At 38.6% G+C, this 121,896-nt stretch overlaps 2 protein-coding genes across 2 annotated transcripts; both read left to right on the top strand.

Moving 5' to 3' along the window:
- Nucleotides 1–13,530: 13,530 nt before the first annotated feature.
- Nucleotides 13,531–85,635, top strand: LOC309598757 (lymphocyte antigen 75-like; the record flags this gene model as incomplete). Its single annotated transcript, XM_082329632.1, has 59 exons — nucleotides 13,531–13,656; nucleotides 15,552–15,953; nucleotides 16,850–17,023; nucleotides 18,583–18,741; nucleotides 19,655–19,768; nucleotides 20,249–20,383; nucleotides 21,231–21,413; nucleotides 23,053–23,210; nucleotides 23,885–23,998; nucleotides 24,345–24,460; nucleotides 24,766–24,914; nucleotides 27,253–27,452; nucleotides 28,758–28,885; nucleotides 29,390–29,477; nucleotides 31,294–31,438; nucleotides 32,445–32,480; nucleotides 32,600–32,775; nucleotides 33,377–33,444; nucleotides 35,049–35,149; nucleotides 37,194–37,330; nucleotides 38,367–38,481; nucleotides 39,067–39,263; nucleotides 40,497–40,587; nucleotides 41,946–42,178; nucleotides 42,778–42,943; nucleotides 44,136–44,288; nucleotides 44,726–44,842; nucleotides 45,050–45,211; nucleotides 47,285–47,317; nucleotides 47,975–48,132; nucleotides 51,105–51,192; nucleotides 52,387–52,560; nucleotides 53,693–53,854; nucleotides 54,633–54,746; nucleotides 56,343–56,489; nucleotides 57,761–57,943; nucleotides 58,845–58,999; nucleotides 60,282–60,395; nucleotides 61,595–61,710; nucleotides 62,622–62,770; nucleotides 63,606–63,805; nucleotides 65,116–65,243; nucleotides 66,538–66,625; nucleotides 67,224–67,368; nucleotides 69,678–69,713; nucleotides 69,813–69,976; nucleotides 70,484–70,551; nucleotides 71,445–71,545; nucleotides 71,892–72,031; nucleotides 73,205–73,319; nucleotides 73,974–74,155; nucleotides 74,822–74,924; nucleotides 76,411–76,640; nucleotides 78,605–78,770; nucleotides 80,142–80,288; nucleotides 81,378–81,494; nucleotides 82,822–82,989; nucleotides 84,802–84,831; nucleotides 85,391–85,635. The coding sequence occupies exons 1-59, from the start codon at nucleotides 13,599–13,601 to the stop codon at nucleotides 85,633–85,635; spliced, it is 8,241 nt and encodes a 2,746-aa protein (XP_082185758.1). The 5' UTR covers nucleotides 13,531–13,598.
- Nucleotides 85,636–88,619: 2,984 nt separating this feature from the next.
- On the top strand, nucleotides 88,620–121,327 carry LOC309594118 (macrophage mannose receptor 1-like). Its single transcript, XM_082319416.1, has 30 exons — nucleotides 88,620–88,753; nucleotides 91,122–91,520; nucleotides 92,357–92,530; nucleotides 93,996–94,154; nucleotides 94,959–95,072; nucleotides 97,055–97,201; nucleotides 99,468–99,650; nucleotides 100,192–100,349; nucleotides 100,748–100,858; nucleotides 102,000–102,115; nucleotides 102,561–102,709; nucleotides 103,205–103,404; nucleotides 103,715–103,842; nucleotides 104,459–104,546; nucleotides 105,117–105,252; nucleotides 107,357–107,395; nucleotides 107,502–107,665; nucleotides 108,792–108,859; nucleotides 109,292–109,392; nucleotides 110,050–110,192; nucleotides 111,356–111,461; nucleotides 112,276–112,472; nucleotides 112,916–113,018; nucleotides 113,699–113,928; nucleotides 115,123–115,288; nucleotides 116,831–116,983; nucleotides 118,519–118,635; nucleotides 118,903–119,070; nucleotides 120,249–120,284; nucleotides 120,635–121,327. Exons 1-30 carry the CDS (start codon nucleotides 88,684–88,686, stop codon nucleotides 120,832–120,834), a joined length of 4,323 nt encoding a protein of 1,440 aa, XP_082175542.1. The 5' UTR covers nucleotides 88,620–88,683; the 3' UTR covers nucleotides 120,835–121,327.
- Nucleotides 121,328–121,896: the final 569 nt, after the last annotated feature.

The raw sequence follows: 121,896 nt of genomic DNA on the forward strand, positions 1-121,896 counted from the left end.
GCTCTCTGGCACCTTTCTCACTGTTTAAAGCAGATCAGCCCGGGCACGAGGCTTTAGCTTGCAGACAGGAGCGAGGTGATGCCAGGCCAGCTCCGATCGCTGGCTCTGGCATGTGGACCACAAGCAGCTTCCCTGACATGCTGCTGCCCTTAAGAGCTGCAGCATCTTTTATTTACCACTGAGTGGAGTCCTTATCAAGACTGCAGATGTGCAAGGCTTGATTCCCCAGTCTGCTGTATGACATTTTGCTCAGACCAGCTTGGCAGTGACGCTGTGCCTGGCATCACAGCCAGATGGTCCAGGGCATCAGTGAGTGCAGGGCTCATCAACAGGGTACCACAAATACGGGGTTCTGTTTTTGGGACCCGTTGTCAAATCCATAGTTTCTACCAGTGCTTTAATACAGGCATTTTTTTTATTTAGCAACTGAGAGGCCTGCTTATAAAAGAATATTAATTTCAAAATACATGTATCTTTACCCATTATAGTTCACTGGCACTTTCTTAGGACAATGTCCTGTATCAGATACTCACCTTGGGTCTTTTCCTGTGGCCATGATTACTACACTAACCCACTTGGAAAGCTGGGTTGATGCTCCCATATATTCAGCTCCTATGGTCAATTAGATGAGTGCTTCCAGTAGGTTGCAAAAGTTGCAGCTGGTATTCCAAATCAGGGTCCAAACCAGATCTGAGGCTCCAAGCAGTTGGGCTCCCATGTCCTCAGGAAATTAATCATAGTGTCAGCATGAAAAAAAACCAAACAAACACAACCGACAACAACCAAACAAACCAAAGAAATCAATTGAGAAAAGAAAGTAAGAAGGCACAAGTTGAAAGCAATGTTTTCCTCCTCTTCACATTTCTGAGTTGGTGTTTGTCATCCTGTGGTCACTTATCTTCTGTCTCTCAGTATCAGATTCCCTCCCAAAACTGCTATCTACCTCTCAGTCCTCTGCGTCTTGTTAGTATCTTAACCGCTGCACATTTCTTGCCAGTTCCCTGTTTTCCTCAATCTTTTCATGATGAGAGTGATGGGCAGGGACTCCCAGTGAGTGCCTATTAGTTGCTGGTCTCTGCAAAAGCAAATTGCTGTGGAGGAGCACATGTGGATCCAGTCTCTTCCTTCACATCATTCCTGTCTGTGTGAAGAATCAACAGAGGAGAGAAAACCACAGAGGTGCTTTACCTGGTATGTGAGGAAAAGTAGGTGATGATGCTGCACATGGGGTGAAGCCGTTATCCAGCCATTCTGGTCTGTACACAGGAGCAGTATCATGCAGAGATACTCAAAATGTAAAATTCAGCAAGGTAACTGCAAAAATAACAATTATAATTCCTAACATATAGCATCTGTGCAAATCTGTTGCAATGCTGGAAATGTCAAGTTCTTAGCTGATTGATAGAATTGCATTTTACTTCAGAGTCTTATAAAAACAATCCGTGTATAAAGCTTCAGTACAGCAGCACATTGTGTTCTCGTACCAGCAGGTGTTCACTTCCATGTCACACTAGCTGTATGGTGAAACAATGTGTCACTTCAGATTTGTCAGCTACAAAAATATCTGATTTTGAATTTAGGAGGGATTGCAACCATGCTTGAATAAACATATTCTCTTTTGGTTTGGATGCCACTGAAAGAAAAGTGCGAATGGAGTTTCTTTGTTCTGATGTTAAAGTAAGCAATAGAAGGCATGACATAATTTAAAGGTTAAAGATCCTAGAATTTTATATATCCTGTGAATAGGAACCTATTATCAATCATACACATAATAGAAATAGGGAACTGAAAAGGTCCTGCCCAAAGGCAGTGTCAGCTAAAACTAAGCAGCTGGTGACAGACACAACCTCTTATAAAATTTCCAACAGTGATGATGATTTCACTGCTCCCCTGGGCAACCTACTCAAAGCATCTATACTAATAATGTCGTCGTGCTTTGCAATTTAGCCAGCTCCTCAGGACAACTGGGCTAGAGCGGTCCACATCTGTGCCAGTAATAAATTCTTGGTTGCTCCAGAACAGGCTGATGGTGGCAGTGTTCAAACTGCTTCATGGGAATGGTCCCTCGAATGCTGGACATGCCAAACTGGACCTAGAAATCCCCTCTGGGGGAGTGCTCACTGGCATGGGTGAAGGACACATGCCTACATCCGTTTACAGGATAGACAACTCTGCAATAATGCCTCTTCCTGAGCACTGTTTAATTTAAGTTCATTTGCCAAGTTTTAATAATTTATTAAGTACATCTTTTGCTATTATTATCTGAGCTGTTAACATACAGAACAGCACCAAATCTTTCCATAGAACTCTTGTCAGTACACCTTCCAGTTCAACATAAACTGTTAATTATTGCTCTTTCCTTAGGGATTGACTATGATTCCTTACTATCTAGTTATCCTCTCATGATTAACAAATAGTACCATTTTTTTCTACTACCTTTCCAGGAATTCAAGTTAGTCTGCCTGGCTTATAATTCTTTGGTTTCCCTTTTTTCTCATACCATTTGTTGCTTTCTGACATGCTCAAACCCGTCTAGGTTTCATTAGTGTTTACAGAGAATTGTAAATCTTTCCAAGTACTCCAGCCAGTCTCTATGTGTTTTAAGACTAATCAAATTAATCTTTTTTTTTTTTTTTTTAAAAAAGATATATATAGTAGATGAAAATAATGCATGGAGTTGTCCTGCATCCCAAACATCACAGTTGGTTTCGATCTTTGATCCATACTGTTGTTTTATGCAAAGTTGGGCAGAACTTGTGCAGAACTAATCAATGTTCATGGTATAGGAAATGATCTTGCAAATATTCACTCATCTTCCGTTGTTTACATGCCTCCTAATGAAGCATCTGACAAGACGCTACTGAAATGAAGAGCATACTTTAAACAGTGCACACATATGTTTTGGTATGAAGAATTAAGCTCACGAATGCAGTGACACTGCCTCATGTAAAATAACAAGGAAAATGTATTCTGCACTGAAGCTTTCCAGAACAGACTTAAGTTTGATGATAGACTGTGATGCTGCCAAGAAAAAGAGCGAGATTACTAAAAATGTGGGCAGGAGCCCAAACTCATTTTAAATGCACATTGGCTTCATAAATATGGAAATTCAGCTAAGTTAAGAGCGCTCTGTACATGCAGTGATATGAACAGCATCCACAAAAGTGTACTTTGATGGATGATGTGCCTACTTAGATGAATGTTTAGAGATAAGTGTTAACTGAAAAAAGCATGACACTGGCTGCAGAGAATGGGGTCTTGGATAGTCCTTTAGTTGGGAACTGGTTGTGACTTGAATTTGAAGTTTTGACCAAGACTTACCAGCTTTCTAGAGGTAGTTCAGATCATCCTAGTGGCTTTTAATGCTGTGTATCATGACACAAGGTCTTGCATCTGAGGGGCTGAAAACATTTTCTAGATGTCAGTTAGACTTCACAACACCATTATTTTGTGCAGATGTAAAAATTAGAGGATGTATGGTTTGATTGGAAAGGAGGAGGGCCTGATAGGTTGTACAAGGGCAGATCTGGGAACAGAAACACTAACCTTTAACTTTTTCTGTGTCCGGATATGTTGAAAATCAGGGCAGGTTTGGGCAGTGCAAAATTTTCTTACTCACCTTAGAGATTCTAGTTTTGTCCATGGAAATCTGACTGGAGATGACCAGCTCATTTCACAGCTGTCTGTCAAATGGATGTTTCTACATATAGCTTGTTCCTACATTCTTAATTATTTTTCACTTCCTCTTCCATCCTCTTAACATTCATTTGTTGCAGAGACAGGGATGGCAAGATTTAGCTTTGCAAGTTCCTAAGTTTCCTCTTCTTCTGTCTATGCTTTAGTGAAGAAATGGCTAGTTTTTGGCTAATAATGAAAAGGAGCACCTTGTAATTTTTTTCTGCATTAGATAATTCCCCAGGCTATTGACACCAGTGGGTGTAATCCAGTCTTCCTCTCTGAAATGCCCAGGTTGAACACTTTTTTCTCAATTTTCTCACTTTTTCTCAGATTTCTTTTAGCAGAGAGCTAAGTAGTATATTGGGTGCTTCTCCCTCTCTCTACATTTTGCTTGGGATATATAACCCCAGAAAACCTCTTGGTACATTTATGCTAGGTGTTTACCTTTTCCCTGAGAAGACTGGACTCAACAAGAAGCATTAGATGCCTTCAGCATTTTGTGCTCTGGTCTGCTGAAGTCTTTTTTAAGATGGTTACATGGTGCTAGCAATGGCTGCAGGTTACTGACTGTCTTGTTTGTAACAGTCAAGGTGTTTGTGGAAGACCAGCAGTGGGTAAAAGGAGTTGAATCTAAACCCTTCAAAGTTCCCTAAATGTGGTGCTTGGCTTACCTTAGATAAGGACACTCTCCACACCTCTTTTTGTGTCCATGCAGCAAGGATTAGGTGAGTCAGAGAGAGAAGAGGCAAGAGGGAGGCCGGTCTAACCGCATGCCCATGGCTGGTGGCTGGGCTAAGGCAGACCTGGAGCCCTGGCCTCAGCTCCCTGCAGCACGTGTGGTTTGCATTGTCAGCACAAACCATCCCAACAAAACTTGTCCTGCAAACAGGATCTGAACCATAAATCCCAACCATGACGACCACCCTTGTAGCTCTTTTCAAGCTCGTTAGTGGAGCTCAGACGACTGTCTGCCTAAATATGGATTACTTTAGGTAAGGGATAGGTGCCTTTCTCTCCAAAACAGCCAATTCTGCACAAATGATTTGACCAAAGTAGTGTGCCCAGGGCATGTTCAGGCTAAGTAAGGTAACAGCTTCAGGATTAGGCAGTCCTGAGAAGTAGGTAAACTGAACTGAATACTGAGCCTTAGGCAAACCACAAAGTTATAAATTCAACCCCCAAAAAGAAATAAAAGAACAAATTACATTGCAGTAGTATTACAATGCTCAGACTATGCCTGGAAGAGCTGTGATAGTTTTAGATGCCCTTCATAACAAAGAAATCTGGAAACTATTTCAGATTAAAGCCAGCCCTTAGAGCTGTTCACAGAGCTCCTTTTACTCTTTATTTGAACTACTGTATGTAACTTCCCAGAAAAGAAAGAAACCGAGCCCTATAGATCTTTTTATAGTTTTGTAGTTAAGAGATTCCTTTGGTAACAGTCCATGTGAATGTCTGTTCTCGGTATCTCCTTCTGTGCTGTTAATTATGAAATTTCCTTCCTCTTTCAGAAAATAGGTTTGATACAATTGTAGTTGGAAGGTATGTGAGGAGGGGAAGATCTATAGTGTCTTCCTTGCCAGTTGATGTAAAGAAACCTCAGTTACTACATACCTCCCATCCCCACAGAGACTGACAGGCAGGTCAGGCCATGGATCAGTGTTGGAGAGCTAGCATTAGGACATTTTTCAGATATGACATTTTTCACACACCTTTGTTATCCATATTTAAAATCATGTTCTGGACGTCACTAATCCACAGGTAGTGGGGGAAGAAAACAGTCTTAAATACATTTTCTGCCAACTTTTCTCTTTCAATATGTTTCTCTTGAATATTCAAGTCAAATGTTGCATTTAGATATGATAGGGAATTAACATACAGAAAGGGATTAAAAAGGTGTAGAAAATTACCATAGACTCATAGAATATATCAAGTTGGAATGGACCCATAAAGATCATTGAGTTCAACTCCCTGCTCCTCACAGGACTACCTAACACTAAACCATATGACTAAGAGCATCATCCAGATGCTCCTTGAAGTATTAGTCCATGGAAAATATTTTGAAGTGTTTCTTTCTGGAAAGTGGTACATGTTTTTTTTTTTATAAGGAAGGAAACAGTGATAAAGCAAAGGAAGAAAACAATGACTCATCACAGAGATAATACAAAGAACAGGCATCTTTCCAGTTATTTTTATAACTACATACTCTTATCCAGGAAGTATGGCTGGACTAGTTATTTTTTTCTTACACAATCCATTATTTAAACAATAGTCCAAAGACACATGGTGATTATTTCCGATGATTACTGAGGCTCAGTTAATGAGAAGCAGTTAAAGGGTAGTACAAAAGGTTGGTAAGTGCATCTGTAAATCAGCAGTCATGGAGCATACATTGGTCTGCTGTACCTCAGCCAAAATACTGTGGTTCAATACTCTTGGGTCATCAGGCAGGGCTAGGCAACATCTGCAGCTGTGACATGCACCCTCGGGTGCAGTCTCCCAGATGGGGGCCTTCCCTCGCTCGAATGTGGCACCTGTGGCTCCATCACTGGAAATAAGGTCTGAGACCTCCTGAGCTCCTGGTGCTTGCTCAGACATCTGTCAGGGTGGTGATGACTTGGGCTCTGCAGTTTACTCTCTCATTTTAGCATGCTATTATCATTTTAACACCTCATTCTCTTATTGTGGAAGAGAAATTTTCAAGCAGTCAGCTGCTTCTTCTCTCCAAGGAAAGCTTGGCTAGGTCTCACCATCCCGTGGGAGTCCAAGGCTGATGTTGCATGATGGACCTAGAGTTTGGTCTTCACACCAGACTTTTTCAGCCCTCACTCTCACCTCCCACCCACTCTGGGTCTAGTTCGACCTTGTTATGAGCTGCTTCAGCACATTAAGAGAACAAGGACTACATCTCTGCTGTCTTAGTGTGCTGAAAGAGCTCTGGATAGAAGTAGGCAGACCCAGTGCCAGCTCCAGGCACAGGACAGAGAGGCCATTGCAGGCCCTGGGAGAACTGACTCAGCCTGTCGGTGCAGCTCAGCCTGAAATCTCCTCTCCTTCACCCTTCACTTTTCTCTTACTCATTTTGCAAAGGGTGATTGAGTTTTATTTTTCACCAAATTTGCTTACTTTTTAAATTGAGCCTGTGTGCCTTTGATTATGCAATTGGGTTGAGGAACTACAGACCCTTTCCCCCCCTTCCTAAACTAGTGTAGCATTAGTGCCACATGGGGCTAGTAAAGCAGCTGAGAGGCCGCCGAAGTGGACAGGCCACTTGTGACAACTTCTCAGTGGCAGTCACTCATCCATTGTCATGCCCTTCCCCAGTGTCCCACAAGTGCCCAGGACTTGCTTGTACTGAACTGCATTAACATGGAAATTAAGGGTTACATCGCTTTAAGATTGCAAATCAATGTCACAATTATCTTTCTTTTCATGTGCGTATGTTAATGTTGAATTGAGACCTGGAAAATATTTCTTAATTTCTAGAGATAGAAAGGTAAACTGGAAAACCTTGAAGACTAATCTTGGTGAAGGAGAGACAAGTGAATCTGGTTGATTTCTGACAATTACTTTCCTATTTTTTTTTTTTTTAAAGTCTCTCACTAAATAATCTGCCCAAGTACTTAATTATGCTATTAAGTTTTTTCCTGGTACGTAATTCTCCTTTGATAAACTGATTCCTTTGTTTCTTTTCCTGTATTTCTTGTTCTTTTCTGAGTAGATATGTAGGATAATTTATGACCTTCCTTCATGCAGCAACATTTTACATCTTTGCAGACTGTTATCATGTCCTCCTCCAGTCTTCCCTCCTGTGGACTAAGTTCTTCCAGCATCTCCTCAGAGGTAATTCTTCTGCATCTTTCTGGGACTCTGGTATTCCTTCAAAGGAGAAAAATTAGCAGGTCTGACATTATTTGCCCTTGAAAAGTCATCACCCTCTATTGAAAAGGTTTTTTGTTACAAAAAGAAAACAAATTCCTAAAAGGCATAGATAATAAAGACTCTTTTTAGTTTGTATAGCAGAAATAGGAGAGGAACCTTAAACACAGAAGATCACATATGATTTTATGGGTGGAATAATAAAGTAGCAACATAATGAATTAAGGCATTAATTTGGAGTATGTTTAGGCAAGGCCTAAAGATGTTTTAGCCTCAGCTGTCCCTACAAATTGTTTGTGAAATAAGGCTGGGCTGCTACTGAACACTTCAAGAAGTGAGGGTCTGATAATGATCCAGTGGCTTCCTCTGTCAAATGTGTAAATGTACATCTCAGTCAACAGAATATGTTACTCAAAGCATGTTTTGGGGTATATCACCTCACAGAGTTCAAAAGGGAATATATAAATTAGATGGTCCTATCAGATAAAGAGAATTTTCTGGTCTGAAACATGTTTCCTCCACTCCTGTTCAAGATGAGATCACGGATATTTGTTAATTGCACCTGCCAAATCTCAGAGTTAAATGAAAGATAAGAAGATTGTCAGGACTTTTACTTTAGTAAAATGCTTTCTTGAATTGAGCAATAGTATTACATTTACATCTTAATCTTGCTGTGCAAGCATACAACGTATAATGAACGTAATAACTTTCTGGTAACTGCTAAAAAAAAAAAGACCATTGGCAAAGTAAGTATTAAAGGAACATGTCTTCATATCAGTCAAAATTCAATGCTATTTCTCATGATCTTTTTATTGAATTAAGTGATTTTTTTTTCTCCTCTTAAACCAAATTAAATTTATTGTTGAATCTGATTTAAGTATGCGTAACTCTCTTCTCCAATATTCTAAGATGTTACACATCTTCCATAATTTCTAGGAGATTACCATTAATGATCTAGCATTGCTACATGAAATTTTTCAGTCCTTCAGTCTGAATATAAGCACATAAGACAAAGCTGATTTAATTTCAGTTTGCATCCTTTCCTTGCTCTATTTTCTGTTCTTTCTCAATGTAGTTAACACTGTTGACCATTCTACCACAATTAAGTTATTTTGTGAAGATTAAAATAACGAAAACTTGACGTATTTCTGTCTCCTTTATGTTATACCAGTAACTCATGGAGCTACACTTTCTTTGCATTTTGTTTCCCTTTTTGTTCTAGTACTTTTACAGAGTACATGACTTTTTCTTAATACATAAGAAGTTCTAGATGCAAAACAAATATGGCCATTTTTAATTACTAATTGCATTATATTGCTGCTAGCATGATACAGGCTAGATCACATGGATCAAATTATTCATTCCATCACAAATATTCACACCATTTTTTGTAGAAAATGTAAGTCAATTTTATGACAATATGACAATTGGCTTTTCATTACTCCCCCAAAAAATTTCTGACATTGTAAATTTTTAGTTTAGTTAATTTACTACTTCCTACTCTGGATGAAAATAAAGTGCAGAATTTTCATGCATTCCCTTGCTAATTAGTGAAGATTAATTTCATAATTCCATATTAGGAAGATGTTTTTACATTTAAAGTTTCATTTTAAATTTGCGTGTCACTAAATGTGCTTTTAAAAAGTCTGTTTTCTATGTAGTTGTGATGGGTTGACCCTGGCTGGATGCCAGGTGTCCACCAAAGCCGCTCTATCGCTCCCACTCCTCAGTGGACAGGGTGGAGAAAATATTACAAAAGGCTCATGGGTTGAGATAAGGGCAGGGAGATCACTCACCAATTGCCATCATGGGCATAACAGACTTCACTTGGGGAAATTAGCTTAATTTGTTACCAATCAAATCAGAGTAAGATAATGAGAAATAAAACCCTAAATCTTAAAGCACCTTCCCCCTCCTTCTTTCTGAGCTCTACTTCACTCATGATTTCTCTCCGTCCTCCCCACCAGCAGTGCAGGGGAATGGGGGTTGTGGTCAGTTCATCACACGTTGTCTCTGCCACTCCTTCCTCCTCAGGGGGAGGACTCCTCACCCTCTTCCCCTGCTCCAGCGTGGGGTGCCTCCCATGGCAGACAGTCCTGCACAAACTTCTCCAACATGAGTCCTTCCCACAGGGCTGCCGTTCTCCATGAACTGCTCCAGTGTGGGTCCCTTCCACAGGGTGCAGTCCTTCAGGAGCAGACTGCTCCAGCGTGGGTCCCCCACGGGGTCACAGGTCCTGCCAGCAAACCTGCTCCAGCGTGGGCTCCTCTCTCCACGGGTCCAGAGGTCCTGCCAGGAGCCTGATCCAGCCCGGGCTTTCCATGGGCTGCAGCCTCCTTCGGGCATCCACCTGCTCCAGCATGGGGTCCTCCACAGGCTGCAGGTGGATATCTGCTCCACCATTAACTTCTATGGGCTGCAGGGGGACAGCCTGCCTCACCATGGTCTTCACCATAGGCTGCAGGGGAATCTCTGTTCCAGCACCTGGAGCACCAACTGCCCCTCCTTCTTCTTTGGCCTTGGTGTCTGTCGAGTTGTTCCTCTCACATATTCTCACTCCTCTCTCTACTGCTGTTGTTTCACAGCAGTTTTTCCCCCCTTTTTAAATATGTTGTCCCAGAGGCACTACCACCGTCGCTGGTGGGCTTGGCCTTGGCCAGTTGTGGGTCCGTCTTGGAGCCGGCTGGCATTGGCTCTATCCGACACAGGGGAAGCTTTGAGCAGCTTCTCACAGAAGCCACCCCTGTAGCCCCCCTGCTACCAAAACCTTGCCATGCAAACTCAATAGAGTAGTACCCATGCATGTAGTCTCTGGCAGTGCATAATGGACTTAAGATGTGAGGACATCATAACTGTGCTTTTCTGAGACTCTTTGGTGACTACTTATTTATGCAATACCATTTATTCAGAAGGAATGCATATAAATCCTAGTTTTCTAGAAAACGTTAATAAAGAAACAATATCCTTCCTCAAACAATGTTCAAACTTGGTTTTTCCCAGGGAAAACTTTCTGTTCTCCCTTTCATGATGAAGATGCCTTTCTGCTTAATTATTCCATGCCTTGTGGTTGCTTTCACTAGGTATGTACAAAAGTCAAGCAAATTAATGCAATATCCATGGTATTTTCAGTCAAAGGGTATGTTTCCCTAAGTTAGTTCTTATTTTGACCTGCCTGGATTTTATTGTCTGTACTTTTGATAAACAGAGCAGCTTTAAACTGATGCCTTTATCAGCCTGAATAAGAAGGGTTATGAAGGATGGCAAACAGTACCTATCCCCCTTGCTGGAATCTGACCAGAAAAATAGCAGGCTCATCTCACCTCTGTATCAAAATACTTAACTAAATTTGGCACAGCAAGACCAATTAATGCTATAACCCATGAAAGCAATCGCCTTGCAATCAGTCCCTGATGGCTGGGGCTAGTCTGCAAGTGCAGGAGTTCATCAGTTGCTCTCAGCCACTGCAGCTGAGTGCGTGGGGAGACTTACCTTGGCAGGAATTGCTCTTTCAGCAGGCCAGATCCTAAAAGATTTTTGCTCTTAAATGGTTCCAAAGCACTTTATGGGTCTTTTTATGTCACTGTAGCTGTCTGTGAACACCTGGCATCAGTAATTAGCAAATTATCACCTGCAAAGCAACCATCATATGTTGCCTCCCACCTGTTATTCATTTAGATTCACTAGATAGGCTGAGGTATAGGCTGCTCCTTTCCTCTTAATCTTTGAGTGAGTAGAAGTTTAATGAGCTCAGTAGTATTTCCATGGAATCCTTAGCAAGTCAACTTTTACATTATCGGTGATCTCTTTATGAAATTAGTGTCTAGAATGTAGGTCTAGCAATTGAATTTGAAGTACTAGAGAATTAATTAAATTCATGCCAGGGAGTACAACTTTGCTTTTAGCCCAGCTTCTGACCTTCCAGATTGGGACTGGCCAATCTGCACTTCGTGGCGGGATGCAGCTTGTGCTGGGGCTACACCCGTGAGCAGTGGTGAGATGAATGTGCCTGACACTGCCAGATTTCTGAAGCGCAAAGGAGCAAGAAGGTAGTGTCACCTCCTGCCTGGTGCTCCCTGAGGTATGCATCTGGTGGCTCACAGTGACCAGGAGGTGTCAGGTGCAGGTGACATAGCGAGGTTTGCTCTTCTGGCTTTGCTCTTCCTTGGAGGCTGGCCTCAGGGATTTCAACAGCCTCGAGCAGCCACCCCTTTCCAGGAACCAGCACAGCACCCCACAATTCACCATACGAGGAAAGCTGCAAGTGCACGAGGTATGTTTGGAATATCAAGAACGCAGTACAAATTGTTCAGATTTTTAGCCCTAAAACTGGTCTGCAACCTGGCTGAAGGGATTCCTATCAAGTGCTTGTTTTTTCTGAATGAACCAATGTTTGTTTTACTGCCAGGCTGCAGTTGGCTCTGATGTGGCTTGAGGAGCAGAGGAGGGTGAAGAAAAAAGACTGTTCCCTTTTTGCTTCTTTAGTATTGCACAATGTCCAAGCGAGAAGAAAGTGGAATTCCTCTTGGCCTTGCGCCGTACGAGCTCCAGAATAAAACAAGGCTGTTATAACTCCTGAATATAAATGACAATGTATCTTTTATATAAATAGGCCACATGCTGAAAGGAAATGCTGTCAGTCTAAGACAAATCAGTTCAGGCCAAAGAAAACTTTTGCTCTTTCTAGGCAAGGTCTTCGGCAGCTGATTAAGAGACTTACGTTTAAAAAAAAAAAAAAAGTTATAGAAATATCTTTTCCAGAAAAAGCTGTTGACTTTATCATTGTTGTTAGTATATTTTGTCATCATCTAAAAAAGAAAATTCAGTTAACTTTGCCCATAACTTCCTAACATCTGTACCTAGCATTTCCTTGTAATTTCTTATTTCACAATTCAGTTTCTCCTTTTTATTTTAACCCTAGAGACTTTCTCAGGGAACTAACTCTCTTTCTCACATTGTCTTTCTGCTGAGCAGTCAAGTAGGAACAAATCCTGCACTTAGGAAATGCAATCGTTTTGACAACAAACAGGAAATGATGCCAAATTTCCTTGCTATCACCTTTTTGCCACAGGTGCTGAACAAATATGTTACTACACTTCCAATAATATTTTCACATCATAAATTGTTTTTTCCATTTAGCAGTTTTTCTAAACAAACCAAAATATTTCCATGGTAAAAATCTACTGCGATAAAGTCAGGCCTTTATGCACTTATAGGGACAGTCTGTAGTGGTCTGGAGAGGAGTACTGTTTCTTTCAGGTTTCGACCTATACATTTGGAAACCAAACTCCTGAGTGCTTGCCTCGTGTTCTGGGTAAGAAGAGATATGTGGCATTTTCTGAAATTGTGGCTGGCTCTTGGTATGACTGACAAGATCGAGCTACTTCACAAGAAAAACGGGGATTGTTTTTAAAATGAGCCGTTTTTCAGGTGGGTTTGGGTGCTGGTCTCCTAGTTGCATTTATGCAGAAATGAAGGTCAGTAAGGCAATGGCAATCTCATCTAGAAGGAAAGAAATTTTTATAATGACCTGCAGAGTGAATTTCACTTAAATCCTCTAAAATTCAATCCCGTTTCATCTCACACATGAAAATATGAGACTGACACATTTTCCTGATGGTATTTTTTCACTGTGTAATTAAGGCCTAAGATTTAAAAGCTGTGGCTGAATTTCTGTCTTTGGTATTTCACTGTTGATTTGACCCCATGAGCTTCCCAGATGTCTCTTCAGGAGAGATAGCAGGAAAATACTGAGCTATAACCTTCTGTGTAACACCTGCTTTCCCAAGGCAGCACAGTTTGCCTTCAGCGAGAAGTCATTAATTTTCAAAGGCAAAATTTGTGCTGTGTGGTCTTGTTTTTTTGAAATGTGGCATGTGACAGAATATTTCCTTATTTAGCACTCAGAGCTTTCTATCCAACCATCCAGCTTTCGAAACGGAGGAGGACCGGTCACTGTCCTCTCTTCAGCAGGACTTTATCGCCAGCAACTCTCATCATCCAGCTTTTGGTGAAGGGAAGAAAAGAAAACAGCATTTACTATTATGTTCTCCAGGTTCTTGCTTGTTCTTTCTCTTATTCACAGTGCTTTACAGCTGGCGGGTAAGTGCCTCCCGCTTGCCTCCTGTAAAGGTGTCTGTGAAAATGCTTCCATGTCCTCTGGCATTTCTGGGTGATCTATGGTTCTGTGGCAGTGCCTGTATGTACATTATTAGTTTGGGACATATACATGGGGAGCCTCTTAATGGCAGGCAACAGGCAAGGGCAGGATCTAACAGAAAAAAGAAATAGATAGAGAAGGAAGCAAAGACTGAATTCTTAACGGCATTATTCATATGTAATGGCACTATACCCCAGAAGATCAGACCTAAGAAAATAATGAAATATGTTTAAATGTCTATTTTTTTTTTTTATTCTTTACTTCTGTGTTCTGATTTTTGAGCTGTTTGTGTCTCAGTAATGGTTAACAAAATCAGGTAGGCAAAACTTCCGGAGTGGTGAAACGTGGAATTATTTGTAGGACATTAAGATCTTCACAGAGGACGGCTGTGCAATCCAGAGAGACTTGGTGCTTATAAAGAGGATTATTTTCATTCACTCTTTTGAACAGACTCACTGAATTCACTGGCATTGATAAAGTGGATGAAGTGAAATTTTTGTGAAATAAAGTCAGGTTAAGTTTAGGAAAGTTATTGTAGAATTGCAGTGACAATATTATTGCCATCCCTTTAGCTGTGCTTCCATTGTAGGTGTTAAATAGATGGCTTCTGGAGACCTGAATGTTTAAGGTTAAATTGTTTTAGCTTTGTAACTCCTTAGTAAAACTGTTACAGATTGCCTCAGAGTATGTGGTGTTTTTTTTTTTTTTTTTTTTTTTTAATTGCCCATGGTATCACTGCAAGCCAGAATAATTCTTTTCAGTGTACTGTATATTATCAACTAAATTGATTTCAACTTTTTGCAGGATTTTTAATGAAATTTCTTTAGCTTTTAAAATACATTTTAATTAAACATGATGCCCAGTGATCAAGAGATGTATCAGGGACCAAAACTGGTTATGAATCCCACAAGCTTTGGAGAGAAATACAACCAGGTGGCTCACCAAATACACCACAAAGCAGCAGAGCAAATTCATAGGCATGATTCATTACTGCTACTGATAAACTCACTGTAGGACTGAAATTAGCTCAGCTGCTTCTACTGTACATTGGAGCCAACACTGTAGACACGATCAGAGAAACTACCTGTAGAGCTAGGGACCCAATTTCTGGTACAGGTGGACCTTCTAACTTCCACCAGCCTTTCCACATTGCCAGGTGGTGGTCAGATGCCACTACTACCCAGTCCTTGCTACTTTCTCAGGCTGCGATTGGTTTTCCAATGTCATTCCTAGTTTTGCATTGCAGTGGCTCGTAGTAGATACTGCAGGTCTTGTAGATCAGCAAGGCCAATGAGCCCAGAGTGCCCGCTGTGAGGCCAAGAGGTGTTCACCCACATTTACACGGTGAAAAGGAAAGGAAACATGGATTTGGGAGTGGGGAGACAAATGGCTCAGGAAAAACAGCTGTGACCCCACTAGGAGACCTGTAAGATCTGGCAGAGTGAGGAAGGCTTATAGAGGTCAGCGGTCTCCAAGGCCATGCATCTTGAGGATAGATGGAAACAGGGTAATGGTAATAGCAGTGTGGTTGAGGGAATTCACGTGACTGATGTAAATCAATCCAACAAGCTGTCCTCAGCTCTGCTGATGCTGCTGACTGCACAAATCCACAGTATGGTGACATATAATCATGAAATACATATCCTATTGTCTACCTTATTGCTTTTTAATCAGTAAAATTGATGTTGCACTGGACTCTGCTCAAAAACATCATGTTTTTATCTGATATGAATGCAATGACTCCTTGTTCATGTGAATGGAGAGCAGAATCACGTTACATATCCACTTTATATATATTCCATATTAACCATTTACTATGTACTGTTTTATTTTACAGACATTGAAACATTTTTAATATATAATAAAGTCAGCAAGCTCTGCCTTCAGGCGTCCATTGCGCAGTCAGTTAGAACTGCCACTTGCCATCAAGACAATGAATCACAAAAATTCAGGTGGGTCACCGATCATCAGCTTATGAGTGTGAGACTGAACGTATGCCTGGGGGTGCCGTCAAAGGAGGATCAGGCTGTGATCGCCCTGTATCCATGTAATCGAACAAGTGAGCTCCAGTGGTGGGAATGCAGAAATGAAAGCCGCCTTGCAATCAAAGGAGAAGATTTGTTTTTCAGTCCTGGCAATGAAGAACATGATAATGTTTTGTTAAAGAAGGGCCTGAGTGCAAAGAATATGTGGAAGATCTATGGGGCCATGGATGTTTTATGTTCCCGGGGATATGAAGGTATAGAAAATTGATTCTTTCATCCTTTGCACTAATTTCTTTGTGAGTATTGGAGTGTTTTGGATCTTTGGCTTTGACTGTTCTGATTCCTTCAGTGACCATCACAGTTTTAGAAAATCAGTGTACTGAGGGAGTTAGCCTTGAATTTAATGTCATATTTATGGCCAAGTATGTATTATACACATATATATATTTATATATAATATAACAGACACACTATTTTAGTATATGTATTAAAGTATATTAGTATTACAAGTATTGTAAGTATTACATACACTCTATATTCTCTAAACATATATTAGTATACACATATATACATACTTACTTACTCTTATACTATATATAAGTATTCTCAAAAAGTCATTATTGCTCACCGTACTGTGTCACTACATTGTTAATAGAGAGCATAAACGCTGATAAGTTTCTTATACAGCAACATGGAAATGAAATTGCATCCTCAAGAAAGAAGCACAATATGGGTGAGCTGAGAAAGGGCTGGAAGCACCAGCGTAGGCGGAGGAACTGTGGCTTTTGTGACTCAGCACAGGAGAATGCTCATGGAATAATTACCGGTGCAATTACCCTTTGTGATTAGCTGAAGTCTGATTGTTCTAAATGGCTTTCCCACATCCAGAATGAATGTTCTAAAAACCACCTCACAGTATATTTGAAGTATTAAACTCTGAGCCTTGCACACTCTTAAGTGTGAGACACTTAAATGGTCACTGGAATATCCAAACAGAGGTGGATTGTCTGTTTTCTAATTTTGTTATGGTTATGGGAGAGGTAACATGAAAAGCACTTTGAGAATTCAGCCATTAGCACAGGCTTCACATTTTTACAGTTTACGTTCATTTATTATTTTCCATACTACTTTTCTCATTTTGTCTTCTCAGAGACCTTTACACTGCTAGGAAATTCTTTTGGGGCACCCTGCATATTCCCTTTCATGTACAATAAGCAATGGTACTCCGAGTGCACTGATGCTGGCCGGTCTGATGGCTGGCTCTGGTGTGCAACCACTGCAGACTATGACACAGACCAGCGATATGGATTTTGCCCATCAAAAGGTAAGTTACCTGTACCCACGCAGTTCCCCTCAATGCAGTATTGGCAAACCAGCACTAGCAGAATATGAATGTCTTTATAATAATGCATAGTTTACAAGAATGTATTTTAGTGTATGATGCATTGTCACATCCCGCAGCTCTCTATGCAAGGAAATAACATGTTCCGTAAAGACGTGGAGAAAAGTGTGATTGAAGAGTAAAACAGCATGCGCTTCCCACTAATTGTGGGGGTGTTGTTGAGCAGCACAGTAATTTTGAGCTCCTCGCTGTTTCCCAGCCAGGATGTGTGCTGTCACTGTTGTACAACCCTTCTCTGAGGACCCTCGCTGCAATGGATGTGGGCACAAAAATGAGTGCTGTAGGAAGATTAATGATGAAGTTAACATTTCAGTCTGCAAGATTCTCATGTGAAAAATTTTTTACTTAAGTGGAATGGGTCCTTTTATCCATGCTATTTATTAAGCCCTATCCATACTGCCTGGGAAGGAGTCTTTCCACCTCTTCAGACAACTGCCTCCCATCCCTGGCATTTCTCTACAACTTCAATCGCTTTCTGAAAACTGTCTTCCATTTCTGTGGTCACTTCCCCCCCATCTCCCTTTATGGCCTTGCTCTTGACAGGGGAGCTCTTCATTCAAGGCTTTGAAGACTCCTCCTGACACTTCTCAGCTTTCCCCTATATTCCTCACACTTCTCAGGTTTCCCCTATATTCCTCCCCATTGCTTCTGTTCAACATTATGTCTTTTATTATTAAAACACCCCTTTATGCCAGTTGATTCAAAACATGCTTTTGGTGTGGTTCAAATCCATAGTCAAATATGCTTTCCAGGTCCCTACAAAGATACCTAGGACACTGAGCAAGGCATGTGAGATAGGGTCAATGAATAATTTTCAAAGCTTTTGAAAGCCAGTCCCAGCTCTCAGTTATTTTTTTAATTCAACTTCATACTGACTTTTGGGAATAATCAAATATCTGATTCAATTTTGTATTGTGCTTGATTGACCATGTATAGATCGTCAACAGACCAAAGATGCAAAGGTAATCAGAAGAGAGGCACAATGCAGCTCAGCACCATTGCAGTGCCCTGGCTCTGAAGCTGTGTGACAGGCACATCCAGAAGCTCTTTGCAAGAGGGGGATTTATCTAAGAACTGTTTTGATTCTAAATTCAGGTCTAGAGCTGGTTCTCACAGCTGTCAGTGGGAACTGCTGTCCGGAAAGAGAAGGAAGAGAAGTTGCATATCTTTTTATAGCTTTCACCTAGGATTTCTGCCACAGCACTTCATGCAATATATTTTTTGATGCAATCACTTCCCTTGTAGTAATTCCTGAATTGTATATCTTCATGGAACAGGAGGCAATATTTGCCAGCTCTACCTGTCAGTTTACAGGCCTTAACTTCGTTCTTCCCCATCCTGCTCGTAACATTTTCAGCGCTCTTGAAAGAACAGCACAGGTGACATTTAATGAGAATGCCATGCATAACAAGAACCTGCAGCACATTTTTCTGTGGGTGAGTTACTATCAATCACCCCCAAAATCATTATTTTCTCCACAGATGAAGACACCACCTGGACTACAGATCTGTTAACAAATGCCCACTACCAAATAAACTCTGAATCGGCTCTCACGTGGCACCAGGCCAGGAAGAGCTGTCAGCAGCAAAATGCAGAATTATTGAGTATCACAGACATTCATGAGCAAACATACCTTGAAGGTAAGCAAGTAAAGCAAACCTGACTTACATTCAAGATTTGTTCAGTCCATCATCACAGCTAAGGACTATTTAGTATTGTTTTGGCTAATGTCTATGGACCTAAATGTGCATGAGTAAGTAAACAAAATCTTTTAGAATTTGCAAGTTCATACCAAAATCACTACCAAGTTTAAACAGAATTCAAAGTATCACAGCATCCTGCAAGTGTAACAGTTTGATTTTCTATCTAAAAATGTTATCTTATATTAAAACTTACTTTTTTTTTTTTTTTTTTAAGAGGAAAAAAATTCTGGAAAGTAAATGAAAGTTTCATTTTTGGTTAAAAGAAACCTTTAAAACAAATTAAAAATAAGAGAAAAGAGGTACCTTTGTGACAAAAGAAAGGTGTTCTTTGTGAAATGCAGTTTGACATCTGTTTTTTTTTTTTTTCATTCATTTGACAAACTGAAAAATTGTTATTCATAGATCCCAAATCATGGGTCTACCTACCCATGTATTGCTGGAGGAATGGTATGGAAGAAACTCTCTGTTGCTATCTTTAATGACAAATTTAACTTTTAAGAGCTTTATTATTATTGTTTATACTTAAACTGTACCAATTTTTCTACTTAAAGAAATCCAATGTTGTACAGAATTTAGCCTATTTTACAGAAACACTTTCATTTTGGATATACTCTGTGGCATCTCATCTGTGCTCATTTTGCATTAGGCGATAGAATAAGAGAGGGGTGGTTTTGTTTGCTTTTTACAGTAATCAAAGCTTTGGCATATTTCAATTTATCAGGTATCTCAGTATCTAAAGATATTTTTAATTAGATATTTAAGAATTGTAAGTGCTCCTAGAGACATTATTAGTGACTATTGCTAATAAAAAGTGATTTATAAAATCATTTATCTTCTTTTGGTTACTTAGAGTTAACAGAAGATACAGATTCTCCACTATGGATTGGACTCAACAGACTGGACTTGAGGAGTGGATGGGAGTGGATTGGAGGCAGCCCTTTCCAGTACTTAAACTGGGCTCCAGGTAACTGTGTCTTTGTTTGATTCTGTATTTCTGAAGAAAAAATATACATACCTCAAACACTGCTTTAAATTCTATTATCAGCTAGATATGCCACAAGATATGTATTTTAGCTTCTCTTGCTTTAGCTTTAGAAAAAGCTTTTTTCTGTAGCAATATAAGCCTGAAACTTCTATGTATTGCAAAAATATTTTAGCTCTGAAAGCAATACTGTCTTTCCCAAAAATATATAGTCATCCATTTATTGTCTCTAGCAACAAAACTACGAGGGGGTTACATGTTCATATCCACTTAAATGATACTACATTTCATACAGACATTCCCACTACCAGAGACCTACCTCAGTTCTTGCCAAAGCTGGGCAAGATGTGATCTTTGGGGCTCTCACTTCAGCCAGGAGTGATTTCTCCTGTGCATTTTAGAGCTTAGAGCTCTATTTGCCTCGCAGAAGAGTTCACTTTTTTTTCTGTACCTTTCCCAAAGGAAGCCCCTCTCCAGAATCTGGAAAACTCTGTGCAGTTTTGAATCCTGAAACAAAAGCTAAGTGGCGAAATTGGGAATGTGATCAGAAACTTGGTTACATTTGTAAGAAAAGAAACTTTACCTTGGTTCCCTCAGGTATGTTGATATATGTTGATAATTAAAAGTAGAAGCTGTTATCTGAATTGCTCGGCATTCACATTGACAAAGATGAGCAGGAGAATGTTATTAGAAATAGAAACTATTTCTTGTTTATCTGGTTTGCTTTTTACAACCATCGCACCCTTTCTAGGCTGATCTCCAGTCCCACAACACACAGAATGAAGCAGGTAAAAGCAAAGAACGTCCAACTTGTCCCATCTGTCCGTGTTTTGGTAGTTGGGTCTCCCCTTTGAATACACACACTACTGAGCATGAAAAGGGAGAACAAACCAAAAATAATTTTTCAGAAGAGGGACATTAGTAAAAATAAACAAAAGGAAGAAAGATTGACACGTTGCAAAGATAAAAGATATTTTAAGTGTATAAAGATTTCCCTGTTGGTGTTTCCCTATGTATACGTCTAGTTGTAAATCTGTCTAGATGACATTTACTCCATCAATACACTTAATCTTTTAAAAATGCATAAGCATTCTATGTTAGGTGCAGATAATTTCTGATTTCTCTTATCTGACAAATAAGTACAAAGTAATACAGAAGCTGTTAAAATTACTACAGTAGTGTATTTGTTACAGACATTTGATTACATAAGAACCTTAGAATTTGTATTAAATAATATTTATATTAAAAAGTTTTCGTTTTCCAAGCCCAAAATGCCAGATTTAGAATCATATTTTTGTTTACTGTTTTGTGTCCATCATTTCCTTATAATGAGAATTTCCAAAGAAAATTCTTAGTTTAGAACTTTTGCACAGAATAAGTGAAAATATTTTCAGTGTCATGTCCCTTGCATGAACTCCTCTAGAACACTGGTATTTGTTCCTAGGTGACATTGGGCCTGTTACTTGCCCAGATGGGTGGGTACCATATATAGATCACTGTTACAAGATCTTCAGGGAGACCAAAGGATGGGAAGAAGCTTTGACCTCTTGTCAGAAGGAAGGGAGTCACCTGGCCAGCATCCAAAGCCTTGAGGAGCACAGCTTTATGGTGTCTCAGCTTGGGTACAGTGAGTGTTGCCAGTGGGGGCTTTTGCCTTTGCATGTAAGAAGCACCAGCTAGCTGAATTGAGATGTAGCAATTGTATTAACATGAAACACTGCAGTCAAAGACATGCAAGGAGACAGAAGTCCAGTGGCGTTAGGCTGGTGCAGTGCTTCCCTTTCTGTTTCAAAATGGATGCCACCTTCCGTGCTGCAACTTGCAGACTTACTCAACTGTCTTGACTTGTGCTTTGCTTTGCATGAGGATAGAAGGACATCAGTCTTCCCAGTGAGAAGCTTTCTTAGTGAAAGGATTATGAAATATAATTTCCACTTTGAAAGAGTGCTTTTTATGGAAAACCAAGATATTTATACTCCTTTCTGTGCATTTGGGGAACGTACACTGTGGCTCTAACTCATTCTGTGTGTCTTGTGGTCAACCAGCACCCAGATTAGCAAGTTCAGAGGTCTCTGCAGAAGTGATGGAAGAAACCTACTAAAGAAAAGTTTAGTTCTCTACACTGCCAGATGGAAAAGATCAGCAAAGCTAGCCAAGGTGGTTTCCAGGCAGCAAGCTGTGGAATTGCCTGGGCTGCCAAAAGAACCATACTCAGGTCACTGGATCTAACATGTCAGCGTGGTCTTGCCATGGCCTTTTTAATATCCTTGGCAGAAATGTGAGGAGTCTGTAGACATGTTGCTACTTTTTGCCCCTGTTAACTATTTGCATTTCTTTTTTTTTCATGCTTAGAGGTAGCGAAAGCCTTAATTAACTATTGAAAAAGTGAAAGATATTCAGGACAGAAAAAATTCTTTCTTCAGAAAGAGTAATTTGTCTGCTTAGTGTCCAACCATACAAGGAGATATTTGGGGTTTTTTTTATAATTTTTCATTCTGGGATCATACCCTAGTTTAGTGACTCCTGAAGAAATTGTGAATATCCTTCCATATCTTTCTTTCTTTCTCATTTTTGTGAATGCTGCCTAAATTTACCTTTAATTTTCCTTGCTTTTCTTTCATTAATAATGCCTAAACCACAGGATCATACACTGGTTTAGGCTAGACAGAACCCTGGAGGTCATTTGGTCCAGTCTCGGCTTGGAGCAGGGCCAACCTCAAAATTAGATCCGGTTGCTGACAGCCTTCCCCTGCTGAGTTTTGGATGTTGTCAAAACTGATTTTACTTATTGCCTAAACAATTGATCTAGGGCTGGGGGACTGGGCTTAGGGGTCTTCACTGCTTTTTTCATTGTGTTGAAAGAAGCTTAAAACATTCACTCTTCAAGTTACATAAAAACAGTATTTTAAAATCTGACCAGTGCAACAGAACCTAAAAAGTAACTACTCACACAGTTCTATCATACCACCATAATGTATTAGGATTAGGCTGGGAATCTACTCCTCTCCCACTGTTATGAGGAAGAGAAGCAAAATTTTTTGATCCATTGCAGGGATTTCACTACAACCTAATTTTCCAAAGCATACTGTCTTTATTCTAATATCTATGTGAAAATATTAATTTATAAAATGATCATGCAACACACTAAATAATGTTATGTTTCATAAATTTATGACAGGGATTATATGTTCTAGAGCTTGAGGGTGCTGTGAAAAGAATGCAGTGGCATGAGAGGTCTTTTCTAGTTCTGTGTTTCCATGCTTTAGAGCCGACAGACAAGCTATGGATTGGGCTGAATGATCATAAGGTTCAAATGTATTTTGAATGGAGTGATGGTACGCCAGTTACATACACAAAATGGCACCTGGGAGAGCCATCCACCACAAACAACAGGCCAGAAGATTGTGTACTGATCAAGGGCCAGGTAACATTATACAATATATATTCTACTTTAATATTGAAACTAACTTCTTAATAAAGTGCCCTGCTATTTCAGCAACTGGCTAGGGCCAGAAAAAGGCATGTGGGGACAAAGAATGAGATTAAATATGACCTTTCATTAAAAGAAAAAAAAAAAAAGAAAAAATAAAATGAAAGTATTACTGCATCACTGATGAAATTTTCTCTTTAAGTTAATCTGAAAGTCACCAATGAAATTATTAGGGTTATAAAACAGGTTTCTAAAAGTAGTTTGAGTACATTCTCCTGCTCCTCTTCTTCTGGTGGTAATGGTGGCATGTGGGGATCCCTGCTGCCTCCTTTGTGCCTGCTCATTTGCCCATCCCTGCGTGGCACAACTGCCTGTGCAGGGCCCTGCAGAACAGGTCGGGGACCAGCTCCCTGCACCCTCATCCCTTCTTATCACTACCAGCTATAACTGTACTACTATAGCCCAGTCTACTATTTCCCTGAATGTGAGCAGATTTATTTTTGTTATCAACTAGAGGGATTGGGTAAGGAAAAAAAAAAAAATATTGCTGTTTCAAAATGAAAGGAGAAAGAAAATGAATAGTCTTCATTATAAAGAAAGAAATTATTAATTTTCTTTAGATTATTCATCTTCATCTCATTGTTATTTCATTCTTTTTCCCGCCACAGGATGGCTATTGGGCAGATGATGTCTGTGAGAAGAAAGCTGGCTACATTTGTAAAAGAAAACCTATATTACAAATAGCTGGAGAAAAGGAAATTACTGATGCAGGTTGCAAAAAAGTAAGTATATAAGAACGGAACATCAATTTCCCAGATCAAATAAGTACCTTGTCTGACAATCATCTAGAATTATTTATTTATATTACTTTTTTTGGTTTTATTATTTGGTTTTTCTGGTTTTATTTATTTATTTATTATGAAGTTTCTCTCTCTCTCAGCTACTTTAAACTTTAGAAAGCCATTTACAGAAATCACTTGGAAGGAATCTGTAATTTCACTGCAAAAGGTTTCTAATTCATAATATTAATGATTATTGTGCTTCATTCATTGTGAAATGGCATAGCTCACACTACGTGATATCACAACTATTTAAAAGTTACATGGAAATCTTAAAATCATGTTACAGGGCTGGAGAAGATATGGGACTTACTGCTACTTTATTGGACATGTTCCAGCAACATTTTCAGAAGCAAACACCACCTGTGAAAGAGAAAAAGGTTACTTAGCCACAGTTGAAAGTAGGTATGATAATGACTTTTCCTTGGCTTTTAAATAGGTAAAGGTTGTATGTTTTGAAATATTCCTGGAATTACAATTCTAACACAACATCAAACAACAAATTATCTAAGTTACAGATGAGGTCTCTGGTTAAAAAGCAAGATTAGGTCTTGCTTTTGTTTGTTGATTTATAGAGAGTCAAAATTGTATCGTAAGGTCCTCTCCCCCAGTCTGAAGCAAGGAGAAAGGATTCATCTCAGATTAGACAAATAACAGGATTTGGATAAATGACTTTGTTTTCACTTGCATCTTTATGACCCCTTTTACAGGTATGAACAAGCCTATCTGACTAGCCTTGTCGGGCTGAGGCCTGAGAAATATTTCTGGCTTGGTCTCTCTGACACGGAGGACCAAGGCACTTTCAGGTGGACCAACGGTGAAGCTGTCTCCTTCACGCACTGGGATGCAGCAATGCCTGGTAGGTGCTGTGACAGTGGGTGGTAGGCGCTCTCTGAGGTCCTGGTCCCTATCTGGGTTTGCATTGGCAGCGTCCTCTGAATTTTATGCTTTATGCTTTCAGTATATTTTACAAGAACTGGCAGTTCTCAAACCCCATCTTTTAATTTCAAAGGGAACAATTTGAACTGTAGGTTTATATTAGCACATGTGATATATTTACCCATAAGATTAACCTTTCGGCTCATCTTCACAAAGAGATAAACAGGAGTTACAGGCAGTTCCTGACACTATTCCACGCTCATCCCTCTAGCGGTAAAGTTAGCCTGGGAGAAGAGTCTGAAGCAGAGCAGCTGTAATAAGGATTTTTAGTTAGAATTACAAAATCACAGTATCAAAAATTATCATATCATGGTTTTTTTTTACTTGTGATGCTAAGAAAACTGCATTCATGGGATCATACTCTGCAGAAGCACAGAAAACAAGATTTCAAAATGCCATGAGGGAATCTGCTTTCTCCAAGATATACTACATCCCTCCCAGTGATCATTTGTCTGAAAGCTTTCTCAAAAACCTTCAGTGAGGTTATAAAATGTAAAATAAAATAAAAAAAATAATAAAAAATTGCAAAAGACATAGAGTAATAAAACTTCTGTAGATGCCATGAGAAGAAAGCTTGCCGGGGAGTCTATGGTGCCAGCAGATTCAGAGTATAAAGGGAGCACTCAGAGATCAGTCTGGAACAGTGAAGAAAAATTAGTTTCCTTGCATCTGTGTTCACTGAGGAAGAAAACTGGCTTTCCGTGCTGGAAAGTTTCTTTGTGAGGGTATGATCAGAGAGTCTATTTCAAGCTGAAATACCCGGAGAATAGATTATGGAACAAATAGATGACCTGAAGAATAGCAAGTCAGGACTAAGCACAGCTCCAAAAGCATCCAAGAGCCATAAAGGTTATATTAAGTGAACTGTGCACTTTAATGTGTAACTACCTGCTAAAACTGCCTTGAGAGCTAAGGGGTGAAAAAAGGCAAATTTGGTGCCAACATTTAAAATGGTTCCACAGAGATGTGGGGAAATACTGAGTCACTGGTAAATTAGCTGAATCTGTAATAAAGAATAGAATAAAGAAGATATAGTGGGATAGATACGTAAAATTGCTTGTGTAAAGGGAGGTCATGCTCACAGATCTCCTGGAGCTCCTCACAGGAGTCAAAAGCATATGAATAAGGGAAATCTAGTTAGTGTGGTCTATCTCAATTACCAAAAGCCTTTCAGCTAATCTGACCTGACACAGGAAAGCTCTTACATGAATAAAAAATTCGATCAAAAGGCAGGGAATGGAAGGTGGGATTTTTTTTATGGAGGCTATTTTTTACTAAGGAAGAATGTTCACCAACAGAGTCCTATAGTGATCTGTGCCAAAGCCCATGCTGTTCAACATATTTACAGACAATCTGGAAAAGGTGAAATAGTGAGGTGACAAGATTTGCTGCTAATACTAAATTATCTCCGATAGTGAAGATGTGCCTGTGAGAAAACGTGGGATGATATCAGGAGAATAAGTGACTGAGCATGATCAGTAAAACCACAGGTGAACTTTGATGCAGTTAAAGTGATGCTCATAGGAACAAACATATGTCTTGAATTGACATAAAATGGTGGACTTAGAGCTAACCATTTCATTTCAGGAATCAATTCTTGGCACCATGGTAGACAGCTCCATTAAAACATCAGGTCTGTGCTCAACAGGAATCAAAAAGCAACTAAAATGTTAAGAATACTTAGGAAATGAAGAAAGAACACAAATAAGCCATTGCATAAGGCCATTGTGTGTATTCGACTGCATCTTGTGTGATGTATGCATCTCTGGTTCCATTTGAGAGAATATATAAAAATTACAGCAAATGTCATGGGATAAGCTTCATCATGTCTCTGTCGAGATTTGCATGCTTGCCTTATGTATGCACCGAGGGTTTTGTTTCCATCTATATGAAAATCACTAGTGACCAAGGTTATGCTACCTGATATAAAACAGTCTTAAAGTAAGTAGGAGTGAGGTCCTCACTTGAAAACACAGGTTTTCACTGAAAAAAAAACCAAAACAACCAACTGTCTACCCATAGAACTAATTATGCAGGACATTCAAAATAAAAAAAAAGCAGGATCCCGAACAGATCATGACCTCCTCAAACAAAAAATACTACTCTCTGCCTGTGTAAAAAACATCTAAAATATAACTCTGCTATTCAAGTGTTATTGTATAGCAAGAAGTGAATGGCTGCTGCTCAAAGATTTTAAGTAAGAATTAAACAATTTAGACTCTGTAAAGTATCCAACGTGTTTTTTGTTTCTCATAAAGGAAGTAATCCAGGATGTGTAGCCATAAGAACTGGGACTGCAGCTGGATTATGGGATGTTCTTGACTGTGAGACAAAGCAAAAATATATCTGTAAGCAGTGGGCAGAGAGTGCAACAGCTCCACCGATTCCAACTACTGCTCCGGTCCCCACATGCCCTGAAGGTTGGGTATCAAACCACCATAGTAGTTCCTGTTTTAAAGTAAGTCCCTAAATAGTTAAAAGAAGAAGAAAGGCTTTGAACTGCTTGTTTTTTTTTTTTTTTTTTGGGGGGGGGGGGGGGGGGAGGGAAGCAAAAAAAAGGAAGTGACATTCATTTTGCAATATCTGAGATTGGAATATTAAAAAAAACCAAACCAAAAAAACATCTCATTGGAGCAGAAAATGGAAGAAGAGGAACATAAATATCAAGTCCTTAGAAAGACATAAAGAAAAGAGAAAAAAGAAGAAACAAGAAACAACTTAATATTTGCAAAATTATTCGGAGAACAATGTCAAAATGCTGTATTAAAGAGCAGAAGCAGCAAAGCTTGGCTGCTAGCACGGCTCTTTATATCAGTTGTGGACACTAGGTTGTGCAAAGATCCCATATTTATCTGAGGTGTGTGAGAGTTCAGGGAACAAAGTAGAGAAACAGTGAAATGTATCTACAAGCAGCACAATGCCTAAGGCTGGATCTTGCTAAGACAAGCACATTACCCCCCAAAATAAAGCATAAGAAGTCACATGAAAGGTTAATTAAACCAGTGTTTATGAAGGACATTTATTAGAGAGTTTCTGAGGCAAAGCTACTGATAACTCATATTTGAAGTACATTCAGTTATGCCTGAGCAGGCATAAAAAAGGACTTTGAACAAGAAATGAGGGTAACGTGCAAACATTGATTTGGGATCGTGCAGAATAGAAATGTGCTAAGTAAGTGTGAGGTGTTAATATTTCTTATCACTTTATTGAATTAATGAGTCCTTTTCTTTTTATTATGTTTTTTTCTTCCCCCCCCCCATTTCTTTCAAACTCTGCTGGAATGCTATTTACTTGGGCCCATTTACCCTCAAATCACCATTTTTAGCTTTGGTCAAACTTGCACTTATTCTCTGTTAAACTACCAAAATGTTAGACATCATATTGCAAATGTAAAGTGAGAGTTGTAAACCACCATGAGGTCATTCTTTTGCCTGTATTTTCAGAGACCTCCCAGGCCACCTTGCCTCTCCACCACAACCACTCTCCTTTCCCTTCATCTGGAAGGTGGCCTGGGCCCTCCTCTAGGTAAAACAAGTTAAAGGGAATTGTATTCCCTTCTAGAAGTTCCTTCCCTTTTTTGTCACAACTACGCTAACTAGCTAGACAACTCTAGTGGAAAAATTTTATGAACAGAGTAATTAATGCTATTTCTCTTATGGACTTTTACTTGGCCTGTATGAAACATCATTTATGGGTGAACAAGACTATGATCCTTTATTTTATTATAACATATATAATATGTTTTAAAGTAATTTCTCCGTAGTGTTTTTACAGATCAAATATTAAAAAGAAATCATGGCTTGAAGCTCGAGATTTTTGTAGACAAATAGGAGGGGATCTGGTCACCATTAACAGTAAAGAGGAGATACCGTTACTAAAAAGAGCAATGTCGTGAGTATCTGCTGTATGTTAATCTTACCAGATTTAAGAGATGTTTCATATGAACTATTACGAATGCTCTTAATTAAATACAAAACAAAACAGTATCATGATTACTAGGTATAATTTAGAAATACGTGAAGTTATGGGGGGTGGTATTTTCAGTAGGGTAGAAGACATGGCCAATATATTTACTTTTGACTCACCTTGAAGTAGTCAATGCTGAGATAATTTTCTGAATCTGTGAAGGCCTTTCCTAAGAAAACAGAACACAGAGGAAACACAGGATCAATACTACTAATAAGTCTGATAAATAAGCCATTGCCACTGAACCATAGAAATATTAGATATTTCTATGAAGACTTTATGCATCTGTATGCCCTTCAACAAAGGTAATATGGTAATTATTACAACCTCACTGCACTTTACAATGTGTTCTAGAAAGTTTAATGAGGTGTTTCAGGATGTTTTTTGTCTTGATGTTCACACACTGCTCTGCCTTGTAATTTCTGTTAGTGGCTCTCGCTGTATCTTTCAAAGAGTTTGGCTCGGTATATTTTCCTTGAATCCAGATGAAGGATTTGCCTGGAGTGATGGCTCTCCAGTGAGTATTTTAATTTTTCATCAAATCTGTTTGCTTAAGGTGTTTTAGGGTTTGTACACATACTTTCTGGGTTTTTACTGTTATCCTTATCAAAGAAAACACTAATCCTGCAAACATTTACATGGTTATTAACCTTTATTATCAGGAGTAAAATCATGGCACCACATTTGAATACATGGAAATCATCTGTATCTCATCAGGATCTGTAGCTTTCTGCACAGCATTCCAACATATTTTCTTTTCCAAGAATATAATATGAACACATAACATCAGAACATAAAAATTCATCATACCAGATCTTGTATCCTGTCTCTGGCAGCGGCCAGAAACATTTTAAGGGCTAATCAAACAGCAAGCATATTTCCCGTTATATTCCTGCATCTCCCAGTAAGTGGTGGCTCAGGGTCTTTCAGAACTGGAGCTCAGATCAGTAACCTTAATTTATTTGTTTCCATGAATTTATCCAGTCACCTCTTGAGTCCACGTAGATATCCACAGATGTGTGAAATGTTCCTGCAGGCTTCCACTGAACCAGGGAGGTGATAGTGCCCCTGTACTCAGCACTGGTGAGGCCGCACCTCGAGTACTGTGTTCAGTTTTGGGCCCCTCACTACAAGAAGGACATCGAGGTGCTGGAGTGTGTCCAAAGAAGGGCAATGAAGCTGGTGAAGGGTCTAGAGAACAAGTCTTGCGAGGAGCAGCTGAGGGAGCTGGGGTTGTTTAGTCTGGAGAAGAGGAGGCTGAGGGGAGACCTTATTGCTCTCTACAACTACCTGAAAGGAGGTTGGAGCGAGGTGGGGGGTTGGTCTCTTCTCCCAAGTAACAAGCAATAGGACGAGAGGAAATGGCCTCAAATTGTGCCAGGGGAGGTTTAGGTTGGACATTAGGAAAAACTTCTTCACCGAAAGGGTAGTCGGGCTCTGGAACCGGCTGCCCAGGGAGGAGGTTGAGTCCCCATCCCTGGAGGTATTTAAAAGACACGTAGATGTGGTGCTTAGGGACATGGTTTAGTGGTGGACTTGGCAGTGCTAGGTTAACAGTTGGACTCGATGATCTTAAGGGTCTTTTCCAACCTTAACGATTCTATGATTCTATGATTCACTGCTTATTACCCTCCCTTTCCTCCTGCTCTCTGTTCCCTATTTTTTAAGCCAAGCAAGGACCTTTCCTCTTATCCTGTTACACATTAGTTTCCATAAAAGTTTTGGGAAGTGATCTTATCAAGAACTTTTTGAAAATCCCAAGTAGGTTATATCAAGTGGTTCTCCCTTCCTATTTGGATGTTAGTTTCTTCAGAGGTAACTCCACTAGGTTTGTAGGACCTGACTTCCCTCCCAAAAGCCACATTCCCATCCTCATTAACCACAGGGAAGGGAAGATGTGAATGCTGAATTGATGCATGATATGGTCACTGCCACCAGACAGCTGTTGGACAATGTAATTTTGAACTAAGTCACAGCTGATGAAGTGAAAACTACCTTGTCTGCACGTGATTAGCATGAGTGGAATGGGAGTGAAGTTCATAGATAGGTGAAGTTCATTAGAAACAGTCCATTTGCCTGTTTCTATTCTGGCTGTGTCTAGGGCTTGAGGCGCAAACAAGAGGAAAAGCCCTCCATGGCAAGAGAGCCTGATCTCCTGATCACTGATATCATTGCCCCACTGTAAAAATTCTTATACCTGTTGCTTTCCCTATGTTTGCACCTCTCTTTAGTGAGAGCCAGAATCTTTGAGACAAAACCAGTTTCTGTTGGCCAATGGAGAGTACAACTACTGAAACAGATGAAAAGAGTAACAAAGATGATTTCTTCTGTAGGTTAGGTATACAAACTGGGATGATAGTCCAAGAAATTCAGGAGGACGCAAGTTCTGTGGCGTACTCAATGGTGGGACTCATTCTAAACGATGGTTTCTTTCGGTCTGTGAAGTACAGCTTGACTGGGTTTGTCAAATTAAAAAAGGTAGGTTTATTCTTCTCTTTCAGCAAGAAGCTTAAATAACTTTGTAAGTAGTTGCTTTCTAATATAAGTTGCTGGAGAAAGACACAAAATTTTTAAGAACTACTTTTTCCAAATGGAGGTCAAGAGCATTGTGTCACATAACATCGGCCAGGATTTTTCAATGATAGATGATGAGAACAAATAAATTCATTTCTTCATGTAAATTAGAGTGTATAAATAATCCATGTGTTTGTGAGGGTTTTATAGGTTGCAGACTTTTTGAATATTAAGAAGTTCTTGCTTGTATTTTTGTAATGTAGGAAGTAAGGAGTTGTGAATTCCTTACAATACTCGTTTTTACACTAACGCAGGTAAAGCTGAAAACCAAATACAATATGTTTGTATACCAAAGATTTAGTGGTGCTCCAAGTTCTCCTTTAACATTATTAAGGATTCAACTGCTTTTGGAAAAGCAATGGTTCAAAGCAGTGGCATTTCTTTTTCTATCAATCAGAACCAGAAATAACTCACAGTCAGTATATGTAGTCATATTTCCTTTTGCCTATGAATATTTGGGACTGAGAGAATTTTTTGAGAGAGCTAAAGTAAATCTAGTGGAAATTTTCTTCCCCTTGTTAAGAAGACCCCTCTGGAGGATTATGGAATGTTTACTGATGAATCAATAAAGGGGCTGTAAAACCAAAGTTTAAAGTGTTTCAGATAAATCTACCATGACTTACAGACTGGAATAGCAATTTTCCCTTACATTGCTCTGCGCAGGAATGTGATCCATCCAAAGCTATGACTTTGCTGACGTGAAGCACAGCTTATGATACAAAATTATAAGTAGATCACCATGCATATTGCACAACGTGTAGCTGAAATGTGTGGTTAAGCCTGCTTTCTAGTCAATGGCAAAGGAGTGTAGAATCCTGCCCTGTTCCTCACTCTGCTCCTTGCAGTCACAAGCTACATGATAAAACACGCTGCAGAGATGCGTCATGCCTTCTATTCTCTTGTTTTGCAGGAGTGCCATTAAAATCTGAACCAACTGACACATATGGTAGGTTTTTGCATACATTTATTCATCTTGTTCATTATTTTTTATCAAAATCATTATTCTAAAATGAGCTTATGTGTTCTGCAGATACAGAATTTAAAGCTACCTTATTTATCTTCCAGCATATAAAACCACTGCGGATGGATGGGTCATATATGAAGATAAGCTATACTACATCAGCAAAGAATATGTCTCCATGGAAAAAGCCCAAGAGTTCTGCAGAATGAATTCTGCAGACCTGGCTGTTGTTAATAGTAATAGTGAGAGAAGGTTCCTACAGAGAGCGCTAAAACAAAATGTAAGAATCATTATAAGCAGACAGCCTAAAGTAGAAACGCTTTTGACAATCTGCTTGCAAAACTTGAATTGCCTCAGAAGTAAAGCCATCAGCATTTCACTAACAAAATCTGCCTGAGCTGAGACCTATGAAATTTCCTCTAAACGCCCCCTTAGGTCCCATAGGGTTTTGTCTCTCCTGCTCTGTGCCAGCTGTGCTGAGGTGGTAAGGCAAGCTGGTGGGGAAAAGCGATGCAGGGAGGGTGCCAGCTGTGCTGGGGGAAGTAGCTGGTGTGAGAGGGAGACTTGAGAAGGGCATTAGACAATGCTGCAGTCCTGGAGGGAGAATGAAAGACGTGTACCAGTTTCTGACTCAAGATCTGCTTCTCTCCTACCCCATCCTAAGGGCCCTCAGCGCTGCAGGACTCAGCTCTGACGCGCCAGATAAAAACCTGGCTTCTGTGCCTGAGTGTGTAAACACATCGCTGTGCTTAAATGTAAGCATGTGTTTTACTGCTGTTGACTTCAGTGACTGCTCTGTGAACCTAATCAATGGCACATCCATTTCTGCTTGTTTTACTTCAAAGATTTTTTTTAATTAAAATAGTATCTTTCTGTTTTAGGAGGAATCCTGGAGTCGGCCAAGAGGGTACTTCATTGGCCTAAAAGTGAGTCTTGATAAAAAGTTTAGGTAAGTTAAGATGATGACTGCAGCTCTTAAACGTAGAAACAAACACAGTATTTTATGTAGCTGAAGGTACTAAATGTGCTCTTTTCAAGGACTGAAGGCAGTTCCGCATAAGGAGTACAACGCAGAATGGAATAGTCTTAGAATACTCTAAAGTCCAATAGTTTTCCCCAAAAAGAAACAGGAAAAGAACATTTTTTCTTGAGTAAACAGTTACCCAAAGAAAGGCTTGGCAGCTGTACTCTCCATATACACTTTCTCAAGTTTCTTTCAAAGATTTGGAGTGATACTTTACTATGTTGGATTTTATACCTATAAACACACACACACACACACTTAAAATATGCTCCATACCATAGAGCCTAGCTTTCTTATGCTTTTTATCTATATATCATAGCTTCAGAGAGGTCCTCCAGAATTAGGAAGATGTAGACAATGAGTACAAAAGCTTTTTCTGATAGAGATTTTTAAGGTAGCTTCTGCAAACTCCCGTTCCAGGAGAAAAGTCAGCAGAAGTTTACATTACAGAGAAATTCACAAGTATTGCAAAAAGACCAGCACACAAATAAACTCAAAACTAAAGTAAAAGATACTGAAGAGCATGATACAGACACTGCCTGCCTTTGCATCTGCTAGTTAGGACATATCTGGGAGGAGAAAGACCATGCTTCTAATCTTGACCTGAAATACATTTAAAGGAGATTTGAATTTAACCTTTCTATTTTAATGCCACTGTTGAACGACTGTAAATCACTAACCTTGGAAAGGGCAGAAGAGGAGTGGGGAGAGACAAGTTGGTAGTGACTGAGTCAGTGCATAATTCTGACCTCCTGATTTAGGACACAAATTAGGGAGATAAGGCATTGCTTGGGTCCAGTGAGCATCTCCTTTATTTAGATCAAGTGTATCAGCAGCAAGAGATAGATGAGGGAGCTGAAGTTGTTTCCCACTTCAGGCTGAGCGACCTAAATTCTGCAATATTGATTAAAATGCAGTGCCAGCCTCTTGTTCCTTCAGCAGCAATATATTAAAGTAAAAAGCATGTAGGCATAAAGAAAAAATGTCAGTTTTGATACTTCAGAAAGGGTGGTTTTAAAGCTGACAGAATGTCCATTAGTTTCCAGACACAAGACTTAATAGAAATAACCTATGGAGATATTTCTCTTCAGGGTAAAATCCACAGAAAAGTATTTTTGTCCTTGTTTGCATCTATGAAAATATCAGGAATGCTCAGACCAAGAAGCATAATATTAACTAGGTGATACAATGAAATATGTTAAATAAAACTTTTAATATTCTTCTCTGTATTACATGTTATGGCTGACTGAAAATAGTTTGTTATTAAATGATGTTTGATCACTCCTGTCTGTAAATGGAAAATATGCTTGGAGTTTTCTTTTTGTATTTTGCAACCAGTAATATTTTACACAAATTTCTTCAAATTAGAATAATCAGGTAAGGAGAAGAAACTCTGTAACAGTCCTTCCAATTTTAGCCAGTTCCCATTAATGCTCATGGACCTACTTAATTGAGAGATGATAATCAGGATTCTCATCTCAGAATTGAAATGTTTTAATTAATAACTATTTGTATATCTTTTCTTTAAGCTGGATAGATGGGACTCCAGTGACCTATGTGGCCTGGGCTCCTAATGAACCCAACTTTGCAAATAATGAGGAAAATTGTGTGATAATGTGGTCAGAGCAAGGTAAGTAACAAGGCTAAACTATTAGATTTTACTTGTCTCTGCTTGGATTATAACTGATACTGTCCAACTTCTGCTGTCAGCTGTCACACAATCTTTTATGGCTGTATTCTGCAATTCCTTTCCAGTGACAAGCCAACAAGATGCAGTAACTGGTGTAACCACCAGTCATGGAAGAGTCTATGTCCTTAGAATGGGGAGATTTCAGTACCATGTATAATTTAATGCAGATGTCTCTGTCTGGATTTATAAGATTGATATTGCACCTTTTTACAGGGCTTTTCACTACTTCTCTAAGTAAAAGGTTGGGTGGGATCTGTCTTCACTCCCATGAACTTAAGAAAACGTTTATGGCAGCTACAGGAAATAGAGGGATTGAAGGTAGAAGCCAACGAGGAGAGGAGAGAGACAAATACATCTAATCACCTAAGAATGTCTTACATGCTTATGAGTACTCTTAAATGTAAATATCTTGCAAATCCTAGACCTAATTTTTCCTCTTGGTTGTATTTCTGTAACTTAGCTGAGGTTAATGGGTATTCAGTAATATATGTATAAAGAAATCAATCTCTCAATTTATATTTTATAAAGAATTCACTCAGCAATCCCACCTGAAATTCTGCCTTTATATGAAGACACCAAGAACAAGATTCACTTTTCTAAACATAGGCATCTGGTCTGATTGAGATGCATCCCTCCTTCTTTAGTTATTGATCCAGAAAGGGGCAGCTATCCCAACAGTCCCTGCCATATCTACCAGCTCTCCACAGATGGCTCAGCATTCCTGAGCTTGTCTCAGATGATGCTAGAAGTTTACATGTGGACAACTTAATTGAACCGTAAGGGAAGCATTAAGCTTGAGTTGACAACAAAATGCAGCTAATGTAAACTAGACCTCTGAAGTCTCATTATGGCCAAATGGAGATCTCACCTGCACAGCCAATACTGCCTGAAGAGCAATTCAGTTTACTCTAGTGCAGTATTCAGTTGCCTACATGTAGGTGACTGTAGCCACCTGCAATGTCCTACAGTTAGCCCACCTGACTGTAAGTTTCCCACAGAAACAGTGCCACATCTGTCAGCTCTCTGCAGGTACCTTGCATAGCCTCTCAAACGTCACTAAACATCTCTGTTTAGACAAACGAATCCTGCCCTAGCTCTCTATTGACTGTTATGGCTTAGAAACCTAGTGTATATCTTGACAACTGAAATGAGGTATTTTAATCTGCAAACCACATCCCTAGATAACATTATATTAACTTGAGATGTTGGGCCCCAGGAGATGGCACATATTTCATAACGTATGTTTGAAAACTATATTGTGCCCTTAGATTGACCTAGTATTTCCTATCTCATCCATTTCTGATCCATTTTCTTTTCAAATTTGCTTGCTGGTGTATTTTCCCTGCTGCCTGCAAAGTGATGATGCCATAGCTTGAATAAATCATAAACAGGTACCCATACTGTGGAGAGCCCTGGACGAAGAGCGGAATGGTCAAGCAGTTTAAATTAAGCACAAGGGGCTACAGCTGTTCTACTATTAGAGCTTCAACTGGCTCATTCAAAGCTGCCATGGTTACTTTGCCTTCACATCAGGCTGCAGCCTGAAATATAAAATAGAGAACATCATTGTGTTCTGCTAAAAAAAAAAAAGTTAATTCTTTTTCTCATCCTCTTTCTCCTGTAATTCTCCTACTCAGACTCTTTGATGGATAGGGGTGGGGAGGGCGGAGAAAGTAGAATGAAGTTAATTGATGACCGGAGCATTTCTTCTGAGTCACTGGCCCTTTCTTCCCAGTCCTTTATTCTTTTTTCAATTGCTAGATGGTAGCCCGGTAACTAACAGTGCTGAGCAGCTAAAGTCTATAAACATCTTCTGTTTGTAAAAAATAGTTGAGTGCCTAAATATAGTGCATGGCTCTTTTACTCACTTTTACAGTCTGAACAGTAGAGATTAGCCTCTTTCTAACTCAAAATAAGAAGTGATAAATTATTGTTACAAATACTATAACATCTTGAATTGCTTATTCAATCAAATTATTTTTAGGCTTGTGGAATGATGTAAACTGTGGTTCCTCCAATAAATTTGTATGTGAAAAACATAACAGTACTATTAAATCAACATTTGCTTCTCCATTGCCTCCTGGAGGATGTCCAGAAAATTGGTTTTTCTTTAACAACAAGGTATGTCAACAAGTATCTTCAGTAAATTGTGTAAAGCAGTGGAACTGAAAAAAAGGACTGCAAAATTTATGTTTTTTATTATTACAAAATAAATCTGGAGAGTAATCATCTGGTCAGAACATGCTGGCTGGGTGGCTGGGCTTTTTTGGAGGTGACTACAGACATTTAACTTTGCAGAGAAATACAGTAAAAGTAGATGTATGCCAAATAAACTTCAGAGAATATAGTTTGCACAGGCTTAAAATACACTGTTACTGTTTAAGAAAACTCCTCCTCCTCCTCCTCTCCTGTTTTACATATTTATATCGGAAACTGAAATTTGTAATGGTCAGTCTTGAAAAAAAAGCCCTTCAGGTGGAATGATTTAGAGAGAATGTATTTGGGCAATCCCTTTGGCTTGTACAGGGTTCCCAAAGCTTTGAGTTCAGAAAGATGATGCCAAATGACAATTGTTTTGCGTATAGTTTTACATTCAGACATGGTCTGGAAGTCCTCATTGCTGTAACAGAAGAATTGTTACCAATTTGAGTTGAAGCTCCATTTGCCAAAGGTTGTTTTGTCTACTTTATATATACTGTGCTATTATTGCATCCTCAGAATGTTAGGTCAATGTGTCAAAGGATATTTCATACGCTTTGGCAGGATGAGCAGTCGTAACCACAGTCATTGGAAGCAGGACAAGGCACAGCAGAGATCATTCCCTGCAGGTGTGTCACCCTAAACCACATTTTCTTGGTTTTAAATGATCCCTCTGTAATTGCAGGAAGCAGGCAGATGAAAATGTGAAAAAAGATGATGTCATTGACATCATTACAATCAGTTCAGATGATACGAGACTCCTGGATTACACCTTGTGCAATGAGAGGGGCTAAGCATCTACCTAGGTAGACATACATACTTTCTGCTCTTGAGCTCTGTCACTTATTCTAGCCGTGATTTCTTTTTCTGGAGAAATGTACATCCTATAGCTAATTGATGTTAGTCACATACAACAGTTCCCATCTAGTTTGAATGAAGTCCTTGCTTTTTTTTCCAGTGTTTCAAAATATTTGCTTCCAATATAACACGAAAGCTCATGTGGCATGCTGCACGAGACGCTTGTATTGATTTGGGAGGAAACCTGGCTACCATACCAAATGAAAAAGTGCAAGGTACATATATGGGCTCTATTGAAAGAAAAAAATATTAAACTCTCACTAAAGAAACTGCTATGCTCTCCAAGATAGATTCTGGGATTATCTGCTGAAAATTGCTTATTAACCAGGTCAGTTTATGCTTTGTTTTAACTCCAAAGTGTGAAACAATAGCTGAATTATTGCATGTAAGAAATAATGTGTGTATTTCTAGTTATTTCAGTTGCTCACTTCTCATGAAACTTCCAGTCTGTTTTGAGTGTGGTTGCACAGATCCCTCAAACTGACAGACATCTGTATTTTCTGTCTCTCTCACTGGCAATATGATTTGCTGGAACACTATGTGTGCATACACAGTGGGGACGGGGATGTTTTCTAATTTGCTCCAGAGCTTTCTTTTTGGCTATTTTTTCAACCTTAATGCTTGTGTAACCTCTGTTCCTACAGATGCTTATCTAAACATTTAGTTAAAGGCAGATGGGCTCCGGAGTGGGAAATGTTATCCTTTTAATACAGTTCCCGTTCTGGGCTTTTGCACATTTTTCCTGTTTCAGGTAAGTCATGGTGAGCTTTCCTTAATGAGAAATCTTTGCTTTCCTCCAGCTTTCCTCTTCTATCATTTAAAGGATGCCACGACTAATGTTTGGATTGGGATGAATGATATCAATGAAGAGTCCACTTTTCTTTGGACAGATGGAAGCACCGTATCCTACACCAACTGGGTTAATGGTGCACCGGAACAGAAACAAAGCTACTTTGACTATTATGACTTTGAAAGGTTGACAGACATCACTGTGGAGGTACAGGAAATTTAAGTAACCTGTATATCTTAGGCAGCGAGATGATTTTTCCTAAAAGGGAAGTTACGGCAGCAATAACAAGATGCTGAAACAAGTCCTTTTGTAAGCAGAATGGGGCTTAGCAAATCACCTGATAATGATTCCAAATACACCAAAAATGTTTGGCAGAGGTTCTGAAGAAAAGTGACCTTGTGCTTTCCATCTGACCTATTGCAAAAATTGTTCTCTAAAACAAGCCTGGAGAGGCATATATTACATCCATTCCCCCACAAACTGCATTACCACAACATTAAAATTGCAACACCAAACACAGAAAAATTATGATAAACCAAAATTAAGGTTGTTGGTGCACCATTAATTTGTCTATGTATATGTCCCATTCCTGGCTAATGTGCTTTACTAGTTTCTGATGGTACAAAAAGATATCTTCAATAAAAAGGTTATTTCTCCGCTGAAATTCAGTCTCTTTTCCAAAGGAGGTAAACACGTAGTTTCTGGGGAAATGATAGGCAGCTAGTCACCAGAGATTTTTAACATCTACCATCAGTCAACTTGCTTATGACTAAAACTTGTTTAAATCAGCACAAGAGAGAAACTCGGATGAAATGCTGAAAGATGGTCATGGCCAGTCTTGAAATCAGGGGAGCCATGAAGGAAATCTTGAAGCAGTTAAACATAAGGAAGTAAAGGGAAAATTTGGTTGTTACTAAAGACATCAGATATATAGTGATAACTTGATAATGACTACAAACACTGGTAAAGAGTACTTGCTTTCTGCAAGATAGTCTGATTCAGTTAAGATAAATCCAGACTAGTGCTTTTAGTAATAGCTCTTATATTGTTTTTCTCATTGATGGAAATGTTTTGAAGCAGTTCTACATAACTGTAAATCAGAACTGAGAAGACATATATAGGTACCATATTCATTTCTGTAGCCATTAAAGGATTCTTAATAAAACTGGTAAGATTATTTTTTATAGACCTTTCTTTCAGACCTTGACTGGTACCAGTCAAAGCCTGGTTCAAATTTAAGGGGTCACTAATAAATACCAGGTCAAGCTGTTTGACAGAAACCTAGGAGGCTTGAACTAATTACACAGGTGCTCAATGAGCTCCTGTCCTCTTCTCTCCTCTTTTCTCTGCCAGCAGGCTTGCACTAGGAGTATAGGAGCTTCAGCTCACCACCTCCTGATTGCCTTTTGTAATGGCTGTGTATCTTCCCCTCTCCTTCAGACAGATTGTGTCTTCATCATGAAGTCAGATGGGAAATGGAGAGATGATAGCTGTGAAAACGAGAGAGGCTATATATGCCAGATGAATTCACGTGAGTTCTGTTTAACCCAGTGTCCTAAATAGAAAAAGTATCTCAGTTAAGTAAGCTGGATATATAACCCTATGTGATTTCTTTCAGCTTTGAGTCTCATTCTGAGTCTTTCAGGCTTCCAGAGCTCCACCAGCCTTAAGGCTGTACTGTTCTAAAGTACAATTTGTTCCACAGAAATTGCTGGAGAGGAATCGCTATCTTAATTGTGGTTTTGTACCTAAATCATCAGTAATACTAGAGAATAATAAGCGGAAATGGATTTCTTCTCAGTGAAATATGAGGCTTTTAAGCATCCTCTTTAAGTGCAGTGTAAAACCATGCTCTTGCGGTGATCTCCCCATACTCCTGGCTGTCTCTGAGCAGAGCATTTAATCCTCTCTTAATGTTTCTACTGAATGCCATATGATGTCTATTAAAATGTACAGCCTCTTGGCTGTGTCTTTATTGTAGAAGAATATTGATTTTTTTTTCTTCTTTTTTTTTTTCACCAAAATGAGTAACGAATGTTGACTTGCCTGCTGTAGAACTGTAATTATGCAAATCCCTTCTGCCCAGCCATATAACAGGAATGGAGAATGCAAAGCACAGATAACAAAAGAGTTTTGCCTCACCTTTATTACAGCATTAGTAAAAACTGTTCCCCCCCACTTCAATCAGCTCCTGCAGCCTGTTCACTCTCAGCAGAGCTAACTTGTTTGAAAAAACTCCCTCTCCCTGCACAGAAAACATATAGTTTTAGGGAGGCATTTTTAGTTTGGTTAATCCCAGTTACAGCTTTTCTGAATGCATTTACATTCTCAAGGGTGGAAATACACACTGCCTGACTCGAATATGCAGGCTACGTTCAGGTAGCACTTACAGACAGGCTAACGACTTTGAGTCCACAGCAAGTGGTGATCAATTGACATTAAGTATCAAAGTCCCAGGTTGTGACAACAGGGTACAAGACTAAATGCCTTAAATGTCTAGCCCTAAGTCATCTCCACCAGTGATCTGAAATAGGTGTATACTCAGATATCCAGGTTTAGTCAAAATATCTTAAAGCACAGGAACTCAAATACCCAATTTATGAGTCTTAGTCTGCACTAGTCAGGACTCTAGCAAGTATACTCTCTACTTCAGGGCATCCAGGATTTCACTCTACTTTTTACATTAACAAATTTGGTTCATGTTTTACAACAAGTTTGTTTTGAGCTTTTTTGTTTTGTTTTGGATTTTGGTGGTTTTTCACTAACAAATTGTTCATGAGCTTAAATAAAGATTTTTAATACTGGACCTTTTGACCTATTTTTTTATAGCTTCCATGTTAGAGATGAGTGGTATGTTGTAAATTCATGCATTCAGTTTTTCTTCCATAGTTACCACGCAGTCTGAAGTACCAAAAACAAATCCATCCTCTGGCTTTGCCCGTTATGGTGACAGTAGCTATTCAGTCATCTCAACTGAAATGCAATGGGAAGAGGCCAGAAAAAATTGTCAAGACAAATCTGCAGAACTTGCCAGCATTTCAGATGCCTACGTCCACTCATTCCTGTGGATCCAGATATTGAAATATGGAAAACCCGTATGGATTGGTCTTAACAGCAATATGGTAAGTGCTGGACAGATAGGAGGTGCGGGTGCTTGCTGAGCTCTTCTCCTCTTTATAGACCTGCTGGATGCCCAATTTATAGCAGTGCTGAAAAAATTGTACTCTAAATGCCTTTACTGTGTATATGCACAAATTTCTAGTGGTCCTGTTAGAGTTACTCAAAGACTTTCATGCACCAAATGGAGTGAAGAATCACAGAGAAAGTTAAGCAGGAAGCAAGAGATGAAAGCAGAAAGCTGGAGAAACAGTAAAAGAAATAAAGGTGCAGACTGAGTCACAAGCCAGGATGTGCAGCTATTGTGAAGCGACCACTAGCCATTCTGAAAGTCTAACTCCGTGCTATATAGAGGGCTACTTCTAGCTATTATTATATTAATAAAAGTTATTATGAGTATTAGAAAGATATTTTAAGGTTATTTTGACTGTTTAATGTCAAGTAATCTTTACTTACCATATAGCTCCCACTTTTAATTTAAATAAAGCAGAGCAGAGGGGACAAGTTTTCTGTAATTACTTCTCTTGATATGGGATTTACTAAATGACCTAAGATGGACTCATCTGAGTTTCTTGCCGTGTTACCAGAACTTCTTTGTTTTCAGACTGGCAGCTATTACAAATGGACCGATAACTGGAAAACCAGATACACGAAATGGGCAGCAGGGGAACCAAAGGAGAAAAATGCTTGTGTCTACCTAGATCTTGATGGTACTTGGAAAACTGCATCCTGCAATGAAAGCTACTTTTCAGTTTGTAAGACATCAGATGGTAAGCAAATGAATGTAATAATGTTAAAGACACATTCCTAATTCCATTATTCTGCCTAATGCTAGAGATTTTGCTCTGGCTTTGGCTAAAATTCTCAGAGGACTATGCTTCAGGATACCATCTGCCTCCTTGCAGAATCTGGAGGTTTGCTATTGGGTAATATATGAATTCAGGCACGTGAAAACCTGTTGTGCAAACAGATATGGCTGCACTGCTTTCATGGTAGTCATAACTGTTTACATAAGATGAAGCTCTGTCTTCAAGGTATTCTGCTCTTTCTGAGACGTGAGCATAACTCACACTTGAGATTGTGTGTAACATAAGCAAGCGCTGGGAATGTGCACTGACTGTGTGGACTGCAGCAACTGGATAAATTCACACACAGGTGTCACTGAGCCAAAGTACAAGCAAGAGTTTCATTCCCATTCACTCTTGCTAGAGCTAAAGGAGTTCTGATGTAGGTGTAAGAGCCCTGGGAATTTGAATGATACTTTAACTCTTTGTACAGGTATGCAGAGGTATGTTTGCTTGTAGATTTTGTAGAACAGTGTTGTTTTCCCTCCTTGAGGTTTTAAGGCTACATAATATAGTCTGCTCCTGATGTGAGATTCAAGATCGATTTTGCCACTTGAAGGTGGCTTCCGAGTTAAACCTTCCAGCCGTACGTTTGGTCTGCATATGCAGTGCAAGAACTGCAGACCCATAGAAGTGAATTGGAGTTGCACACATGATCAGAAACAGAGACTAATTTGGCAGAAGCATGCTCCACTGATGGCTCCTTCGTATAAAGTGACAACATACAGAGACAGAACAGCCATACAATATGGGACTGTGGTATCAGTGATTCATTAGCCTACAACAGCTTTCTGTGTAGTGAGAATGCAAATTCGAGATCTATATCATTCATCAGGGTTTGCTTTCCTCACAGTACTGCCAAGGCAATTAGTTAGATGCTGCAGGATATGATTTGTTTCCTTGTCCTAAGAAATGTGATTGGAGAAATAAGGTGTTTCACACTCTTGACTGCCTGGCTCTCCCTGTTGTCTGAGCTGGGGGCTTGTAGGAATGGTCAGGAGTAGAGGTCCAGATACTTAAAGCCAGGTGAGAGAAATCCCACGCTATTTACACACATATCCTACCTCATAGGTTACTCATAATGCAATAGCAATCTCATACCATATGGCTTCTTTAGCTATAGCTCCTACTGACCCTGCTCAGCTGCCTGGAGATTGCCCCGAAGCAGCCGAACTCCGAGCTTGGATCCCTTACCGCGGCCACTGCTACTACCTCGAAGCATCAGCTGGGACAAGCTGGGCACTGGCCTCCCTCGAGTGTGCTCGGTTAGGTGAGAGCCTTCATTATCAACTGACAAGATTTGTATGAAAGTTTATACAAAACACACATAAAAATGTAAAAACATTGATTAAAAAAAAAATCATTAGAAATACTTTATTTCCGTACCAAGCTATTCTAAATCTGGCACAATGAAAATAAACTGACAGACGTGACTTTGTGCAGCCTTCTGTCCTCCCAGGGGCTGCAGCCTCCCCAGGGACAGAGCTCCCCATCAGCTCCTGGGGTGCCATCCTAGGGACAGTGGTGGGGGGCCACAGCCACTAAGCACCTCCAGGGCTCTGTTCCCCTGCAAGAAGCAATGGGGAAGCCAGCAGAGTAGTGTGCATAATACTTTCAAAAGTTATTGTCTGTACAGACTTGAAAGAGTGAGTCATTCCAGTACTTGCTCCCATAGGTTACGGTTATTTTCTTGCTAATGCCTTTCAGGTGCTACCTTGGTTTCGGTAGAAAACATGGATGAATCTGACTTTCTGATCCATATGATACAACCACTTGGGAATAAAGTAGGAGGCTTCTGGATAGGACTTTACCAAAATGTGGATGGTAATGTTTTGCTTTCAATAATTAATTGAAAAATGCTTTGCTAATATGAGAAAATTTAGGACAACTGCATTTTTACAAAAAATTACATGGTCTTCTGCTGAAAAATGGGTTACTATTACATTTTGGAAGTCATTTGCTGAGCTAACGAGTTAAAATATCCATGAGATACATTTTAATTTTTTTTTCACTCTGTATGTTGCTCTTCAGGCCAGTGGTTGTGGCTAGATAATGCTGCACTGGACTTTGTCAACTGGGAGGAGAAAGAGTCCAATGTGGAGCATCACTGTGTCGAAATGACTGCACCATCCGGTTATTGGGACAATATTGATTGCTCCTCTGAAAAAGGATTTATATGCAAAAAACCCAAAGGTAAGTCCTTAGTGACTAAGACCTCAGTGACAAAGCAGATCTGTTTACTAGTAACTTTTACAGCCCTCCACCACATGTCTGGAACTAATTTCTGACAGTTTCGTTTGGCATATCCCACTTTTTTAAACATTTGTAGTTGCCTGTTTTTGCAGACTGTGAGCTCTTTGCATCACCGTCTGCATTCACATGGGAATATGGTAACGAACTGTATGCACCCTAGGTTGAGAACGAGACTTTCAGAAAACTTTTCAATACCTAACACAGGCATTGGTATGGCATCTGTCAAACACTTGTGCAAACTTACGGCTTTCCGAGGAACTAAGTATTATAACAGTTATTATACCTTTGAAGGGAGGAATTAATGTGAATAATCAAGCTTCCCCTTCAAGCTTGTTATACTCAAAAAACTATATTACTGCCCAGTGTCAAAAACTGGCTTCATATTGGGCCTGATTCAACGATCTTTAAGTCAGCAATGCCTCAGGGATACTACAAGGCCAGCTGTTTGCGTTGCAGTAATAATATAAGGAATACTTCCCTATTAAATGAAAACTTCAAGTTATCAGCATTTCTGGAAAATTTCGTGCAATACTGTATATGCCAGACTAATGTTTCAGAGGTAAAAAACCACATGTAGTACTCCCAAGTGAAGATACAAAAGATATAATTGTCTGAAAGAAAGCACTACCATTTCATTCTCTTAAGTTAGGTGTTACAATCAATCATCTTACCTAAAAAATGGTAGGTTGCCATCTTTAAAACTTTGTACTTTCTTTTCTAGTAGCTGTAAGATCAGGTTCAATTTTCGAGCTTTTGCATTGTGCATTGTCCCCAGTAAATCATGGGGAACATCTCTGTCCTATGCTGAAAAACCTCATCTCCTGTGTCAAACAATTTTTAGGATTCCTTTGTTCAGGTGAAAAGTTGAAAGGATGTGATTTCAATACTAAAGGCATTGCAAGACACAGTAGTTCTCAGAAAACTAATTGAAAATTTGGGGTTAGCTTTTAATTATTTTGCAAATGTAGTCTTTAATTAAAAAAAAAAACAAACTGAAATGTAACCAAGAAACAGTCATCTCCATACACTGTTAATTTCCATGCTTGGATCAGCACATACCCATGGCAGTAAATCAGTTAATCCCCATTAAAGATTTATTAAGACCATCCAAATTATATTCCATCCCATATAGTACTAAAATAATAAGGAAGCACTAAAATCCATCCATTGAATCATAAGATGCTCTCTTATGTAACTATTTCCTGCCTTAGTAAGGGATACCGTTGCTTTGTACCTATTCATTTTACATTCTGCTCTGCGTTCATTTAATTTTACATTTTGCCATTATATCTTCTCTGAGTAGCAAGTGTGTTTTCAAGGTGTAATGTAAAAGAGCCAAGAGGAGAAATATTTTCTTGGTAATTTAGGGGATCTTGTTTCAGAATAGTTTTTCTTACTTTATAAGGATCCAATCCAGTATGGTTAATTTTTCTTCTTTTCTGAGTGTCAAACATTTTTTGCACCTCTTCAACAAGAAAAGATTTTATAAAGGTCTTTTCTTTTTCTCTGTCTCTTTCTTATCATAGGTAAATGGGAAGATTACAGCCTTGATTCAGAGGGCGTTTTCTAGGGAAGACATTTAAGAATCTTAAACCTAATTGTAACAGCAGAATCCTGCTGGACATGCAGAGCTTCCTAAAATATGCTATATGAAATTAATCTCCAGAGTTGTACATTATGTTCTTAGTAAATTAAAATTAATATTTCAGGAAAAATGTGAAAAGGTATTTTTGAGTGAACATAGAAGAGTCAGTATTTGAATGTTGGTAGATATAAAAACAATATAAAGTTTTAAATGAATGAATATTATAGTTTGGTAATGTTAAGTAGGAAGGTAAAACCTTAGTAATGTATTTTTTGCTTCACTTATGTTGCCTTTTATAACAGACATACATGTTATTAATGCAATGGTAATACTTCAGGGGTTTTTGTTCCTGTATAATTTTAGCAAAACAGTCAAATTTGTGAATTCTAATGAAATGTCATGTTATTTCTCTCTCATATTCATTGAAGTTGAGCCAAGTGGGAGTCCTCTACAGCAAAAAGGTAAGAGCTTTCATAAGAAAATTAACAAAGATCTAAACACAAGAAGAACTTAAAATGAGTTTTCCCAAATCACCCCCTTTTAGAGAACAAGTCCTGGTGACGGTTACTGGGATGCAAGGTTATAAATCACCTGGGGTAATCCCACCGTGCTTTTTACGTGCACACAAGCACTCACAGGTTCTTGGTCGACTGGACTGCTGCCGGGCTAACCCTGAGCTGACAAGCTCAGCAGTGTCCCAACTCGTGACTAACTTTGAGAATATACACAGAGAGCTTTAACTAGGCTGTTAAAACCTATGTGGATGTATATGAAAATTTCTTCCATAGGTATTATTGTAAATAATGTAACATAAAGATATTGTAAAACTAATTTCCAAATAATTATCATCCCATACCCATATCTGAAGCGTGCATTTTCATTAAATTCTTACAAGCATCCACTGCATGCATTGTATATCACTGTAATCCAGATCCACTAAAAACATCTCAGTTTTAGCAGCAGAGACCTGGCTACTGATCAGCAACAATTCAGGGCTCAGATTTACACTGAACAGACTCCAAGTTCAGGCAGGAGAGGACATCTCCTCCATGTTTTTCATGTTGTATGTGGAATAAAAAATTACTAAGGTTTCTCACAGTTACATACATTCATTTCAGGCAACGAAAAGAATGAAGAGACTCACCCACCTATTCATGTCTCTGTTTGGCCACTCATTTTCTTGGCTATTCTCACTCTTCTTGGAGCTGGCATGTCAGTCTATTTCTACAAGAGAAAAAGACAAAACCAACTATCAACAGATTCTGGCAATGAAACACTTCTAAAATGATGTGTTGGTGACTGAATAATTGGTGAGAAGGGGTCCTGTGGCACGTACCAATTCAGAGGAGCAAGTTACTTGCTGAAATTAAAGGATGTATCTGTTAAAAGTCTCCAGTGAGGATATCTGTAATCTTAAATTAAATCTCTTTTCGCACTAGCAGACTCTTTTGTATCATGCATATTTTACAAAATCGGAATTACGGATTGATGTTATAGTTTTGTAACAGTCAAGATGATCTCAAGTGCCTTAGCAAAAACACTAGTGTAAATAACTTGTCAAGAACAAATAAATGTACTGAAAAAGAACTATAAAAGTCAATGAGTGAGAATGAATGTTCAATAAAGTGTGGTTACAATTTAGAACTGTATTCCCATGACTTTGTGGACACTGCAAGGCACTCAAAAAATAAAATCTGCCCAACTCCGTTGCAATCTTGAACTTTTTTTGTTCCACGAACTTCACTCCATCAGACCAGCACTTTTATTGTTCCTTATAGCTGTATCCTATTACACTTATTTATAAAATGGTGCTTCATATACTTATCTCAGATAACTTTGGGATAGCAAACCTTGCCATTTTCATTTTCTGCTATGGAAAATACAGTTCATACCAGCAAAGGATATTAAGCTCAGATGTAGGTTTTGGTCTTTTTTCAATCTGATGATTGTTAACTGTAGTATGTTCACTAACATGAATTAAAATACTCTTACCCTTGCATTCTTCCTTCTTTTGTTAATGTTTTGAAATAAATAAACTTTTTATTAGTATAATATCCAGCTTCAGCCTTCCCTGTGAATCAAGTGAGAGAAAGGAGAAGAGAGGTGCTCCTGTCTGCACAATAACTCTTTTGTCAATAACAAGGAGGGTTTCTCTCCCCACCACTTTGAATTCAGCTTGAATAAGCACCAACTTGCCATTTTTAAATGTGAGAAAAAGGAACTGAAAACTAAGGACTGTAGCAGATGATACTGTACTAGGAATCTGCAAGAAGGCTAAGTTTAAGATGTTAGGAAAACAGGGGAAATCAGTAAAAAATTGCATTTAGGTGAGCTGCAAATATAATTTAGACACTAAATACTTTATGGGGAAGAGTGCTTAGCAGATGATAGCCCCAGCAACCAACCTGCCTTTCCCAGGCTGCACAGGGTCTACTGAGCAAGCTGGAAAGCTAAAAGAAATAATAATATAAAGAAGGTTCTTTTCTAGGCACTAGAGTCCTGTTTTCTTGGCATAAATACAATCAAGAATTTAGCACACTGGTGAGAACAGATTATTGCACAAGTGAAATGCAGCACGCAAGACACTGACCCCAAAAAGTTTGTAACCAGCATCAAGCTGGTTGGTCACATGAAAGGAGCAGCTCTGAAGCGCTCAATTCTTCTTTTAGCTTATCCCAGTGTCTGCACTCATCTCCCCGCATCACTCTGCAGCCCTGGAGAGCTGAATCCTCACAAACATCCATTTACACAAGAGGAGGACTAAAGCCCAGTTTGGACCAGAGTGCGGCTGGCACTTCATGAGGCAGAGGAGGGAACTAGGGAGGAATTGTGTCCTCCAGGTATTTTCTTTTGGGATCCTCGCTGTCGGAGCCATTTTATTTTGTGATTTCAGATGTATCAGAAATATGGTTTCATTCAGTAAATCCAGCTTCTATTTCTCTCCCACCCCACTGTTGTCTGTGGCACCACTCAGCTTTACGACTTTTGGCTCTTCTTGCAAGCCTTGCTCACACTAAGCTCTCCCTGAATGTCACCTGCAAATAGAATAGTTACTATTAAACAATTTATTCAATTCCTACTCTTACTGAAATCCAGACATTTTTTTCTGAAAATTTTTTTTTCTCTTAGTACTTTCTAACAGTCAACAAGTTTAGCCAGTTCTTGCAATAGTTTCCCCTAACACCTTATAAATAAAACCAAAGGTAGTTGCTCCTCATATGACATCTGTTCAGCTTCTATATATATCTCACTACTGACTATTTAACTTCTCATTTTTTTCAATTTCATTATCACAACTTCTTCTAATTTCACTGATGTAAATAAACAGAAGGAACAGTAGGACTTGTCTGCATGTGAATATTTGCCAGCACAGCTTTGCAGCGTAGTTGTACAAGAATTGCCATGCCAATATAAGTCTTCAGATGAGCACTTTGCTCACAGATTAAAAAGAGCTTTTCCAATTTAGCTTACGTTTGGCTTTGTCCTGGAGCACCCTCATTAGGAATTTCTCAGATAGATGAACACATCCTTTTACTTGACAAAAGTATTCCAGGCAAAATTTTCCCTCCTGTTACAGGGAAGCTCACCACTAGCCCATAGCATTGAACATCTTCACTTCTTTCAGATCTTTGACAAGTAGTTATAAACAGCCCAGCCTCAAACTGTGATCAAAGCAAGCAGTGTAACCATGCAGAAAAAAAAGCAATTTTGGCCGTCAAAGTGAGCAACAATTCATAATGCTCCAATTACTTCAGATGCTGTAAAATTCGCTCTTTCTTCTAGATATGTAGAGCTGTGACATTATAACGATGTACTGAACCACTGGGGTTTTGTCTCCCTTTCTTTGTGAGATGTAAGGATTAAAGCAGAGACCGAGTTTTTAATCAATGATATTTCACTGCAGGTTTTTTGTCACCAATTCTCAAGTTGCTTTTTTAGAGGTCTGTCCTGTGTAGCACCCCAACAACTGACCTGTGTATAATACTAGCAAAGTCCCAGAAAAAGACAAATGTCACCACTTCTAGTTACAAGGATGGAGACTTCAGTTTTGGAAGCGACTCGCTCTCCGAAGAGAGCAGTGTGTGCAACGTGCACTCTAGTTACTTCAAAATACCATGTGACAGGGTATTTCCTTATTCAGAGTACAGAGCTTCATCCATCAACGCTTTGACACAGAGAAGGACCTGTTACTATCCTCATTCAGAAGGATTTTATACACTGTCAATCTTATAGCCCAACTTTTGGTAGAGGAATGAAAAGCAAGTTACATTTGCAATGAGTTTCTCCAGGTTCCTAGTTTTTCTTTCCCTCGTGCATGGTTCCTTACAGTCACTGGGTAAGTAAGTTTCCTGTTGGTTTTGTGTTAAACTAGATATGGAAACGCTTTTCCTTGGGCAGCTTTACAGTTTTAATGCATAGACTGATTATTTTGTATTTGTTATCAGATTTGATACATGATCTAAAGAGTATTTTGGGTATTATCCTGGCAGTTCTTGATTCACAGAATAAAAGAGGGGAGATGTAGGGATGTTGGGGGAAAATTGAGGTAATAAGAGCAGGATCTTTAAACTGGAATTTCTTTCTGTGGAAATATTAAATCAGATGGCACAGTATGGGAGGGCGATGGGAGATGAGGAAGCATGGAACTCTTTCCATTTACCCTCCCTGTCACACCCATGGTGCAGTGATCAGTCAAAGGGTTTGAGAGTCGTGTTTTCATGATAGCTGTGCAAGTCTCTCCTTCTGCTCCAAGACATGAGGTATGAGAAGGAAGAACTGGCTCCTCCCCTCCAGTCTGACCAAATTAGAAGAATAGTTCTAGTCTGAAGTGTATATCACTCATTGGGTATAGCTGTAGAGAGAACCGGTAAAGCAGTAATGCATGTAGAACTGGGTGGATGAATGTGTTTGCATGAATGTGATACTGAGTGTGCATATCAGAAATTTCAGGATAAAAGAATGCTCCCATAATACTGTGATAGTTTAAAAAGATGAAGCATTGTTAACCTTAAAGAATTGGAGTTGAGGGTGAATCTGCAAGACCTCTCCAAGTGCAGAAACGTGCAATTGAAACCTAAAATTTTTACTATGTAAATATACTCATGACAACTTGATCTGTATTCTCGCTGGTCAGCTATCCTTTTTCTTTAAACAATTAATGAAAAGATGGAGTGATAAAAAAACCCTATTGAGCCATAGAGAATACAACAATGCAGTGAACTCATTGTCTGAGATCTACTTGTGGTTTTTCTGTCTACAGGAACCACAACTTATCAGCAACTTATCATCACAGAATTTGACTTTCCTGCAAGGTGTATATATCAAACCCTAAACAGAGTATTTAAAGCTCAGATTTTACTAAAACAACATTTTATTTTAAATCTCTAGCTACACAAGGGGGAAAAAATGATAAAAATTAATTAAAAAAGATGGTGTGACCTCTTAATTTAGATAGATATACTGATAAATAGATCCTTTTATCATTTTATGTTTATTTTCATATGTCCTCTTAACCCTTTATTCCCCCTAGATACCTTTACATTACAAGGAAATGCCAATGGACAGCCATGTGTATTCCCTTTCAAATATGAAGGCAAACAGTACAATGAGTGCACAGATGCTGGCAGGTCAGATGGCTGGCTCTGGTGTGCGACAACTGCAGACTTTGATGCTGATAAACTGTATGGATTTTGCCCACTAATAAGTAAGTCCTGCATTTTATTTGTTAACTTGTCATGAAATGTTGTTGAGAAAACCATCTATTGAGCTACTAGGTTCTTTATCAGCTACCAGCTGCACAAGAACCTTGTCAGAGTAGGACAAATGAAAATCAGCTGATTGAACATTACCCCAGTAGCCAAGTGCTCCCTCTATAGCGAGCGGAGAGGAAGAGGTGCCTCCAGAATGTGGTTCAGCCCAGCCAGGTTCTGACTCACTGCGGGAGGTGGCTGTTTCTCTTTGTGGACCAGAGAGGTGAGGAGGCTCTTTGATATCTCATGTTACCTGACTTAAGTGCATGGCATGACCAGCATGAATTTAGACCGATATCTTCCTTTCAAAAAATTCCCATTGCTCTTTATTCCTCAAGCATGCCCTCTAGGTCATTCTCACTTAAACTGCTACATACTGTTTTTTCCCCTTAACATCCATTTCCTATCTTGTTCTTGTCTCCTATTGCAAAAATGCTGCTGCTAAAATTATCCTCCTCTCCCATCTTCATACTATATCTTCTGCACTGAACTTATGTTTGGATCCTTCCATCTCAGGACACAAACTGTTTCACTTTTCTCATCAACTGCCTTCCCAATAACACAAGTTTCACAAAGTTTTGTGAATTGTTCTGCAAAGACTGAAGCTGCTCTGCACATTGGTGCTACACAGACTGTTTTTATAGCTCCTCGGGCTGTCAAGGGCCATTTTTGAAAAAGCTGCTTCTCTTGATGATGAGCTAAGAGGGAGTTCCTGTCTCACAGGGATGAAGAGCCTCCAGGGTCATAGTTCACCTTCATGCTTGCTTTCCTCCTCTGACTCCACCCTGGAATCTCTTTTTTCAATCAACAGATATGTCTGTTTTACCTAGTACTACATTTTGTGTAAAAGAAAATTTAAAAACAAATATTGGAAACCTATTCACTCCCTTCTAAAAACTTACACTTTTTTTTTTTTTTTAATTGATGCCTAATCTGATTTCAGTTTTTCTGGTGCTTTAAAATTGATGATAGCATACAGTTAATACTGGGCATTTTTAGAGATTTTGCATCATTACATACTTTATTTGCATTTAGTTGATGCAATGTCAATCCTCTAACAGCAGTGCTCTATGTCACTTCTTCCAGATGACACAGAAAGATTTTGGACAGAAGATGTTTCAACTGGCATTCGCTATCAGATAAACTCAGAATCAGCTCTAACATGGCATCAAGCAAGGAAAAGCTGTCAGCAACAAAATGCAGAACTATTAAGCATCACAGAGATTCATGAGCAAGAATATATAGGAGGTAAAATGATAGAGAACAAGACCTTAAAATATGCTGCCCCAGACCTTTAGATGATGAAGTTGGCTGCCTTGTCTTCTGTCTCAGCAAAGGAGACAGGGTGTCAAGTTTTCTCCACTTGCTTTTGTGCCAGTGCACTCATTCCTGAGCAGGGCTATAGTCTGGTCCTCAAATTTACCTTTTTCCTCTGTGTTTCAAGGATTATTAATCTTTCTAGAAGAACATATGATGATGGCTAGATTGGTCCTAATATGGGTACATCTGCATACATAAACTCCAAATAACTCTAGTGGATTTCAGATACATGTATCATGGTATCAGTTTGGTTAAAAATCGTGTGAAGGAAGCTTTGAAACCACTTACATCATATAAAAAAATCTGGAAGCAACAGATTGTTACACTGTCTTTGTCTTTTTGGTGTGTTTACTCCATGAAATCTGTTACAGAAACATTTTAGCACAACTCCCTAATGAAAACAAGGTATTTTTTTTACATGTCCTATGTTGTAATGCAACAAAGTGAGAGAAGTAAACTCATATTTAAGTAGTGAAATAAGAAGTTAATTTGCCCTTTTAACTACTGAGATCTCTGCTAAATCAATATTTATTCATTTACATATTTTACTTTTTTAATCTGTGCACCTCAGTAACGTGGAAAGTACTGTTTTTGGGCTGGTTTAAACTGAGAAATATAAATGTCTTACTTTTGACTTTATTTGTTTTAGATGAACTTGCTAAGAATGAGAACAGGGAGATGCAACTGACTTTTTTTTCTAATTTAGAGCTAACAGAAAAATTCAGTTTTGCATTCTGGATTGGATTGAACACACTGAATTTCAACAGTGGATGGCAATGGGCTGGGGGCAGCCCTTTCAGATATTTAAACTGGGCTCCAGGTAAGAACTGTATCTATTTTGTAATCTTTGAATGGATTCTGACAGGACATCAACTAATGGTGGGCCCCTCACTACAAGAAGGACATCGAGGTGCTGGAGCATGTCCAAAGAAGGGCAACAAAGCTGGTGAAGGGTCTAGAGAACAAGTTTTATGAGGACTGGCTGAGGGAGCTGGGGTTGTTTAGTTTGGAGAAGAGGAGGCTGAGGGGAGACCTTATTGCTCTCTACAACTACCTGAAAGGAGGTTGTAGTGAGGTGGGGGTCAGTCTCTTCTCCCTAGTAACAAGCAATAGGATGAGAGGAAATGGCCTCAAGCTGCACCAGGGGAGGTTTAGATTGGATATCAGGAAAAACTTCTTTACCGAAAGGGTAGTCAGGCATTGGAACAGGCTGCCCAGGGAAGTGGTTGAGTCTCCATCCCTGGAGGTATTTAAAAGACAGGTAGACATGGTGCTCGAGGACATGGTTTAGTGGTGGACTTGGCAGTGCTAGGTTAACAGTTGGACTCGATGATCTTAAGGGTCTTTTCCAACCTTAACGATTCTATGATTCTATGATAATAAAACCTGTCCTAGCAACTTTTATTTCAGGAAAGCCCATTCTGATTTACAATAGTTGAAGAGCTAGATCTTTATTTTAAGAAGTACACTTCCAAATTACAAAGTTCAGTGTGGATATCAGCTATAGCAAGTTCTTTTATTTTCTTATAGAAGCAAAGAGCTTGTTTATGAAAGCAGAGTATCTTTTGGAGTGATATATAACCTTGCAGACCAGAGATCAGAATTTTTCCATAACATGTTGCCCAAAGGTATAAATATAAATCAAGTCTTCCAAAAGTAGCAAAATATTTATAAAATAATGGCTCTATGTTGTCTGGAGAAATTCTAAATATTATTGAGAGGCTTACAGAGCCAGCTCATAATTCCTCAGCAGTTTATGCAAGATTGCACTGGGCCATCTCAAGGAAGGGACACAGGGTGGGTTTGTGGTGCTCCTCACACATGAGGAGTTCTTCTGTTTGCTTGTTGGTTTTTTTGGTCCTGTGTTTTCTTTGTGCCACAAGCATTTCAAGCTGTCTCCTGTTTTGGAAAAGTTACAAGGTCGTAAAGGAATAATTAAACTCTCCTCTAAGTTTTCAAAAATTCTGTATCGGGCAATTTCTGTTGCTGTTTACAGAGGTTTTTACACACTGCAACAGAAAAGAGAAGTAGAATTCTGAAATTCTTGAGATATACTGGAGGGATGGTATAATTTAAAACTGAATATTTTTAAAGTTTGGAAGTTTTTGACACAGAATAACGGTCTAGCTTCAGCTGTTCTGTCTGTGAGCACCAGGATATCAGGAAAAGAACCTGAAATTTCCCAGTACTATCCTGACACAAAGTCAATGCAGGGTCATTACTTCACTCTCAAAGAATAGATTAAAGCAGCATCCTATAGGCTACAACACCAGTTATCGTATGGGAGAGGGCTTATTCATATTAAGCATTGAAGAAATCAGAATATGTTGTTGATGTTTCTACTGCTAATATGATGGTTTTATTAATCTTCTTATTTATTTTTGCTGTGAGAGTCTATTTTCTCTCTTACTCAAAGGAAGTCCTTTTCTGCTGCCCGGGAAAATCTGTGGAGTGATGAATCCCAGAAAGAATGCTAAATGGGAAAACCAAGCATGTAACCAGAGACTCAGCTACATTTGTAAAAAGAGAAACTTCAGTTCAAAGGCTGACATTATACCCAAAGGTAGGTTGGTCAAATAAAAAGAAAGACTTTTCTTTGACTTCTAGAAAGAGCAATGTGTAAACATCTGCAAAAGATAAAAGGTATGCAACATTATTTTTCAACCAAGGTGTTTGTTAGAAACCTTTGAAAAACACAGCTATACATGCACACACAGGCTTTTAGATATTGCTTTTGTCCTCCCATTGTGTATTAACCATTCATAGGAGAATATTATCATTTTGATCCATCATGCTACCATTCATTCTTGCAGGCCAGATAAAAGCTGCTCTGTCATGGTAACCAGTGCCAGCAATCAAATTTGCATAACTACAGTAGAAATCTTATGCTTCTCATTTCCTTCTCATTTGCTCCAAATGAGCAATTGCAGTTACTCTAATATTAATTCAAAAAATCCTCCTCTGATAACAACAGTATGTAACACATTGGGTTCATACAAGCAGAGCAGGAAGAGCAGCAGTATTCACCCAGGCTACATTTCATCCATGGCCCACCCTGACCTGAGGCTTCAATGACACAACGTGGCTATGAACATGCCACATGCAGGAGGGATCTGCTGGAGGCATTCACATATCTAGGAATGTTATAAAAGCTACTTTTAAAGAAGTGGTTATATTAAAGTAAGTAGAGAAATAACTTCAGAGAATCTTTATTCCCCTATTAACCTTAAAAAGAAATGCAGGAGTCTATTTTTAAAGCAAGCTTAAGGTAAGCTTTTAAAGATATTTAGGAATCTAAACAATAAAAAAGCTACTGAGTTAATATGAAGAGAAAAATACCAACTCTATACCAACTTGTACTGTTTATCAACCTGCAATTACCAAAGAATTACTTCATGCTTTTCCATATCTGAAAATTATGTGTGTTTGAAAGATGACATTGAACAGGAGGCAAAGCCTAATGTCAGCCACTGCATGCAGCACGGGAGACCATGACACGCTGACCGAACTGCTCTGCGGGGCTAAGAGGGGAGAGGCTGACGTCTGCTTTGGTCTCCCTTTCCTCCCAGAGCATTCTTTCAAATTGCATTTCTGACACAATGTGGGCATTTTTCAATGATTCTCTGCTTAAGGAGACATCATTCTATTTGCATATTTAGCATACTGTGCCTTAATGATATTTGTTTTTCATTTGAATGTATTTGCATTTCTAACTACAGCTTTATGTTTATTCATACAGTCCCACTTTTGTAAAGAGTGCTCAACAGACCTCATTCTAGTGTCCTTTATTTTCCTCTTACAAAATTGCTGTGAAAAATTGTGCTTTGATTTTAGAGGAATTGAGACCTATTAAGTGCCCAGATGGCTGGTGGCCATACGCAGGCCACTGCTACAACATTCAGCGGGAACCCAGAATATGGAAAGATGCTCTGACTTCATGTAAGCGGCAAGGTGGAGATTTGGCAAGTGTCCACAACATTGCTGAATACAGCTTTCTAGTGTCACAGCTTGGTTACAGTGAGTATATATGTAGACCTGTATTGTGTTTGCCCCATCTGTAACGTAAAAGCTGGGCTTCATATTAAATATTAATGCTTTCTCTGAAATGTTGCAAGTGGAAGGCTGAATCTAACTTATGGTGCTCTTTTACGTTGTTGCTATTGCATATACATAGAAGTATATTTATCAAAAAATAATCTACATTGTAAAACATTATAAAGTGGGAAAAGAAAAGAAACGGTGTTCCTAACAGAGATGCATAAAGATCTCTAAAAATTGCACTTTTGGCGTCTTTATCCTATGGTTGATATCTTCAGAACTGAGCTCCAAGCCTAGAAGAAATTTAACTTCTTGCTGAGATTAAAACCTCTTGCTGAGGTTAATGTCTTGCTATATCTCCTTCTACGAGAATAATATATTTTAACTTCTGATTTTCCTTGGATCCGTAGCAACCAGTCCTGACACTTGCTGCATGTGCTGGACTTGCTGGATGCCCCTGATGGGCCATTACAAGCCCTCTAATGCTTCCCCATTAAGGAGATATATTGGCAGATATCTTCACGGCTTGGGCTCAGTATGATCTCCTGACAGGTGGGACACTCACAGCCACTCACTGTCCTGCCCTCCATGCTAGGGGCCATTTTGTTGTTCTAAGTCACAGATACTCAGAAAGTGTGCAAAAATCTTATGGCAGCCATAAAGAGCCCTGTGTTTATTAAACTCAGGATTTCTGGATAGAATCTGAGGTTTTTCAGTACAGACCAAGACCTCTCTCACCGCAGACCTGAGAGGAAACCAGCATTTTTATTAAAGCATGAAGACCACCTCTCATGTACCGCATCGCAAATTTATCAGTCCCTGTTGGTTCACTGTGTTGCGTAGCAGACCATAAGCAAACCTATTTCTTTTCATGCTTCAGAGCCAACAGAAGAGCTATGGCTGGGTCTGAATGACCTGAAGGCTCACTTCTATTTCGAGTGGAGTGATGGGACTCCTGTGACGTTCACCAAATGGCAGCGCAGGCATCCCACCTTCACAAATGGTCTGGAGGACTGCGTTGTTATGAAGGGAAAGGTATAACCATACAGTTATTTTATAGTAATGCAAACTAATAACTAATAACATCAGTCTGAAATTGCTTGCCTTTATATACTTATTCAGGAGTCATTCTATATCTTAGCTTAAAATAGGTTTCCCCATAAATTTGGCATCAACCAGAAGAGAAGTTCAGAGGACAGAAGAGATCGGAAATAGAGAGGCAGCATTTTTCTAGTGCTACCTTTTGAGGTTTCTTATGTGGTGAAAAGTCTGATCCAGAAATTTTACACTAGATTCATTCTCTCAGCTGCAGCAATGAAAAAAAGTTACAGCTCTGGGAGAGGAATGGGGATGAACTAGTAAATACATCGTGTGGTTATCATAGATGCTGTTTGCATACCTCATTTTCCAATCCGATAGACCATTATGTCCCTCAATGTCACTTCACTGAGACATGGCATTGAGGCATGGAGACCTGGCACTAGGGCATGTTTCTTCAGCTGTGACATAAAGGGAACACTAACATCTATCTGCCAAATACCTAACCTAAAATCCTACAGTATTTCTGACCGCTTGACTCACAAACTTTATTTTCTTGCAACACATGGTTCGACACATTTACGTGCACGTGCATACGCACACAGACACACACAATAAATGTCACGAATTTTAAAAAAAATCAAATTGAAAATGCTGTTATGAAAGAAATGCTGTTATGAAAGAAATTCTGATATTGAAAGAACTGTTCTGTCAGAGAATAATATTGATGTTTGCCTGTATTAGGCATCAATAGAATAGATCCTAAACCAGATTTTATGGGGGAAAAAAGCTCCTATTAATTTTAATTTTTTTAAATAATTCCTTTTTTAAAAGAAATCAGTCATTTTCAGAGTCTTCTGCTTGATGGATAAAATAGTTAGCTTTACTGCAACTCACTCAGATGTGCATTATTTCAGTTTCATTGGTCTTTTTTCCAGAAGTGTAGTGAAATAATCCTGCTCTAAATGCAGATTCATTAGCCCCAGATGAGATATATCTTTATAAACCCTCTCACTAAATAGACAGTTATAATAGCAAGTAATGTTGAGATTTCAAGATGTTATTTATTTCCTTCTTTCATCTCAAAACAGTATCAAATGGATCTTAAACCAATCCTGTGTCTTTTTTTTTTTTAATAAATCTCCAGCAATGATCCTATAGCCTTCCTAGGTAACATATTTCAGTGGACCTTGTAGTGAAGAAAGACAAAAACACTAGTTTTCTTAAGTTTATGAATGCCCCTTTTTTTTATATTCATTTCTTCTCCCTGATATTCTAGGATGGATACTGGGCAACCGATGTTTGTGATAAGCAACTTGGTTACATCTGTAAAAAGAAGCCTTCATCACAGTCCTCTGAAGAAGAGACAATCAAGGACCCAGGCTGTCAGAAAGTAAATGCTCTCTCATAAATTAATTATGTTGGGGAAAATGAACAGGGATTAATTTACTGGTTCCTGCTTCTTTTAGAGTCTTTGTGTTTGTATCTTCTAGAAAATCTGCTCTTGAGGAAACCTAGTCTTTTCCTATGAGCAATTTACTAATATATGTGCATTTTTCATTTTTGCTCTGAAAATACTCAAGAATGTCAAGATTCATTTACATGTACATGAATACTGCCTTTCCCTCCATTCCCAGATGAGCCACCCTGTGACAAAATTACATACATCTTTTAAATCATAATTTCACTACTATTCTCTCCAATTATGCTCTTTGCCTAACAATACATGTAAAATTACCAGAAGCCACTTTGTCTCTTTTCTCAGATCGGCTGTCTACTTAAAGTCGTTATAAAGTCCTTACTATATAAGAACGATAAATGAAAGAAAATAATTTCACAACAGAAAAGGATCAGCTTTTCTGTACCACGTTCCTACTGATGAACTACTTAGTTGGCCTTTGAGTGATATCGGCAGGCTATTTTTTTCCAAACAAGTAATTTTTCCTGAATTGACCTTTTCAGAAAATCATTATATCTATATTGGTCAGGACAGATCGCTCTAAGGGCAGGAAGAGGCAGGGGTGTTTTACTGATATTCCTCCTTTCTACACTCCCCACAAACAAGCACTGATTGGATTCCTCTTGGCTCAGAAAGTCTCCTCACCCATTGCACTTAGGGGTGGCAGGGGCAGCTTTGGGGAGCTGTGCTTCTGTGTGAATTCATTTCCATATTGCAATATTTTTGTATTTCATTACGTCAGATCCCGCAGCTCTGGAAGGCTGGAGCTGCAGCTCCCCTCTGAATGAATCACAGGCTCATTATGGTGCAGTTTGCATAATCCCAGCCTTACAGAGCACTGGCAAGCAATAGCAAATAGCACAGTCCCAATTTTCTTTTCAAAATCACATACATGTAAAAGAGATGAAAACTAAGATCTGAATGTCATCCTTTAAACAAAAAAGGCCTTCTGTAGGAGCAAACAGCAACAAAAAAACAGCTTTTGTTTATTAACAGATTGGCCCAGTTTCATCTTGTTTTTAAGCTTAGCTGCAACAAATTTAATATCGAATATTTATACACAAAAGAGCAGAGCTAATTTCTATATTGAAGCCTCCTTCAATTTCACATTAAGAACCTTATGTTTGTCACAGGGTTGGAAAAGATATGGTTTTCACTGTTACTTGGTGGGCTCTGCACTTTTGACATTCTCAGAAGCAAATAAGACCTGTGAACAGAGCAAAGGTTATCTAGCTACAGTGGAAAGCAGGTAGGAAAACATCTTTTTTTATACTTCAAAACCAGTGCTTCTGATGGAGAAACTTGCAAAAATTGTCCATTTTTTGAACTCTTCAAAGTGTTTTATCAGTACTTTTCAAAAATTTTGTAGTAGTAAGCCAAATAAAATTATCCATGCAGGAAAAAAAGACTGAATTTTTTAGGGCTTTCTACATAATCTATTATAAAAGTTTTCAAATTCTGGGGGTTCTTGAATTAAACAGTTTTCTATTCTCTTTCAATTCCTAATTAAAGCAACTTCTATGGGTTTTTTTGGTTTTTTTTGTTTGTTTGTTTTTTCTGTTGGAGAGTAGTTACTACAATTTTCATCTATTTACTGATGGGTGTCATCTCATTATGATAGGAAAGCTTTAACAAAAATATTTTCCTAAACTACCTTCTAAGCCAAATTCTGAACAAACATAGGAAATCTTCCCTAGGACCTGGCCCACCACAGCCAGAATGTCTCATCCCCAACCTACCGATATCACAGCCAGGCCTTGCAGGCTTCATGGCCTCTGAGGAACACGACTGCCTTCAGAGGTGATGGCTAGCAAAGCTGACAGTTTGGTCCTGACTTGGTGGTCTGTTTGAGGCACCTTAAAGATCTGGAAAGACAAGGAAAATAGTAGAATACAACTAGAAGCCCATGTCAGCAGTGATTTGTGACATTTCACAGAACTGGGTAGAAAGGAGAGAAGATGCCTTCAGCTGAAACGAGAAAGTTGTCCCTCACCAAATTCTTTTGACTACACTTAAAAGCCTGCTGAGGTTTTGCCTGAACTTCACTGAGGAGCTGTTGCCTTGGGGTCATGCTAGCATGATAGTGATACCTCTATTTGTACCACTTAGATTAATATTGCAAGCTAATAGGTTGTGAATGAACACTGTTTTCCACTTCAGAAATGAGCAAGCCTTTCTGATTAGTTTGATGGGGCTGAGGTCTGAAAAATATTTCTGGATCGGTCTCTCCAACATGGAAGAACGAGGGAGTTTCAGGTGGACCAGTGGTGAAACTCCTCTTTTCACACACTGGAACACAGCAATGCCAGGTAAGCTCTGCACAGGCTCAACCCTTGTGATAGAAGTGCAGCTGCAACTCATCGAGTTTCTGCTTTCCATCCCCTGGTGTCAGAAATTAGAGTAGGCACTTTTGTGCTTGTAGCTGCAGGTGGCCAACACCATCAGACCTTGTGTTTGACGCCAGTACAACAAGCACCATCACAGCTGAGTGTCAGGTGTTGTGTAAGTCAATCTTAGACTGAAGGCAATACTGTGCAGGAGTTAACAAGGTCCATGGTCTCATTTTTTTTCAGCTTTTTAACACCAGTTAACAACAACTCATCAGATTGAGAAAAATTATTATGGATGGTTTTTTGACCCACAAAGTGCATATGTGAGAATGAGCAGCGAACGACCAGCTGTTTTGCATTTCAGCACAACAGATTAGCATCTACTTGGGAACTCTTGCTTTCACACTAGCTAGTTATGCCTTGAAACAAACTTGTTGTACTTGATATCAGCCTTCTTGAAATTGAATTACCTGGATACTGAGAATCCCAAAGTAGTTGTCAGGCCATCTGCTACATATGTAGATAAAATCAAGTGCCATTTGCCCTATGATTTCCCTGGGGTGGCAAGATAAGGAAGATTTATATTCTAAAGCTGCAAATCTCCATTTTGGCAAAAGTGTGTCTGTGAGACTCATTGGCCCATATCTGGGCTCTGGCAGTGGGTATTAAAAATAATTTTATATCCAGGATGGTTTTTAATCTGCATAATCTGCATCTTCCTTTTCATAATTTTCTATGAATAAAAGCAAAGGTCTCACTTCTTAGAGAGCAATTAAGACTTTGGTTTTACTCATTTCTTTTCCATATCACAAAGGAAAAGAGCAAGGCTGTGTTGCCATGGGAAGTGGAATTGCGGCTGGATTATGGGATGTTGTTAGCTGTGAGAAGACAGCAAATTATCTTTGCAAACAGTGGGCAGCGGGAGTGCCACCTCCTGCTCCTCCGGCACGGGTCCCTGCGGCCACGTGTGCCGAAGGCTGGGACAGAGCCTCCCGGGCAGACTCGTGCTTCAAAGTAAGTGTGCATCTACCTTCACTGTGAACCTAAGCACAGTGCAGCCCAGAGGTCAGTGCCCTGATTGCCGTGGTACTCAGGGGCCCAGGTGCTGGGTCATTTTTTGGGAATGATCTTCTCCATGGTATTCAAGGGCAAAAAACCACAAGAAAATCCATCAAATATACTGAAAGTCAACACTGGAAAACCTGAAACAATGAAAACAGAGCAGTAGAAATATGGTTTCTTTTATTTAAATGCCAGGTGAGAACCTCACCTAATTTATTTGCTTCCAGGAATTTGGGACTTCAGAAAAACGTAGTATTGCATCTCAAGAGCTGGCAGTTTCACTTGCATAAGGCAATGTTTCTAAGAGAAAACATGGAAACCTGGCCCTATGCCAACCTTTTCTCATACAGCATGTGATACTTTTAGATCCAGGTTTAGTTTGACATTGGTGACTGTTCAGCAAGTAAAGGTTTTGGGCATGCTCTTGATTTCGCTAAAAATGCCTTAAAAAGTCTCCTTTTTGAAAAGAAAAAAATAAAGAAAAGGCAAAATAGATCAAGTAAAAGTAAATACACTACATTGCTCTTCCAGTCTTTACATAAGTATCCTCTCACTTTCTTTCTTGAGACTCTCTGCTTGGGAAGCCAGAGATGATTTTAGCCCTGTATTTATAAGGGGCTCAACTTCTATGTCACACTTAATTATTGTTACTAACATTATTGGTTCTGCCAATTACCAAACTGTTGATTATCCTTTCCCCAAAATGTCAAGTATCCAGTTCCTTACCTCAAGAATGAACGTACATCATAGTAGAAAGTGGAGCTATTTGTATGGTTGCACCACCATACAAAAATCTTTTCCTCGGCTAGGGTCAGCACCTTGCCAAATGGCTTTCTTCATCCATACTACCTTTTCTGTTCCAACCTATTGATTTTCCCTCCACCTTCAATTTCTCAAAAATCTCCTGCTTTCTACTGTGAAATACCACAACTGAGCTATTCCATCTTTCTTTCAGCCTTTCAGTGATAAAAGTTCCAATTAAGTGTTAAATTATTTTTTTCTGCTCTGTACATTGTGATACCTTTTGTTCTCCTCATACACCTATGCTACTTTTGCCTTATTTTAAAATAGAAAATGCTAAGAAAAAACACTTTACATTACTAATGTTTAATATTATAGGTCTTGACAGACATTATGTTGTCTCACTCAAGAATAAAGGGGTGCTAAAGCGATACTGATTTTAATTACATAGGCATGTATATATTTTTATATGCCAAACTTTGCACATCTAGTAATTTATTTTTGCTTTTCTTTCTCAATAGTTTTTTGTGAGAGAGGGAAACCAAAAGAAGTCTTGGTTTGAGGCTGAAGAATTCTGTAGAGAAATAGGAGGAAATCTGGTCACAATTAATACAAGAGAAGATCAAATTTTATTATGGCAATTAGCATCGTGAGTACTTGCACAACATTTCTGTTTCATGTTCATGCTATGTTATATAAGAATTCCTTTAAAATATATCTGGAGCTGGGCAAGAGAGTGAATAAACACAATCAAATTTTAAATTAAAATTGAAATTTTTCATCTGGAAATATCATCCTGAAACATTGCTTTTTTAAAAAAAAAAAAATCTTGAATATTTCAAAAGGCTTTGATAGTTTTGAAATTTTCATCACAGATTTTTATCAAGGCTGTTGTCCAGATCTGATCAACTTTGTTCATGTTAGTCCCTCTCCCAAAAGGGAGACAATAAATTTTCAGCTCTAACTGGGCCTTTTTTTAACTGGCTACAATTCATGTTTTAATCAATGCATTCAAAAAAACCCTTGAGTTAATGTGTAACGTAAACCAAAATGCAAGGACTTAATGTGGAAATTTTCCGACTATAAACTGAAGAATCCTGAAATTAAACAGGAATACATTTTAATTAATTTTTGCTAGCACTGCAGATGCCATGTCTTGCCCACAATGTAGAAATTATGCCATTATTTTCTCCCAGAATTAGAGCACTACATTCTGATTGTATTCTGTAATGTACAGACATCTCATTGACACATAATACATAGCTGTTTAACCAAAACTGTTTCACATAGTGGTGAATCCAGGTTTAATTTCTCAAATAGATTTCGCACCCTTTTTCATTTTATTATTTTTCAGCATTGTGAGAAGCTGAACATGTTTTCACTTGTCTGTTCAGTCTCTTTGCTTTAGACTGAAATCTTTGCAGAGGGAAATCTTCGTGTTATGTAGTGAATGAAATAGGACTCTATTTTATCTGGTCCATAGGTACAACAACATAAATAGTGTGAACAATTAAATAAACTAGATAGTGCCAAGAAGCACACCAAAGCAGTTGAAAAACAATTATTTTCACTGTTTTTCATTAGTTTAATTGGATTATAGCTCTCTATTGATGTTTTACTTTTGCTAAAGCCTCTGTCCGTGAACTCCTGCTACAGCCAAGAGCTGTGTTGCAGCCACAAGGATGGGAGCCCGAGCTAGCTCTGTGCCACACACATCACTTTTCCTTTAACTTACATTCACATATGGCAAGGCTTGTCCCAGCACAGAGCACTATCAAACCCCTTGACAGAGTGCAGGCTGTGAGCCTGGCTATGGGCCAAGAGTGAAGGAGCAGCTCCCAATTCAGATGTAACAGAAAGCAGCACGTTTATATGCTTTCCAGCATTTATATCATGGCCCCTCTTTCTACGCTGATGTATCTATATTGTATGATTTATTTTAGGGATAAAGGACTGCACACTCAGGCTTTCTGGATCGGTTTGTTTCTCTTAAATCCTGATGAAGGATTTGCCTGGATTGATGGTTCCCCTGTGAGTACTTCTTTGCTGGATATTAATTGACTTTCTGTCCTTTAGAATATATAGATTTTCATCTTTTTATGCCTTTTTTCCAATCTCTTTAAACCTTCAGCAGGTGCCTGGGAGCCCTTTATCCATCAGCTGAACAGCTGCAGTGCTGAGTGATGGTGCTGTCTTAACACACTAATTGAAGTACAAAACTGCCTCTGTTTCATCCCTGGTACCATGTTATACCCCATCTTCCACAGCCCATGCTCTTAGATCTTCACAGCATCCCTGACTGTGCACTGCTGTATGTCAGTACAGAGAAGTCAGTTTGCCATCTTTCACAAAGCGAGATAAACACGATTCCCTCCGCCCATCAGTTTTTCCTGCATCAAACACATGCTTTTCTATACCATGTAATCTTTACACCTTCTCCGGGGAGCAATGGGGAAAGTGAGCTGATCAGCATGACTTTCACATCCCTCTCAGACCTATCTGAACTCCTATTGATCCCATAAACAAGGTACTTGAGATGATGAGATCCTGAAATTGTGTTACGATGGCAATCTCAATTACTGCCACTCAGCTCGAATCACATAGTAATTGAGATGTATTTCCAACACAGGTAATTTATGAGAACTGGGATGAAGACGAACCCAACAACCATGAAGAAGTTGAACATTGTGTTATGTTTAATAGATCACCCCAAATGCGCTGGAATGACTTGCGCTGTGAACATTTACTTAATTGGATTTGTGAAACAAAAGAAGGTATGATTACTTCCCCATTTAATTGGAGCGATAAACCCAAGTTCAAAAACAAGTTGTATGGATTTAAACAAATTGAAAGGAAGAAAGATACTGGGAATTGTTCATTTTAAAACCAGTTGCAGTGAAGGCAACACATAAAGCAAGAGGAATGAATTGAGATATTTCAGTTGTACTCAGATGAGGAAGTTAAAGCTGTCCCTATTACTTTATCTCTGGCTTTATCTCTTTCTGCCATGGGTTGAATAAATTTGCAAGGCAAAGGTACTTATCGTCTCTCCTTTTATTTCCTCCCTATATTTCTATCTGCTTCAGGCTTACCCAGGAGAGCCAAAGATGCAGGACACTAGAGTTCTCTGTACAAAAGAGAAAAAAGCTTTGCTTCCCACTGTGAAACGAATAATGGGAAGCAAAGAGAAGGATCAGTTGCTATAGGAACCGGCAACTCTGAAAAAGAGATCAAAAGTAGAGGCTGGTGTAGCCTTGAAGGACTCCTGCATCCACCAGCTTTGCCTGGAAAGCAGGGCCCTAGTGCCAGGCCTCCCGCACCTGGCGCCAGGGCACAAAACGGACCTGATGGACGGGCATTGGGGTGCCTGCCAGCGGGAAACGGGGTCTTCATGGGTCGAGGACCCCAAGTGACAACCGATAATGAAAGAATTTATTTTGCTTACTCGGTCCTACTTTTAAATCCCTGCTTCCTCCTTGTAAACGGAATACTTGTATGCATCTCCATGGAACAGGAGATTCTTGAAAGCTGCTTGAAATGAAAAGAAAGTTGGATGCACACAGGGAACTAGTAGGAGGCACAACAGGGATGGGAAGAGAGAAGCAGTTGTATCAAAAGCACTGAGTATATCTAATATTTGATGACTCTGCCAACAAACTGTTACCCTTGAACAGCAAATAAGGCACCATGCCAACGCTGAAAAATTGCTTAACCGAAAAGGAAGAATCACTGTTCCCTTGTGGGTAGATTAGTCATACAAACGCACCATGAAAACACTGACTTCCGTATAACTGCTCGAAGTAGTACATCCTGTGCAGTACTTTTTGGTGTGCTGAGCACGCTGCTTTGTACAGATGTGGCTCTCTGCTCTTGGTGAAAATTCTCAGGAGGAGTTCAGAAACCATGACATAAAGACTCTGATCAGTTTATCTTTATCCCAGATGTCATTTCAAAAGAAAAAAAAATAAATTAGATCTTGTTATTGTGAATCTAGATTATATGATGATCAATGTGAGAGGAGAGATGCTTAGCTGTTAATTCCCTCATATTCACTTAAGACACATACTTACTTGAGATACTAAATTTTTTTGGAAAACAAGGAATGTTATAGTTATGTTAGGATTAAAAAATAAAATCAAAATGAGGTGAAGTATGTAAATTCATCATGAAGATATTTGAATAATTTTAATTCTATTCTTCACTAAATACTTAAGAAGAAAATGTTTAAAAGCTCCCAAAAGAATAATTTTAATTTAATTTTAATTTAATTGTCATTTGTTTGCTTATTTCTCATCTAAACTGTTCCTGTCATTTCTTTAATAATGTGTTGTTCTCCATCAAATCACAGAAGAAATGGAGAAAGCTAAGAACAGAATTAGTAGTCCATGTGAAGAACAAAATAACAGGCATCCAAATGAAAGCAGAGCTACCTTTGATGGGCTATAGATGGCCCTGGGAATAGCAACAGGTTAATTGCTTCCTCCTGGTCCATCCTGTAATCAGAAACTTCGGTTTGGTATCTAGTGGCTCTCCGGCACTCTTAAAAACAGAATTTCCTAGTAAAAGCCAAGCCATCAGCATAGGAGGAATGCATTGAGATGCTGGAAATGATGTGTGGTATTAACAAAATACCAGCATTAAGCTTATGGATAGTTTACTACTATGTAGGTGAGCTTGAGAACTTAATATATGGGCTGGATTACATTGTTTGGCTCTAGTCCCATGAATATAAAAAAAAATTAATAACAGCATGCCAAGTAAAAATACTAAATAAATTTTCAAACTGATATAAGTTTCATCTACAAAGTGTTTATTGCACATCCTGGATTGTTTAATACAGTGCTTTTGGAGATACATGTATATACTTTAAAAATACTTATTTTTCACTAGATAAATGTTTCTAAATTATACATATTTTTTAATTTAATCCAGTGGTATGTGCTCTAAAATCTTGAAAATGCATTAGATAATTCGTAGTTCATTTTTTTTTCTCTATTATGCAAAGCATTTGCAACTACATAAAGCAAATCTCTGGATTTTTTTGTACTTGGAATGCTGCTCATGATGATCTTTTATTTTACAGGTACACTGCTAAAACCAGAACCAAACTACAAATTTGGTAGGATTTTTCTCTCTTTCAAAGAAAAGTTTACTGTACATTTTCAGACTTTGTACAGACCAGATATGAATGTAATATATATCATTCTTTATATTTCAGAATATCAAGCCACCAGTGATGGATGGATTATATATGAAGATAAGCAGTACTATTTCAGCAAAGAACGTGTCCATATGGAAGAAGCACGGAGAATTTGTCAGAAGAACTTTGCAGATCTTGTTGTCATTGAGAATGAAAGCAAAAGACAATTTCTATGGAAATATGTAAGCACTGAGCCTATTAATTATAATTGAATTCTGAAGCAGAGCAGCTGATAAAATAAACGGAACAGCTTATCTATTTAGCTAGGCTAGAGTCCTGAGCTATTGTCCTACATTACTTATTTATATAACAATATATTTGTTCAGGACCTGTAAAGAAATTACTATTGCTTTTAGTAGGTAGAAGAAAAAGGCATGCAAATGTTAAAGGTGCAGCAAAGGATAGTTCAGCCCCAGGTTGCTTATTTCTTCTAAGATATATAGTGTTCATCACAGTGATTATTGCTTTCCTGTCCAGTGGGTTCCTCACTTCAGGATGTTCCCCATATCCCTGTTGCCTGCTTGAAACCTGGGTCTGAAATACAATGTTCTTGCCTGAGGCTCAAATCCTAAAAATAAAAAAAAAAAGAAAGAGGAAAAAAAATCACAGGCATGGTTAATGGGCTTCCAGATTTTTGCTTGATGTTGAGGAACTGTTAAGTGCTTCACTGTTAATCACTTTTGTTTTAGATTTACACAAAACTCAGAATGGAATCATATTTCATTGGCTTAGTTGTCAGCTTTGATCAGAAATTCAGGTGAGTAAAGGAAAACTGGTAAGGGACAACAAATGATGGTAATTTCATCTCGCTTGATGGGAGCATTTGTGTGTGCTTTCATTTTCCAAGTTAATAACAGTTGTGCAACTGACCTCTGGATAGTTTTCAGGAGAAGTCTCAGATCAGAAGTGTTAAGTTCTTCTGTATTTAAGCAGAGCAATGTGCTTTCCTTCCAAATCTGGGAGAGCAAAACCAATAGAAGTTCACAGCTGAGTCATTTCACTTAATGTGTTACACTGAAAGAGCCGAGTTAAACACCCAAGCAACCCTTCATAGGTAGTGAGGAGAAGCAGCTAATTTTAGGATTTAAGTCACCTGATCCACTTTAGACATCATCAACCTTAGGATGAGATTAACTCTGACCAGGTCTCCAATGGCTACATAGAAAGCCCAGGAGGTTTTGATAAAGTGTGGACGTAAGGGTTTAATCAGACTAATCCCAGTGGTTCCAGTTATGTGAGCTGGAAGCAAGAAGTGTAAGCAACATCTCACCTAACAGCTTTCTGAAATTACTGGTAGGGAACCTCTTTTAGAAATCTGTTTGTAGAAGGCTTCCAGGAGGACACCTTTCTGGGATGAAAGGGAAGTCTGTGCAATGGTGAGGTCTTGGGGTTTCAGTCTTGTCCAGACCATAAGAACCCTTCCCTTCAAGTATGACATTGTTTATCCAGTCTCTGACAAAATGGGACGCTGATAGGACTTGAATGTGAAGCAGCAGTAATGCTGTGGGTATGTCCTCTCCAGTATATGTACAGCCTTTGCCCTCTGGTCACTGCTAATATCTTGCTTAGCCCTTTACCTAAACAGACTCTGTAACTAAATGACCGCTGGAGATGTCTGTCCGGCAGCCACTCTCCCCTTGTTTCTTTCAGCTGGTTGGATGAGACCCCAGTGAACTATGTCGCCTGGGCTCCGAACGAACCCGATTTTGCGAATAATGATGAAAACTGTGTGATAATGTCAAAGGATTTTGGTGAGTAAAATAGCAACAAGAAATATTTGGTTGAAAATTTAGCAGCAAAATCCAAAATGTTTGCTGCATATTTAAATTTGAGGCTACCCCACAAATAGGTAGTTGAACAATACTGACAGTTTTTCACAAGAAGTATGCTGAGGTTTAAAACCATGCCATCACTATTAGGAGACAAACATACCACAGAGGAAGGAGGAGTGTATTTGGGTAAATGTGTACCTGGTAACTGTTTCACCTGTCTCCAGAAGGTTCCATTTGTGCTTTATGAACACTGTCTGGGGCTGACTGCTGTAATAGTGGTACAAGAGTTTCAGACAGTGATTCTCTGTATTCCATCTCTTCATAGGCTTTTGGAAAGATATAAGCTGTGCTGTGAAAAATGCCTTCATCTGTGAAAGGCACAATTCAACTTACTCAGGATTTGTTCCTACTGTACTTCCACCTCTGGGAGGATGTCCTGAAACTTGGCTTTTGTTTAACAATAAGGTGCAGTAACAAATCTCAGCCACATTTAGCAGATTTTCTATAGGTGGAGAAAAAAAACTATCCCTTTTATCTCACTATATAAATTCTCTCACTTTATACACCAGTTTATTAAGTGGTATTCTAATTAGCAGTGTAGTCAGTATTCATGTTGGCAAGTCTGTATCTAAACCTCAAAAAAAGTGAATTTGAATGTTTTAAGTTATAATTTTTGTAAATAGATAGCCATAGTTACTTTTTCAGTTTCTAGAATTTTCTGTTTATTTCAGACATACTGCATGGAAATCCTGTTACATTATCCTTATCTGTAAGTGTAAGCCCCTTTTTCTGAGTAACACTGAGATGAAAAATGAATGGTCACACTTTTCATATGTAATCAGCTATCGCAACAACTCCTCTTGAGTAACACAAACAGCAATAGATGTCAAATCACATATAGAAAACAAGCAAGCATTGTTTTTTGCTAAGTTAAGCAAAAGTACACCTGGCCATATGAACTTAAAAAAAACAACCCACAAGGGAAAACCACAAATAAGTCCCCCAGTGCAATAAATAGGAAAAATTCAAAGGGCATAAAAAAGGACAAGCAGCATATGCCAGTTAAAAAACCATGTCTTCTGTCCCTCAGAACATACACAACCACAAAACCAAATTTTTACACTGGTATTCAGAAAGAATCCCCATGAGATACTAATACACAATACAAAAGAGTATTTCTTCCTGACGCTGTTTCACTCATGCTGAGTGCTCACACAAGTTCAGGCTTTAGCACTAAGTCTGTGGTATATACCTGAAAGAACTTGACCTGAGATGCCTGCCCCAAATTATGTTCCCAATCAGGAAATAGTTTCAGTCCCTCAAAAATTCTGCTTTTCAGTAATGTGACCCAAAATCTCTACCCATGCACCTTGGATATCTATTTAATTCCTCAAAAGCTTTTGCAGGTTGCCCACTCTTGCCCAGCACTAACCTTGGGCAGCCCACAGGTCTGTAAGTGCTGCATGCACATCGCTGTGATTAGCTGGGTCTCCTTGCTGGCTGAAAGTATTCACATTTCAGTAGATCCCCCATCTGCTGCTCTTTACATGCAGGGACTAGAACTGAATTAATCAAAACCGATGGTTTTAATACTCTTCAACACCTGAAATTTTGTCTAATCCTTTACTCTCCCCACAGTGTTATAAAATATTTGGATCCAGAGAAGAAGAGAGACTGACTTGGCACTCTGCGAGAAGTGCTTGTATAGAATTAGGGGGAAATTTGGCCTCTATACACAATGAGCAAGTGCAAGGTATGACATCTGAACCTTTTGGCGCTAAGTATGAAGCCAGCACACTTCACCTTCTAATGACAAGGCCGAACTAGCCTCCAGATCTAAATAGCATAACCTATGAAGGAAGACCTGGAGCTGCTTGATCCAGAGAGAAGACTGGAGTGAGATATTATGATACTTCCCATCTCTAGGCAAAAACGGCATGTGGAGGGAACAGAATAATCTGTTCCCCAGGGGCTTGGAAGATGGGATAAATAGTAATAGTTCATAGTAATAAAATGCCCACAGATGTTCAAGTTAGACAGTAAACAAACATGCATCAGAAATGACATATGTGCAGTTGATGCTACTTGGGGAAGACCGATTAATCCTTTTGAAGTCCCTTCTAGCCCTAATTTCTACAATATTTCCAGGAAGTCCGTATAATTTTTATCTAAAAAACTTTTCCTTTTTTTTCTTTTTTTTAACAAAACCAAACTGCTTCAGTTCAATTACCCATTATAATTTTTCTCTTTCACCATTAACTTATAGTCTAGCAATACTGAACTTGATATTTCCAATATTTTTAAAAGTTGATTGGTTGTTTTATTTGTAATTCAGTTTACACTGAATTTGAAGAAAGGCAACTACTTAGCTACTCTCTTTCTCTGATTTTTTCTTTTTCCTTAATAGCCTTCTTTACCTTCCACCTAAAGGATGTTGCCAATGAAACGTGGATTGGACTGAATGACATTAACAGTGAGGGTATATATCTTTGGACAGACGGAAGCTTTTTTGACTATTCCAAGTGGGCAAGACAATTCCCATTTAGAGATGAATACAAAAAAGTTGACTGGAAGTATATTACAATACAGGTAAACAAAAAAAAAAAAATCAGAAAATGTGTAACTTAGATAACATACTCAAGGTTAGAGTAACCAGCCTGACTTCTGTTTCAGCTAGGATCCTATATTTCTATGGCTTAAAGCAGAAGTCAACTGAATATTTCAGAGATCAAGTTTTTAAAGCTGTACGCAGAGAATAATAGGACTGTTTAGAGTCTACACTTATTGTCATTGTTTTGCAGAAGTCTAGAACTGCAGAAAAGGAGTCCTGTATTATAATTACTGCTAGAATTAATTAAAATTATTAGAACTATTAGATTTTACTGAAAATATTCAGTATTACTAGCTGGTATTTTTACTTTGGTTTATTGTTTCTTCTTGTACAGCATGAATCCAAATGAAAGTTCAAGAAATTCAGTACAGATTACCATAACTACACAGTAAAAATAGCTTTAGTGCACTCCAAGAAATTTTAATAAACTGACAAAAGTTCTTGCAGTAATCTGCCAAGGAAAGTACATTTGCTTAAGATATATAATATAATACGTTTAATTTCCAAGAAACAATAAATGAAAATAAGAGCCAGAAAATTAGAAAAGAAAGCTATTAACTTTGTCTCCTCAAACCTATTTCTATTATTTTGCCAGACATTTTGCACTTTATCAGCTATAACTTTCTTTTTCTGTTTTTCCCTAGACTGACTGTATTGCAATGACGAAAAGATCTGTAGATGAAGCAGGGTACTGGGAAAACACTGACTGCCAGCATAACAAAAGCTATATTTGCCAGATGGACAGCAGTAAGTTTTATTTTTCACCTTCTTTGTCGGAAGATATTTACTGAACAATCCGACCGTGTGAGTCCTCAGTTGTAACTGCCCAGCTGTGCCTGTAGCAGCCAGGGTGAGGGAAGCAGAGCTACTTTCCCAGCTCAGGAATTCCAGACACAAAACCCACTCTGGGATAAGGATTATAAAAAAGTTTTGGCTTTACGGCCTCTCCCCTACCAGCATACCCACCAACACTCACAGAGGCTGACTTCACCCACCCTGCAGGCATCTACACTTAAATCAGTTGCTTGAACATGGAGAGTAGTCACTTTGAAGGCAGGATTCACCTGCCTCATCCTGAGGCAAATGCTCAACACAGGTTAGAAGAGCTATGCCTTCAAAATGCCTTTTTCCTCTATTGACAGGAAAGTTTAGCCAACTAGCACAGGTATAGGTATCTGAATCAGGTTATTTTGAAAATGCAAATACAAAGCATAAAGACAAATCCATGAGTGACCTCCACCATAGGTATCTTAGTTAGCTAGACAATACACTAAAAGCAGCTTTCCCACCCTCACCCCCAGACATAACCCCTCCCCCCCCCCCCAAAACCCCTCACGCATACTCCACTGGGGAGTTAACTGAGGTCAGTTAAACTGGTTATTTTGCTTGTCAGTCTCTAGCAATGCTTTTATATCACAAGACCAGCAATAATCAGAAGGGCAAAAGTTCTAGTTTTCTTCGTGTGTCCTCAGGGTAGGAGACACATCCGGAGCACAGCTACACTGCAGAGTCTGCAGGAATAGAAACAGGGAACTGCTGAGCAGCAAGCAAGAATACAGGAAGGCGCCACAGCTGGGCCAGCTGCTTCACAGCTGTGTCCCGTGCAAGTGCAGAAAGCTGCACGAGGGCGTCACTAGCAAGAACAATTGCCAGGGTGTTCCTGACACGAAGGCAGTTCTTTTTGCTGTCCCCATCACTAGCTCTAGGTCTTTGTCTTCTACTTCCACATATATCATTTAAGGTACAACTACAGTTTCCTTTCTCTCTTGATCCTACATGGGAAAGAAGCAGCAGCAGAGCTGCAAACTTGGCTTAGAATGAAATCCACCCCTATTTTGAGACTAAAGTGGTGTGGAGATCCTGCATCGTGCTTGTGCTTGAGAGGAATTTCACCTGCACTGTGGGAGGGGAACCTAGAGAGCTCTGGGGGGAGGATCACTGCGTGACCAGTATTCACATCCTTTCATCTGGTGCAGCGTATGTCTATAGATACACAGAGATCGTCCTCTGCCTCTTCCTAATCCCTGAATACACTATTTACACTATAGTTACAAATAATTCCAAGTTACCGTTAAAAGAGATCTCCTGTGCTTCAAATAAGAAATGCTTTTACTTGCTGCTTGTGCTGCCAGACTATATTCATCTGTACTCAAAAGTAATACTGCTATTCAGGTAGCTAGTAATTTTCACTGTTTTCTCCCCTTCCTCTGGAATTTGTACCTCTTTCCTACAGAGCCTGAACTGTTTCATTCCACAAGTGCTCCAGATTCTGATTTCATCCATTATGGTAACAGCAGCTATTTAATCATTCCTTCTAAAATGAATTGGGAAGAAGCAAGAAAAGCCTGCAAGGAGAAATCTTCGGAGCTTGCCAGCGTTTTTGATTATTACAGTAATATATTCCTACTGCTGCAGGCAGCGCAGTATGGAGAGCCCTTATGGATTGGACTCAACAGCAATGTGGTAAGACTAATAAATTGATAGGTGGTGTGGTTAAATGCTGTGATTGGATCGCTAGCAGCAGGGAGAATTGTAGCAGGAACAGATTTAGGAATGTAGGACTGGTGGACAGCGCTCTTTTTAACTTCATCCATCTTAAATCATTAAACTCCATCTTAGGCAATGGAGAAGGATTGGAACCTCTGACAGGCTTCTTTTTACTAACTCTATGGGAATCTTAGACACTTAGGTCAAACTGCCTGGCTAAATTTAGATGGTCATTTTTAGGAGAGTTGAATTCTACTCAAAGGGACCAACAGGGTCATTAAGGCTAGTGCCTTGTGCTCATTGGCAGCTGTAGCTTTTTCATTACTTTTTGGTTCAGAAGGGTTCACAGGACATACCATGTGCTTCTGAATGCCCTCCTTGTTATGCCTGCTAAGTCCCAAAGATTAAAAGCAGTAAAAGCTATACTGTACCAGAAGAAGTGAATACGGAGATCCAGGTCCACCACTGTGTAACACTCGAGTGAGCATCTGTCTTACTAGCTCTGTGACTGAGTGCCAAAATGAGCTCCAGCTTCCCTAGTGAATATGCAGTTGCTCAATGCACTTAACTCTCATGTTTCTATTGCATTGTTCTTTGAGCTGTCTAAACTACCTTGATAACAAAAAAGAGCTTTTTCATCAGTAATAATTTTCTTAACTAGTGATTGTTTTCACTAATTGTGATTCCACACTGATCTATAACATAGAAAAACATGTCTGAAATTCAGTATCTCTAGGGAGAACTTAAAATAAATGTTGTGTAAAAATAGCATTTCTGATTATACAATGCAGCAGCACTCTGATAAAGCCTCTTAGAAGGCTACATTGTCTGAGACAATTAACTTGTTGCTGAACAATACGTATTTCCATGATGCTAACAGTGCTTCTCCCTACCAGACAAAATGCTTGGTCTTAGAATATATAAGTGATTGGTAATCACCAACCTTGACATGAGTCCTCCCACTCGCACAAGTCCACAGGACATCTCTATCCAAAACAAAATAACAGTGTTTAAGTCCAGTTGATATAAAATTTGGTTGTTTTTACAGTCATAGAAACATGGTTTAGAAAGCAGTTAAGATTCCATTACAATCAAGTTTGGATCACCAGGCATGTTCTTCTGGTCCTTATAAATATAAATGAGCCATCCCTGCTGTTGCAGAGTGAAGCTTTGTGGTTCCTCCTGTTCCCCAGGCAGCAATCTTGCCCTGATGGTGCCGAGCTCAGGAGGGGCTTGTGTACCTGGCCTCTTGACACACCTAGACATTAGAGTGGGATCACATTTTATCCCTTAGTTCTTAATGTCAGCAGTATACTGTCTGGGTCTGTTCTCTTTTCCTTGTAATTCTTCTGATTCTTTCTGGGGGAAAAAAAAGGGCAGGGGGTGGGGGGGAAGACTAAACAAAGACTTAACACTCCCTGCTGCTGTGTATTTATCTTTTGCTCCTAACAAACTAACAATTTTCTCAGATTTTTTTCATAGTGATAGCTGCAGTTTACTCCTGAATGTTTCTCCTCAAAACTGTACTTGAGCTTAGAGTCCTTGTTTAACAGCCAACTCTGAGACTCACTTCCACCTGAGCTTTCCACGGGTTTCATGTTCCTGTGGTCACGTTGCTCTTCACGCTGACCTGACTCTTCTGGGACAGTGATTCCACCTCACAATGTTGCCTGACAAGGGACTGAGCACCAGCAGCACCTGGGAAGCACCATTTAGCCTTCAAAACACCTTCATGGGCTTTTTCAGCATGGGAGGCATACTGCTGTCTTACTTTTACATTGCTGAGTCCTGATTCAATTAATATTTTAACAGTCCTAGCACAGATATACAAACTGAGCTCTATATATCACTGTGAAAATGTGCACTTGTATAAATCCACTTACCTGAAATATCAGATGAGAGTGTAGAAAAATTATGTCAAATGTCTGTTTCAATTTTAGAGTTATGGCTATTACAGATGGGCTGATAAAAAGAAAATAACTTTTTCTAAGTGGTACTACGGAGAACCAAAACACAAAATAGCCTGTGTCTACCTAGAGCTCCACGGGACCTGGAAAACAGCACCTTGTAATGAAAAACATTTTCCTGTCTGCAAAAAATCTGAGGGTAAGCTATGGTGATTACTTTTGGTTTTATGGCAGAAACCTTGCTCAATCTGCTTCGACTGAAATAAAAATTTCTAAGTATATATTAAGGAATAATAAGCCTGAGTATGTAATGTCAATACCTTTATTTTGCATGAACAATGTTTTATTTTGATGGAGTTGTCATTCACCAGCCAAGATACTGCCATTTTACTGGACTGGGGTGATAACTGCCATAGGAGTTATCCTTCGTCGCAGGCAGACAGAACATAGACATTGTGGGAGTACTAAACATTTCACTTCGAGTCTAGAATGTGAGACTTTTTGCTGACAGGAGTTTTGTGGGATGGATTGTAATCTATAAAGTCCACTGAATATAAAATAAGTTTCGTTCCTTCAACATAAGCAGCGTTCATACACTGGTTACGGCTTCACTCTTATTAGATTCTAAAAACTGGGGAAAGGAGGAAAAGTTGTATCTGGGAAAAAAAAGAGTCTGTTATTAGCCCAAACAAAAGTTCATACTTCATAGTGATCCTATGGGTGTCACTGAGGAATACTACAAATTAAAAGCTACAGGCAAACCTTAGGATGGGACTGAACCTCTTTGCTTTCTCATTTGTATTACAGCAACTGCTGTTAGCTCTAGTGACATGGAGTTAATGGAAATCCTGAGTTTCTTTTGATCTGTTCTTGTGTAGTTTTTCTTTAATTTCTTTTCCAGACCGTGCTCTGAACTTCATATCTATTCATTTGCAACTTTCATCTTAAAAACGCATGTAGTAACTGACAGCGTTATTGTTTCATTCCATAATGTCATTGCTCACAGGAAAATGAGGGGCTACTACATAAATATTCAATGAGCTTCAGATTATTCTATGCATTGTCAGAGTAAAAGCTGTTCAGAAATTTTATGTAAGGACTATTATCTTGAGGAAAATATTAAATGGGAAATTTCCACAGTAAACTACAATGTAGGTGATATTTCATTTAGAATCAAATTCTTATTTGAACCTCTTGAGGGTTTGAGAGTTTTCTGGCTTTTCTTTTCCTGCTTTTTACTGCATCTTTGATTTATACAAATTTGTTGGTTATAACAAAATAAGCTAGAACCAAAAACCCCTAAACACTCAAATATCCTTGAGACAGTCCAAGCTTGATTTAGTTGGTAACAGAGAAAAGCACTGGCTCACACTGAATCATTCAGCTGTGACTGAGCAGTTCTGCTCCTCATTGTCAGTCTTGACATAGTCACTGGTAATTCTAGCACTGTGTGCCAAAGAATATTTTAAGTACCTTTAAGAAAGGTTGTTTTTTTTTAAACTGGATTTCATATCTGAAGAACTGCAATCCCTACTGAATGAAAGCCTCCATAATATCTCATTTCTTCTAGGCATACTTCCTTCTGATCCCCCACAGGATATTGGAAAATGTCCTGAATCTGATCACATATCTTGGATTCCTTTCCGAAGCCACTGCTATAACTTCAATGCCAATGAAATGAGCTGGGCTCAGTCTGTGACTCACTGTGTTCAATCAGGTGATTATTATTTTTGCCCAAAGACAAGATTTCAATCTTGATGTTAAACAAAAAGATCACTTTAAAAAAGTCTTGAAAACTAATGCTGCAAAATCTGCACATATTAAAAAAGGAAATCAATGTCTCATTTATTTTTCACCGTTGATGCTGTTTGCTTTTCAGTTATGTTGAAATGAAGGTGATCAATTTTCCTTGGTTTTTTTTCCAGCTGTGCTTGTTTCCTGTTATATTTCTCCATTCACAAAATTTCTCTTTTTAGTAAGATTTTAAAATGGATTAACTTCTTTCTCGCCTTATTCCTTCTTTTCTGTATCTCTCCCTACAGAAGAGCAAAAGTAAATATCATAATAACAATCACTTATTTTTAACTCGGGGTGCGTGATCTGAAAGGAGTTGCATGTACTGCCTGAAAGTCCTTGCTCTACCAGCAGGGCTCCCTGGGAGCCTGCAGAGCCCGGGGAGGGCAAATGCTTTCCTCCCTCATCTTGGCGGCATCTGGTCCTGGCCAAGACCATGAGCTGCTCCTTGGCCCTCTTCCACCTATGCTGCTGAATCATCAGCTACCTCATCCATGCTTTGGGAGGCTGTGAAAGAGAAAGGGAAGCACTCTGTCGCCCAAAAGAAATGGGCCCCTTTGTTTCATATGTTTTTAGATCCTCTTAGCCCTCTTACTCCACCACCATTGCCAGAAAAATTAATACTTCAGTTTGAATTTCAAATTTGTTTGCTGCACAGTATTACATGCTACATAATACTCTGTCAAACCATGAAGAACAAATAAATCATCATCTGTAATACCTATGAAAAATGCTATCCAATCACTTGAAAATAATGTGCAGTTTGCCTGGTGTTTAAAAATCATCATCTTCACTGTGCTTTCATATCTTTCATTTCTGATGACACCGCTCACAGTCTGTGCTGTTCCCCTACAGCTGAATGCTACTCCCTGGTCTCTATATAAATCCTTGCTTACTCCCTACCAGCAGGAGAGGTTGTATTATTAACTTTATCCTATATCAAAGGCTGTAACTACCACTGACTTCTATGGCAGAGAATACCTCCAATCATCTTCTGTTGGTTTTCTTATAGGTGGTATGTTGACTTCTGTAGAAGATCCAGCTGAATCAAACTTTTTAGCAGAGCATGCAGACTTATACACAAGCAAGACAAGTGGCTTTTGGATAGGAATATACAGAAATGTAAATGGTAACTATTTTAACTTCTATAAATAATCACAAATAGACTTCATTAAATGGACAGAAATATGAATAAGATACATTGTTGTTTTTAAGGAACTAATTGAAGTACAATAGAAGCTAGTTAAAAACAAAAAGATAGCTTGATAGCATATAACCTAAAAATTCTTGGAAGTTGATGGTTTTATCCAATAGGTATGAAAGGCTGTAGAAGAGAAATCTGCTTGGCTTCAGTTATGGGTCTTGGATATTGCATGGGTCCACCAAAGGGATGCCACCATTGGCTGCCTCAATTAAAATATCTTGTCTATATCTGGTTCAGTAGCAAAGATGTGGAGAGGTGGTAAGAATATCTCTTGAGAGGCACAACACAGAAGATACTGTTCTTTAAGAAAGTGAGATATAACGTGTAATTTCAGCTGTTCGTACCTGAGGCAATCATGGGCCTCATTTCTAAATTTGAACAATCCAGGAACTGCTGTAACCGATGATAATGTTGCACAGCTGCTTACGGTTGCAGTGGCACCAAGGACCTTCACAGAGGACCACAGCCAATGACATGTATCCGACCCTCCGACCTCAGCCCTCCCTGAGGACATGTCTCCTATTCCTGGTCTGTGAGAAAGCCTTTCCCACCCTGTTTGCTTTGTGCCCCGGTGGGGAACATGTCCCGGCTGGCTCTCATCTTCTCACGGCTGGGGAGAACCCACGTGGGAGTTGCGGGTGTCTGGCTTGAGCCCACAGCATCGAGCTTCTCTGTATCTCTGTATGAAGAAAATTAGACTGCTGGCTACCAGAAAAAGAGTGCGGTGGAAAACATGCACTAGTGTCAATCTACAATCAGTCAGAAAGGATTTTTTTTTTTAGATTAATTTTAACTGATTGTTACATCAAAATTTTTGTTTCAGTTTATGCAAAAATGTTTTAATTTTATCTAAGCATATGTTTAAGTGTTACAGTAAAAGTTGCTTGATTTTCAATGATTGCTGCTGAAATAATAATTTAGAAATTAAAAAAAAAAAAAAAGCCTAGCTTTATTTTTTTTAAGTTTGAGACTTCAGTACCCTAGACAAAAATATGGGGATATGTAAATTAAAACTAAGTTATGATTGGCAAATCTGCAAATTATACTTTGGAAAAGCAATTATATTGTTTTTAAGAAGAGAATCAAAGAAATAAAATGCATTAGAAAATAACCACAGATGGTATTTTTGAAGAAAGTAGTATTGCTGTATTAGGCTGAGTAAAGTAATGATATTAATATTACTATTCACTAATATTAGTGAAGATTTTTGATATGGAACTATTAGTATTACTACTAACATTTGTAACATTAGGGCAGATGCTCTGGCAAGACAACAGTGCCTTAGACTTTGTCAACTGGGGTGAAGGACAGCCCTCGGAGGACAAGCTTGATTACTGCGTGGAGTTGTCTGCGTTCTCCGGCTACTGGAGTATCCTTCCTTGCTCTTCCCAAAAGGGTTTTATTTGTAAGAAACCAAAGAGTAAGTGACTTCTTTAATATTTGCTCTTGATGTTTATAGATTTATTTCAGCAGTAATAGCACAATATGATCATTACAAAAGACCGACATAAAACGCTGTATTTACAGTCTTCCTTATCACCTGTTTCAGCCTTCAGACAAAAATAATAAGAAAATATAGACTAATCTTTTTTTTATCTGGCCTGTTCATGTTTTATTGCTTCATAGCTTCAGATTTTCTTGCATTCTGTGATGAATATTCAATTAATAACTAGAGATTATCAATATTTTCTGGAAAATTTTTAAATTCCTTTGTTGTTTTGCTCCCATCCAACATACACATATATTTTCCTGCTAACATTCATATTCACTTTCTATGGAACAAGGGTTGCATCAATAATTTGCTTTTCTTCCTCTTGCTGTACTAAGACACATGCTGTTCCAGTAAGAGATGGATGAAGCAATTCCATTTAAATAATAACAGAACGGAAGCATGATCCGGAGCGTGTATAGTGACCTTTGAAAATCGTAGAAGTGTTTTGGTTAGCATTTTTTTTTTTCTAATATTGTGTTTTGTGTAACTGAGCACCATCTGCTTTGGTCAGGAAGCAGAAATATCAGAATATCGTGAGCCAAGCAGCCATGTGGTATTTTGCAGTTTAACTGTTAATTCTGCAAAAAAAGTACTATTTCCTGCTCTGTTTCACAACCCCGAGGTTTGGGATGTTTCTGAGGTTCTGTCCTTTCCCCTCCCAGAGCAAAGCTGCAGCTGGCGGGGAAAGCAGCCATACACATTCATAGCAGCATCAGAGCATTTTCTGAAAAGGAAAATTCTTCGTTTAGGGCAACTCCTAAATTTCTTTGGGTAGTCAGAGCAATAGACACTACAGAAAGCTAATTTTTTGTTACCAGATCTATCAGGAAGCAGAAACTCCGTGTCAACACATACTTTATTTGGTGGGTTCAACTGTGAGTGGCCCCTACATGCAATGCCAAAGCACAGAGAGCATTCCCTGACACCAGGTTCTCCAGCAGAAAGGGGTTTCAGCACAAGCAAATATTACATTACAGTGAGCTCTGCATCCTTCCAAGGGGTGATTTAACAGTTGCATTTCCTTTCTGCTTGCAAACATGCTGGAGCTTAATGCATTGCTGTGCTTCTGCTGCAGCAGCCCGGCTCCTGGTGCTTTGTACACTGGAACGCGCACCCCAACTCTCCCTGCAGCTCCCGCTGCCCATGGGGAAGATCTGCTCTTGCACTGGCCACCATCCAGCTCGCACCCAGCGCGCCGAGAAATATCTTGCAGATGGCGCCCTCTTTGCACGGCCGGGATAAACTGCATAAGAAAGCTCGAGCTTATGAATGTAATTATAGATGCAAATGAATTACGGTAAATTAAAATCTGCTGGGTCTCAAAGGAATTGTTTGCAGTACAGGAAAACTGTCAAATATGCTCAGCATTCGATCAAGTTGTTCCCAGTCTCTGCAGGCATGCAGACCCAGTGACGAGGGCAAGATTTATTAACCAGGGGAGAAGGGAGAGTCCATCTAAAACAGTCAGAAACTACCTGTGCTTGGAGATTCTTCGGTTATTAAAAAAGAAGCAAGAAGAGGGCTTTAATATGCAACACACTGCAGTTTTATTACAGTGAATATAAGGTTAAAAAAATCAAGCACACCTTTTCATCTCTGTTAATTTAGCAAATGTGTTTCTAGAAGTGATGAGGTAACCCTGATGTGCAGGTTACCAGACCTTTTCCTAACACAAAACTGTCAGGATGAAAATGTGACCTTTTTAGATTTTGACTAAACATTTGTCTTTACCTTTGACAGCCGTTCTTAAAGCAGCTGCAAACATGGAAGGTAGGATTGATTTTTCCTTTCCAACGGTTTCAAAGAGACATGAAAAGAAATACTTGGGTTTTTTTATGAATCGGTATTTATTATTTATTTGTCTTTTATATATTTATTTGTATGAGCTTAATTTACTTAGTTGCCATTCATTCGCAGCATAATTTAGCAGTACCTATGAGACACATAGGGCACCCCAGGGTAACTAAATGCTTTGATAAACTCATCACCCCCTCTTTGCTCCTTCTTTTGCACGCTAAGATCTATGAGGGGGACTGACACAGAGATGTTATGATAGATTTTTAATAAAACATCCTAAAAAACCCCGTACAATAATATCTACACCTTAATTATCATAGCTTCTTTGCCCACCCTCCTATCCTTGCCCCAAGAGAACAGTGGAAGAAGGCCAGGAGATGTTGAAGTTACATTCCATTTCCTTCATAAATGTGGGTTGCTGATTAACAACCTGGTAATTAAGGGGGAAATCAAACCAATAGTTTTCAGTATTCTTCATATTTATTTATGGCTACAGTACACCCACTTCTATTTGCTTTGTGTTTATTTACAGATGCCAAAAAGGACAAAGCACATGGTCACATGAATATGCGGATGCTACTTACTCTGGTCCTCATCATTTTATTAGGGATGGGTTTCATGATTTATTTCTTATTCAAGATCAAAACTCAAAGTGAGACGCAAAGAGAAGTGAGGCAGCAAAACACACTGCTAGAATACAGCCGTGTCCTAACTAGAAAGGACGATGAAAATGATTCTACCAACGACAATGAAAAAAATGAACACAGCATCGTCTAATGGAATAACACAGCCAAACTATATGGTTAAGCTTAAAAAAAAAATCTAGCTGGAACAAAGGAAATCTTAGTGAAAATTACATGCATCTAACAAACAGACACTATGAACTAAAATTAGCAATTATTCCTTTGGTATGGATTAGAGCTATTGCTCTGTGCTCTTCAAGAAATACTCTCAGGACTAAGACTCAGTACTGTATAAAATGGCTTATTAAACAAGTATGACAAATAGCAGAACTACTGTGAATTTAGATTTAAAAGTTATAGATTAATGCCCTAGCGTTCTCTCTTTTTAGAGATATGTGGCAGCATCACGTAGTGAGTCAAGTGCAGCCATATAGTGTGCACCCTCTTTGCAGAGGACTCAGACCCAAAGCCTGCACTTCGAGAATATATCTCACCACAGCATACTGAAGAACGCCTACTGTTATTGAAGTAAAATGGTGTTTGGAATAAACAGAGATTTACAGGATTTTTTTTTTCCCATTATTGCACCTGTTTCACACTCTCTGCACAAGTATCTTCCTTGCCATAGTATTATAAGTGAAACGCGAATACTTGTCCTACATTCATGGCTTCAGCTTGGATTTTGCAAAACAAGTAAATCTTTGCAAACACTCAGACATATTCTATGACTTTGAATGGTTTGTATCAGTTATGAATATGAGACTATATCAGTAAAGGATCTATAGCTTACATAATAATACTTCAGTGTTGTTTAATTAGCATGCAGAGATGTTATATGGTTTGGTGATCTAATGAGTCATTTACCTTAAGAGAGGGGCTAACAGGAGGAAACACAGAAACGTGAACAAGGCATATGACTGAAAAGAAATATAAATAGACTATAAAATAAAGTGGATACCAAATAGAGCTGGAAGAATCCATTCCTGTTTCTATTTCACTTGATTGCTGATTTTAAGATGCCTTCTAAGCGCCCCTTCTGAGGGCCATGAAGATGATCAGGGGGCTGGAGCACCTCCCCGATGAGGACAAGCTGAGACAGTTGGGGTTGTTCAGCCTGGAGAAGAGAAGGATCTAGGGAGACCTTATAGCAGCTCTCCAGTACCTGAAGGGGGCCTACAAGAAAGCTGGAGAGGGACTTTTTACAAGGGCATGTAGTGACAAGACAAGGGGTAATGGTTATAAACGGAAAGAGGGTAGATTTAGATTAGATATAAAGAAGAAATTCATCACCATGAGGGTGGTGAGTCACTGGAACAGGTTGCCCAGGGAAGTTGTGGATGCCCCATCCCTGGAAGTGTTCAAGGCCACGTTGGATGGGGCTTTGATCAACCTGGTCTAGTGGAAGGTGTCCCTGCCCATGGCAGGGGGGTTGTAACTAGGTGATCTTTAAGGTCCCTTCCAACCCAAACCATTCTATGATTCTATGATTCTTTTACTATCCTCCAGCTCTCTGACAAATGGACTGATGACTGGGCACTGTATCCATGCTACAGGCCAGTAAGGCAGTGGGGCACACCACAGTGTCTTGGTAGTGAAATGCTTTAGCAGTCTCCTGTGCTGTTTAAGTTTTTTATGAATTCTATGTTGTCTATGACAGACTGAAGAAAAAAAAAAGAAAAAGATCTCAAGGATCTCTGGGAAAAACAGACCCTTAGAAAGTGCATAAGAGCTGTATAGAAGAGGTCATTGCGAAGGAGAGATTCACATGACACTGGATTGCTCATTTGTAGATACTGCAGTCAAACAAAACATATTGCAGAGGATAAGGAATGAAGGGCATTCTGTACTCAGACTATTTTTGCTGACAGCCGCCTTGATCTTACACCTTTTTTTTCCTTCAAGCAAGTTACAGCACATGCCTGTTTCTCTTTTTTGTAAATACTGACACTGAATTGGATTCAGTGCTATTTGATGACTAATGATAAAGGGAAGGCAAATGAAAAGAGTAAACAGATGAAAAAAACCCAACCCCAAAATAATACCATTATTTATAATTTTGATATTTTGATAGTTGATATTGGTAACACAGCTCTGAAGACCTGATACTCTGTAAATGGGTTTCTTCTGTCACATTAAGTGACGTTTTGCCCTTGCAGAATATATTGTGAAATTTGTCCTCATAATAAAGCCATGAAAAATGAGAGAAAATTCTAAGGGCAATTTTGGCTGAATATCTTTCTTCCTTTTCCTTCAAAACAAGTAAGGGATTTTGCATCATGGCTGAAGTTGATTTCCACTTAATAAAAGGCTACAGCTCATTTGTAATGTTTGAGAATATTCCTCTTTGCTTGTCTCATTTACACCTGGTACAAAGAAAGAATTATTAAGTATTAAAATTCATTTGTACTTTATGGATTAAATGATTTTGAAAGGCAATTTTGTTGTCAAAATCACTGGTTAACAAAGATTTGTAAAGATTTAGCTAATTTGTATTGGTTCTACTGAGATAAATTCACATGAAATAACAGCACAGTAGTTTCGCCAGTTGATAAATCAGAGAAGATAAAAGCCAGGTGTATACACAGTGCCCAGTTTGTCAAGCTACCAAGTAAAATTAAATTGTCCTGTCTGGGTTAATTTTTCACACTGAAATAGTCAACATTGCCTGGTGCATCAAATTAAATGAATACATCTTTTGTAGCAGTGAAGACCTATCTGGTCAAGAAATTTGCATCTATTTTTTTCTGAGTTTCCCAGGTCTGTATGTATGAGATTTAAAGTGCATCCATTTAAAGTGCACTCCCTGCTTCTTTGTCTTTGAGGGTCAGGACTTTATAATCCCAGAGCAGAACCAAGAAAGTTAAAAATAATTCAGTGGAATGATGTTGAACTGTTCAAACTTTGCCACTTGCATTCAAATGGAAAGAAACTTCACTTCCAGATGCAAAGTTTGAATTTTTTAATTATTTATAGATTTCAAAATACCACATGTGACAGGATATTTCCTTATTTAGAGCACAGAGTTTTCTCTTTCAACTAAAACTCTCCAAAACTGAGAAGGAGCCAGCGCCAACTGGTTCCTTAAGGACTTCTACTGCAGCAATTAATTTCAGCTCATCGCTTTGTGAATAAGAAGAAAGAAATGAAACACTTGACTTTTTCTACAGTCTTAGTTTTCCTGTCTTTGGTTCACACTGCTTTTCAGACACTCGGTGAGTCTTTGTTTTTTATCCCCTGCAAAAGTGGATGTGAAAGTGGGCATTTTTGTTGTCTTGCTTGTTTCTCAGGCTCTTTAAGATTTTCACACAGCTTGACTGCCCTGCATTTCATAGTCATCCTAACTGGAGTGGTCCACAGAAGTTTAAAAAAGATGCAAATACAGAGATGTTGGTTCACTTTTAAAGAGAAAGGAAGAGTCAAGATGCGGTAAAGCTGGGAATCAGAAGTCAGGACAGAGCCATGTATGCGGATAGATTTCCTTTTGGATATAACTTAATTATTGGTTATGTGTGCTCTGTGAAGTAGATGGACTTCACAGTGTGCTCCACAGTCCTTGTTTGTATATGTGACTGAGTTATGAAAAATGAAAAAGAGAAAGGAATTAAAGAGGGTGCTCTATATCTATGTCCTAGCCTTAGGATGAGGTTGTGTGGGATGAGATGGAGCTTGTGGATTGATGTGAGACGTAATGCTGTGGCTGAGCAGATGCCAGTGAAAAAAATATTTAAAAGATCAGAGTCAAGAACAGGCCTGGAATAACCACTACAGCTATCAGAGAAAGGATGAGAGGCATAGTTAAGGCTCAGAAGCTGACCAAGGACAGATCACAGCTCCCTTTTGATGTAAGGATGGCGATAAGGTTCAAGGACATTTTTCCCTTATCCTTCAGTTCATTAGATTTGTGGAGGAGTGGGGTACAAATCACAGCTTCTGAAAGCAGACACTGTGCCGTGTGAGCTGTGCCAGCACTAGCCTGTGCAAAAAGGGGGTCTCCCCTCTGCTCTCTGAGCTGGGACCCAAACCCACATCATAGCCCAAGCATGAACCTCACAGTTTCCAGCAAGAACTCCTATTATTAGACCCAAAAATACTATGAGGGGCAATAGCTGAAACTTAGCACTTTAGTTAACAGTAAGAAACTACACAAAGCACTTTAGTTAGCAGTAAGAAACAAAAGATTTAATAAGATTTGAAACTTTCTGTCTAAATGGACAAGAAAAGAAGAAACTAGGTCTTAGTTCCAAATTTACATCTAAAGAAGTGAAACTTCCATAGATTACTAAGCTGGTCAAAGTAATACAGGGCCTTCTTGGGAGAGTTCAAGCATTAAATACAAATACCCTAACAAAAACTATTCTTCCTGTCATAGCTTCCCAGAATTTCCCAACACTTTCTGCTCTGTTCACTACTCAACATTGGCTGTGCCCTAACATCCTACCCTTGTCCTACAAATTTACTTTAGTGTTTGGAAGGGTATTTCACGGTCCCTTATGTGGTTATTCTCTCAGATGGATACAGGGGTGATGCTACATCTCTGTTTCCAGGTGGGGATTTGAGGCACAGAGAACTGAAGGGCAAAGCCTTGCCCTCCTGTCCCATAGGTCCTAGAATATTCCCTGTAGTCTAAATTTCACTCCCTCATGACCCAAAGCCAGTGGGAGCTGTATGCTACTTGACATTTTGTAAAGCAGGCAGCTGTGTTCACAGACCGATGCCCACCACTGAATGACCTGCTTTACAGGTACAACTGCAGTACTGGGCAGCCCTTCCCAGCAGGGCCTGCTGGTCTTGATGGATTACTAAATTAAACTACCTATAATCCTTTGGGAGTGTTAGCTAGCTTGTTTAGCATTCACATATTGTCTTTCCATAACAATGCATGGGCACACACCTATAGTATTTTTACCTCTATACACTGCCTGGTGTTGCTTCCTGTGAGCATGTTTGTGATTTGATTGTGTGAATTATGTTGACTTCTTATGATAGACGTACTAATGAGAGGATACGGGAACAAGGCAAGATAACAAGTCAGTGTTCCACAGTTTTTCATCCTAAAAAAAACCCCCAAACCATAACAGAACATGCCAGTTACAGAAGGAACAAGAGTCACAGAAGGCTCACTCACTAACTGTATTAAGCACAAATGCAGCCCCGTGGAGATGTATGTAACACGACCAAATCTATAGTGCACGAAGTGATGGCAAACGTGCAAATCTTCAGTAAAGTCTCTTTTGGAAATCTTGAAAGAAATGTGTATTTCAGGAGGGAATTAGAAAAATAAAATCCACTATACTCATAAAAATTCCATTATAGTGATGATATTTTTGAAGCTGTCATAATGTATTTTATGTGCTCTTGTTCCTCTGTATTATATTTATATGAGCTGCACTTATTTTTCCTTCTGAGAAGGAAATAAAAGTCTTGAAAATGCTGTTTGATCTTTGCAAAAGTGACTCAGATTTACAGTCTCCTGACATGAGTCAGATCAGCAAAGAATCAACAGCACATCTCTTCCCTCACAAGCTCCCCTCACCAGATGCTCATCATAAATACATTAATTCTGATTATTTTGTTTTGCAGACAATGAAATATTTTTAATATACAATGAGGATACTAAGCTCTGTTTAATTGCTCAGAGTTCTCATGCAGTCACAACAGCTGCTTGCAACAAAAACACTGAATTACAAAAATTCAGGTGGGTGTCTGATCACCAGATGATGAGCGTGGCATTTGCACAATGTTTGGGAGTGCCCTACAAGCAAAACCAGGCTAAAATGTCTTTGTACCCCTGCAACAAGAAAAGTGAATTCCAGAAATGGGAGTGCAGAAATACAACCTTGGCAATCCAGGGGGAAGATTTATTTCTCAGTGCTGGCAAAAGAAAAGGAGACAATATCGTGCTGAACACAGGATCAGCGACAATGAATAAATGGAAGATCTATGGAACCATGGATGATTTGTGTTCTAAAGGCCATGAAGGTAAAGTTTAAAGGTTAATCTTGATGGTGTCTTGAACCCACTCAGAAAGGTTCTTTTGATTTCTGCTCCTCTTAGTCTAACGTCAGCTGTTCCATCTCAGGCAATGGTGGCCTGCAGGACAATTCATTCACATACTCAGGCCCATGTTCCTCCATCCTGGAGACGTACAGGTGCTTTGCTTCAGAGAGAATGTAGTATGTGCAAAATGTACATTTTCTTTTCTTTACTTTTAAAGCAAAATGTGGATGTAGGCTATTTTTAATTGTTAGCTGTAATCAAAAAGTGCTTTATTTAACTGTATACTAGTACTAGTGAAATTGTATTAAGATTGTTGGATGAAAGGCAAAAATCTTTAATAGTCCTATAGTAAATATAAGGAAATAATTCCATGCATACCACCATTCAGTTCCTCTACAAGATTTCAGGTGACAAAGAATCCCACAACATTTAGCAGTTAAATCAATGATTTATTTGTAGTGAATGATGGGAAGTTAAGCTACATGAAAAAAAAAAAAAAAATGCTATATTTAGAAAATTATTTTTAAATACGTGAGACAAAAATCACTACAGTTTTTCCATAGTTCTTGACTACAATATGAAACTACTCTATATTTCCAGCCATTACAGCTGGCAATATCATAAGTAAATAGTAAATTGCAAGACCTACCCAGAACTTCCTTGGAAGACACTGCTGGTGACAGCAGGTCCCCAGTTACACTGGTGTAACACTTTTATAACACTTTCTCTACATAGTCTTATGGAGAGTACAGATACATAGACAATTGGGTCCCCCAGATTCCTGTACCTATATTATCATTTCTCTTTTGCCCCCTCAGATGTGTTTACACTGTTAGGAAATGCCAATGGAGCTCCATGTGTCTTCCCCTTCCAGCTGGCTGGTAAATGGCACGCCGGGTGCACAGCTGCTGGCAGGTCAGATGGCTTGCTGTGGTGTGCAACAACACCTGACTTCGATGCAGACCATTTGTATGGGTTCTGTCCAACTGGCAGTAAGTCCCAAATGCTGACATAGATGCTATAACACAACACTGTTAGGTGAATATATCAATACTGAGATGCTGTTACTAATATGGAAGGGAAAAACTTTGTAATGACTATTTTACTAAAAAATGTCTCTGCCATGCCATAACATTCCTTACAGAAGAAACAAAAATGTTTCCTATGAGTCTACAGTGAGGCTGAAAGTTGTCTGGATGTGTCCATCAGTAGCTAACACCCACAAAAAGGCCAGTATGCTTTAAATATGACTGCATTCAGCATAAAATCATCTGACAACTGAGACGTTACTCAGAGCCTAATCATAGAATCACAGAATCACAGAATCATTTAGGTTGGAAGAGACCTTTAAGATCATCAAGTCCAACCGCTAACCTAACACTGCCAAGTCCACCACTAAACCACGTCCCTAAGCACCACATCTACACGTCTTTTAAATACATCCAGGGATGGGGACTCAACCACTTCCCCAGGCAGCCTGTTCCAGTGCTTGACAACCCTTTCAGTGAAGAAATTTTTCCTAATATCCAATCTAAATCTCGCCCGGCACAGCTTGAGGCCATTTCCTCTTGTCCTATCACTTGTTACTTGGGGAAAGAGACTCCTTTCAGGTAGTTGTAGAGAGCGATAAGGTCTCCCCTCAGCCTCCTTTTCTCCACGCTAGACTACCCGAGTTCCCACAGCCAGTCCTCATAAGACTTGTGCTCTAGACCCTTCACCAGCTTTGCTGCCCTTCTTTGGACACACTCCAGCACCTCGATGTCTTTCTTGTAGTGAGGGGCACAAAACTGAACACAGTATTTGAGGTGTGGTCTCACCAGTGCCAAGTACAGGGGCACTATCACCTCCCTGGTCCTGCTGGCCACGCTATTTCTGATGCAAGCCAGGATGCTATTGGCCTTCTTGGCCACCTGGGCACACCGCTGGCTCATATTCAGTTGGCTGTCAACGAACACCCCCAGGTCCTTTTCTGCCAGGCAGCTCTCCAGCCACTCTTCCCCAAGCCTGTAGTGTTGTAAATGTAAGTAATGATGGCATAGTTTGAAAAGCAAAATTTCCATCATTGGAAATGTTTGCGTTTAAGTTGTATTTCAGCCAAGAATTAATTTGGGCATAGCCTATGAGCTGCTGAACAGGTTTTCAGAGTAGATAATGACCAAGGTACAGTTTTGCTTTATTGATCTCTTTACACTATTTTTTTTCACCTGGAGATTATCAGATTTGACAGGGGAAACTGAAAATAAAGGATGAGAGGCCCATCTCTGCTAATGTCAATGGCAAACCCTCTTTTACTTAACAAAGAGCAAGCTAATGGAAGAGTATGGGTTTTGGGGGTCTGAGCCTTATTTGCTCCAGAATCTCATTTCACAAGTAAGCTTACAGTTAAATTTTGTCATAACATTTTGTGTAAGATGTTTATAACAAACTGCAATACTAAATCTTCTTTCTCTCACACAGACAATGACAGATTTTGGAGTACAGATCCTTTGACAGGAACCTACTACCAGATAAACTACCAGTCAGCTCTCACGTGGCACCAAGCAAGGAAGAGCTGCCAGCAGCAGAGCGCAGAATTATTAAGTGTCACAGAGATACATGAACAAATGTATCTAAGAGGTGAACTAATAAGCAAGACCCTGTAAAAAGAGTGTCTAATGTTTTTTTTGACTGATTACAAATGTTTCAGTGCTTTAATCACATTACAACGAATAGCTGATGTAATAATAGTATAGGTACTGCTAGAGAAATAGCACAATTACTGTAAATTAAGCTTTTTACAGGAGGAACTTTTGTAAGTTGTGGAATTGCCATTTGAAATTATTTCTATTATTTTTTCAAAGAAAGTTAAGAATTTCCAGCTAATTAAGCAAAAGTTGGCTGAAGCTCAGAAAACACCAGAAGGGTCCCAGAAAGGGACCTTACAAGAAGGAAAGTCATTATAGGAGGCAGTCATTATATGACTTTTGTGTTAAGAAATCAGTATTCTTCACATATATCTAATGAAATAGATTTTTGGAAATACCATACAAATTTTGTACAAAATGCTATTAAAATCTACAGACTTTCTGGATTTATGCATAGACTGTAGAACGAAGGCCCTGTATCAATTGCTCCACACTCAAGCAAACTTGTAACATAAATATTAACAATAGCAATTCAGTGTTCCAGTTTTCAAAGCTTATTGCTTACCTATAACTGTAGAATAGCATTAAATTCAGATAAACTAATATACAAAATAGTCTTTTGCCATTCTCTATCCTTTAACTACAGAATAAACTCTCTGGGTTTATTCTCAGTAAACATGGATTCTGTATTGAACTTAGAAATCACGAAGCAGACGTTTATTATCTTCCTCCAAACTTTGAAAATGCAGAGCATTTCGTAACGAATCTCATTAGAATTCAACTCTTGGTTACCTAGATTTGATTGACAGCAAGAGATCCTCTCTCTGGATTGGGCTTAACAGCCTGAATCTCAACAGCGGCTGGCAGTGGAGCGGTGGCATTCCGTTCAGATACTTTAACTGGGCACAAGGTAGTAATCATTTTTTTAACAGTTTTTGGAATTAATCTTTCCCGCCAGAATGCTGAATGCGTATTAACTGCTGTCCTGTAGTAATCCCCATGAACATGAGGAAATGGAGTTGAAAGGCTTATGAGACATGTGAGATTAAAAAGCTGAGAATGATGCTTTTTTTCACTGGATATATCACAAGGAGTTTCAAGCAGAAGAGTTAAATAAACTCATCTCCTATCAGAAGAAGATAAAGTGAAAAGCACTAGTTGAGCTGTAGCATGCTAGGAATGCCTTTAAGTCAGTTAAAACCTCTGGGTCTCTTCAACTCTCACAAGGGTTATCAGACCCTGCATCCTGCAAGGACTCAGCTGTTTGTGAGATTCAGTCTTTCAAAGGCTTCCCCTTCACTTTTTATGCTTTTCCTCTTTCTTCTTTCCTCTTTAACATTCAAGAGAGGCTGTAAATAGAGTTCACAGCATTGGCAGTTTATCTTTGAAAGTCACTTAATGATTGCCATGGCAACAGCTGGTTGCAGCAAATGCTGAATGTTTGCTTGCTGAATAAATGCACGCATATTCCGTCTTTTGGCCTTCCCCAAGTCTCGAAGGTGCCATCTGTTTTTATCTGGCACAGGAGATGAAGGGAAAGCCCAGAGCTGCTGAGTCTGGTAGAGGGTTTTCTACCTTCTGCTGACCTGGTCAAATTCCTTAAGCTTTGCAGAGAAGAAGAGCAGTTTGCTCTCAGGTCAAGCAGCCCACACCCTTGGAGTTCCTGTATCCCCACATGATGGCTGTTATGATGAGTTAATCTACACTTTTCCAGTTTACTGCAAAATTATTATAAGTTGTATCTTTTGGGGGGAGGAAAAAAAAAAGTAAGTCATCACACTGTGGACCCCTCTGAGAAGAGGAAAACACTGGCCATTCCCCAAGGACAGTGGTCTTGGAGAACCTCCTGGAGGGCTGGTTGCAGAGGCAGGCAGGGGAGAGACACACAGCAAGTGTGAGGGCATGTGAGGAGACTTGGCTTGCAGCAAGGAGCAACTCTGCAGCCAAGTTGCCAAAGGGACATGCAAAAAGGACCTTTCCAAAGGGCCTGAGCACAACTTTTTTGTTCCAGCACACCACTGAAAGCTGCTGGACCAGAACCTGACATAGAAAGTAAATACTCCCCTGCAAGAGCATTGTGGAAATGAGATTTGTTTTCACATGTGATTTTGTATGCCTCATCCAACAGATGTGCCTTACATTTCATTTTAGGAATTCCATATTATTATTTTTGTGCTCTGTTAAACACAGCTCTAGAAACTAGAAGTCATTTAACATGCTCCCATAAAGAGGAAGTCTACCCTGTCAGGCTTTGACCAGTCTAGGTTCCCACCACTCCCTACTCAACTGCCAGCATAACTGGGTCCTGACCACAAATTGTGTATAAAACTAGATGTTTCATGAGCTGTGAAACCATGAACTCTGATTTCATACTGTGTGTGTATGGCATTGCAACTGTAGCAGCACCTGGTACCCCTTTAATGTCTGGACTCTTCAGTCCAGCATCTACTGACAACATAATTCTGCAACTGGTTGTGAGCTACATATTCCTCAGCAGATCTATGGCTGACTCCTATGCACAGGCTGATTAAACAGGTGGGGGGGCAAGGAAAGGACTTGCTGCAGCCTCTCCATCAGTGCAGGCTCAAAGCTTCGTTTCTCTTCTGTGCAAGCCAACAATTTTCACAAAACTTATAGGAATGTCATATTTTTGATACCACTGTTCTGCAATCAAATATGGCAGGAAGTGTGAATTATGCAACAAGCATCTAAAGAAGTGTTTTGATGGGTACTTTTGAGTTACGTTTCCTTATCTCTGGTAGAAAAATAACTGTAGCAATGAAGTCATGAGTCTATAATTGACACATGAAAAGGCTGGAAGAAAATTTTTCTTCCAGCAGCTGACATAAAACCTGTGCTACAAAAAAATAATTTGGTTTTTATTCTATGAAGGAAGCCCTGAGCCTGAGCCTGAGAAACTCTGTGCAGTACTAAATCCCAGAAGAGATGCAAAATGGGAAAACCAGCCATGTGATCTGAAAGTTGGCTATATCTGCAAAAAGGAAAACTCCACACTGCATCCTTTCATTCTTCCATCAGGTATGTCAAGCAAATAAAAACTCTTTGATAAAGATAGAATTGGTGTCACTAAAATGAAATTTCATGGATATTTAAAATAAAAAAAAAAAAAGCATTGCCATTTGTTCTTCTGCTTTGACGACTGGCACAGAACAAAGCATACTGTTATTTCTTTAACCAAATATACTTAAATAGTGGAAATGTTCCTGGAACCCAGTAACCACACAAGCAATTTTTATTTCATGTTGTTACTATTCATGATTCCAGAGGCACTGGTCTAAGCCATACACTGTCACAAAGGTACCATGGACTGCATGGACGTGAAAATAAAGTTAGAGATGCCTCACCCTTCCTGCAGTGCATTCTAATGAAAATACCAAGGCTTATCACTGAAGTCTTGGAAAGATGGCACCAATAGGCTCAAACCACCTTCTCAGTGGGATTGCCTGTAACCTAGAAATTTCTCAGTGCCGGGGAATGTCATGGAGCAGATCATCTTGAGTGCCATTACATGGCACATGCGGGACAACCCGGGGATCAGGCTCAGCCAGCATGGGTTTATGAAACAGAGGTCCTGTTTCACTAACCTGGTCTCCTTCTATGACAAGGTGACCCGCTTAGTGGATGAGGGGAAGGCTGTGGATGTTGTCTACTTGGACTTTAGTAAGGCCTTTGACACTGTCTCCCACAGCATTCTCCTGGAGAAGCTGGCTGGTCATGGCTTGGATAAGTGCACTCTGCACTGGGTTAAAAACAGGCTGGATGGCCAAGCCCAGAGAGTGGTGGTGAATGGAGTTAAATCCAGTTGGCGGCCGGTCACAAGTGGTGATCCCCAGGTCTCAGTACTGGGGCCGGTCCTGTTCAATATCTTTATCAACGATCTGGATGAGGGGATTGAGTGCACCCTCAGTAAGTTTGCAGATGACACCAAGTTGGGTGGAAGTGTCGATCTGCTGGAGGGCAGGAAGGCCCTACAGAGGGATCTGGACAAGCTGGATCATTGGGCCGAGGCCAACTGTACGAGATTCAACAAGGCTAAGTGCCGGGTACTGCACTTCGGTCACAACAATGCCACGCAGCACTACAGGCTTGGGGAGGAGTGGCTGCAGAGCTGCCTGGCAGAAAAGGACCTGGGAGTGTTGACAGCCGCCTGAACATGAGCCGGCAGTGTGCTCAGGTGGCCAAGAGGGCCAATGGCATCCTGGCTTGTATCAGGAATAGTGTGGCCAGAAGGACCAGGGAGGTGATAGTGCCCCTGTACTTGGCACTGGTGAGGCCGCAGCTTGAGTACTGTGTTCAGTTTTAGGCCCCTCACTACAAGAAAGACATCGAGGTATTAGAGTGTGTCCAAAGGGCAATGATGAAGTTGGTGAAGGGTCTAGAGCACAAGTCTTACGAGGAGCGTCTGAGGGAGCTGGGGTTGTTTAGTCTGCAGAAGAGGAGGCTGAGGGGAAACCTTATTGCCCTCTACAACTACCTGAAAGGAGGTTGGAGCGAGGTGGAGGTCAGTCTCTTCTCCCTAGTAACAAGTGATAGGATGAGAGGAAACGTCCTCAAGCTGTGCTGGGGGAGGTTTAGATTGGATATTAGGAAAAACTTCTTCACCGAAAGGGTAGTCAGGCATTGGAACAGGCTGCCCAGGGAAGTGGTTGAATCCCCATCCCTGGAGGTATTTAAAAGACAGGTAGACATGGTGCTCGAGGACGTGGTTTAGTGGTGGACTTGGCAGTGATAGGTTAATGGCTGGACTCAATGATCTTAAGGGTCTTTTCCAACCTTAACGATTCTATGATTCTATGATTCTAGAAAGATGGCAAAGAAGAGCAAGTTCCTTCAGACCACTTTTCTACTACGCTCTCTGATTTATTTAATGAGACTTAGTATGGAAAGGCACATGTGCAGAGAATTATTTGTGCTGTGGTAATAATGCCTTTATGAAATATGCAAAGCATAATTGGGTAGGGAATATTGTGTGAAAACACTATACATGGAATTCCAAAATATTGCTCTGTCTAAAAGTGAGTATTTCACACTAGTGAAGTCCAGCTACCACTGGTGCCATTATTTTCCTCTTTTGTTTAAATGCAGTATGTTTTCTGTAAAAGTACAGTGTGCAACAGCAGACTAAAATGTTCTATATGTATGAGGAACAAATAGAAGTACTGTTTATTTGCAATCACTCCATTTTCATTCTAATTAGCTAATTAACTGATTTAAAATGTAATTCCAGTTAGTCTAGACTTCCGTTTGCACTGTTTAAAAACTTGAAATATCTATTGATTTGGAGGGGATGCAGAGCCTGTTAAATGCCCAGAAGGATGGTTGCCCTATGGAGATCACTGTTTCACGGTTCATAGAGAGCCCAGAGTATGGAGAGAAGCCCTGATTTCCTGCAATGAGAGCAATGGCAATCTGGCCAGTATCCACAACCCTGAGGAGCATGGCTTCATACTGTCTCAGCTTGGCTACAGTGAGTATTTCTACAGGGCAGTGTTTGGTACAAATAGAGAATTATATCATTAGAAATCTTACAGGATGTTTAAAAAAATTCTTATTGGTGTGATAAGAATATTTATAGGGAAGCCCAGAGATATATAGGTTAAAAAAAACCAAACACCAAAAACCCACAAGAGGGATCATTAGTGCTCTCTTAATTTTCTTTTTTGTTCTTTTGATTTCCATTTGTTTTTCACTGCATGAAATCACTTGAAGGAAATAACAGCTCTAGTTACTGCAGTATTTGGGCACATTATCTGCCTCAGACACCTTGTAGCTGTAGATACAGTAATGGACTTTTACTGATAAAGCTGAGGAATCTCATTTCCTGCTGGTATGTCATTTTTTAACTTCTTGAAATAAGAATGTGAATTAGATCTTAAAATAAACTCCACTGTCATTTAGTCTAGATGAATTTGTATTGTAACATGGCAATTTCAGCTCATCTCCATAAAATCTTGCTCCTATGGACTGTTTCAGTTCCAGTACTAACAGAGGTGAATTTCTGTTCTTAGAAGCTGCGGATGAGCTGTGGATTGGTCTGAATGACCTCAACACTCAAATGTACTTTGAGTGGAGCGATGGGACTCCTGTGACGTATACCAAATGGCTGCCTGGAGAACCAACCCATGCAATCAATGGGCAAGAAGATTGTGTCATTATGGCAGGAGAGGTAGAATCATTACGCATTTGTGTAGCACTAAACTATTTGATTTTTGTTTCTATTTTTTTTAATGAATGCAACTTAGAAACAAATCGAGGAATGGTATCTTTATTCACTCAGAAAGATGGTTCTTCTAAATTAAATTTAAAATTCAATTAGAAATAACTAGATAAATGTTCGTATCTGATTGTGAGTATACATTATATGCCAAGCAAACCTTAACCGTCTGCCCGTAACAGTTAGCTTAACATAACGTCACAATTAAGCATAAATATTTGGAACTCATTAAAAAGTACAGATTTTTATTCTCTCATTGAAGCAATATTAAAAAAAAAAAAATCAATAATGTTTCTAAAGAAAACAGGTTCTGCCTCACTATTTTTCACCTCTTCCCAAACTGCATCTAGGATGGATACTGGGCAGACAGTGCCTGTGACAGAAAGTTAGGTTACATCTGCAGAAGACACCCACTACAAGGTGTTTCTGGGACAGTAAAGACTGATCCTGCCTGCCTGAAGGTAAGAAGGAAGTGTAATCAAGAATCTGGTTAGCAAAAATTCATTGTTTTCACAGGCTCTACTTGACATTGAAACTATCTTTTTTTTTTTCCCCTAACAAGTGTGATTGTACATCAAATTCAGGGTGATAATTTTCACTACATTCCCTTATTTAAAATAAAGTTATTTTGAAATTCTTTTAGTCAATATGAGTCAGGCCCATTATCTCTCCGAACTGTCTGTGAAAGAGGCTAAAGCCATTACTGCGGTTTTCTGCATATTTTTTATATTGTTCTACAGCCATCTGCGGTTATCTAAGACGTAGTAGAGACTGGGAACCATTTCTGGACTATGTGGCATGATGCAAGATGATGACAAATCTCATTATTGAAGCCAAATCAAAACAATCAAATTGCTTTCATGAGTCATTTTGTTTTGAACAAGTTATTTTATCCTACTGCTTTTTTTTCTTCTCTTTTTCCCTCTTTTTACTTTCCTATTTACTACCGTTCCATATTTAGTAACATTTCCCACAACCCCATATGGGGAACAGAGCTGAGGCTCATTGTGCTAGATGGAACTAGGCAGTAGGCAAATACTGAACACAAATTTTATTTACCTTTCTCGGATGCAGCAAGCAAATCTTGAGCTGGTATAGAAGGGAAAAGTAACTTGGAATTCAGCTGTAATTTTGAGGATTTTGCTTTTCAGTAGTTTTTATTCTACATCTTCAGTCACACTTTTTAGGTGAGCTGATGAGTTAAATCAATTAATTAGTCTAGTCACTGTTCTTTTAACCTAGAAACATCAGGAAACTTGAGTCAACATCTCACTATAACACAGACTACTCTCTGGTTCTGAGCAAGGAAGTATTTTACTCGCTCGCTTCTGAATACACTCTCCATTCTGTGTGCTTCTGACTTTTTTATCAGTTAAAATTTATCAGTTACTAATTGTCAAAAAAGGGGGACTCATATGCATTAAATCTCTTCTTTCTGAATGTTTACTAAGCTTAATCTCCATTAGTCCACTGGAATTCAAATTAATATATTACTGCATTAGGTTATATTAAAAATATGTTGATTCAAGAGCAGACACTGAAATTCAAGCACTATAACACATGCTCTTTTTACTGCAAATATATTCCACATGTTCTTGACAGGGCTGGGAAAGACACGGTTTTTACTGCTACCTGGTTGGACATACATCTCTAACATTTTCAGAAGCAAAGAAAACCTGTGAAAGGAGCAGTGGTTATTTAACAAGTGTAGGAGACAGGTATGAAAAGAGTTTAAAAAAACCTGTACATCTGATGAAATAATCTTGGAATTTTATAGAATAGTTGAGAACTTTTTTGGAAAAAAAGTGTGAAACCAGAAAACCAGAATATCCTTTTTCTGGAGGAAAAAAAAAAAAAAAAAAAGAAAATACAGTAGGTCTTTTCTAACTAAATATATTTTACACATTCATGTTTTCCAGTACTTTACTCTGAAAAAACAGACCACAGCAGCTCCTGGTCTGTAAGGAGCAGTTTTTCAGTATAGCATGGCTTCCCTGCTATTGAAGATAGTCCATCTGCTCTCCAGTTAAGCAACATATTTCCACTTAAAAGGAAGCCTAATTGAGACTCTATTCATTCTAGTCCTGTGCAGTTTATGATGCTGAAAAATGGCAGACTAAGGGAAAGCTAGCTTTAATCCCCATCTGACTCCTGTCATTTCAGATATGAGCAAGCCTACCTGACCAGCCTCATTGGTCTGAGCTCTGAGAAGTATTTTTGGATTGGTCTCTCAGACATGGAAGAGCAAGGGATGTTCAAGTGGGTGACTGGTGAAGGTGTTCTGTACACAAACTGGAACGCGGCAATGCCTGGTACTCTGCCATTGGAGTAAATTTATGCTACTAAGGAACTTTCTGTGTTGTAATTCTGAACTGCTTCCCAACTTTGCTAAAACACATCCATGATGACACATATGAACATTCTGCCTTTGAAATAGGAGTGTCTTTGATATAAGCTGCCATGAAAATATTTCTTTTCTGGCTCCTCATTGCTTACAAGTGCAAAATCAAACTAAGTGGAAAGGGTGAAATCCTTTCCAGCCTGGGTGACAGGCTGCCAAATTCTTGCAGTGAGTGGCATAGGAAAGAGGCAGGCAAGGGGTTGTTCATGCACTAGTAAAGCTTTTCAAAGGGGAGGGAAGATGAACAAGGACTCCACTCGCTGGTTTCCTCTTTTTACAAAGCTGGTCCTTTGAGCAGACACTACACTCAGTGTTTCAGTCTTTTGTAAATGAATCACAGGAGCTGTAAAAATGTCAGGGGAACCACTTTAAAACACATTTCAATTTTCTTTTATGTCTCACAAAGGGAATGAAGCCGGTTGTGTTGCCCTAAGGACTGGAAATGCAGCTGGACTATGGGATGTTCAGAACTGTGAAGTAAAGGCAAAATTTCTCTGCAAAAAACTAGCTAAAAAAATTACTCTTCCTCTTGCTCCTGAAACTGTTTCTGATTCCAAATGTCCCTTGGGCTGGGATACAAGCAATAGCACTAATTCATGCTTCAGAGTAAGTATTAATTTTTCCAATAATCCTACTCATGAAACAGAAGAGCACCACATAGATAGGGCATCTAAACTTCAAAGAATGGCACGTTATTGCACAAATGTAACAAGCTTTTACACAACTATTCATGGAAATCACTGCAATTATCACTCTATCAGTGATACATAAGGTTATACAAGTAGCATACTCTTTAATCCATATTATATATGATAATTGCAATGGAATGTTTTCCTATTTTGCTTATACAAGGCAGTCAGTAGATCTACTTCAACATGCTGTAAACACAGTGTTCTACCTTAAAATTTATCCATAGGTTTTTGTGAGAGAAGAAAACCAAAAGAAAACATGGTTTGAAGCCCGAGATTTCTGCAGAGAAATTGGAGGAGACCTGGCTGCCATTAGAAGTGAAGAAGAGCAAACACTGATAGAAAACTTAATAACGTAACTAAACAAAATATCTAATAATTGATATTTTGATGTAACAATACTTTATATAGGAATAAATAAAAATATTCTTGAGTTGCTCCTGAGATAATTAGTTGAAAATCTGTATCTGTTTATCATCGTAGTCATAAGAAAAAGAACTGAGAAAATATTTCATTTGGGTACCATTTTCAAAGACATTTTTTGAGTTCCTAAAATTTGTCATCATCCTCAAATCTTTTAAATTAGAAAAAAAAACCAACCCAACAACCCAATAATTTGAATCCTTCTCTGTCCGACTCATTTCTAAGTTTGTTCACTGAATCATTTTGAAACTAAATTGTGACTTCCAGCAAACCTGAACTTTTTATTTCTCAAAGAACACTATAATCACAACGCCAATGAAGAAAAAAATGTGCTGTGTTTTCAACACAACCATTTGCAAAGTATAAAATTTTAAGACATGAACTTACATGCTAATGGGAGTTTGCTGACCAACAGCATTTTGCTCTTTTTAAAATTTCTACTCTATTTAAAGTCTTCAGTAAGTGTGAGAGTTATTGTCCCCATATTGCAAAATTTAACAGAGCTAACCACATACATCCTCTTCTATACACATTTTTTCACACTCTAGAAAAAAATCCCCATCATCTCAGCCTTTCTGGATAGGTTTGCAGTGTTTGGATCCCGATGGTGGGCTTTCCTGGAGTGATGGATCCCCGGTGAGTGTTTGACCTTGCCAGTTTGTTTCTGTTCTGACTTTTTTGCTGTTGGAGCTGTTTCCATGACTGGTGTGGATGAAAGTTGTATAAGAATTCCCCCAAATGTCTACCTTGCCACTGGGTAACACTAAATCATTATTCTTCATACTGGTTTGGAGAAGAAAAAGGCCAATAAACCCTGAAGTTAGACCATCACAACAGTGGTAACATGGAGTACTAGTTGCAGCTACAATTATCTAAAAGTGGCAAATATATGAGAAAAGTCTTTCCTGATTTTTATTAGTCTCTGGTGATATATTGCCATGTTCCTCTCCCCTGCTATTGATTTATAACCTCATTTGATTCGAGTTTTCATGGGACTGCTGGAGTCTGTTAAATGCTGCATAAACCCAGAGCCTTTCTTTTTTCTTGCAGTGACTATATTGCTTTAATAGCCTACATAGGCTGCACAGACATAGAAGGAAAGTAAGGAGTGGTTTGAAACTTCAGTGCTACTTCTCTTTCCTTCCAGAGTACAACTTTTTTCCCTGTATGACAAGAATAAAAACCAAAGTTGTGTTTCTTCTGTAGGTGAACTATAAGGAAAATCATTATTTTTACAATACTGCATTTGAATATTGTGGAGCAATTAGTGAAGAGCCTTCCATGTCATGGACTAATTTGCACTGTGAATACAGTCATAACTGGATTTGTGGAATAAAGAAAGGTAGGTTACTTTTTATTCTAAACTCACATTAGGAAGAAATTTAAGCTGAATCTATCGAAACAGAAAGTTCTGCAAGTTACATGCTTGTAGAAAATTTGGTTGATTTCACAGGAATTTTGTGTAATGAAAAATAGGTCAAGACATAGAAATACTTTCAGAATACAATGGTTCAACTGTTAAACTTTTTTTTTTGTTTTATTTAAAAAATTGATTATGATAAGCTAGACTCAAAATATACTTGTTTATGTAATACAGATTTGTAAAAAATAAGGTGAAAGCAACCTCAAGGGCTTATCTGGTAAAATCCACCGCTCTGCCCAAAAGCAGGTTTTTGTGAAAACAGAAGCTTTGACTGACATGAAAGTGTATGTTTCTTGGAACTTTTACTTGTAGGGAATTTCCAAGTTGGAGGCTAAGGCGGTAGAGAGGGAGAAAGAGAGGACTGCAATTTGCAAAAAAAAGATTACTTTAAATCTCTGTATCCTTTGTGAAGTGAAACTTCACTACTCCACTCAGGTGTAGCTTGAATGCTACACAAGGACACATAGTCACCTACTCTGGTTTAAACAAGACTACCAGCATACTAAAAACATTCTCTTTGTAAGACGACATGTAAAGAAACTCCAGTAACAACAGGCTTGCTGTAATGAAAAGATGGCAATCCAAGCTTCAAAATTTATATGCTTTACGACAATAGGCAGGCTCACATCTTCCTCTCATACCAGCAGCAAAATCTATGTTTACACTTCTGTGGTTTTTTTTTTTTTTCAAAATGTAACTACTGTTGAGAAAGATATCCAGCGAAATAAGAGAGGAGTCAATTATAGTTTTGTATTGAATCACAAATTTTATTTCCAAGACTAACAGGAGTGTTGCTTTGGTGGCTCTCTAGGCTCCTTCACACAAGCCGTAAGGGTTAATGTTTAAAGTGATAGTTTTCTAACTAAGATCATGTCTGTGCTGGTGAATTGTTCAAAATAATCTGTTTCTAACCAAGACACATTTTCTCAGCTTCTCATGCTTAAAAAGCAATAGTCATAGGAATCTATCTCAAAGAGATGTTGTGAAGATACCTTTCCTGGTGACTTCTTCTGTAATTCCTCACCTGCATGACCTGCACAACTAAAAATCATTAGCAAAAGTGTCAATAGTAGTTGTATACTGTTAATTATTATTAGTGTATGAATGGCAGAAATTATAACTTGAAGAAATTACCATCATTAGTCAGCAGTGCATAAAGTCATACTGAAAGATGCTGAAATAGTCATAATACTTTGTACTTCCAGAACAGACATATTTTTTTTCTTTTAAATCTTTTCACAAACCATACAAGAGATTATTTTTAAATGGTGACATGACTTTTTTACCCAAGCGTGTGTGTCACACACTTCATTTAATGTAGTTACACATACAGCAACACAAACATTATGATGAATTCCTGTGGAAAAAAAATTAGAAGGGTGACATTTGTTTTACATTTGTATAGCTCTTGGCCTTGCATGTTTAGAGATACATTGCTCCAATATCCCACTCTGTGTGATGTGGAAATTTTTCATTTAAATTATTTCTCAAAAGCTGGTGGATTTTCAGTCAAATGTGATTCTTCACGAAGTAGTTTCACAGAAAAAAAAAAAGTTTCACAAACAAATGGATACTAATAAAATTTAAAATATTTTGAGGCAAAAATTTGTTTAGTACTTGAATTTCTTGTTCAGATACAAGACAATGTCCATAAAGAATCTTACTATTGTGCAAAGTATACCAACACTGAAGTAAGGTATTTTCACTCTTTAGTATTCTTTCAGAAACAAGTACTCATTCAGACTAACTCCAGTCACCTAATTTAGGCAACATTCAGGATGTACAAGATGCACTTACCAAAAACCTACCAAGACAGAGATGCAGGGCTGTAATACATCTGTTATTCCCCGAACATCCATTTTTGCTTTGCATCAAAGATACTACATAAATATATTCCGCATTGAATATGTCAAATATGGAAAATTGATAGATATAAAGATCATTTCCACTAATTGAACACTTATAGTGGCTCAACATTTGAGAAACATTTTACATCTTCATTTTTTTTCCCATTTCATTACAGGGACACCCTTGAAACCAGAACCTCCGGGCTCTTCTGCCAGTAAGCTTCTGTTTATTTTCTCTTATCTAAAGGGTGGTATCATGTAACAACATCAGCTTTGTGTAAGGACCATGAAGAATACAGAGATTCCTCTTCTGTGTTGCAGCATATGAAGTCACGGAAGATGGCTGGATTTTAAAAGGGGACAAACAATATTTTTTCAGCACAGAAAAGACGTCTATGGAGAAAGCCAGAACATTCTGCAAAAGCAATCATGGAGATCTTGCTACTATTGGAAATAACAGTGAAAGAAAATTTTTGTGGAAATGTGTAAGAGGAAATTTGACTATGTTATACCATATATGGCCTATATACCCTGCTGCATATGCTTGCGAAGTACAGGAGAATGTGCTTGTTGCACAATATTACTACATTTTATTAGCATTAGATTTAAATGTTCAATGAAAAAATATTTATTCTACAGATAGAGCTTCTCTTTAGGAAAATAAATGCAAAAGAATTTACCATTTACTAGGGTGTGTATATTCTTGTATATTCTAATCTAAATAGAGTTCTGCCCACGACCAAACATGTATAAGGAGCAATGAACAGGCAGATTAGGTGTATACTGCGAAAACTGTCCCTTTGCCAGGGTAGTTACCTCTCATCTGAATATCGTATTCTAGAATACAGTGTTATGTGTAGATGTGAGGCTACTGCCAGCGTAGCTTTGATGGTCACATACCGCATCATGTTGCTGAACAAAACAACTTTTCAAAGAAAGGTTTAGCCTGGTCCAGATCAGGGACTGATGAACTTGGACCTTCATGAATTAGTTTTCCTGCAACACATATCAAAACTCTTCATGTATTTCAAGGGCACTACCTACACGTTGTCTGAGATGGTTCTGATGGGCACGTGCCAAAGCCGTGGCAGAGGCACGCTAACAATTCAACAGCATGGATGTTGCCTCAAACCTCTGCCGTAATCCTGTTTGCTTTACTAATACCAAAGTAGCCACACAACCTCCTTTCTGTTTCACACTATTAGATGCTTGTTTTTATTATGTGGGAAAGGATATAAAAGGAGGAGAGGACAGACAGCTTGAGACACAGGAATTACATGGCTGCTTGAGAACAGGAAAGTACTGAAAAGTTTCATACTAAGTTTTTTCTCAAGTCTTCCTTGTTTCTTTTCAAATTGAGAACAAAACTTTGAAAGCTTTGATCATACCAGTAATGCAGCCAAAACTGGGAAAGCAGCAATAAAGATAATAAAGCAAAAGTATGTGTTGTATGGTACTTACTTCAACAGGGGTCCTCTCTGGTGACTACACATTCATTTATACAATGTGTATTCATCTATTTACTTCCATAGCACAAAATTTACACTTTTTCATATTAGATAACTACTAAATATTAGAAAGCACTAACTAAAAGTACATTTTTGTGTTTAGATCTTAAAAAATGGCAAATTGGAGTCATATCTCATAGGATTAATTCAGAATGCTGATCGACAGTTTAGGTAGGTGAACAAGATACATCAAGATTCATAAAAAGCGGTTGTAGAAGTTTTGTACCACCAGAGATCCTTCTGGAGGGACCACTGCAAAGGAGTTAAATGCAGATTCAGAGAGTTAAATTGCATGTTGAAACGTGTGCTCTCCTTTGGTTTAAATACATTGTAAAAACACTGTTTTTAATGGCATTTTTATAGGGAATATAGATGCTATGAATCATAGATAATGTCTGTTAAAAATAAAGGTATTTTTGCTCTTTGACTCGACATGCAGGGATTTCATTATCGAAGGTCTTTTAATCCTAATAGAAACTCAATTTACAGACAGGCTCAGCTGTATTTTTTTTAAATATTTTTAGCATGTTAAGGTAGATTTTTCTGAACTGTTCCAGGAACATTGAGCAACTGCTACTGTTTTGTTGTTGTTTTTTTTTTCAGCTGGTTGGATGGAAGCTCGGTGCACTATGCAGCTTGGGCACAGGGTGAGCCCAATTTTGCAGATACTCAAGAAAATTGTGTGGTCTTAAATAAAAAGGATGGTGAGTTCCACAACTTTTTTTTAAAAGTATTTTTATGGGCACTGCTCTTCCCTTGTTTGTTAAAAATATCTTGCCAACTTTAGTCCACTCTTTCCTAGCAATTTGGGAAAATATGCATAATAAAGTATAGTCATTATATCTGAGGTTTCTTCAGGGGCAATATTAGCCATAAAAGTGGAATATAAGAAATTGATTTTAATGGGGAATGCAGGGACAATCTGATCACTGATTTTTCAGCTGCACAAACAATATGTTCTATTCAAGCCAAGAGCAAATTGGTCTTTCAAAAAAATAATTAGAGAATAGTTAGCAAATGAATAGAACATATATGGAGTTTCACATTTTATAGTGTTTTCACCGATAAAGTGTTACCTTACACTTGCATGTTTCAGTGCAACAAAGCTGTTTGGTGGGCTCTACTCAGAGGTCACGGAGCTGCCATATCAGCCCTCTTGCATGGCCACTACTTCCACAGTCACAGCAGGACCAAGGTCCTACTGTAACCAGTGATGATAGGAGGTAGAGTTGAGCTGAAGCATGTTCTCTCACATTCCCAGGCAGATTGCTTTCAAACCTACAAGCACGGAAGCCAGTGCACTTTCCCACAAATTTCAATCTTATTCAGTGTCTTATTATCTATATTTAAATTGATTTCAGGCTTGTGGAATGATGTCAGCTGTGGTTTTTCAAATGGCTATATTTGTGAGAGGCACAGAAATTTTACAAACACAACACTTCCTTCAGCAGTACCTTCTCCTCCTGGAGGATGTCCTGAAGATTGGCTTTTATTTAAAAACCAGGTATGATAACATCCATCTAAGCACAATCATATCAGTCCTTGGGAAGGTACGTAAAGATATACAAGAGGCATTTCAAATCTCAGATATCTTTTGACAGTGATTATCCAAAGTCACATTAAAAATTGAACCAGTTGCCTAATTCTTGCAAAATGGTGGTTTTACAGATTTTTAATTGTTTAATTGGTCATCTGAGATACATTGGAAAAACTGCTACATTGTATATAGTTTAAAAAAAATTGAACTGAATTCAACTGAAAGTACCAACTATAGTGTAAAATTAGTCATTTGAGCTGGAATGAATCAGAAATAAGGCCAAATTTTTCCAAACAGGCTTCAATGTAATGCTTGTCTCTTCCCAAAAGGGACAAACTTGATGTGCTTATTAAGCAAGGGTTCTATTTTCTAGTGTATACAATATTGCTATGAAAGCACTCATGGATACTCACTGGATTTTATGCCAGTGTACTTTTTTTGCATTTTTGTTACAGCCTTCAGAGTTGTTATCTTCCACAAACTATGCAAGATAATTCTCTGACAGTGCTGCTGGCGTGCCACAGAGCAGAGGGTGAGCTGTAAACATGGAGAGGGCACACTAGGCAGACTCCTAATTAGCAAAACCATTTCAGGGTGAATGTGTATTGGTAATGTGATCACTACACACTTTTTAAGAAATCATGAGTCTCATACTTCCATTAATAAAAGAGCTGTAAAATGAAAAAGGCTGAATACACACATGAGAGCACACTGACCATAGGCTCTAGGTCAAAAACATTTTTCAGAAAGTTCAGATGATTCCACATTAAACCCTGGGCTGGGCCTTTCTTATAGAGTCAGCACTTCTTTGTCTTTTACTAATGATGGAGGACAGCTTCTAAAAATCTCTGAGTTGGTTAACACATTAGATTCTCATCAGACTCCTACTGTGGTTTGTAAATGGTTGGTTGAGTTTTGTTGCGATTTTCTCAGTCCCTCACAGAAAGACACAGCCTAAGTTTCAAATTGGTGAATGGTTTTGACTAGGTTCCAGAGCTGAGTCCCTGTTAACTTTGAAAAATTATTTTGTGGGTCTGAGTTGGGCTAATTTCTACTTAAAAACTAGTGCAATTCAAACCTAAAGTCCTTTTGCTGTCACTCACTAAGAGTCTATACTCATTTTTCCCTAGTGTTACAAATTTTTTGGCTCTTCCTATGAATACTGGCATACTGCAAGAAGAACTTGTATGAGCCTTGGAGGAAACCTGGCGAGCATACATAATGAACAAGTACAAGGTATAGTGCAACAGCTCTTTAGGTAATAGATAGGATTTAGTCTGTATACACTGGTCATTTCCTGCAAAAAGAACATGGCAAAAAGAGATAGTATGTAAATGCATAATATATATACTCAACATGGGTTATATGCCCATAGCATGAAACATTTTTGGAAGAACTGGAATGATCTGTCTAGGGCATGCTAGTGATGCTAAGGGTTGCTTCCTCCTGTTCCATGCAAACTGCTTCATATCATTTATAGGGTATGAATTAGCATAAAATAACAAATTCAGACCTGGCATTTGTAGTTTTAGACACAGAGAAAGAAAAGTAATCCATGGTCTGTTTCTGCCAGAAATAGAAAGGGATATATTACTATACCTCTCTGAAATGATTGCCTAAATTCTGCAACTTAATTCAGCAGTAGAATGTCAGAGGAAGGCACGTTTTCACCTTGCCTATGTTCCCGGGCTTCCACTTGCAGCTGTATACAGCTACACATTTCCATCAGTCAATCAGCTCATCCTGAGTGTTGTAAGTGAAGTAAGTGAACTCAGTAGACAATACGGTGGTCAGGCAGGTTTTTTTGTATCTTTCCTCTTTCCAATCTTGCTTCATAGTTCCAAATACTTTCACTCTTTGAGACTTTTTACAGGCAAAGGCTTGCCATAACCTTGAAATAAACAACTTGGGTGAATTTCTGATCAAATGCTAATTAAAATGTATTTACAAGACTTGAACTAACCAAAATACTTACAGATTTGTTTATGAGCTGATGTCTTGACTGATGACACGACATGTTAATCTTTTTTTTTGTTGGCTTTTTTCCCAGCTTTTCTCACTTACCATTTGAAGGATGTTTCAAATGATCCCTGGATTGGCTTGAATGATATACTCAGTGAACTCAACTTTGTTTGGACTGATGGAAGTGCTGTCTCATATACAAACTGGGCTCCAGATTCCCCAAAACTTGTAGAACCTGTTTTGTTTCCCAGTCTACGTCCAGAAGATGGCCACAATCTGCAACAGGTAAATACCGTTGAGTGTTTACCATGAAGTTAAATCTGAGGAGCAATATCACTTCAAATAAATAGCTCACTTTGCCACGCACATTGCCTCAGCCTTCTCCCCAAGTTGTTCATCTATCTTTAGACTGGGATTAGCGATAAAAAGTTTCAATGTTTGAGTATTCTAGCTATCTCAGAGCACAAAATGGCATTGAATTCACACTGAATTGAAAGATTGAATAAAGATTGGATAGATTGAATAGTTTTCTTTTTCATAGTAATTTGCTGTTCATTTTGGAGAAAATGTAAGTGCAACATTAGAATTTTAGAAGTTAACACACGTAGTGAAACTACCTAGGGGGTTATAACTTCTTTTATAACTTTTATAACATACAACTATGTTTTATAGCTTCTTTTATAACTTCTAATATCACTGTACTCATATTCTTTCGCTTACTCCAACAGTTTGATTGTGTTTCTCTGAAGAGAGGTCATGCTGATGACACAGGAAAATGGAACAATGAGGAGTGTTACAAGTCCACAGGGTATATATGCCAGAAGAATAGTGGTGAGTTCTGTATCGCTAATCTTGAAATCTATAACACCAGGATTAAAATCACTTTTCTTCTTTAACATGCTTTATGTCAGTTATGGTTGTTTTTGGTTTTTTTTTAAGTAAAGGATCAGGAAAACCTAAGGGCTCATCTTACATCCCAGTGTTACTTAGCAATGTTTTGGAGGAAGGAATGATAAATAAAATATCAGAATTTAGGAAAGCAAAATTATTTTATTTTTAGAACTGTAACTAAATAGCTAAAAAACACAAACATTTTACTTACATCAGTTCATAATGATCTATAGATTATCATAACTGGTACGTTTTATATTTATCCAAATAAACCTGATGATAGTCACAAAGTTGCTAAGCCACAAAGAGTATTTTAAAAACATGCAAGGTAGGTGTGTTTTTTGACTGATGGAGTGAATTTACCTCTGCAATATAAGATACTGTGAATTTAGTGATTCAAAATTCTCAGAGGCTGAAAATGTATTTCTTTCATCCAGAAAGTTCACTGTTGTTTTGAAGTTATCTGTTACTTATAAACAACTAATCAGAAGGTGTTCCATTCTATTAGCAATTTTCTGCTAGGTTTGTAAATAATGAGGATGTTATTCAGTTGCTGAAGTCAAGTACGTGGCCTCCAGATTTATCTGTTCTTGTGGTGATTTTTTTCCTTATTCCTACAGATCCTGAACTCTTTAAGTCATCAGCAACGCTGGACTTTGCTTTTGACCATTCTGGTGGCATTAGCTATTCTGTCACCCATTCCAAAATGAATTGGGAGGAAGCACAGAAGAACTGCAATAACAATGCCTCAGAACTTGCCAGCATTTTAGACCCATATAGCCAGGCACTGTTGTTCTTACTTGCACAGGAATATGGAGAGCCTCTGTGGATTGGTCTTAACAGCAACGTGGTAAGAACACATACATTACATACAGGTAGCCAAGCCGACACTGGACCTGATCTTTATGCTCTCATCTTGTAACCTATAGGAATTGCTGCCAGTGTAGTGCTGAAAACAGCATGTTACATCAGTACAGTACCCATTTATGCTGGAGTTCTTCAAATAAGACTCATACAGTGGAGATTTTAATGAACTAAGAACTCTTACATGCTTCAGCACAAGAAAATGCTCCTGCAAAACAGTGTATAACAATGCTGTGTGTTGTTGGGAGTCATTTAAAGGGTCTCAAATATAAATTGTAAAATTTCCCACATTTTGAGTTTATTTTAATCTAAAAGATATTCCAGGAACAACATGCATCCAGCCCTCCTGCCGTGTGTTTATGTACCTCAGTGATCAGTGACAGGATATCTCGGGTCACACATCTGAGACCTGCAAAGGAATGGTTTTTACATGTATGTTTATGCTCACACATTCTACTAGAGTAGTCTCATTTATGGTAGTAGTAGCAAAATACAGTTGCAAACAGAAACAGGAGTAAAAATTAGTTAAGGGAATCTGGAGGCTATATGAAACAGTATATATTGACCAACAGATATATTTTTTCATTTGAAAATGCAATTGGTGTAATTGCTCCCATTAAGAAGTTAGAATATTATGGAAAAAAAAAAATCCTTTCTGTTTGTGAGATGTCTACATCAGTTGTATGACAGGGGAGGGTGAACATTTGGATGGTAGGTGTGTTTTGACATGCTACACTCTTCCCCATGAATCACAGTCACGATAACTACAACAAAAGCAATGGCGATCAGCGCCGCTTAAGAACACTCCTACTCACACCCCCATTTTCCACGCAGACCTTTGGGTGGTCATACCAACATGATGTCTTATCTGACTCCCAGTTTTATGCCTTCTCTCATGCCTCCTTTCTTTTTTCCCTTCCATTTCCCAGTGCTTGAAAAATGCTCTGAATCAATGTTAGATACTTTTTGGAGGGCATAAAAAAAAAAATCATTCTGCATTCACATTTGCGGATAACAGACACTGCACATTTTGTTGCGGTTAGCATTTACAGGTGCAAAAAGTGGGCATTAGTAAGCACGCAATTCCATACTGGTTACATGAGAGTCCTCCTGAGGATCCTGTGTAGCAGCTATGTCACTCTTAGCAACCTTGAAATTACCATATAGATTTTGCTTCCAGACCAATGGCAAGTATCAATGGATTGATAGATGGAGATTAGTTTACAGCAAGTGGTCCAGCGGGGAACCAAAACAGACATTAGCATGTGTCTACCTAGACACGGATGGCACCTGGAAGACAGCTTCTTGCAAGGAAAAACTCTTTTCTGTCTGCAAAAAATCAGATGGTAAGCAATTAAATATAAGTGTTTTAACTAGAGGGTGTGTAGATTTATCAACTGTGCTAAATATAGTAAGCTACTGGAAAAATACTTGTTTTATACACTAATATACAGGAAGACATGAGTAGCTAACTAACCAGCTCTAAATATTGACACGAATTCTTCCCAGAAGTAAATCAATTCATAATAATAATTACCAAAACCCTAAGAAACAAAGGACTGAATACTCATTAACTTCTTCACTATTCATTCTAATAGGAAAAGTAATTCTCTTGCTATGAGATCTGTTTTGATTAGGTATCAGATGAAATTCTGTATCCAGTTTGGGGCATCAAAGTTTGAAAAGGCTCTCAGTGACCTAGGGTTTCCAGATGACCAGGAAACAAGAATTTAAAGGAAAGATTATAATTGGAGTTGGACAAAAGACTAAGAGAAACCAGGTTATCAATTTTAAATATTAAAAATGAGCCCTAAGGAACGGAATCAAATTCTTCCCTATGTCTGATATGATTTGGAACAGACTTAAATAAAGCAAGGAAAACCTTCTAATTTTATCAGTACGGAAGCCTTTAATAAATACTTTGGACAGGTCAGGGAATCTCCATCACTACAGGTTGCTAAGAACAGACAGGACAAACATCTGTTAGAAATTATATATCAACTTCATGTCACCTGTGAGCACAAAGATGAAGTAAATAACCCCTTGAGGAGCCTTCCAAGCACAAAATTCTGTAATTTCTATGGAAATAAGTATAAATATGATTTCACAATTTAGCTATATTTTTGGTTTTGTCAACATTATGGAAGATCTTGAATCACTAGAAGATTTAAAATTGCATGCCAAATTACATTCTAAGATGTTGTAATTTGACAAAAATCCTCAGATTTGATATATAATGTCTTTTGCACTTTAATAGTCTGGAAATCTAATTTGAGAGCTGAACGTTCCTTAATAGGGAAAGAAATAGACTGTAGAAGTCTCACAGGAAGAAAATGTAATTTGGCAGAACATTTAATTTTCATTCCATCTGCATTTATCTTCTCATCCAAAATCTTCCTATTATATCACTCACTATGGAATTTATTCAGGATGCAGTTTAATAAAAAATCCTGCAAGCCATGTTTAGTTATACCAACACTTTCATTCACAATCACAGCTTCTGCTATAAGGTTTTGACCCTGTCAAAAAACGAGACTGAAGTGTCAGAAGACTTTTTAAAAATAGCAGTTTTAACTAATTAGGCAGATATCTATGCCAGAAAACCAGCTGGATATTTTATTGACTAGAGTAACTACAAAAATCATCATTAGACAGAATCTACACTTCTTATAGACTAGTGTATTTCTAATCACCTTGATAAATAAAGATGAAGCAAAATATGCTCTCAAACACAAAATCCAAGCCATATTCAAGCTCTTTTTAGTACATGCTTCATTTCTTCTATGATGACAAACCTAATATAGTCTGTTTAGTTTTGTCTTCCCAGTATAATGGGAAAAACAAATCTTATAAAATAACTGGATTCCAACTACCTGATCTCTTATCAGTAATGGCCCCTACCGAGCCACCACAACTTCCTGGAAAATGCCTGGAATCAAGAGGACACAAATCTTGGATACCTTTCCATGGTCACTGCTATTACTTCGAGGCCTCCAGGAAAAGAAGCTGGTCTCAAGCTCATCAGGAATGTGCCCGACTAGGTGAGTGTTTCATTATAGAAAGACTGAAGATGTAATTAAACACAAAAAATAATGGGTGATATTGCTAAGCAAATCTTAATTTACTTTAAAACTTCAAACTTAATGCTTTTTAGCTTGCTTTTCTGAGCATGCTTTTTCACAATACAACTATACTTTCTCAAAGACAGAGGCATCTGACATCTCAAACACCAGGTGAAATATGAATATCTCAAAAATATGAAATTCCTACTAGTTTCATGGAAATCACTTACTGGGTAGAGAGAAAAACACTTTTATAGTCCCACTAAGGCACAGATCATAGGATTAGCTTTCTCTTCCCCAAACAAGAGGGAATCCACACACAGTGTAAACTAGGAGACACAAACTCATAGGAAAGTTGTCTTTGTTAGTTCCAGGGCACGGTTTATTAATTGGATCTCACTGACTGGACAACAAATGAGATGGAGGAGTCATTTAGCTTTCATGAACCAGTAAAACATACCCAGCCATGCAGCTCCTGCTCTGGAACAGCCCTCACTGCTGTCTACGATCTGGAGAGAAGAGCTGTATGTAGATCAGAGGAGAGGAAAAGACACTTTACTCCACATTTCCGATTTCTCCTGGCTATTCACTGAGAATTGCTGTGATGCAGCATGTATTTCAGTGTGAGTAAGAATAGGAAACATCCTATATATTAGCACTATATGTCTGAGTGATAGCCTTTTCAGTGTAAGAGAGAATACAAGGATTTCTAGCAGCACTTCCTCATGTGTATGAAAACACTGACCTATGACTGAGTAAACAGAAAAAGTAGTTTTGCAAAGGCATTTTACTTTACAGCTACAGGACAACAGAATTCCTGAAATGGTTCTGTACAAAGATAAATCACATAACTACTAGAAAAAGTAATCATTACACTAATAACCAGAATAAAAGGTTGCATTTGGACATTGGTCCATATTCTAAATTCCTGCAATTTTGCCTGCACGCTACCCATTGGCCAGGCCAGGAAGGTGGTCATTTCCTGATGACCCCAACACAGCTTTGTATATTTGTAATGACAGGGCATATGGCAATTATAAATCAACTTCTGGATATCTTCTGGACCACAACCTCTAGCTGCTTACACATCCTATCTACCCTTGCAGTACACAGCATCAGGCACTGCCAAAAATGCTGCCCAGCCACTGGTGGGTGACAGAGCTGTAGTGGCAACGTGTGGTGCTAACTACATCACATGTACCACTTTCAGCCTACTTGCATCACATTCTGGGGTGTGGTTAGGCCTGTCCAAAAAGTATTGCAGGAGAGCAATTTTTCTTCTCTAAAATACCAAAGGCTAAACAAAACTCCTTGTCTTTGTGCTGATTTGCATCCATACAGCTCACAGTCATGCTCAAAATACAATATAGCGATATAATAACCATAATGAGACTAGTGAATATTACGTGGAAGAATTAGTGTCTTTTATATCTTTTTGCATATCTTTTATGTGTTTATTGACTCAAGCTGTAAGAAAATGAGACATTGTGATGTGTTCATTAATATTTTTTCAGCTGCTAATTTGGTATCAGTAGGAGACTATTCTGAAGCAAACTTTCTGTCAGACACCATTAAGATACTCCATGGAAAATCACCAAACTTTTGGATAGGGCTAAAGGAAAAAGACAGAGGTAATATCTTCAATATTTAATCATACATTACCACATCATACAATATGATATGTTATATTAAAAAGAAAGCAACTTTGTATACTTGAAAGTACACATATATAAAAAAAATACAAAGTTTATTTCAAAGCATGCTTGCACATGCTTAGAAATGTAACTGAAACATTTAATTACCTATTTGTGTTATAAATGTTTGTTTTCCCCATCACAACTTATTCTATCTATCTGAACCCCTGTATTTTATACACATATGCTCATTTTAAATATTAGGACAGTGGGTATGGACAGACAAATCTTCAATGGACTTTGTCAACTGGCAAATAGGAGAACCTTCAAACAAAAGGCATAAAGAGTGTGGAGAAGTATGTGCATTATCTGGCTACTGGAACACCAATGTCTGTTCTTTCAAAAAAGGATATATCTGTAAAAAACCAAAAAGTAAGCAATATTTCTAATACATTAAGATTAATAATGCCTGATAGTGTATGTTCATTGTGTAACGTAACAATGTAAAACATTACAGGTCTGTGTGCAAACAAATAGCAGGATTTGGCTACCTAAATACTGAGGACCCCCACATGACTTCCAACTGCCTCCTCAGAAGGCTGCATCTCCCATAAGTCCTGTAAAATTACCATCAGCCCCATGCAGCATTCATGAATACTTCAGACCCCTATGTGTAGGCAAAAGAATGGTCAAAGACCCTTCATTTTTAATAAAAAGTCAGTTTTCAGTAAAAGTTTCCCTCAAATATCACACAATCTAAGTTCAAAAGCAACATTTTTTTTTATTTCAGCTGAATATATTCTCCAAAAAAAATATCTTGTTCTGATGAGTGCAATGAAAACTCTGTCTTGTAGAAATTCTGGGATTGGTGACTCCTTTCATTACTGTCCTCTGAGCTGATGGATTAGAGGAATAAGATAACATACATTCTTGTGGCACTCTTTATCTACAGTGTGACAGAATCATGTTTAATAAAATGCTGGTACTCCCCTGATAGCAAAATTATCATCTGCAAGAAAATGCATGAGTTTGATTACCAACTGAGATTAAATGAAAGTGGTCTGGAACACGAACATTTTGTTCACTTAAACTTCATATTTCTGTTCACCTTTCCTTTACCTCATAAATTTAGGAAGTGCAATTACCATAGGAACCACATCCACATGGAATGGTTGTCTCTGACAGAAGGGGCTAAATTCACAGAAGATCCTTTTTAGCTCAAGTAAAATGCTCATGACATATTTCTAACACTCAAGACATCCGTTCAGGAAATTTTTCCCTTTTCACAAAACACCTTAAAATTATGAAAGATCTTGTAGGCAGTTTCTTAGAAATGAACATATTTGAAAACACTTGTAGAAGTAACAGAAATCTGGCTCTATTCTCATGTCTTGGGTATCTCGACCAAGGAGGTCCGATGCTCTTGCAATGAAAGAGCAGAGCATTCTACTAGAGATTTACACATGCTTAGCTCCATCTCTCCGGGAGAGCAATTGTCATCTGCAAGTGGATTTAGGGGGAATTGTCATGAGCATCTGGACTTAGGAACTTTAAAATGCCTCATTTTTTTTAAAGCACTCAGAATAAACATATTTTTTTCCTTCTGAAAGCTCCTGAAAGCACAGAGATGTCACCAGAAAATACAGGTAAGCATACTTCCTCTTAAGTAGAATTATAAGGAGATGCTCAAATACAACAAGAATATAATTTTATAGTTTCTAGGTATTAATTTTGAGAATATTTAAAACTAAAAAGTCCATAAACTTCATCTGTATCTAGATATAGGAAATAGAGGTAATTCTGAAGTAAACTGCTTTTTGATCAGATTTAATTATTTTTTATTTGGTTTTGTTAGTAAAAAAACCCCCACTTTTTGAACTGGAAATCTACACACATATTGCATTTGTCTGACTTTTAGTTGAAGAAATACCATTTATTACTGGATTCTGAAATCTCTTAAGATCAAAGGTGTTAATTCCATTTCATCCACTTACAGAAGGGAAAACGGAGAAAGTACTTTCCTCCAGCATCATTTGGCTGTTCGTTCTTCTAGCCTTTTCTATAGTTGGAGCTGGAAGTATAGTTTATTTCTACTTGAGGAAGAAAAGACAAAACCAGCTACATATTTCAACCAGAATGAGTGGACCAGAAGCAACTGCGGATATCCAAGAAAAAGATGCACATACGGATGTGTAGTCTGACAAAATACCTGTATGCTCCAACTAACAAAAAACAGTCTATGAATCCATGAAATCTTATGCCAGCTTTGCATCTACCTACCCAGATAACAGTCTTCTCTCTTCACAAATATAAAGTTTATGGGTTTATATAAATACACACACATACATACTCCCTCCAAAATTCCCTCCAAAGTGTTAGTTTCTTTTGTTTGTTTAGTTTGAGGAGTACACATACATTTTTCACATAAATGAGGATGGCTGAAAAGTTGGCTGCAGAGGTGTTAGGGCAAAACTCTGACAGATATTTACTACGTGAAACTGTTTTATTTAACTCAATGTAGAGAGTCTCCTTTTTGCTCATATCTTTACCTTATTTTTTCCTACTGTATTGCTTCAGTGTTATCTAGACTATGATGAGAAACACTGTTCATTTCAGATTTTCATCTTCACAGTTTATGACATTATGTTTTCATTCATGTAAAGCCTATTATAATACCTGCATCTGTGAATTAAATATTATTTCCTTACCAAAAAGTAGATGGAAAGCTGGGAAAAAATTGAAACGACTCCTTTATTCTTACTTCTAGTCTGAACTTTGGGAATAATTATGCCATTTCCTGCAGCCTTGCACTTTTGTGTTATTCTTTAAATATCAACATTTTTCTGCCAGGTTCAAATTAATAATAAAAATACAACAGTAGATGATCTTTCCATTGGGTTTTATTTCAGTAATGATGCTTTCAGTATGCAGAGATGCCCCTTTTAAAAATCCAAGCATGTATAATAAATGGCTACCTTGTACTGCATTATATAATTCTCCAGTTTAGATAAATAACATCATTGATGTACTTTTTGAAAATAAATTCTTCTATTTTTTTGTTGTAGTTTCATTTGATAAAATACTGCCTAGATCTCCTTTCAGCTTTTCTTCAATTGTACACAATAGCAGTGTTTGCCTCAGGGGGCAGTTTATCATTCAGCATATTTTAAGATACGCATCATCCCTCACGAGTTATGAAAACACCTTTCTCCAACCTACAGGAGGGCACCTGGCACTAACAGGCCTCAGTGAAGAAGC

This window comes from Platalea leucorodia, assembly GCF_965183815.1.
Source record: "Platalea leucorodia genome assembly, chromosome: 1".
Taxonomy (NCBI): domain Eukaryota; kingdom Metazoa; phylum Chordata; class Aves; order Pelecaniformes; family Threskiornithidae; genus Platalea; species Platalea leucorodia.

Coding starts and splice junctions, on each gene's coding strand:
- LOC309594118 (XM_082319416.1), top strand. CDS start 88,684: ATGAAACACTTGACTTTTTCTACAGTCTTAGTTTTCCTGTCTTTGGTT. Junction 97,202..99,467: donor TCCTTTCATTCTTCCATCAG/GTATGTCAAGCA, acceptor ATTGATTTGGAG/GGGATGCAGAGCCTGTTAAA. Junction 103,843..104,458: donor CTGATAGAAAACTTAATAAC/GTAACTAAACAA, acceptor TTCACACTCTAG/AAAAAAATCCCCATCATCTC.